Here is a 115298-nt window from a genome sequence, read left to right on the forward strand (position 1 = left end):
GGCAGGGCAGATGCAACACGTGCGCACACGTTTCCCCCGGGCATTTCCTGGCTGCCCACAGACAGTTCAACACCCCCACCCACCCTGCGATCGCTATGGAGGGCGCCCTGGGACCAACCAGCGCAGTAGCCACCCCGCCCCCAACCGAAGGGGGACCTTGGGGGGGGGGGGGTGTCTCGGCTCAGTTCCCCCCCGAGAGCTGCGGCTTGAGCCCAGGCCAGGCGCCCCTCCCCTCGCTCGGCACTTACCGGCTCTGCCTCGTGCCCAGCACTTACCGCCTTAGCGGGCCCCAGAAGTGGTGCACCCACTGTACACCAGGCATGGGGAGCGGGAGATGGAGACACATGCAGTTCTGGCTGTTAGGGCGGTTGGAGCATGGCGTGTGTGGGGCTGTGAGGTGGGAGCCCCCCCAGGCAGGGGGCGAACCCAACAGCCCCACCCCGCCGCTTGCCCGTGGGCTGCACAGTGAGCCCACGTGGGCCGCATGTGGCCCGGGGGCTGCATGTTGTGCAGGCCTGAACTAGGAGAATTGCTGAGCATGGTTTGAGTGGTGTTCAAGGTGCTGGCTTTAATCTCTGAAGACCTGAAGAGTTTGGGGCCTGGTTATATGAGGGACTGCATCTACTCAGGCTGTACTGCCATAGCTGAGATCAACAGCGGCGCTCAAGTTAGAGCTCTCTCAATATGAATGAGAGGAAGATGGTTTCCCATAAGGGTCTTGACACTAGGATTCTCCTTGGTCCAGAGCCTGCATTTATTAACCTTCCAGGAGCACTGCACAGCCCACCTCTTTTCAGACATCGAGGAAGGCTGAAGATTTGCAGCGAAGGAGTTGGTAATGATAGAATGTCTACATGGTGTTTTATGCCATGTCTGGGTAGAGTGTATAGATTTTGTCAGAGGCTATTACTTGGAGATGGTATTGTATTAAAAATATACTATGAAAAGCTTTAATTTTCTCAAGGTTTCTCAGGCTTTGGGTGTTTCCTGAAGCCCTAGCTAGGTCCAGTTGTTTTACGTGTAAAAGGTGATAGAGAACGAGGCTTTTTATAGTAGTAGCAGCAGTGGTTTGTTTTGCAAAGATGATACACTGAATATTGTCAAAAGTGATAGATAGCACTGTGTGGAACCCACCATGTGCTTGTCCTGACAAGCAGACTGATAAGTCAGTACCTTTACTGCCCTGGATTGAGGACTTGTAATGCCTTGGACTTAACTAATGCTGGATTTTGTGTGTAAGGTGGGCTGTGCATGACTGTTTGCTACGCCTGTCACTTTTCTCAAATATAATCGAGTCCTCTTCCTATCTTTTTAATAAAATGCAGTTTGAATTTTGCTATTCTCAGGCTATAACTGTCAGCTTCCCACTGAGTTTTAAATACAGCATGTGACATCCTGACTGAACAAAAGAATACATTGGAAGTGTATTTTGACAGTGTGTTCAGTATATAGTATGCAGTAAGAATTTTTCACCTGTTCAGAATCCACCTTTTAATTTAAATGTAATAGAATCTGGCCTCCGTTTTCTAGATTTACAATATTACTGTCTCCATTTCTGTAAAATAGTGGAAAATCATGTCTGACTGGTAGCCATTGATTGTCATTTAAATTGCAGTCAGCATCTCTTCTTGAAAACCAGGAATAATGCCTTTGTTAGTGCTGTGGAAGATGGACATATTTTTTTTTTTTAAGATTCATGGAACCACTTTTTACTTTGTGAAATGCGCATGGATTTAAATTCAACTATATTCCTGACACAGTGAATTCCAAAGCCTGCATGGGCCACTAGGTGCAGATGGAATATTTTGTGCTTTATTTGCCAAATCTTTTTCTCTAAACCACAAGGTTCTTTCCTCCTCTCAGGACCCCCACGCCCATATGTGTATATAGTTCAATTTCTTTTCTGCTCAAGACCAGCTTTAAATTGAGAAGAGGAAGCAACGACCATATAGCAAACAAGTGAAGACTTAAAGGCTCTTCTGGCTGTTATACAAATGCATATTTACATCTTAGTTTTCTACATCAGTATCCCTAGTCTGTTCTATTTTTGGTAAAGAAAGGAGAGTAGCATTTCAATACCTTTTGGTGAGATTTGCAATAACCTCTTACAAGATGCCAGATGAGAGGTGAAGTGGTCCCCTCTTTGAAAGCTGTTTAACAAGGCACACTTTCCAAATAGTGTAGGGGAACTGGAACAGGAGAATCTACCTTGTCTCTACAGTAAATACTTTGATAGAGTGTTTACCTCCTTCCTTCAAAAACTCATTGGATTTTTCAGGGAACATCTAGTTATGAAAGATCCCGATTCTGCACCCTACCTCTAGTCCTCTTCTATCATTTTTCCACAACTGGCTACTCCTAGTAACTGAGCATTTTGTGTATAAAGTACGGTAGATTCATGGTCTCAAAGGCCTTAATGGACTTCTTGAAGAGTCTGGCTCTTCTCCCTTTTTAGTTTACAGAAAAGTCTTGAAGTAGGGTTTCTTTTGGTTGCGAGGAGTGGTTGCTGTGAATATCATGGATTATGACTGAAAAGCTTTATTACAGAAGCTTTTTGTAGTATTTTTTAAAGATTGATTGAAGTCTGGATTCTTCTGATCTCCAGAAGTTTATTCCAGAGCCAGATCCTCTCAGCTGAGCGTACTGTTTTCTCATTCTCCTCTTCTATCCATCACCACAGTTCCACACTTTCTTCAGGTGGGAAGAAAGATGGTCTTGTTTTAAATAGAAAATAGCTTACATCCACATTAATATATTAAGTTAATCAATTAGCTCAATGTTTAACTACTTCATTCTATGGACCATTGTTAGAGAGTCTTCTCCTTTCTCTGCCATATCCCCTATCTGCCACTGCATTGTTCGCTGAATATTTCATTTTGTGAACTATTGGTGAGCCACAGACTTCAGCTGAGAAGCCTGAAATCCCCACAGAGTGGGGCATTATTGTACTAATCAAAAGGCTTTGAGGAATTTAATAGAAAAACCAGGACTATCAAAAGGTATGAAATGTGAGACGTAATATGGCAGTATCCTGAGTCTTGACGCATGAATGGGAAGTTATAGATAAAGAAAGTACTTATGAGTAATAGAAAAGCTTAATGCCCCAGCTGTCCTTTTAAATAAAATGTTTGTTTTGCTGAGAAATGACAGACCTAAAATGTGATGTTTTTGTTTGTGATGTGCCTCAATAGAATTTATACTGCAGTTGTACACTGTAAAATAAGATTAATGTAAGAACAGCCATACTGGGTCAGACCAAAGGTCCATCTAGCCCAGTATCCTGTCTTCTGACAGTGGCCAATGTCAGGTGCCCCAGAGGGAATGAACAGAACAGGTAATCATCAAGTGATCCATCCCCTGTCACCCATTCCCAGCTTCTGGCAGACAGGGGCTAGAACACCATCCCTGCCCAAGCTGGCTAATAGCTATTGGTGGACCTATCCTCCATGAACTTATCTAGTTTTTTTTTTGTGAATCCTGTTGTAGTCTTGGCCTTCACAACATCCTCTGGCAGGGAGTTCCACAGGTTGACTGTGCATTGTGGGAATAAATACGTCCTGTTTGTTTGTTTTAAACCTGCTGCCTATTAATTTCATTTTGTGACCCTTAGTTCTTATGTGAAGGAGTAAATAACACTTCCTTATTTACTTCCTCCACACAGTCATGATTTTATAGACCTCTATCATATTCCCCCTTAGTTGTCTCTTTTCCAAGCTGAAAAGTCCCAGTCTTATTAATCTCTCCTCATACGGCAGCCGTTCATACCCCTAATAATTTTTGTTGCCTTTTTCTGAAACTTTTCCAATTTCGATAAATCTCTCTAGATGGGGCAACCACATCTGCACGCAGTATTCAAGATGATATTTTCTGTCTTATTATCTACCCGTTAATGATTCCCAACATTCTGTTCGCTTTTTTGAATCCTGCTGCACATTGAGCGTGGATATTTTTCTGAAAACATCCAATGACTCAATTCATTCTCTCCATAAGTCCTGCACAAATATGCTCAGTTTAGAGAGCTTTTCTAAATGCCAGCTTTGCAGATTCACCCTTGGGCATGAAAATCAATCTGGATTCTCCCTGGCTTATGCATCATCCCCAGTACTAAAGATCCTGCAGCTTTACCAATTCTGGTGGTGAGCCAGAGAGGAGGTGATCTTTCTCTCATGGCTTTATTGACTTTGCAGGGCGAAGGAGAATAAAGAGTAGTAAAATTTTAAAACTCATAACAGACAATGGGAACAAATCAAAGTACAGTGCATTTTTATATAGTCACCGAGTCTTTAAATGCCATATAAACTTGCATCTCATCCTCACAATGCTGCAGTGCTTGAGCCAGCATTTACCACTTCCTAGCCTTCACTGTTACTCAAAATCCACTCATTTTTGCCTGTAGCAGTGTATCCCTTTCCTCTGGCGCATGTGCTCTCCTTTCCTCCTCACTAAGCATCCACTGCATGGGACCACTGCTAAACGCATCTCCCATTCTGCTAAGTGCTCTCATTAGTATTACCTGGGCAGAGCAGGGAAGCCGGACAATATTGAATTCCTTGTCTGTGGATAGTGCTTTTTTGCTACAGAACTCCCTAGCACCCTGGCTAGGAGTGTTTTCTGAATGATGCATGTGGGGTAATAGTCTTCACCAAGAAAATAAAGCCTCTTGTGCTTTGATGATGAGAAGACAGGTTTTTAAATCAGTACCAGATTTCTGAAAGTTTGGCAGTTGTCTATATTACACTGGCATCTATGCCCATGTACATGGTGTGCTAAGTTACAGCTTAACTTCTGATGTAAAATGTGAATCTAAGACTTACAGCAAATCTCAAAAGTGGGAATGAATAAGGGATCCAGTTATAAACTGTATGTTAAGTATAGTACTGACAAGGCCATTTGTAAATGTTTTATTTGTGAATTTTTCCTAGTTTAAATATTTAAAGTTAAAGTAAAAGTTGCTTATGTATACAATGCAAGCACAGTATTTAAATGTTAGTGTCTTCTGGAATACGTACAGCATAATCAAATAAGTATATGGATAGTGTATTTCAAATCATAGTCTTTCCAGGTTTGGCTGTATTAGTTACTCTTGTCCATTAGGATGTGTAAAAGGTTGCATTCTGGAGCATTTTAGCACTATTTGTAGAGTGCCGACAGTGTGTTGTGTGCTTTACAGACAGGTTGTCAGACAAGGGGTGAAATCCTGGCTCCTTTGAAATCAATGGCAAAACTCCCATTCACTTCAGTAGGTCCAGGATTTCATCCAAGGCCCCTACCTCTACAAATTTACAATCTAAGGGCCTGATTAAACTCCCATTCCCAACAGGGAATCTATTGACTTCAGCGCCTTGACTGATTGGGCCCTAAGAGCTTGGTTCTGCAACCTTGACTCATATGTAGTGGCACTTACTCATGTCACAAGTCCAAATTACTTCCAATGGGACTACATGCTTGAGCTAGAATTACTGTACTCGATGAGAGTTAAGAATTACAGAGCTGGGCCCTAAATAGTAGTACAATAGTTTCTTAAGGTCATCATAAATGTATATAATAAATGGCTCTCAGTGTAGATGTCTAAATAATGATTGGTGGTTTTAAAAAAATCCGAACTTTTCTAGTGGAAAAATAAGGCTTTCCAAAGAGGTGTATAATAACATTGCTCTTTCAGTTCATCAGTGCAAACCAACCTTATTTTAGCTTCCCAATACAGTTAGGAAATACATATTATTTTCCATTCGGATGGAGAGGTAGCGGGGGAGAGAAACATCCAAAAAGCATGCTCACAAGGTATTGTTTTAATACTACTTCTGTAATACAATCTGTGCTGCTCCCACACAACCACCCAACTTTTCAAATGTATAAAAGAGCTGAAGATACCCCCTTCTTTATATTTCTCTGCAATAACACACCAGTTACATTAGGCAGTCAAACTTCACACTGGAATCATCATGTTCCCAACAGACAGACAAAAGATTTTCCTCCCTCTCAGTGGATGACTAATTTGGGGGGAAATACACAATTATCTCTAGAATTTTATCTTTTAAAAGTTGTATTTGAAATACCATCTGCTTCATTTCAAAGCTAACTCCAGCTGCTCAACAGGATCATAGCTAGAAGAGGGAAATGGGGACTAGATGGGATGCTTTGCCCTTCTTTCCACTCCCCCCGCCCCACCCCGCAGCCCTTGGCTTTAAAAAACGTTCAGTGGGTTTGTTACTCTGCCAATTAAAACCATTGCCTTTGAATTCTTCTCATAAACTGCTAGTAGGAACGGTTTGTTCAGTGTTACTTCCAGTGGCAGCGAGCCTCCATTTTCTTCTAAGAGGTCTTCTGATAGATCTACTCCATTCTTCAGTTTGAAAAGGGCCTTATTTATAACCTGAAAAGCAAATATACAAGTGAATCTGGAGTCACCAGAGCATGAAAGTGAAGTGATAAATGAAAGCCTATGAAGTATTTTCATTTATTTGTAATAACCAGTGACATGGAGATCAGCAGTAAACACATAAAATGCAGTTTATAGATAATTGAAGTGTTTGTTCCAATAAAGCGCACACACCAAAAAAGAAGTTAGACAACTGGCAAACAGCCTGATTCTATGGGTTAAATATAGAAATCCTATTCACTTTGATGGGGTGAGATTTCACCCTAATCAGTCCATCTAGGTAGAAAAATCAGGAGTAAAGTCACAAATGCTGTCTCCAAGACCACCTCCCTAGTCTTCCCCCTCAGGGCTGAAGGTTAGGTCTCTGCCCTCAAATAGGTAATGTCTCTCACTTCCTGACAACCTCATTGCACTGGTTTTCTGCACAGACTTATTTCTTTACCTCTGACTTAAATTCCAGCTGCTGACTCCTTTCTGCTGATTGCCCATTAACAGGGTGAGAGAGAGTTCCTGATAGGGGCAGTTTTTATTAAAGTCAGGCTGGCACTTTTGGAGCAACAAAAACCTACCCCAGCATTCAGAAGCTTTCCTTCCATTGCTCAGTGCCCATCTCTCAGCTTCTGAGACCTACCTGATTTCCAGAGTTATCTACCTGGGTATTAACTTGCAAAGGATAAATCTTGTAAAGGTTTGAAAGAAGATTCATTAGTAACACATTAAATCAGCCATTGATTATATGGAAATTCGTTGATGGATGGACTAGCTGATGATTGTACCGTGCTTTGAATATGAATAGTGCTATAGAAAAGCAGCGTGTGTCTGTAGTAACTGAACACACAAAAACAAGGTAAAATAAATAACCATTCCGATATGATGCACGGTTGTCATCTTAACAGTCTAGTGCAGCTGTTGTATCCTTGGGGGCAACAGTTTTAAGAAGCAATCACTGGAGACACAGAGAGCTGTAAACCTTGGAGCAGCCATTTATTGCCACACACAGAACTAACCAACAACCAGCCAAAACTGGCTGGGCTATCCTCTAATAATCTCTCAGTTGCCATAGCAACACAGGATTCTATTACCACGACAACCAAATACACAAGGGGAATGGGTTCGGGTTGGGGAGGTGTCGCAAGTGCAGGACTGGCATTAGGGGATGGCAAGCAGGGCAATTGACCCCACCACAGAGGGCCCTACAAAGCTAAGTTATATGCTTCAGTCCATGCTCAGGCTTAGGGAGGGGAGGATCCAAAAAAAAAAAAATTAAGTCCAAAGTGAGCTGCCAGCACAAAAAGGTTGAGAAATACTGGTCTAGTGTGTCCATGTTCCAGATGCAGGTTTCAGGTAAGGTTGCAGCTCCTGTGCCCCATGGGCTTTGGAATATTCAGGGAGGGCACTGAATGGCTGAATACCTACAGCCCTCCCTCAGCTACAGAGGTTACAGTTTGAGCTTGCTGAAATATTCATAGCAGAATACCTTTGTCAAAGCATGCTCCTGCTCATAAACAAACAAACAAACGAAGTTCTATTACATTATTTATAATTGACAGGGACCCTGTCTCCCTATATCTTTGTACAGTGCCTTATGCAATAGGACCTCAAACCTGACTTTTTGATTGTGGTGCTATTTTAATGCATGTAGTAGCAATGATGTCTGAACTGTTTATGCAAACAAACTTCAGCCTGGGGGTTGTTCCCAGAGCAGTTACTTTGTTGCTCATGGCCATTCAGTATGGCCCTTCCTCCCCACCACCACACCACTGTCTTTGCTGTTTGTCGTGTTATATTTTTAGCTGATTTATATACATGTGGACAAGATACATGGGTGAAGGTGTTTCTTAATATGGATGGTGTGTACTGTACCTTTCCAACAGTAAGATTGGCATCACTTATTTTAGTAAGATTTGCTTTCTTCCCCAGCAGTGCAGACAAATTCATGTTCGTGAGCAGTTCCTGAAGGTCATACATGCTTTGTATTGTTAACTCTGGCAAAGATAATTTAATATGTCTGTAGAAAATATATTTTAAAAAAAGAAAGGTATAAATGATTATTCAACCAATATCTATTGGGGGGGGGGCATAAAATGACATTGGATTTTAAAACCAGTAGAGGCTAAACAGAGGTGTTATGCATATAGGCATACAAGAATAATCACTTTTCAGTGTCACAGACCAATAGAAGCTGTGTGTGCTGTTTCTGAGGGGTAACTTGCCCACTATTATGGGTGGAGTGATAATGAAATATGGCCCCGATCCAGTAAAGTATTTAGGTAAGTGTTTAACTTTATGCATGAGTAGCCCCATTGATGGGGCCTGTATTACCAATTCTAGCAAGGCTTTTGTTTGTTTTTTGCTTTTTTGGGAAGAAGCAAAATAGCAGGGGTAAAATCTTGGCCCCACTGAAGTCAAACTCCAATTGACTTCAATGGAGCCAGGATTTAACCCCAGAATCCTGGTTATCAACACATAAAAAGAGGGGACAAAATAAGGGTGAAAGGTTGTGACTTGAGAACACACACAGTTGTACGAGCTAGGATAAATACAAGGGCTAGCTTTCCTCATGCTTCTACACAACTGATCATCCCCTGGTGTAACGGTGTTGCACAACCAGGTGCATTGTTGTGTTTCAGAAGGGTTGTTATGCCCTCGGAAGGATCTCGCCACTGTTAGGGAGAGGAAACTGGCTAGCTACGGGCCATTGGCTTGTTCTGTTTTAGTAATCCCTATATTCTTATGTGAGATTGTTTGTACATTTAAATATACCTTGGGGATAGATTTTGCAGCCAAGTAGAAGATGGGTGCAAGGAAAGTTCTGACTCTATCTGGTTCAGGTCATTGCTGTTGATGGGCTGCACCAGTACAAGTAAAGCGTTCTCACTGACAGGAACTTTGATTACGGAAAAATTCTTGCTGTTGTCCCTCTTGTACTGAAATGTTCCAGTTACGGACATCATAGGTACCAGGATCTTTGTGCTTGAATCAGTCCAGAACTCCTGAAGCTCTTTCACTTGGGAGGCTCTCTTCACATTGGCTGAAAACCAGATTGAGAAAGGGAGGAGGTCCAATGTATTTATGTATTATCGCTATTTAATCATTACAAGAGTCACTTTTTCTTTTGAGAATACAAATGTTACATTGTGTAAGAGAATTACATGCCTAATGTTAACTATGTGAGTGTACATGCTGTGCTGCTGAATGCACCCAGGTAGGCAAAGGCTAAGGTACCTATGGCACCATATGTAAAAGAACCATCAGACTGTTATTGGGACTACTATGGTCATTCAACAGTATCCTATTGTTGTATTCAAATGTTTTGTATCTGATGAATATTAAAAAGAAACTCAAAAATTGATATAATATTGTTGGAAAGTAGGACTTGTCTTAACCTGAGAGCTAGTCTTCATCATTAAATAGATATATTTAGGCATGGCTGAATTTGATTGTATTTTTTTAAATAATTTTAGATGAATAATACCAGTTTATTTTAAAGATTTTTTTCTATTTTGATTTATGTAAATTTTCACAATTGCACAAAATTATGATTTTAAGCATTTTTTTTATTTTTATAAATTTAAATTTTCATAGTTGCAGAAAATTATGTGGTGGTTAGACAATTTAATGACAGTAGATGTAGAGATTCAAAAAGTTTCAGCTTTATAACCATTAAAACACAAATTTTCAACATTGTGACAAAATATACAAAGTAAATATCCTTAAATCAAATTCTAATCAGTTCTCAAGCAGCATGTTTTTAATTTGCCTACCTGTAAATTTTTATAATTTATTAAACAGTTTTTTCATCAGTTTGTGAGTGCACGGTGAACTTGACATTTACCAATAATATAGTCCTTCCAAGCCTAGATGTATCAATATTTTTAGTGTCAAATATGTTATGAATAATAAATATGGAAAATGAGGCTGCTGTGAGCACATGTAATGTACACACTAAGTACATTACAGTACAGAAATTCTTGCCTCTGAAACACGCTTGCATGAGAAAAGTATTATGCACAATATTACCTCACCTTAAAGAAGAAATGGACAAGAAGATACATGAAAGAAGTATACATAATAATGAAGGGTAGAGAAGGTATATTGTCCACAGGTATTCACCTCTTCTCATAATATAAGAATAAGGGGACATAAACTGAAATTAAAAGGAAGCAACTTTAAAATGATAAAAGGAAATATTTTTTTCATACATGGTAAAAAAATAGCCTGTGGAACTCATTGCCACATGATATTAGAGGCCAAGACTACAGCAGTATTCAAAACCAAATTGGATATTTATATGAAAAACAATCATATCCAGCATTGTAAAAGTAAATATGTTTTTAAGGAGTTTCGGAACCCTCACACTTCAGGCCATACCATAAACCAACCTCTAACTATTTTGGGTTAGGAGAAAATTTTCCTGGGGTGGGGGGGAAGTGGCAGGTTATCCCACAGCTACCTCCTGTAGGGATTCTTTTTGCTTCTTCCTAGGTAGCTAGTGCTGCTCTCTGTGAGAGCCAGGACACTGGATTAGCTGGACATAGGGTCTGCTCCAGCACAGTTCCTATGATCCTATTAAATAAACATAACTCTCACTTTGAGTCACCTCACTCTGATCAGAGAGCTAATCTCACTGGGATTATTAAACACAAACCCAAAACCTGCAATCTGAACCCTGAACACAGTTGAGGAACTTCACTTGCTGGTGATATGTTATTTTGCTAAATGCTGTTAGTGAAAAGTACTTGGTTTGGCAAACAAATCAGCAACAGTGACATCTCCGAGAGCTTTGCCATTGACTTTGGGTGCAGGGTCAACCTCATTACCATTTGGTGGGCCAGATCCTCAGGAACTGTAAATCTGCACAGTTCCATTGACTACACAGATTTCCCCAGCTAAGTATCTGGCCAACTGTTTTGTAAATCAAGATGGATGTTTGTCTAAAAGATAAGCTTTAGGAATTATTTTGGGGAAGGTCTATGGCCAATGCTCTACAGGAGGTCAGACTAGATGATCACAGTGTTCAATTCTGGCCTTGGAATTTATGAATACTGTGTGTATTTAATTAAAAGTTCTTTCCCACTTACTCCTGCTGAATATAATGATGTGACAAATGGGCTGGCAAAGTCTCAGTAGCTTGGTGATTGCTTTCAATATTTCTGGAGGGTGAATATTTCATTTTCAATATTTTTGGAGGGTGAATACTTCCCAGGATAGAATCCCCCATTGTGTAAGTATGGCCTACGTTCTCTGTTCCTCTCTCTCTACATTTACATTTAGTCATATTAAAGTGCTTTTTTCTTATAATAGGAAACGAAAGAAAGAAGCGAGTGCCTGTGTAATAGGAAAAGATCATCTTAGCTGGACAACTGAAAGAAATGCTTTTTTACTGAGAGTCAACTAGTATCAAGTCACCGCCTTTGTGTAACCTTTACACTGCTTTATCAAAGGAGAGCAGCCTATATCAAGAAGGACAAGAGAAGGGAGGGAGAAAGGCATAGAGGCTAGCAGAAACATGCTCAAACTGCAGGCTGACAAGCTAGGAGAGGACTCTGGAGACACACAGACACACACACACAGACACACACACACAGTTTAGGGTGACCAGATGTCCCAATCTTATAGGGACAGTCCCGATGTTGGGGTCTTTTTCTTATATAGGTTCCTATTACCCCCCAACCCCGTACTGATTTTTCACATTTGCTGTCTGGTCACCCTACAACCGTTGTTCATCTATGCTTCAAGTAATATTTCCCATACTTAGTAACACAATTTTTGCACCCACCTAGTAGAGCAGGTCAGAAAATGGCTTTCAATTCTGTGGAAAACGTTGACCTTTTGTCAAAAAAACAAGCATTTTCCATTGAAAACCAATGTTTTGGGGTTTTCAATTAAGTGTCTGTGGTTTGCAGAAAACGTAGACTTTCTGTGGAAAATGTTCCACTGAAAAACAGTCTGGATGTGGAAAATTTTCACCCAGCCCTACCATCTGACTGTGCTGTTGTAGGATCCAGCTTCTCACGTTGATTTTTAATTATTTATTTTTGCAACTTTGAAAAACATTTTCTAACCACCCCACCCCATCCCAATAAATTGTGTGTTTAATCAAGCGTGGCCTGCAAGGAATTTCAAAAATGGTTCTTGTTGCCTTTTGTTGTGGCTGTACTATGCTTGACAGTCCCTTTATGAACATGGTGGTTGTACCACAATACATTCTGTAGTGTGGAGAGGGGCTCAGTCGTTATTTAAAATCGCTATATATAAGTGTGTTACAACTTGGGGGTCTAGAATAGTGAAACCTTGGTTTCTAATTGGATCACTACCACCTAGACAGTCCTATGGCTATGGGTAATATCTTATGATCACATGTAATATAGCCTAGAAGAATTTGATATATTTTCCTTTCCTGCATTTACTGGGAGAAAATGTGAAGCTTGGAAGTGTAAGCTAACATGGCTGCTCTTCAGTAAACAGAAGAACCAAGCAAGATCTGCTGAACTGTAGGGATGGGCTGCAGCAATGGTTATTTTCTAATTCCCCCATGTCTGAACTGCTTTTCTCCAGCCCCCATGTGGAGTCTGTGGCACGTGTGTGTGTGTGTGCATCCTCCTCCTAAGAGAGCAGACGAAAGAGAGCTAGACTGGTGAAGCAGAGAGCCGTGACACACATACATTCCTAAATCAAACAGTGAGTTTCAAACACAGGGGAAGGCGATCCAAAGAAATAGCTTTGTTATAGAAAATGCTACCCACTCACAGCAAAGTTAAAAGGTAAGATTCATCTCATAATAATACCTGTTATTTCTACAGCACCAACACTGAGCTAAGCACCTTATAGACCAGTCTGAAGATACGCTTACTGCCTCGAAGAGCCAGCGCCTTTCATCTGAGGATCTCAGATTAGTTTACTGAGGCCTGGTTTATCCTAAAAAGTTAGGTCGACCCAGCTACGTTCCTCAGGAGTGTGAAAAATCCACACCCCTAAGCAACATAGTTAAATTTACCTAGGCCCTGCTGTAGAGAGCGCTAGGTCTAATTCTTCTGTCCACCTGGCTACTGCCTCTTAAGGAGGTAGATTACCTATGCTGACATGAGAACCCCTCCCATTGGCGTACTGGTGACCCCTTTCACATAGCAAGCCTCTGTGTGCGACCCCACCTTATACATTAAAACACTTTTTTTATATATTTAACACCATTATAAATGCTGGAGGCAAAGCAGGGTTTGGGGTGGAGGCTGACAGCTCGCAACCCACCATGTAATAACCTTGTGACCTCCTGAGGGGTCCTGACCCCCAGTTTGAGAATCCCTGGTCTACACTGAAGTGCTACAGTGGTGCAGCTGTACCATTGTAGCATTTCATGTGTAGACAAGCCCTAGCACTAAAAAAATTGAAGCTCATCACACCCACGAGAGATAAGGAAGTCTGATCTCCAGCTTACAGGTGGGGAAACTGAGGCACAAAAAGCACCCAAGCTCCATGAGCCGTCTAAGTGTCATTGAATGTCAGTTGGAATTTTGGCACTTTTGAAAGGGGGACTTAAGCTGCTGTCACTGAGGGTTTTTTGAAAATTTTACCCACATGGCTTAAGTGACTCATCCAAGGTCACAAAAGGTGACAGTGGCACATCCAGGAACGGGACCCAGTTCTTCTAACTCCTAGGGCTCTAGCTTAGTCACTAGCCCACAATTCCTCCCTGGTCTCTTTTGGCCATTAATACATTGTGCAACGTATTTGACAATAGAGTTCTCGTCATTACAGTTGGTGGTCGCAGCCACTTGACCCCTTGGTATCACTGACCCAATGTTAAAATGTGCCCTCCACCCTTTAACAAAGACTTAGGATGAGGTTTTCCAAAGCACTCAGCACTGAGCTAACTCTGCTCCCATTGAAAGCCCTGGTCAAACTCCAATCGACTGCAACAGGAGCAGAGTAGCCCAGCCCCGAGCCCATTTTGAAAAGCCTATTAAAGGAGACTAGCACCAAAGTGACTGCAATATAATCATTTTATTAAATATTAATATTCTTTGGTTCCTGACTGTGGTCCCAGTAGTAGTGCATGACTCTCATGAGAGAGGCTGTATGGAAGTGGAGGCGTTCAATTTCAAGGATCCCAGCGTGCCTTAACAGACTGTAGGCATAGCCATTGCTCATCCACCCCTGAAGAGCAGCCACCTCTTGGATGAACTATGGCAGCTCCTGTGTGCCAGTAGCAGCCCCGTATTTTAGAAGGGAATGTGGAGGCTAACTATCCAACTGGAGCTACAGGGGGAGTTCTAGGTAAGCAGAAAGGAACTATCCTGGTTGGAATTGGCCAGAGCATCAGGTTGAGTTCTCCTATTCTTGTGAAACTCCTCTTCTGAAAAATACGCTGGCATTTTTGGGGACCAGGAGCCCTTTCCACCTGTGCTGTGTGCAATGTGCAGGAGTGGAACCATTACTTTAGGACTTTGGCAGTACTCAGGGAGGTTTCTGATGTAGCATCTTTGCCCCGCCTGGGGACCGCAGAGAGCAGAACAGGCAGGCGGTGGGTATGATTGGTCTGTTTCATAGGCCGGGGACCCAAACCTATGGATCTCTACACAACTGGTCAGAGGAAATCTCCCTCCATTCTTCCCTCAGTCCTCATTACGCATGGCAATGACTCTGTGGCTGGCTGACAAATGTTGCCTGACACGGTCTGTCTGTAGATGGGGCACTGATGGCATATGCACCAGGGGAGAAGGATGACCTTGTGGTTAAGGCACGGGAGTGGGACTTGGGAGATCTGGGCTCAGTTTCTGAGACAGACTTCCTGTGTTACTCTGGGCAAGTCACTTACTTTAAATGCAGTTTCACATCTGTAACAGGGGGATTGTAATACCTCCTTTTCCCCACCCTTTGCCTTGTCTATTTAGACCATAAGCTCTTTGGGGGAGAGTGACTGTTTTTTGTCCAGCGCCGAGCACAAAGAGGAACTTGCTCTACCAACAATACAAACAGTACAGCTATTATTATTTATTAAGTGCAATACTAAGGCCACATCTTGCAGCACTCTAGGGTTTCAGCTGAGGTCATCTAGCTGCTGATCAGGCCTGATCCTGCTTAACCTAAGAAAGCAAAGCCCAAGGTGGTAGAGCTGCGAGGTACAAAATGTGCTGGATTGCAGAAACAGATAAATCTGAGGTCATTAGCTGCCCCCCTGAGATTGCCATTGAAATTCATGCTCGTTGTTCTTACCTTTAAACTGAATGTAAGTCACAAACAGCAGGGTGGTAGAAGGGTCTATATTTGTCAGTACATTCTGGGTTCTGCTGACATCTTTGCCCTTCACAAAGCTTTCGATTAATTCTGCTGCCTGACTTGGGTTCGTAAAGTCAACAGCTCGGGCATAGAAATAATCGGCAGAAGGGGCCAGGCTGTGCATGAGTGATTCGGATAAACGCACACTGGGAGCAGAGAAGAGGCAGGAAAGCTTGGTAAAAAGCGGATCTTCGGCTCCGCTTGAGAGGAGCAGGTCATCCATGGTCCTCAGGGTCAAAAGGACTTTGTGTCCATCCACTTTGGAGGTGCAGTCTGGGTCACCGGAGGGGGGAACGAATCCCAAGAAGTTCTGTAAATCAGCTGCCGTCTGTTCAGAGGCCCCTAAGTAGAACGACAACAAAGACCTGTAGAGATTGGTAGGTGACAGGAGAATGTTTTCACCCTTCAGCGTTTCCTTCAGCGCGCCGTAGAAGCGCATACCAAGAACATGCACTAGGTCTTTCAAGTAGCTCAGCCTTTGGTCACGCTTGGTATCCAAGCTTTGTGTTCCCAGCTTGGTTTTGTCTTTCAGGTTCTCTTCGTAGGCAGGGATGGTTTGGGACTCAATGGAAATGGGGACAAACATTTTCTCCTCCTGTGTCAAGTTGTCCAGCTCCTCGCAGCTGCTTTTGTTATAGGAAAACAAATGGAAGGGGTGGACGTAGACCCGGTCACACACTATGGGGCTCAGGCACAGGAAGAAACACAGGAGGCTCACTGCTGGATTCATGTTGAAGAACAATTTCAGCAAAGTCTGTTTAAAAAAAAAGAATGTGGGGGGGAGGGTTAGCTAATTAACATGCCGTTTACTTTGTTCCTCTCACGGGCAGTGTGAGATGTTAATATTGCTTTTCCTCACAGGTCAGGAAATCAGACTGGTGGGAGTTTTCAGAAGGGTTTAGTATTGGCCTAACTCTGACTGAAAACAATGGTAACATATCCATTGAGCTCAATGGGAGCAAATGCTGGGTGCTCTTGAAGATCCCACCCCCAGTGTGTGTCACTGGTATTCGTATAGCCCCCAGGCATGTAGCATCTGAGTGCCTCTCATTTCAATGGGCATATCTTCACAACAGCCCTGTGAGGTAAGGAAGTGCTATTAACCCCGTTTCACAGATGGACAACTGAGGCACAGAGAGATTGTGACTTGCCCAAGCTTATACAGGAAGCCTGTGGCAGAGCAGGGAATTGAAGCCAGGTCTCCGAACTCCCACCCTGCTTCCCCCCACCCCACCAACACTCCTCTGTGTATCTAATCATCATAGTACTTAGCACTTATTTTCAAAATGCAGTAAAAACAGTCAGTAATTCTCACATGTGGGTTGTGTTCTCTCTCTCTCCCTCTCTCCCTCCTTCCACGGAAACTTCAGCATTAGCAGATATTGGGATATTTTTTTCCACATTACTTCCCTGTAACAATTGCTGTTCTAGAAGTCATGAACAACGTTTTGCTATGCTGGATTAGCAATTTCCATCTTGTACTGAGACAATTTTCGACTCTCATTTTACTTCACTAGAAATCCTATTTCACTGTGTGAGTTCACTCTGGATTTCTGAGCGTATCCATGAAGAGAGAGAGAGACACATGCCTACCCAATACTGATGTGTTCTTACACTTTTTGTATATTCTAATGATCTTTACTGATATACCAAATTTTGCCTGTTTCTGAATTTTTGGAGCGTCGTCTTTAAATTTGAAGCCGTGGATTGGAAACCTGCATGTTTCATATTAAAAGGTGTCTTAATTTGTGAATTTGCAAGATAGTAACATCCATCGTACTTCAAAATGTGTTTATTTAGTGCCAGATTCTGACACCTTTCATCACAATGAGCAGTGCCTTACTCCATAAGTGGTTCTGCTGATTTGAGTAGAACCACTTATGGGGTATAATACAACTTAATGTGAGCAAGGGTATCAGAATTGGGTCCCTCTTCTAGCCCTTTCCTGGCTCTGCAGGACTCATGAATGATGCAAGATGAGAAAACAGGCTCAGTTTTCAGCTCTGCTCTTTGGTAGTTGTAGAAGGTCTGACTGGCAGCTGCTGGGAATCTGGCAGTCTGACTGAGCCTGCTGAGAAGTGCCCTAGCAACATTGTCTGCAATGGGCTGTGTTCCTTTTCACCACCTTCCTTCTTGGTGCTCATTGTTTACACTGATTGGTGGTGGTGTGATCTGAATACATTCTCTGGGTGGCAGGCACATTCACGGCATGATTTATGATACCCCGTTGTCCAGATGGAAGGCACTACAGCTGAGGATCTCAAAGTGCTTTACAGTTAGTAATGCTGAGGCATTACCGTATTTTACAAATGGGAAGATTGAGGCACAGAGAAGTTAACTATGAACTAAAATTCACACCATTAGACAGATGCACTATCAGGTCTGCCTGCACACTAACATGTACATTTAAATCCCCAGTTGTGTACACCTCTCTAGCCACATGAGTGCAAGCTGGGGATTTGCTCATGCACAATAGAGTAGCTGGAAATTTGCACGCCTGCCTACTTAGTGAAAATCAGGCCCTAAGGGACTTGTTCAAGGTCACACAAGTCTGGGGAAGAGGACTAGACTAGAACCCAGCTTTATGGACTCCCAGTTCTATGCCTAAACTACAGATCTATTCTTTCTCCCTATTTAGCTAGCATACTACCTCCTTTATTAGTCCAGTCATGGCCTTCAGCACTACAACATTTCCTTCCTTCCTTCAGCAGCAGCTTTTGGCTTAAATCCATTGGTGGTGCTCAAAGCAAACTTCCCATCCCAGAGTTTCGATCAAGACGCAGCTAAATCTCTAAGGCATCAAATTTATGTTGGGATTATTTAGTAAATTATAGCAGACTGCTTGCAACTAAACTGAGCAAGATGCTTTCCTGCGTAAGATGCTTTTCTGCTCCTCTTCTCATAAAAGGCATAGCTACTCCTTCAGCAGTGCTGAATGTATTTCCAGCCAGATTGTCTCCTTAGCATTTCCCAGGTGATCAGTAGGCAAGTGCAACAGAAAGGCCAAGAATTAAAGGGCACTGCAATTCCATCCCTAGTCCTTATCTCTAATAGGACTTTAGCCCATTAGAAACCAAGTTTTAAGAATCCTTTCCCATGGTGAAAACGATTTTGTCCCATCTACACTAGCAGTGAAATTGTCTTCTGCCTTGGGGCATGTGATTACCAGGCTAGCTGTACTGTGTCCCTTCTCGGCGTCTTTCCAGGTGCATCCCCCCCACACACGGCAAGCTTCTCCTGGTCTGGAATTCTGCAATTCATCCATTCTCAGAACAGGGCCTGAGTTATAGGCCCTGGTACTAATCATGTCTAATTCTAGGTCCAGCTGTCCTTGGACCCTGCCAGGGTATCTCATTGGGAGCCTGAGCCAACATGTGCTTACAGTGAGAGAGAAACAACTTCTTCAAAACAAAGCCTGATTTATTTTGCCCCAAAGGTACACAGCTCTTAAAGAAGTAGGTTTAAACCAACATAGAGGCCTGACATATATGCCCTTACCTCAGCTGAACCTCTCTCTTTATCTGTAGCTTAGATGGCTCTGACTCGGGAGAGCAGCCTATGCTGCTTGCAGCCTTTGCTCTGTCAGCCTTTTCACTGGCACATCCTGGCCAGCCAGCCTCTCTCACTCATCCAAAACCCCCTCTGTTTTCTAATACCTTTCAGGATTTTTTGTCTCCTTTGATCCAGGCTTAGCCTTGGGGAAGTTACCCCAATTTACCCTGAATGGAGCCAGCTATTGTTACCTTAAATTCTTTGAAGCTGCATACTTGAGGGTACGGCCACACTGGAATAAAAGCCCCTCAGCACAGCCACAGCTGGTCCCAGTCAGCTGACTCAGGTTCATGGGGTTCAGGGACAGTAAAATTCTTGTGTAGACATTTGGGGTCAAGCTGGAGCTGGGGCTCTGAGACCCTGTGAGGGGGCAGGATCCCAGGGCCCAGGCTCCAGCCTGAGCCTGGATGTCTACACAGCAATTTTACAGCCCTGCAACCAAAACCCAAGGCAGCTGACCCGGGCTAGCCGTGAGTGTTCACTTACTGAGTAGACATACCCTGAGCGGCTGTCTTGTCTGTGGGGCTGTTTCACATTTCCTGGGTTTCTTACCCACCCCCCTTTACAGCCTCCTTTGATTTTAAGTATCAGAGGGGCAGCCGTGTTAGTCTGGGTCTGTAAAAGCAGCAAAGAATCCTGTGGCACCTTATAGACTAACAGACGTTTTGGAGCATGAGCTTTCGTGGGTGAATACCCACTTGCATCCGACGAAGTGGGTATTCACCCACGAAAGCTCATGCTCCAAAACGTCTGTTAGTCTATAAGGTGCCACAGGATTCTTTGCTGCTTCTTTGATTTTAACTCTGCATTCAGGCAGGTAACTGTCCCAAACTGAACAGGGAGATGGTCACACTCAATATTCATAAAAAACAGTACAGACATTCTCCCAGTTTGTCATAGCCGCTTTGCTGGCCACCCTTGTTACCAGCAGGACAGTTTCCTAGTGCAGCCAGATCCTTAGCATTACTTCTTCCAGATAAGCACTGAGGCTGTGCCTGTATCTGAAAGAGGAGATTTCACTCTCTGGGGATGCCAGTCCAGACCCTTTCACCAGTGCTAAAAAGTCATTTAAAAATTAATATTCAAAGCAAAACCATCTATTCAATCAACAGGTTTGCTAGCCATTGTCCTTAGTCTCACCTTGCCCTCTTAGGGTATCTTCCGCAAACCCGGCTCCTCTCAGCACCTGCTGTATCTGAAGCACTCTACCATGACTGCTGGCACATTTATGCCTTTTTGAAAGGGAAGACCCTTTCCAGTGCTGTCTGCAGTGCTGTTCCACAAAGCTACATTGCATCACCAAGTGGAGGGGTGAGTGGAGGCTAGATCAGACCAGATGGGACCAGATGAAACATGAGCGTGGCTGAACACTAGACCTATTGGCGGGTTTACAGATCAATACACAACCTTTAACCAAGCATAGCACAGTCTTCTGTTATACGTTCACTGGCCTGGCCTGTGACTTTCTGTTATGCTTATGGGCCCATAGTAATGCCAGATAAAAAGCCAGCTCATGTTCTTGTAACCTTTCACCCCTTTCCCTTCCCTGCTGACTACAGATACATTGCTACATTTAGGACCAAATTTGTTCCTAGAGTAACACCGCTACGGTGTGACTTTTTAAACCATTTTTAAAGCTAGCCTGTAAAGGCATTCTTCTAATAATTAGATGGGAGCCCTTTGTCAGGTTTTATCTGCACTAGAGTAGGGTCGCCATGGTTCTGGAGATTAATACAGGCCTAGTGCTAGAACCTGGGCTTTCAGAATAAAAGAATCTCTTTCCCATCTTCCATTTTAGGCCATCCAGCAATATAGACTCCAGAGATAGAGGTGGCAGAATTCCACCTCAGGCAGAACTCTGACTGCAACCTGTGCAGCCATTAGGAACTCTAGGAAGCTGTTTGCTTTCCCCTCCCTAAGACACTGGTTGTACACACACAGACAAAGGGCTAGGCCTGTTTCCCAATTAATCCCACCTGGCGACAGCCACGTGAAGGGTACACAGAAAGCACACACCTCTCAAACCTGGTCACAAGTCAGTGCAGAGGATCCCAGTCTGGTTTCCCATGCTTTGGGTCTGATTTCAAGATGATGATTTGCTTCCTATATTATTCCCACCATTGCCTAATCCAGGTTACACATTAGCTTTCCCCTCTTATCTGATTTCTGGTCAAAATGTTCTGGGATTTATTGCTGTGTTTTTCCATTGGTTATTAATCCTCATTGCCTCCTTCAGTGAAGAAGAGCAAACAGTGGCTGAAGAGCTGATTTCATCAGCTTCACAGCCATTATTTCCACTGTGTCCTACTTTCTCATCTCTTTGGCAATATTGAAATTAAATCAGTCCTTGCCAGGTATTCTTACTGCCCTGCCGTGCCAACATGGAATCGTTGCTGTCAGATGGACCAATCTCAGTGTGCAAATGTTATCAAATACTCTTCATAAATGTTAACCCTAACAGAGAGACATTAACCTGACAGCTAGCTGAAAAGTAAATATTAGATACAGAGACTGCAAAGACATTTTAGTCCAGGCACTTGTATCTGCTGATCAGACAGAGGATGTAGGCTACTCCTTTGCTAAGGACAGTCTGCCCTCTGAATAAGTGTCTGGGATGAGGAGGAACGTTCTGGGTAGGACTGAGGGAAATTCAAGCACTTTCCCTTTACGCAGAAATAAATGTAAATAATGTATAGTTAACCCAGATGTAGTGAAACTCTCTTTATAATGAAGCAGAGTGACTGTGTTAAACTTTTTTTCAGTGCATAGCAATATGCTAATAACAAGTTTGAGTGTAATGAACCTCTGCTTTGTTCTGTGAATAAGAAGCTTTGTTATAAGAGCTTCCACTGTACAGGTTTTGGAAATCAATACAGGCCTAAAGATAGACCTTTTGGCTTAAAAAAATAATCTCTTTACCATCTTTCATTTAAGATATCCAGAGAGAGAGGTGGTAGAATTCTACTGGATTTGGGGGCTTGTCATCATTGTCTTTCTTTCTCTTTCTCTCTTCTTCTCTTTTCTTTTCTTTAAAGAATAGGATGCACCTTGAATAGAGCTGTGCAAATGCTGTACTGAATTACTCACAAAAATTAATTTGCTTTAATATTTGTGAGCCTTTTTGTTTCCCAGGAATGCTTGTAACCATTCATGTCTCATTTGCTTTGTTTGCAGAAAGGAAAGTGATGTCTAGGTGCGCATGTGCAGGGAGAATCAGGGGAAAAGGAGAAGCATGTGCAGGGGAAAGGGAGGGACAGAGGAAAGGAAAGCATGTGCAAGGATAGAGGAGGAAAAGTTGACATAGTTACAGTGAAGGCTGTACAGGAGGATCAGGAGAGAGAAAGGATGGTCATGGGGAAAGGAAATGAAAGGGGACAATGTCATTAACTTTTTTTCCAAAAAGGACAAACACTTATTGTGTTAAAGGCAGTTAAAAATACCTAAAAATACCTATTTCCCTTTCCATGGAAGCAGCAGCTGTAGTTGTCACAAGGAGGCCAGGCAGTGGTATAGGAACTGGTCCATGAGATACTTAGGGTAACATTTTCAAAAGCTCCTAAGTGACATAGGAGCCCATGTCCTATTTTCAAAAGTGATTCAGGCACTTAGTTGCCAGAGTCTCATTGGGAGACACCTAAGTGCCTAAATCATTTTAAAAATTAGATGTGGGACCTTACATCACTTAGGTGCTTTTGAAAATTTCCTCCTTTCTCTCTTAAAAAGTCTGCACTATGAATAATGTTGAGAACTCTGCTCCCTGGTTTATGTGTTGTATTGGGGCCTGAATTTAATTTCTGCATACCCTACAAAACCCATGTTCTCTATGCTCACTTTGCTGCACATGAGTGGCCTATTTCAAAGTAAACAGACTGAGGAGGGCAAGTTTTGTTTAAAAAATAATAGATTTATGTACAGAACTAAAAAAACCAGTTTCCCCCTTACCCTCTGAGAACTGTTGCAATGCTGTCCCTGGTTTGAGCCTGATTTATTTATTTTTGTTATCTGTGATGGCAAAAGACTATACAAAGTGACTTTGTTAACTATTATAATGAAACGTAGATAAGAAATAGCTTGGTAAATGGTTTTTTTCCTGTTTTTTTTCCTGTATTTATTTACAATGTTGACTTCTGCCCTCAATCTCTGAAAACGCTATTCCCTGAAGGCAGCTGGTGAGCATGGGGCTGTTCGAAGGGTTTGCCCAATTTTTGCATAAAAAAAACATTGACTCTCAGCATTCAAAGTACAGATGATGAAACAGGGACGTTATGGAATACCTCAGCATTTGCTACAAGTTCTCACGGTGAAGAACAGTGGAAAAAATTGTGACTAATTGGAGACAATAAGTAAGAAGGAAAGTCGAATAGCTCCGAGGTTTAAAGTTGAAGGAGATTTTTCAGTCACTGTCACCTTGTGTTCAATAATATAGAGCCCAATCCTCAGCTGGGTATCATTCGATTCTTACTCAGAATGCCTCCTGAAGCCAAGGAAAGGCTGAGTAAGGGCTTCCAGGAGTTTATCTTGGATAACTGCCCAAAAGGGGGCCAGATCTTCACAAGTCCTGTGACTCACCTATCATGGCTGTCTCCAAAGAAACTGAAGTTCACTGCTTCCTACAAGAGCTAAAAAAGCACTATTTTAAGAGAATTCACTATGTGTGAGAAAACAGAACTGGGTGTGAGAAAACAGGTGGCAGGGAAAGAGAAAATGAGAAAAGCAAAAACATTATTACTACTTGTTTTACTTTGTATTACAGTAGCACCTACAGGCCTGAGTCAGCAAAAGGGCCCCACTGTGCTAGGGGCTGTATAGTAGCATACCAAGGGCTTACCATCTAAATAGACAAGACAGGCAAATGGTGGGAAAAAAGAGAAAAGCAGAAAATTGGGAGCTGAGTCAGAGAGTAAGTGATTTGCCCAGGTCACCCAGAAGTCTGTGGCAGAGCTGGGAATCTCCTGATTCCTAACTTCTTCTGAAAAACAAAAATAGAAACTAAGCAACAGAAAGCAAAAAAGAGGAGAGAGGGAAACGAGAACAAGGAGAGCAAATGTACAGAAAAAAAGATGAGCCAAGTTACCTGTATCAGAGCACACAGAAGGGAAGGATATTGACAAGGGGGTACCTAAGCCCCAGTCCATCACAAGTGAGAAGTCCAGTGAAAAAAGGATACAAGCCCCTGGGATGTAGAGTGCTATCACTTTGAAGGGAAAATGCCTGAGCTGCAGCTGCTCATGCATTGAACAGCTTCACTGCTGACATGCCAGGTATATTAAGCAAAATTCACAGTTGTGGTCCAGCAATGATGCTGCAGCGCAGATTCTGGATGGGGATAGCCACAAACAGGGGCAGCTCTAGCAATTTCGCCGCCCCAAGCATGGCGGCACGCCGCGGGGGGCACTCTGCTGGTTGCCGGTCCCGCGGCTCCGGTGGACCTCCTGCAGACGTGCCTGTGGAGGGTCCGCTGGTCCTGCGGCTCCGGTGGAGCATCCGCAGGCACGCCTGTGGGAGTTCCACCGGAGCCGCCTGCCGCCCTCCCGGCGACTGGCAGAGCACCCCCTGCGGCATGCCACCCCAAGCACACGCTTGGCGTGCTGGGGCCTGGAGCTGGCCCTGGCCACAAAGGGGCTAATGCACAATTCCTGACCAGCAAGGATAAATAGAGTAGGATGTAGAGGAGCAGACAACTGTTTGCCAGCATGGCTCTTCATAGACTTTGCCACTGCAGCTATTTCAGGCAATGAAATAGGCTTCAGGGTTTTCTGGGTTTTTTTTGTGCTACTTAGTTTTAAAAGTACATAAAGGTAGAACACTCGTGATCTGGGACTCTCTGCATCATAACAGCTTTGTCCCTTAGATTAGAACATAAGAACAGCCATACTGAGTCAGACCAATGGTCCATCTAGCCCAATATCTGGTCTTCTGACAGTGGCTAATGCTGGATACTTCAGAGGGAATGAACAGAACAGGGCATTTTATTGACTGATCCATACTCTGTCATCCAGACCCAGCTTCTGGCAGTCAGAGGTTTATGGACACCCAGAGCATGGGGTTGCGTCCCTGACCATCTTGGCTAATAGCCATCGATGGAGCTATCCTCAATGAACTTGTCTAATTCTTTTTTTAAACCAGTTATACTTTTGACCTTCACAACATCCCCTAGCAACAAGTTCCACAGGTTGACTGTGAAGTTCTTATGTTTGTTTTAAACCTGCTGCCTATTAATTTAATTGGGTGACCCCTGGTTTGTGTATTACTTACTTTCTCCAAACCATTCATGATTTTGTAGACCTCTAGCATATCTCCCCTCAGTCATCTCTTTTCCAAGCTGAACAGTCCTAGTCTTTTTCATCTCTCCTCATATGGAAGCTGATCCATACCCGTAAGCATCTTTGTTTTCCTTATCTGTACTTTTTCCAATTTTAATGTCTCTTTTTTGATATGGTGGCATTTTTTGGTCCTCTTACTGTTTATTTATTTATTATTATTGTTGTTGTTATTATTTGGGTAGACATTTAGTTTGAGCCTCTGTTGTGGTGTTTTTTAAGTTTCCATGCAGCTTGCAGGAATTTCACTCTTCCTTTTTATTTCTGTTTAACTAGCCTCCTCATTTTTATGTAATTCCCCTTTTTGAAGCTAAATGCTACTGTGATGAGTTTCTTTGGTAGTTTCCCTCCTACAAGGATGTTATATTTAATTCCATTATGATCGCTCTTACTGACCAGTTCAACTATTTCACTTCTCAGACCACATCTTGTGCACCACTTAGGACCAAATCAAGAATTGCTGCTTCCTTTGTGGGTTCCAGGACTAGCTGCTTCAAGAAGCAGTCATTCATTATGTACAGAAAATGTATCTCTGCATCCCATCCTGAGGTGACATGTGCCCAGTCAGTATTGGGATAGTTGAAATTCCCCATTGTTATTGAGGTTTTTTTTGTTTTATTGCCTCTCTAATTTCCCTGAGCATTTCACAATCACCATCACCACCCGGGTCAGGTGGTTGGAAGTATATTCCTACTGCTATATTCTTATGATTCAAGCATAGAATTTCTATCTATAGAGATGCTATTGTACTGTTTGATTCATTTAAGATTTTTGCTATATTTGACTCTGTGCTTTCTTTCACATATAGTGCCATTCCCCCACCTGCATGACCTATTCTGTCATTCCCATATATTTTGTGCCCTGGTATTACCGTAACTATCTGATGTCCAATTGCTATGCCTGCTGTTCCTGAATAATCCCACTCTTTAATGTCATTAAATGATATACCAAATTCTGGCACTTATTCCCAGTTTATCCACCAATGAGTCATTCAAATTCCTTTAGAAGAAACAGCCAAATAAGCCTCCCAAAAGTTTATTGGGCTCCCCCGATCATCCAGTCATGAGCAAAGTAAACAGCTGCTTTGTAGATTACCATGCTGAGCAATTTGTTCAGAATGTACCTTCGTGCTCTCGAACAGAGTTATCCTTTGCTCAACTTAATTAACTCAGTCCTCCTCAAAATGTCATCCTGGCTACTGGTACGTGGAGTGTGGAAAGCTTCTAAAGGAATATTGCCCTTGAGAAAGATCTGCACTGCATTGATATTCTATCTGTGGTGCTCATCTAATGATTTATTACCTACAAATGAGTTTACATTAACACTAGCTCACTTTGTTCCATCTTACAATTACGTTTGGTTTGATAAGACGTCTGTTTGCAGGTCCAGGGTATAGAGATTTATCTGCATTTGTATACATTTCTCTTTCTTTTTCCACCCCCTGCTCCCCAGGGAAGGTGCGATGTTTTTACCAGTGTTTTTAAAATGATTCCTATATAAGGATAAGTAATATTCCTCTGTGTGTGTGTGTGTTCAGTTTTTCATCCTAAAGTATCTCAAAGTACTTTACAGCTGGTGGTTATGACTACAGTAACACACAGAGGCCTAACTTGAGATTGTGCTAGGTACAGTACATATACATCGTAAGAGCGTCCCTGCCCCAAAGAACTAACAATGTAAATAGACAAGACAGACAAAGGATAGGAGGGGAAACACAGACACACTGTGGAAGTGATTTGCCCAAGGTCACACAGCAAGTTTGTAGCAGTTCTGGGAATAGAATCCAGATCTCCTGATTCCCAGCCCAATGCCTTATCTACTAGACCATGCGGCTTCTCTGTCAGCATTGCTCAGGGGAAGGGAAGGAAATACACTGCCTGAGTGGCAGTGCCTGTAGAGTGTTATACCTTGGGAGAGCCTGGAGGAGAACATTGGACAGTGAGAATTGCTGCACTGGCATTGCCTGGTGCAAGGGAGGCAGTGCAGCCCCACCCCAACGCTTTCCATCTGAGCAAACCAGCAGTATAAGCTCTGTCAATTTATTTAATTATTGCATCACAGACAAGTGTGGGAGAAGAGGCTTGACTATTGCTTTCTGGGATGTAATGTTGTATGCCTTGGGATTTAAATTCCTACAGTTCCTGGAAGCAAATATCCAAATCTCTTTAACTTTCCAAGGTGAAAAATTAAGTTCCATGCAAATTTACTGTGGGGGGGGGGAGGGGAGGGTGTCTTTCAGATGAGATCTTTAAACCCAAATCTGGTCTGCTTTGCAGGGATGTTAAAAAAATCATTGCATTTTTGTTTGTTTGTTTGTTTGTTTTCACCCTAAGACAAAATGTCCCCCTCTCCTCATCACTGGGCAGTATTCTGGGCACTGGCTGGCTGCTACCTTCCATCCCAGAAGTGGCTGCACTTTAGCAGTGCTATTGGTATATAGTTTGTAAAATGCATTAGAGTCAAATGTGCTAGATACATGTACATTGGTTGTACTTAAAAGTTTCCCACATTTTGAAAGAGTCTACCAATTTGAGAGAGGCTCCCCATTCTTAAAGTGGGGGATACTGGGAGAACTGGAAGTATTACTCAAACTGGCAGAAACATTTTAAGAGAGAAGGATTTGGAGAAGTGAGCTATATAGGTGGTTTTCAGATCCATCTTAGTATTAAAACAGGGCTTGGGTTCATGTTCAATAGCCCTAAAATCTTTTGAACAGTTCTTGTGAGATTTCAGTCTCAAATGGCAAAAACCTCATTAGGGCCCTGATCCAGTGCCCAACGAATCAGTGGGAAGGTTCCTTTGGGCTTTGGCCCAGGCCCTTACTCAGCTGCTCCCACAAGATTTTGGTCATCTCTGAACCAGAACTGACTGACTAGGTCTCTTCCAGTTTGAGATCCTCTCCAGAACCTAACTGGGTTTGGATCTACAGATGGGAATCTGAACTTCCCTGAAATGTCAAGCAATTTGATTCAAAGTTCCAGTCTTGGCTTCACTCTCATAGATATGTAGAGCAGGGGTTCTCAAACTGGGGGTTGGGACCCCTCAGGGAGTCGCAAGATTATTATATGGGGGATTGCGAGCTGTCAGCCTCCACTCTAAACCCTGCTTTGCCTCCAGCATTTATAATGGTGTTAAATGTATAAAAAAGTGTTTTTAATTTATGGGGGGGGGTTGCACTCAGAGGCTTGCTGTGTGAAAGGGGTCACCAGTAAAAAAGTTTGAGAACCACTGATGTAGAGAGAGTGAGCTATTGCCATTAATAATGTGTGTGTATATATAGATTTCAAGATGAAGGAATAGAAGGAATACTATGAAGCTGGCCTTAGGTGAGGGCTGTGCATAGACTATTTATGATAGAACATGCAATGTTTATTTTACTGAGACAATAGATCTTAGTGGCCTGGCAGTTTTTTCTGGTTCTTTGTCAGGTCTTTTATTAACATACTGGTAGAGCTCTGTGTCTAGCTGCATTCACTCTGTGATCTTATTCTGTATGATGGTAGCTCTGCCTCAGAAGATTAGGGACCTTCTGTTGGCAGAAGACAACATGTCTGCCAATGACTTGCTAGCTACAATCCTGTCAGCATAGGCTCATGGTGAACGCTACTCTGCATAGGAGTAGAAATGCCAGTGTGTAACTATTTGCTGGTCTAAGGTTTGAAAATTCACACCACAGGAAAGAGTGTTATCAGATCCATCTTAGAACTACACTGCCTATTTTCTTAGCCGATTCTGCCCCCTTGTGAAGCTATACAGCTAGATCTCCGATAATCTGCAATGCATAATGTATGTGTGTTGTGGGTACTGCGCTGTATATAATGATCGTAGGTGTGTGTGGCTATCAAATAGTCACTGGGGACAGTGTTATTCTATTACCTTATTAAGCCTATAATTTTTTAAACGAAAGCAGACAAAGCTTTAGATATTAGCTATATCTACTATTGTTTTACAGGAAGTAAAACTATAACTTGTCAATTTTCTGTATTTCGGAGGTAAATAGCACAACAGTCGTTTTGAAAATCAGAATTTCATGTTCTTCCATTTTTTACTGGATACTTTGTTAACAAATGTTTATTGTGCTGCAGTTTGGGATTCATTTTCATTCTGTTCCAATTTTTTTAATGTAAAGAGTCAAAGACATGAAACAAAATGTTACCTTAGTTCTTTCCTTGGTTCAGTAGTTAGGTTTGTAATAAAATGAGTGACATCAGGATTGTTGTGTAGTGGAAAATTTTATCCAAGGGATAAAGATAAGGAAGAATAAATTTGGCCTAGAGAATTCTTAGTGGGAAAGGTATTAAGAAATTCCCAGAGTCCTCTCTGTTCCCTCTCAGGACTTTGAAGGACCCAATAATGAAAGTCTAAGAAAACTATTGTGGTACTAAAATTCTGCATGAAATGTATTGTACTTAGTAAGACTGATAACTGCTTCTAAGGAGAATAAACTGTGCTCAAACTGACAATCTACAGCTTTTCAAATTAAGGATTTTTGGTGACAATATAAATCACTAAAGTACAGGAGCGGTTTGTATGTAAATATTACATATAAAACTACATTAGACGGATGTTATTTACATTGCAAATTCAAGCACTTGCAAGTTATGGAATGCCTGAGTTACAGTTGCCTGTGCAACCTTAATTCTGTCTCCTTATGCATCCTTCCTGTACATTGACTGAGGCAAGGGTCCCGTCAAAAAAGTATGTTCCCTTGTAAATAAAGACTGTACTATAATGCTTACACACAAGAGGATAGAAGTAATGTTCATGTTTAGTTATTATTTTGTCAGGCTACTAATGTTTTCCTGAGCAACACAAATGAGAAGAAAATGGTGATTTTCAAGCGCTTGTATCTCAGCAAAACCTGAATGAATTTCAGGGACCCCCCTGAATGATTGTCAAAGCCCTGCTGCAAACAATGAAGGTGGAAAAGCATCTCAAACAAGGTGTCAAGACTCTTTTATAATGGGAAGTGTGAAGCAAGGCAACCTAAATATAGAGGATAGTACCAGTTCCCCCTACAATGAAATACTGGTACTTAAAACACAGGCTTTGTCTTCAGTGACAAACAAGGTGTGTTTTTTTACCACAGGATAACTAACGCGTGTTAGCTATCTCAATGTAAAATCCCAGTGGAAACAAAGCACTGTAGTTTTACTGTGAGGTCGGCTAAGCAAGATTAACAGCAGGCAAGGGGCATAGTGTTGACCTCGCCTATCTGCATCACAGGAAAAAGGACACACTTGTCTTCACTAGGGTTTTGCAGCAAGAGTGCTAACATGCATTAGTTATCCCACAGAACAAACACACATTTTTGGCTATGAAGATAGCCACAGAGAGTTGGAGTAAAGATTATTATTACTATTTATTTGTATTACCATAGTGCGTAGGAGCCATAGTCCTGAACCAGGGCCCCATTGTGCTAGGTACTGAGCAGACAAAGACCAATTGTGTACTGTACTGTGTAGATACTGACAAAACATTTTAGATTGAAATGTCTTTTATTTGATGTTTGTATAGTGCCTGCCACAGTGGGTCTCAACGTGGCTACAACCATTTATCACTACCCCAATATAACTGTTTAATAATAATAATGAGCATTAATCGGGCTTCCGTAGTAAACTAGAATTTTGGTACCTATTGTTTTTAATGCATTTTTTATTGGCTTGAGGGATTTTCACCCTTGATCTTCAAAATCTTTTTTCTCACTGTTCTTCAGACGGAATAGTAAATCTGAAACATTCTGAGCACATTTGGCTAGTATAGAGCAAATGATATCTAGACAGACAGGTTGGTCCAGTGGATAGGGCATAGGAGAGCCAACCTAGCCATGGACTCATTGTGTGAGTTTGATCACTTAACCTGTCTGAGCCTCCATGTTCACCCCTCGGTAAACTGGAGAAAATAATGCTTACCCACCTATGCAAAGTACTTTATGATCAACAGAGAAAGTGTACTAAGTGTTCTATTATGACTCTGTGCCAAACAAAACTTTCTCAACAAAAACTCCATGCGGGGAACGATTTCAGCTGGCTTGAACGGTCATTAAACCCCAAAACATGACCCTGATTTGTGAAAGGTTTGCTGCAGCTTGTGATCCTTTCAGTGAACTTGACCCGAGGTATGAGTGAGGTTGGAAAGAGTTTCACACAGAGTTGGGCCCAGATGAGAAACTTTGAGCCAAACGTTGGCAACCACAAGAAACTCTGTGATTTAATGACTGTGATTGGAGCATTTGAACTTAAACCTCAATGTGAAACTCAGATGTAATCTACCAATATAAACTGAGACTAGTGTTTTAATATAGTAAAAAAAAGGTGTCTTGTATCATTTAAAAAAAACTCAGAGAGGGAAAGGAAAGAAACAGATATTGAGCTTCATCAGCATATGGATGATATTTTAAACAATTAAATGTTTAATAGTATTCTTACAGACACAAGGGAAATGATAAAATACTCTGGACAAAACCCAGCGGTGACCCTCAAAATACTGCCTACTCGCAGTGTTAGTGGGATTAGGATAAATTCAAATAACCTGAAACAATCCTTTAGAGAGGGATGAATCATGTCGAGCTGAGCTTATGTGGAAGATAGCCAATGAACAGGAGTCCTACAAAATCAGGCAGGTCAAAGGCTTTGGCTAAACCCAGCAAAATTAAAAATGACGACAGACCAAGAGATTTAACAACAGAAGGGTTATTAAAGACCTTAATCAGGTCTGTTTCATTGGAGTGATCCGCTTTAAACCCAGAATGCTAAGAGTAAGCCAGGTCTGGATAGCAGAGAAATGGTATAAATATGACTAAGAAAAACACACTCAACAAGTTTACTGACCAAGGAAGAGATTTGGTGCTGTGCCTAGGCAGAGCACAGAACTCTCAGGCATAGGCGCCGGGTCATATGGGCCTGTGCGGCCCAAGCCCCATCAATGTTTGAGCCAGGGGCACAAGGAGAATTTTGTTAAGGAGAGGGCCCAAGTTACCTGCCCCACCACCTCAGATTTGAGTGGCATTGCAAGCTGGCACGTGAGGTGTGACACTACTAAAATTTGGCCTATCCTCCCCTCTGTCATGCCATGCCTTCCTGTGGTGCTTCACCCCTCCCAGATCAACAAGTATAGGTGGATCTGGCTCTTACACCCCTACTGAGGGCTTCAACCTTGACCCCCTGGGTTCGACCAAAAATTGTATTTGTAAGCCATTGGGAGCTGGGGGCTAAGATGGCTTTAAGTTCTACCTCCTGATTCCGGGCTGCTCTGGAATTTAACGCAACCCCCTGGTATAATTTAGTTATGGCAGCTTGTCTCCACTTCCCTATGGGCAGCAGGACTGCCCAGAATCTCAGCAGTGCTCCATGCTGCAGCCCTGCCTCTGGCACATCCCTATGGGATGGCATCCACCGTTCCTGTATTTGGGGGGATTCTCCCCTGGTCAGACCCAAAACGTTCAGGGTCATTTATGCTGCTGTGACCCTTTTACCAGCTATACTAAGGCTGAAGGAGAGGGTGAGAATCTCACCCAAAGGAAGGCAAAGAAAAGGAATAAGAATTACAGGTCTGAGGCAGGGTCTTTCTGCATTGGGCTCGCTTATAGCACTCTTGAAAAAAACCAACAAACCTCCAAGCAAATCAGAGCTTGTAGTATTTGCCAGTACGATGCGCAATGACAGAAATGAGCAGTGGAAGGAAACTCACAAGGAGACATGTAGTAAACTTGATTTTATTAAAGGCAACAAATAGCCACTGAAGAGCAATTGCAGTGGGAGTTAGACACCTAAATACCTTTTAAAATCTGGGCTTAGTTGTTCAGATACACTGGAGACACTGATAGTCAGTTACTGCCGTGATGGGTGTGTTATAAGACAATAGCTAGATGGATTAGAGAGAGACAAAACTAGAACACTGAATTCTCGTCAGAGAGCTCTAGGGAAGACGGCATAGAGAAGAGAACCCGGTACGGTACATACATTCCGTTACTATTGTTTAGTGGTTCCCAGACTGTGGTGAGCAAAGCACTTGCTGATGGACTATGGAGAGCTGGCTGGGCACATAGTGCTGATGCTCCTCCTTGTGGCCACGCATTCAACTGCTTTAACAGACAAAAAACACAGTAAATGCTATCCTGATATTACTCTTCATATGGGTGTTGTATGATCCCCAACGGGACTTGAGGTAGGTCTGTGCAATCACCAGCCAGAGGAGGGACAGATTTGTGCCATCGCAGCCATGCCCATGAGATCACCAGGGGGAGGGGAGTAAGATCCGTACGATCACCAGCTAGGGTGACCAGATGTCCCGATTTTATAGGGACAGTCCCCATATTTGGGGCTTTTTTTTAAAATGAGTTCCTATTACCCCTCTACCCCCATCCCGATTTTTCACACTTGCTATCTGGTCACCCTATCACCAGCATCTAGGAGACAATCTCTATTAGCCTGTGGCCCACACTATGAAAAAGCATAAGAACCCTAGCTGTAGGCAACATAAAACTGTTTGCAAGGTATCTTATGAAGAGATGTTTAATGGTGCCTGGAGGAAAAGAAGAACAAGAATTCAGCCCTAGCATGAATTGTGAGCCTTTACATCACTCATGTCGCCGTGCTGTGCCCTTGAAGAGTACGTCTTGACACATCGCTTCTGTTAAGATATTGTAACCGGGTCCTTTCCTGGGCCGCCCCCCTTGCTGAGCTCTGTGCTCCCTCAATAAAGCACTGTGAGGCTTTTCTTGCTGCAGCACCCGTGGCTTTTGTTTACATACAGTTCCCACCACCAGCAATACTATTTACAAAACACACAGGTCTTCCTATCTCCGCTTTTACAGGGAGTCCCCCTTCAGCCTGGAGACTGGCCATTCCCCCCTTTGCACTGGCTGCCAGCCAGCCTTTATAGCTCTTCTACTAGCGGGCCCACAGGTGCAGCCAGTTCCAGAGGCCAGGCACCAGCCTTCTCCCCAGCCCCAATCTATTTCCCCTGATTGGGGCTGGCTGAGCAGGGGCTAATTAGGTGCCTTTGCACCAGCACCCTGCTACAGATATTTACACCCCACAGGAATGAATTACAAAATCAAAGGTTTTTCAGTGGCCTGCAGGAAGTGAGTTTATCTCAGTCAGTGTCCACATCACAGATGGCAGCACCTTAGTGCCTTTCCTGCCCAAGGCCGCCCAGAGGATTCAGGGGGCCTGGGGTCTTCGGCAGTGGGGAAGACCTGGCACTTCGGCGGTGGGTCCCAGAGCAGAAGGACCCCCCGACGCTGAATTGCCACGGAAGACCCGGCACTTTGGCGGAGGGTCCCGGAGCAGAAAAACTCTCGTGGGTGCCCCTGAGGGGTCCGGGGCAAATTGCCCCACTTGCCCTCCCCTCTGGGCGGCCCTGTTCTTGCCAAGCTTAGCAGAGACCAAGGACTGAATTGTCTTCTCACTCCTGGAGTGGTCAGCTCGGATCTTGAGGTTTTAAGTGGGACACCATGGAGGCGCGTGCACTGCTGCTACCAATGTTGTACCTGTTCTGTGGATGAACAGAAAGGATGTTGGTATTCCTGGCTATCCCAAGCACTACATTTACTTCCCTTTAAATGTCACCGTCTGTCCATTCACGTGGTCACATTTAGCTATGAACAGACTGGCATCACTCTGCCTCTCGCAGCATGTGTTCACTCTGAGAGTTTGAAGGAAGGCCACAATGCTAAAAACCAGTGTTCTCTTGTTCAAGAGAGGAATAATAAGACACAAGGCCTTTCGCTTCTAACTCACCAGTTCAAATCCAGCCCATCCATGTCCACAAGCTGTTAGCAAGTTACATGAAATGGGCTGTTACTCTCCTCCTCCTCCTGTCCCCCACCCCGCTCAGAAGTGTCCATCGTGGTCGTCGGATTGGCAGTGGGGTCTCCCCCAAGTATCGCATCCATCTCCCTGTAAAAACGGCAGGTCGTGGGGGCAGCGCCGGACCGGCGGTTTCCCTCGTGGGCTTTGTAATAGGCGCTCCGCAGCTCCTTTACTTTAACTCTGCATTGCAGCACGTCCCGGTCATGGCCCCTTTCCAGCATGGCCTTTGATACCTGGCCAAAGGTATCATAATTCCTACGGCTGGAGCGCAGCTGGGACTGCACAGCTTCCTCCCCTCAAACACTAATGAGGTCCAGCAACTCGCCATTGCTCCATGCTGGGGCTCGTTTGCCACGTGGAGGCATGGTCACCTGTAAAGATTAACTGATTGCACTCCACACCTGGCTGCAGCAAACAGGAAGGGGATTTTTAAAATTCCCGGGGCACTTAAAGGGCGGGTCACCTGAGGCCAGGGCAGTAGAGTGCAAACTGATTAGCAGAGTGGCTGAACAGGAATTCTGGGATATCTCCTAATACCCTGGAGGCCAATAACAGCGCTGGTGTGTGGCCACACCTGACAACCAGCGCTGCATCACCAGCGCTGCACTCGCTACACCCCAAGCAGACCAGGTGTACAGCCAGCGCTGCAGCCAGGGAGTTGCAGTGCTGGATGTGCCTTGCAGGTGTGGACAGTTACTAAGTTGCAGCGCTGGAAAGCCTCCACCAGCGCTGCAACTCTCAAGTGTAGCCAAGCCCTCAGTCCAGATGTGAGTATCACATTAATCATCGCTGTAATCCACATCCTTATTGTTAGTTTCACCAGTCTGTCTGGAAGTGAATGGATTTAATTGCCCACTTAGCCATACAGGGGATGGTTCCTTCAGATCAGGAATCTTCAGCATTGTCAATCTGGCATCCATCATGAGCCTGAAGTTCACAACATCATTTCATAGTTTTCTTGCCCTCCACTAACCTGACGTGCAAGCTTGGGCAATTCATTTCCCCTCTCTGTGCCTCTGTTCCCCCCACCTCCTGTGTCTGTCCTGTCTGGTTAGACTGTAAGCTCTTTAGAATAAGGGTTATCTCTTACAATGTGTTTCTGCATAGCTGAGCACGGTGGGGCCCTGAGCTCAGTTGGGGTAGGTAAATAAGGAAATACGCACTCTGAAAGTGAAGGGTTTGCTTCCCACATTGTTATGGAAAAGAACAGAACAGAAAGGAATTCATTCTGATTCACCTAATTGATTTCCATAAATCGTATTTTAGCAGGAAGATTGACTGAGCTGGCAGAGCACCAATTAAAACGGAAGAAAAGCTAGCAGTGTTTGTATGTCAAGGCAGTGTTTTGTAATACATTAACTATATTTTTTGTCAAGTAGTCTGCATCTTCAACCTTGGCAGGCATGGAAGAAGGTCCATGCCAACTTTGGCTTTGAAATAATGTTTTTCATTTTTATTTCTTCACAGCACTCGCAGTGTGCTAGGCACTTTGCAGATCAGATAGATGGACACACTCTAGTGTGAAGATTCTACAGTCTAATGGACATGCTGTGATAGGTGAAAGCTCCAAACAAAAATTCATGAAATAGAAGGTTGGGTAGACATGGGTCACAACCCACTAAAATTTCCTTTCAGGGCAAAGTGCTCCCTTCCTTACCCCACATTTGCCCCCTCTGTCCAGTGCCCATCTTCCCTCACCATTCAAACCCCACACACATACCTTCCCGCACCACCCAGCCATGCTGTGTCCGCACTCCACCCGACACCCTGGGCAATTCATGCTGTGAGTATTCCACATACGACCCTCATCATCCCTCCCTCATTTTGATATCACGCTCAGTGCTGAAGGTTCTTGGGCCTATGGGCAGTTCCCATCCTTGTCCTGTCCCATGGAGTACATAGCAGGAAGGAGACTCCCTTGTTCCACTTAGTCTGTGAGGAAGCTCTGGAATTCCTTCTGGTTCTGCTGTTATATGAAGGAGGATTGGGCCTTTGGGGGCCTCCTTGCAGAGGTAATATCAGGTGACCTTTGGCGGGGCGGCTCCAGGCACCAGCACGCCAAGCACATGCCTAGGGCGGCAAGCCACAGGGGGCGCTCTGCTGGTCACCACGAGGGTGGCAGGCAGGTTGCCTTCAGCGGCATGCCTGCAGAGGGTCCGCTGGTCCTGCGGCTTCGGCGGACCTCCCGCAGGCGTGTCGCCAAATCTGCAGGACCGGGGACCTCCCGCAGGCAAGCCGCCGAAGGCAGCTTGCCTGCCATGCTAGGGGCAGCAAAATACCTAGATCCACCCCTGACCTTTGGTCAGGGATAGGGAGTGGTGAAAGGAACCTAACTGGTGAGAGCCCATAATTAGGTAACTTTCTATCAGGAGCTGTGAGAGTTTTTCATGCACAGTAGCATTTCTCAAAGTTATTCAGCCAGGAAAGAAAATAGTTCCACACCCTGGCCATATCATTAAAGCATAAAAGGGTTGGATCGAGGGTGTTCACATGCTCGCTGTCTCTTCCTGGGTGCAGCAGGTTCACATCACATAAACAAAGTAGAGTTATCTCTTAACTCTTGTTTGTGGTTCCTGAGGCAGTATACCAGAGGGCCCACGCCAAGCAGCTGGAACTCCTAAAAAGGGCAAACAGTTTGCTTTTCTGTTTGCTCTCAGGGCGTTCCTTTCTATTGTTATTTCAGGTGGACAGAGAGGTCTCCCTGTCATTCAAACAGGTGCAAAAGAGGAGGTGGCTAGGCACATTTTTCACTTCCCTGCAGCACACAGGCTCCTTTCATTCTTTCTTGTAGAGAGCATCTTGTTCCTTTTCTCTTCTGTTTGTTAGGTGGGTGCTGGAGTTTTTCTCTCCTTCCTTCCCTTGACCCTCCACCTCCCATTTATCTCTGTGATCACTGAAGCTTTTGCTACTGCACGTGAGGCAGAACAATGCCTTACCCATACCGGCACTCGAGACCGCGGTCTCCCCCTCTACCTCAGAATGCTCGTGCCACACACTCCTCTGGCCAGACATATGAGGAGCTGAAGCGCCAGTGCCAGCAGAAGGGGACCCTATTTGAGGACTGTGACTTCCCAGCCAATATCTCCTCTCTCTTCTACAGCGAGAAGCCACCCATCCCCTTTGTATGGAAAAGGCCTGGGGTGAGTATGACACAGCTTAGAGGTTGTTCCCACTTTTTCTATGTGTCAGATATATATCTCCATCTCTCCTGCCAAGAATCAGATGACACTGGACTTCTTAATGAACAATCAACCAAAACAAAAAGGAACATAATAGGGGCAGAGCACCATACTTGTGTATGGAGCGTTATAGACAAATAAGAGACATGGGGTGAAATCCTGGCCCTGTCAAAGTCAATGGGAGTTCTGCCTTTGCTCTCAGTGGGGCTAGGATTTCACCCATAGTCTCTGCCCCCAAAGAATTTACAGTATGAATCAGGATCTGCTCATGTGGAATAAGAGAGAGAATCTTGACATGGTCTGTGTGTGGAGAGAGATAGAGGTGGATAGATGGATAGATACATTAGATCTCTTGTAGCTTTACATATATGCAATATACATGTGCATGCTGTATGTCTTACTTATTTTTGGTCTGACCCTCCTCTGGTGATTTTTACAGCAGTGTAACTCCATTGTATTCAATAGAATTATTCCTGGTTTGTGCCTGTGTAATCCAGAGTGAACCGAGTCCATGATTTTTAGTAAATTTGTAAGGGCCATATTGTCCATCCCAAGTAAGGGCTGTGGTAGGTTGTATCCACAGCAGATTGAAAGTTATTGAGTTCACTGGCTCTACACACATTTAAAGTTAAGCACCTGCTTTAATCTTTGCAGGATCTGGCCTAATGTAAGACAAGCTGAATAGGTGTGTTGGAGGGGCATGAGAAAAATGATGGTAACGGTAATCAGATCATACCATGCACGAACAATGTGTGTGCACAATGTGGTGGTTTTGAAACATTTTTTTAAATGACATTTAAAAATTCCATATCAAACCATAACTCCTGTAACCCCTTCCCATCACTTCTACGCTGCCAAAAAAACTGACTTATTAACTTTAGAATTTTGCATTTAGTTAGTTTTGTTCTTTTGTGCCCCCCTTCCGTAGTCTGTATAGTAGCATGCTGCATAGTAGTCCATATAGACTGCCTCCAACAAGCCCGCTGCTTAGCATTATTCCCAGACAAATGCTATGTTAAGATAGAGCTAAGGGTGAGAGTACATATGAGTCATTTAGAGTAAAATACATTCCAGGTATATTATAATGATAAAAAAACCTACCGTTATAAACCAGGAAATCCACATTTAAGGTTACATTTAAAAGAAATTCAAACATGTTAAGACCTGGAAATGCAGTTGGGCCACTCAAGCAACCTTAGCTCTGCCGTCTGTCTGTCACACACTCTTCAGTCACTTAAAACTGGCTGGAATATGGTGTATAGGTTACATTTGAAATATTTGTTAAGGATTAATGCTCATCTTTTCCTGCCATTCTTCACAACAGAAAGTTTCTCCTTCAGCAGGAACTTTAACTCAGCCCAGTAAGGACACGGTGAAGGAGGAAAACAATGGAAAAATAAAAACAAGTTTGTCTTTAAAAATTGATTTAATCCAAGCTGCAGCCACAAACACTAAAATGCCTTGATCCTAATCCTACAGGTGTGGCATGATGTCACGACAGTGCAGAGTCAAGACTTCTGTCTTTCAGCTAGGAAGAAAAATTGAGGGAAATGCCCTTTGATCATAAAAATATCCAAGTGAAGCCTATGCACAAGATTTCAGTGAGTTTTAATTATATGGGACATTTGAAGAGCCTGTGTTACTCTGTTACTGAGATTTTAAGAGCAAAACAAGGGTCTGCCAGCGGGTGCTATATTTCTCAAAAGACTCATTCTTAGTTCATTATAGTTTCTAAACTAATTAACAGATTTACTGGTAAATTCTCAGAAAATTCATTTCGTATCCAAAGTGTATGTGCTGCAATTATGGGAAGGATGCTCTCTAGTTTTCATACATAACAAAGAGGCTGAATCCCTGCTTTACGTGAAAAATTCAACCTTAACTATGGAATTGCTACAGACACTTCTCCCATCAGGTTCTACTCCCCAGGCTGCCAAACCCACATGGGACTGAGGCCACCTGGGTGCTGTCTCTACTGCTGCCCAGGGACAGGGTGGCTCCCTGCAGGTGTTAGGTGTGAGAGGGCATGAAGTCCATTGACTCCATCCAGTTGTGTAACATATACTCTGAACATAAGCTATAAATTTGAATGTGTGGCCATAGTAAAATGATATGGCTGTGTGATTCTTACATACCGTATCTGGTACCAAACGCAAATATTTGTGAATCAATGTCAGCAAAAGCCCTGTTTACCTTTCCCTCTGAAACACACAGTGACTATCAAGTAGTCAATAATGGTTTTTTTTCTACCGGGGTCTATTAGTATCATAATTGTTTCAAGTCGTTATTTGTAGCAATGGAGAGTGGTCTGTCTTCAGCGTCTCTTCCAGATCCAGCCATCACTAGTTTTTGCAAGCTAAATTGGGAAGAATGTCAAGCCAAATAAGTGACTTGACATGGGATGTGCCTTTAGGCTATGATTTCTGCCATGTGAAAGTGTGTGTGTGAGCAGTGTAGCAAGAAAAGCAGCTAACAGGAGGGGGTAAGAAAGTTTAAGGTACAGCAGCCCACACACTACTTTAAATTTCACCTTCTTCTGGCTCCTCAGCATGTAAATCAAGCCTGTTCAGTCTCCCTTCCATATCAGTAAGTGGGAGTAATGGAGGCTAAGCGTCAGGGAGTGTGTTTGTGTATGCAGTGCAGTTGTAGCCGTGTTGATCCCAGGATATTAGAGAGACAAGGGGGTGTGTGGTAATACTATCTTTTATTGGACCAACGTAGAAGTTGGTCCAATAAAAGCTATTACCACACCCATCTTGTCTCGCTCTGTTTGCATAAGGGAGACTGACTAATGCTGCCTCTCACATCATCTGCCAAATTACCCTGGACATTTTTAAAACTTGAAGAAATAATCATCTGTGGAATTTAAATAAAACTCAAATATCATTATTAGAAGTCAGATAATAAACCCTCTGTTTGTAGTTTGTGTAAAGAATATTAAAATAAATGAAATAACTGCATTGCCAGCTCTCAGATTTGCACCCCAAAATAGCTTTATCTCCTTTATTCAGTATAAGAAGGACTTTCTAATTTGTCAAAGGTGTGTGTGTGTGTGTGTGTATACACAGTATAGGCCAGCTGGTGTACATTCACATAACCTCACTGAAGTCAATGGAGCACTGCTGATTTACAAAAGCTGAGGATCTGGCCCTATATGCCAAATCCCAAATGCTATAAGAAAATAAAAGCTATTTAGCAATACTATCCTGATTTCTCTTTCTTATTTGAAAAGAAAACCTTAAAACTATATCTTCTGACAGATACTTTTAAAATTAATTTTGGAGAACATGTGACCCCTTCCTCATGTTTTCCCTCTTGGCATGATCCACCTCTCTTTTCTCTATACCCTCATGTATTATTTAGATTGTTAGTGGCTAGCCCAGTATAAATATCACATATTCTGTAATAATTACAGTGCCTGGGAATGTTTTTTCCCCATCGCTTGCCAATGCAAATGAATTTGTGGTCTAGAAATGGACTTGAACCAAAACTCTCCCGATCTGAACAACCCCCACCAACCTCCAGCTCTGGAGTTGAATGTTGCAGTCAGTTTGGGGCAGAGATGAAATGTAAGGTCATGAAAGTGAGATTGCTTTACACCAGTTCAGACTCCCACACACACACACACACACACACACACACACACACACACACACACACACACACACACACTGGAAGGGACACCAAGTTAATGTAAATCACCCTCTCTTGAGCCAGAAGAAACTGTAAATTAAAGTAGTGTTTGGACTACTGTAAGTATCACCTTCTTTCATCGCTTTGGTATGTAAGTTACATCTACTTAGGGAATGTCAACATGGGGAAAATTGACCTGAATAGCTACTGCAGAACAAGCCATTCCACAATAGCTATTCCAGTCAGATTCTCATGAATGTAGCATATTCTGTAGTGTTATATAATGTCAATTCCCAGATTTTGGAGGCGTGTTGGTGTTGGACTGAAATCATATCACATAGTAAGGCATTGCCATGCACCTGTATCTGCATTCCATTAGTAAGAAAAATGAAGGTGTGTCTTGAAACTGCATGAAAAAACAGGTTCAGGAAAAGTTCAGTACCTCAAGTACCTTAGTGGATGGATTTTTCAGGGTTCTTTGTAAACCTGAAGCCTCAGCTGATAGTAATGTGCTCTAGATTTCTAGTTGCCTTTAATTAATACATTAAATAGTAGCAGCTTTATTGAATGGATCCAGCCTGGCAAGAAGTCTATGGAATTTATAGGACCTGATTCTCCTGTCAATTACTTCAATATGAATCAATAGTGGTTCCACTCAAGTCAATCAAGATACACAAGAGTTAAACTTGCCCATACTGTCCCACCATGTCCTGTTCCAGCAGGTGTTGGTATTCTGTATTCTTCAGGGGTGATCTCTGCTTTCTTGGTTCCAAAAAAAGCAGAATACAGTGTGGAGGTTGGGATCTCTACACGGCAGTATAGACTACAAGACACGATGCGGATTTTAAAGAGGCAAATCTGATGTACATTATGGAGGGCAGGGATCAATGAAGGCAGACTCCCAGCCATGTAATAATTTGATCCAAACAAGGCTTGAATACTGGGTATTTTAAATTATCCACAGCCAAGCTTTATGGACCGGATCCACAAGCCACTGAAGTCAATGAAAGATCTCTGTTGACTTCAGAGGACTATGGATCAGGTTCATGAAGACCAGGAATCCCCCACAAGATTCTCACCACACAACCACAGGCTCTGCACTGAGAGTTTAAATGTTCCCTTAGGTCCAAGCCCAGTCAGCACGAGAAGCTGAGTCAATGCCTCATCTACTGGAATCTCCCCCATCTCCCAGCCACCACTGGTTTCAGAGAAGAACGACCACACACCAGTGAATTTAAACTCTGGCTCTTCCTCTCAGGAATTTAATTTAACCCTTGCTCCCAGGATAAACAGCTTCTATACAACAGACTCTATATCTGTTTTATGGGGAACACTCTTTCTGTCTCTCCTTTTATGGTCCACGTGCATTCCATGTTTGGTTTGTAAATAGATGTTTGTTCCATAATTATTGAATATGCAGTCCGGTTTATAGGCAAATTTGCTGATTTGACTATGGAGAGCTGTGACAGTTCCCTTCCTGCATCATAGAATACTATTGTACCCAACAGTGGAACTCCTCTCTGTGGAGGACAGGGGGCTTTGTGTGAACTCTGCTGATGGGAATCTCTGGAAGTCATTACATCAGTGGATTGCCTGCCTGCCCTGGTCACTGTCCCTTTTTCAGCCAATACCTCCCACTTCAGGGGATGAGTTGGGCTCCTTATGACCTCCCATCTCCCCTTTGTAAATGAAGCTGCTGCTACTTTGAACCACTGCAACTTGCCTCTGACCTAGCCCTTGCACCATCATTCATGCTGGATTAAACTGAGGGATCAGGGCCTTCTTTCAAGGTGACTCCAGGATGCTGTGTAGTACAATACTCTCACAATTATAACTCTGTAATATGGTAGGGCTGTATATAGGCAGAACAAGAGCACCTGCAAAGTCACACTCCCGAAGTTTGGAGAGTGCTATGCAAAAATCACAAGGAGATGTGCTTTTAAAATGTTGTGCTCCTGAAAGGTGTAGGCTTGGTAGCCCTGGAAACTGAAATCGGTTAAAGCAGACGAGGGCCGCCCATGGTTCAGCTTTCATGTCCATTCATTCCTTGGGACCTGATTCTCCTCTGGGTTACACTGACGTAACTGACGGTCAGGGACGTTACCCCCGATTTACACTGTGGTGAGCAAAAGAGAATTGAGGTCTATGTCTCTCATGAGAATGGCCACAAGGGTGCTAATTATGATGCAAAGACAGTTCTATAGGAGCTGCCCTGTGACCACCAACTCATTTTACAGTGGCTACCCAACAATCATCAGACAGTAATACAGTTTGGTTACTATCAATCTAAGAGAGATTTCCACTAGTGGCCTGGATTTGAAAGGCTCCTTATCTCATTACTACCACAAGCCATTTAGTCTGGTGGGAAGGGTATTTTATACAAGTAGGATATGAAATATCATTTGTAAAAATGAGCTGTGATACCCCAATACCATGCAATTATCCAGAGCTAGCTGGTGTTGGTTACCAACGTCCTGGCCTCGGGAAGTTGTGCACAGAAAGAGCATGGTGGGAGCTCTCTGCACCCGATATGTAGGGAGTAAAAGGTTATTGAGGGGGGTACACAGTTTTAGGCGTTTGGGGTCAGATTAAGTTAAACAGCTCTCTTCAAATGTGAGTTTCTTAATCGCTACATACTTATGTTCCCTGTAAGCAGCAATTCTAAAATAATGCATATTGTTAAAATCAAAATCCCCTCACTTTTTCCTCCACTGTAATGTTGTAAGGACTATGAATGGTTTTTTTTTTATCATTTAGTTACAGGTCACACATGCCAGGGCCTGGGGGTATTTAACAAGCAGGTGGGTCAGGTAATGACAAGTTCTGGTTTGACTTGCCTTTGTTTTCTGTAACTGTGACACATAAAACTCACTAATGCTTCTTGCTGGAAGGCATTTGGCTTGAAGGAATGTGGGCAGGTCACTTGCCCTCTGCCACCGCCTTTGAAGCCAGGAAACACTCTAAAGGTGCCATCCTCGTCCCTGCATGAGCATAAATTACGTCGACTTAATGTGTGACTTGCAGCTCTGGATAAAGACTTTACTTGACAATGGCCATTTCTCATTTGCACTTGTGGGGAGATGTTAATGTCTGTCTTCTCCTCTTCTGTAAGGCTGTGCTCTTTTGGCATGCTCGTGTCTATTTCAATAGGAGCAGGATTGAGCCTTTTTGTTACGAAGATGCAGTATTATCCTCCCTAAGGGCTGAATCCTGACAGGCGCTGAATGCTTTCCAAATGAAGGAAGGTGGCTTTAAACCACCTTTGTGCCTCACTGTATTCTTAGCCGGGCACCCTGTGTAAATTAGAGCAGTCTCATGGTTGCTGTAGCTTGTACTCAGCCAGTATCAAGTCTCTTGGGGCTCTTCCTCAGATGAAAATAGCTGCAGAACAAGGATAATCTGAACCCTTCCCCCAGCCATAACTCCAGCACACTCTATCACGGTGCTGCGAGGGGGGTCTGTCACAGAGCCATATCTCTGGCTTTATGCCACTCAGCAAAACCCTTATTCTTGAGGCCAATTCTACCCTCCCTTTGCCACCGGACTACTATAAAGAGACCAGGATGGAACAGAGAATTGGCTCCAATATGCTCAGCGCATTGCAGGTGGGACACTCAACGTCTTATTGGGTTGGGACATGCAGTTTGATCGTTGAGAGGGTGAGTCGCTTTTTTAATCACTTGGCTGCTGCCTCCTGAATTGGGAACTTTGGTCAAAATGCACCTCCAGGGTTACCCTGTTTGCCAGGTCCACTACGAGGTCTTTAACAAGTCAGCATTCAAATGGAATGTTGGCGATTCAAAGGGATGCTGCCGTATGCAGCGGGGATTATCAGCAAAGGGATTAACTCCAGAATTTGGCAATATTTCATAGCAACAGGACTGGGTGTAGCAAACTGGCTCATGTAGATAGGAAAGTGAAGGGCTTGCCACGTTATAGGGTTTTATGTGATGTTAGCTACCCACTTTTTAAAAACATGAGTTGTTCTAAAGCTTGTTCAATAGATACTTCCCACTTCTAAGGTGCCTAGTGCCAAAAATATACACAATATAATACGTATACAACTTCAGCAACTTATCCCCATTCCCCACCCCAACATAACAAAATAATCACACTCTGTAAATAATATAAAAATACCCCACCCTCGCTAAGCATATTAATCCCCAGCCATCTGCCCCATGTACAAAAGCCTGGCAAAACAGATTCACTTTATAGTGTGCCCTGACAGTCTAAACCTGCAGGCTGTTTAACTTACTCATTTTGGGGTATTGCCAAATTTCATTGCCCGGACCTGGACCTGGCCTTGGTTAGCTATGAAGGAATTGGAATCTCTGACACTACAGAATTATGACTGTTAAATACACTAAAATAAATACAAACTAACTCATTTTCCTTCTAGGGAACTGCCATGTTTGAAAGATTGCATTTGCTCCCCTATTATTGTTCTGCTATTGAACTTTCTCCTTTTGCAAAGGCATCAAAAAAGGGGCTTCTTGCTTGGCTGCTTAACTGAAATAGTGTGGCCCCACTTGTGACAGATATTGCAACTGCATGCAGTATCTTTGGGGACAATACCGTAGCCAGTTTATGGATCACGATTGGCCAGGGATGCTATGCAACTCCAGGGGGCAGGGTTATCACAGCTCCTCCAAGAATCAAAAACAGTTGAGGGGCGATTAAGGAACCACATAGGTTGTAAACATCTTCAGAGATATACCACTCCCGGGGAGAGGGCGGGGGTTGCATATACTGGTTCAAACTGGGTTTTCCAGAGACCAAGAAATAAAAAAATGGCTTTTGCTATAATGAGGCTGAGTTTAAACTTCTGTCCAAGAGGGCCACTGGGTTGGAAGAACTTTGGCCTATCAGGGCCCCTAAGACTGATGGTTGATCTCCGGTAAGCTTTTAGCATGTGTCTAGGACCTTTTGTCATTTATTATGTTTTCTCTGGAATCCTTTCAATAACTGTGCTTGCTTAGAAAGTGTGGTGCGGTAACTTGTTACTGCTGGCAATACACTGTTCACAGCCCTTGGAGAGAAAGCAAAGCACAAGCACTGGCCATTTGGCAGACTGGCTGGCTGGGGATGTCACATGGCAAAGCAAGAGGTTGTGCAGTCTTAAAACCTCCGGTCAAAAGGGCATGGGACAAGGGTCCCTGCCCAGAGACAGATGACAGCTAGAGACCCGAGACCTATCTGGTCACTCCTAGTATGTACCACAGAGGAGGGGGCAGGTGCCTTGAAACTGTGCTATCACCTATACAACCAGTTCTGCAACAGGATTTCAGGACAGATTGACTGACTGGATTCACAGGACTTAACCATTTTGTTCAGATGAATTCAACGAGACTTTATTGGCATGACAAGCTATACAAATGTTGCCAAAGCATAAGAAAACAGACAACTTAGGTATGTGTCAGAGGCATGTACAACACCCCCAGGGTAGGGTTACGTATAGTGCTCAGGGTCTGATCCCGTGTCCAGTTGTCTCAGGAAAGGTTTCATCAGGCAACGAACAACAGACTTCTGGTACAACGTGAACCAGAATTCACTGAGCAAGAATCACTCTTGCTGGGGATATTTAATCAGAGGTGGCTGCCTCTTTTCCATTGGGCTGTCCTTTGAGGGGGAGCAGCTTAAAAATCTTCCAGAGATCCACAGAAGCTGCACCACTACTAACTGCTGCTGTTAGGTGCTGAATCAATGCACTCTGAGGCCACTTGGACCCTGCCTCCTCCTGGACCAGCACCAGCCACTTTTTGGACTGTGCTAGTCTCCTCTAGGGCCCCCTGGTGGAAGGGGAATTAGAGATGGCTACTGTGCATCACCATATCATCACTTGGTAGATTTTCCATCTCAGGTACCCTGTGTCTGAGTTTAAGCTAGTGGAAGCTGGCATAGTCCTAGGATGAATGTATCCCATGATGTTCAGCCTGGAATAGAAACAGGACAGTTGGGTGGTATTTAATGGCCACAGTGGGCAGAAATCATGCCGAAGATGCGTTCCCCAATGCTTCAGAATTGTTTTCTTCTCTAAGAACAGAGGAATTGCCGTACTGCCTCAGACAAGGTCCATCTAGTCCAATATCCTGTCTCTGATGGTGGCCAGTACCATATGCTTCAGAGGAAGGTATAAGATCCCTGCACTAGGCACATCTCATCCCAATCTCTAGTAGTTAGATATTGGCTTAAATCCTGAAACATGAGATTTAATATCCCTGCCACAATTTTTTGTTGTTGTTAATTATATTAACTCTAAACATTCTTGAGATCCATATAAATATCCAGTCATTTAATAACTCCTTAGCCTCAAAAACTTCAGGTTTAATGAGTTCCATGGGTGCTGGAACAATTTATATAGTGGGGGTGCTGAGAGCCATTGAACCAAACTGTAAACCCTGGATATGATGGAAACAACTTCAAGCCAGGGGCTGAGGCAGTACCCTTAGTTCCAGCACCTAGAGTGAGTTCCACAGTTTAATTACATGTTATGTGAAAAAAAATCCTTTAATCAGTGTTGAATTTCCCACCTATTCATTTCATTGACTGTCCCCTTGTTCTTGTGTTATGTGATGGGAGACCAGAGCTCCGTCCCAACCTACCTTGTCTAGACCATTGATTATTTTGTATATTTTTATCATGTCCCCACTTATTAATTTCCTTTCTAAGGTAAACATTCCCCATCTTATCCATCCCTCTTCACAAGAGAATAGTTCCAGGCCTAGGATCATTCTCATTGCCCTTCTCTGAACCCCCTTGAATCCTGCAATATCCTTTTAGAAATGGAGTGACCAGCTCAGCCCACAGTCTTCCAGATGAGGCTGTGCCATTGATTTATAGAACTGCATTATAATATTCTCCATATTATTTGCCACCCCACTCCTCATGCGACGTAATACCTTTGCTTCTTTTTTACCACAGCTGCATATTGAGCAGAGAGGTCTTAATTGAGCTGTCCACACACATGCCTGCGTTGCTTTCCTGAGTTGATCCAGTTAATTTAGAATGTTGTGAAGCGTTTTAGTGGTTTACATTATCCCCTCCAGTGTGCATTACTTTGCATGTATAGACATTGAATTTCATTTGCCATTGTGTTGATATGCCTCAGAAGTTGACTTGGCATCACTGAAAGGTGTTTATTCTTATGGTATTGAAACTGCTCCTGGATAGAGATAGAGGGCCAATTTATGCTCTCACTTACACCCCACCATCCCATTAATTTTAGGAGCTCAGCACTTTGCAGGTTTGGACCCATAGCGTAGGTGCTGGAACTAGGGGGCTAGGGGAACTGCCCCTGGCTTGAAGTGGTTTCCATCATATTCAGGGTTTACAGTTTGCTTCAATGGCTCTCAGCACCCCCACCATATAAATTGTTCCAGCACCCTTGATCCATTGTGATTTCTGTGGGATTGTGCGGGTATAATTTGACTACTGACTTGGGTACATCAAGGTGGTGTGCATCTGCAGCCCTCCTGATGACACTCAGTATTCCCTATGTAGTCATGAGAGGCAGGGTGGCTTTCTAGAGAGAAATGGAGATAGACTGCAAAATGTATGAGAGAACATTTTGTCCATGTTATTTCTTTTCTTTTCCTAGGGCCTGATCGAAAGCCCAGTGAAGTCAATGAGAGGCTTTCCATTGGCTTCAATGGGCTTTGGACCAGGTCTTCATTCTGTAACAATCAATTCTGCCAGCTTACATTTATTGTTCAGGATGGCGGGCTAGATGTTTATACTATCATATTTTCTGTGTGTCCTTTCAAAGTTTCTCTTTGTCACTATAGTAGATCCCATTGTTATAGAATATTGAGGTGATTGCTTTCTGGTTGTCCTGAATGAATACTGGCTGGTTCCCTTCACAGATGGGCACTAGCATCTGTCTTCATTCTCGAGGGAGACAAGAGAAGGTATTTGTAGCTACCTGTTTTCCAGTGCAAAGGTGGAAGTGCAAGGAGATCTCTTAGGTGTGCCAGGGAGTCTGTGAGGGTAGAAAAGGAGAAGGAGGCCTATTCATTGCAAGAAAGATGATCCAGGGGGAGGGCACTAGCCTGCCATTTTAAAGGAGTGGGTTCAGGTCAGTGCTCACCACAGACTTCCGGTGTGATCTTGGGCAAACCTTTCTATGCCTCAGTTTCCCATCTGTAAAACAGGGATGAGAGTAGTTCCCTAGCTCACAGGGGTATTGCAAAGATAACTACATCAAAGATTATGCGGCACTACAGTAGGGGGAGCCGTATAAGTACCTAAGATATTTAGATAAAAGGGGTACTTCAAGGACAAAGATCAGTAGGTGCCCATCATTAAGGCTAAGTTTTTGTCCTGGATATTTTTAGTAAAAGTCAGGGACAGGTCATGGGCAATAATAAAAAATGCACCTGTCCCTGACTTTCACTAAAAATACCCATGACAAAATGAGTCGCCTGGGCAGCTGCGAGGGGTGGGAGTGGAAGCTCCAAGGTCCCCCTCTGCTGGCAGCTCCAAGCAGTGGGGGTCTCCCCTGCCTCTGCGGTGGCCAGGAGCTCTGGGGATCCTCCCTGCCACCCACTGTAGCTGGGAGCTCCGGGGGTCCCTCTTGCCACCCACAGCAGATGGGAGCAGCAGGGATCCCCACTGTTGCCGGATTCCCGCAGCCGCCCGCAGTGGCCAGGAGCAGCGGGGGTCCCTCTTGCCGCCTGCAGATTCTGTGACTTCCGTGACCTCTGTGACTAAATCGCAGCCTTACCCATCATACCCCAACATTCCATTCAAGGTGACACACGTGCAATCGAGAACCAGCAGCAAAGCAGTGAATGCTTTTTTTAAAGTGACAAGTTAGATTTCAAGGAGGGAAATCCCTGATAGATTAATTGTTTTACAGACATAATTTTTGATCCAATGCAGAACATCTGTGATATTTTTAATTGAACTTAAAATAAACAAAGAAATGCCAGTCAACATTGCTTTCCTTTCTACAAGTGTCTTATCGGCTCAGCCCCTCTCAACCTTTGGACACTCAAGGATGTGGAGTGTCATACTTGAGCCAGCTCCCACTTAAAACTAACATTACTTGGTAAAGCAAACAAAGGTTGGGATCAGCCTCTTTTTTTTTTTTTAAAGGGAAGATGTTATGGTTGCTCACCACTGCCTATGCTATAAATGCTCTACAAGTAAACACAGGCCTTCGCTCTCTCAGGGTTGCCAATCCAGTACCTTTCATCAGCACTATGTTCATTAGAAAAAATTAGAACAAATGACCATTTCATTGGGACACACTATAATTAGCAACAAAGGCTCAACACAGTGTCTGTACTATTGTGTGGTAGCCAGGCTTGCAGTAATGCATGTAGCATATTGGTGACAGGTTCATCCCCTGAATGTTGTTATATTTCTCCAGGCATATTTTAAATGATTTTTTCTCTCTTACTCTCTCAGGAAATTGTTAAAGATCCACAGTTTATAGTTGGAGGAGCCACAAGAACTGACATTTGTCAAGGGGATCTTGGTGAGTGTTTTCCCTTTACAGTATTATTCCACACTTATCCAAGGTGCTGTGGTACAGGAGATTCTAGAAGGGGCAGGGGGGTTGGTTATTAGCGCATAGTAATTCCTAGCTCTTATGTAGCACATCTCATCAGTGGATCTCAAAGTTCTTTACAAAGGAGTTCAGTATCAATACCCCATTCTACAGGTGGGGAAACTGAGGCACAGAGTAGGGAAGTGATTTGCCCAAGGTCACCTAGCAGCAGAGCTGTGTCTAGAGCCCAGTCCAATGCTCTATCCAGTAGGTAAAACTGCCTCTCCAGTCTCTTGTTCCCTAAATTGGTGGAAGACGTGAAACTCAGAAGTAACATGTGTTCTCATTCTAATCCCATACCCATTTCTGGATGCCTCAATAAAGTATTGGTTGCTGTGGAAGCAAACACTCACTTTCTTCCCTCCAAATTAAAGATCAGAGCTGTGAAAGGCGAGGGAGAAGTTAGTGCTGCCAGTTGCCATCCATCATGAAATTCACAGGAGAGTCCCAGGTCTGTGTCCTGTAAGCGCATAATAGCATCTACAGCAATGTAGAGTCTCAAATACTTTTTGGGCAGTCTTAAAGTCATGATGCAGCTATCCTCATGGCAGGGCACTGCACAGGCACGTACTGATGTTGTGTCCCACCGTGTCAATGCAACACCACAGGTTGATGCCAGTGTTGTGTTTGACATGATGCTGCAATATTATGCACTGATGCAACATGGCTGCGTAGTAATGCCATGACATATCTACTTGGTCCTGCAAGATAAAGTCTGGAAAGTGGTTACCCTCAGAGAAAGAGCAAATAAGAATATAAAAATTCATTTTAAAACGATGAAGGTATTTAGTACAGGCACATGGTGTTATGTGACTAACTCCTAAATTGGTTTTAGCTTCTCACTCATCCCACTCTAAACAACGGGTGCTTTGGATTGAATTGCACTACTCTCAAAAAGTACCACAGCTATAGAATTGTATAGAATTTCAGAGAATTATATTCTTGCTATGCAACACTATAGGATCATCCAAAAAACATAAAGAAAGTTTGCAGTGGTGTTGTAGCTGTGTTGGTCCCAGGATATTAGAGAGACAAGGTGGGTGAATAAATCAAAGATATTACTTCACCCACCTTGTCTCTCAGAAGAAGGTTTATCATTTTCTATTGAATTCTATAGGTTTTAGAGTAATTTCTATGCAATCCTATTACATTTCCATAGAAACCTATTGTTCAATCCCAGCTGAATTCCATAGGACATTTCCATAAGGTGTACATTGCAAGTTGAATGGTTTCCTAATACTCTTCCAAAATGGCTTATAGGGATTTTTCAGACCTTTGTGCCTCCTACGAGACACTCACTACTCCCTTCACTCCATGCAAACAACCCAGGACTTGCAGCAGGCCTGCTGGTTTGGAAAAAGTGCACATGACTCATTTTTGTTCTGTTTCATTCTTGAGCAGTTTCCCTTCCTGTGAGTCACTAACACAAAGCCAAGGTCTTGCCTTTATCTTGAGGAAGAAAAACACACAGAAAAGGGCAAAGCTTGGCCCTGTTGAGGCCAATGGAAACTTTGTCCTTTATTTCAGTGAGATCAGGTCTTGGCTCAGATGCTATACGACTTCCAAGGAAGCTGAGAATTGAGTGGTTCCATGTGGCATCTTTCTTGGTTGGTGCCAGCTAGCCAGCCAGTCTTCTCCTGAAGTTTTAAGTTAAACAGGATATTGATGTGTCCTTGGGTGGTGGGCAACCAGCCATCATACTGCTTGCTTATAATAGGAAGTCATGTGAAATGTCACATGTAGCATCAACAAATTAAGCCCCTTCAGACTTTTTTTTCCCCCAGTGGCAAAAAGTACTTCCCAGACTTTGTGAACTTTCACTATAATGAGCTAAAGTCTACTTTACAGTAATATCAGTGTAAACCCAAATAACAATGGACTTCAGTGGAATTCATCTGGATTTACAATGAAATAGTAAATAAGAGCAAAATTAGCCCACTGCATAGAGGAAAACAGCTGACAGTAGTTGTGTTCATAGTCAGTTATGGCTGGTTTGTGTAGCATCTCACATTGCACAGGAAATAAAATGCAAATAAATGAAATCGATGTGAATTTACTCCACCCAATGAGAACTCTTAATACATAGTTAAATGCAGAACCTGTAATACATGTAGGGCAAGATTGTGATCTTTGTTACAGAGCATAAATCCAGAATAATTCTACTGACTTCAGTTACACTAGCATAACTGAAGTCAGAATCTTACCTGTACAGTTTGAGACAAGGCTGGTACAGATTCTTTTTCCTGTAGATTGTGTATATTTTCACAATATATTATTGGTGATCTGTGTATTGGTGTTTTCAATTTGCAGGTGACTGCTGGCTATTAGCAGCTATAGCTTCTCTGACACTGAATGAAAAAACATTAGCCAGAGTTGTACCTCAAGATCAAAATTTTGGTCCGGGTTATGCTGGAATATTTCACTTTCAGGTAAAACAGCATAAAATGCAAACACTTCTAGGGGCTGGGTAGCTAAATACACTGGTCCATTTAGTGGCAGGGTTGTCCGTTTGCTGTAGAAGTGGATTTCATAGTGTTTGAGGCCAAGATCACATTTAAATCATCTCTCAAGTTTTTTTTTTTTTTTTTTTTTTCCCCCCATAAACTAAAACTCACAGCCCACCCACTGTGTTCTGTGTTTTTTTTTTTGTGCATCTGCATAGCAGCCAGGGGTAGCAAGCAGCAAGCAAAAAAGCCCCCACCCCACCCCATTGGGCGCCCATAAGCTGCATTAGGCTCTTTCTTAGCTGCCAGTGTGTGGGGGGTCAGGGTGGCCCTTCCCCCCCCCAATGGAGCTTGCTTTTTCTGCCCTGGGCCCCAGTGAGTCTGATGCTCTGCCTGGCCTGTGGTGGGCCCCAACCCTGCTAAGCCCCCTAGGGGCCCCCCCCCCCCCCCAGAGTTGAGAACCACTGATCTAGTCTGACCTCCAAATGATGACTGAGGCATTCAAAGCAGTACTTGCTAAACTCACCTTCAGTGAGAGCCTTGAGAAGAAACCTAGAAAAATTTTAACTTCCCACAGTCACATACTGTTTTTCTATTATAAAGGGAAGTACAGTGTTCGAAATCATGGCATCATCTCAGCAAGGTTTAAATACCCAGGGCCAAATTCTGCGCTCAGTTACATGTGTCCAGTCCCACTGCCAGGAAGTCAAAGGGGTCACATCGTTGTAATCAAGAGGAAGACTTGGCCCTACAGTATATGTGGGTTTTTAGGATGGCTTGAGTCACATGATATTTTATATCTAGTTCAGATCAAGAAATATCGAACAATTCCTAACCACTTTTAATAGCCGTGTATCTGACTTAGTTCAGATTCTTGCTCCATCTAAATAGTCCAATATAATGTAATAGAGAGTGATAATTTTATACATTTTTAAAACAAACTTCTAGAATGTAATATATAACTATAGGTGCTCAGATGCCATGGTGGTGGGCATGATGTAAGAACATGGATCGAATAGAATAGATCTCTGCTATAGAATTCTCTAGGTTGATTTAAACATTCTATATAAATGGTATATTCTGTTAAATGTTACAGATTTTTAGAATAATTTATATAGAACCTTACTTAATATCTGTAAAACTCTGTTGGATTCTACTGGAGTTTATCATAAGGACTGAGAGAAATTGTGGGGGGATATACAAAATTCCTGCCTGCTATGAATTCAGTCTGTTACTTACTATTTTGTCCCATAGCACTCAGTGTCCTTCAGTTTGTAATGTATATGTTAACTGAAAGTCTGTGCCAACACACAACTCTCATATGAATTCAGTATAGTTTAAATAATTTACTACAGTTTATGACACTACAGCATGTATGAAGTGGCTAAGAATCAGGAAATTGATGCATTTCCAGGCATGGCAGTTTGTGTCTATGGAGTTTCACAGCAGCTGTGTCTTTGTGTTAGGGTGACCAGATGTTAAGGGGAAAATATCGGGACCGCCACGGGGGGGGGGCATTTATTTTTTTTTTACACTCACCCGTCCGGGAGTTCGGCAGCAATTCAATGGAGAGCCCTTCAGTCGCGGATGGTCTTCGGCGGTATTTCGGCGGCGGGTAATAAACCTTGCCACCAAAGACAGAAGCACCCGCCGCCGAAATACCACCGAAGACTGTCCGCGACTGAAGGACTCTCCACCAAATTGCCGCCAAAGACAGGAAACAAAATACTGGGACAAATGGTGTCCCAACCGTACTCTGGTTGGGACGCGGGACAAACTCCTCAAAATCGGGACATCTGGTCACCCTACTTTGTGTCAGGTTTAGAGAATAGAAGCCCACCAGTTTCTTTATTGACTTGATTGAGAAGAGGCTTAATGGGGGAAATGTGGTGCTTACTTTGGGCCAGATTTCACCTGGCTCACAAAAATGATGTGTTTTTAGTCTTATAACAGCCCCCAGATGTTACTGAGATAGTTTAGGAGCATGGGAACATGGTAGTTAGAGAGGCATGCTAGTCTTATGAAATATTACAAGTTATCAAACAATTCTCTCGCCCTCCATTCAACGCAGTTTTGGCAGCACAATGAGTGGCTGGATATTGTTATTGATGATCGATTACCCACATTTAAAGACCGCTTGGTTTTTCTACACTCGGCTGAACACAATGAATTCTGGAGTGCCTTACTGGAAAAAGCCTATGCCAAGTAAGTACTGCCTACCTTTGGTGCATGCATTGCTCAGTTTGTCACACAATGAAAATGGTCAGCTTTTCTTTGTTCAATGCATTTTCCTCAGCCTTGACCTGGAGATACTATGTCCTAAATTAATCCCCGATGGATTGATCCAACTTCCAGTAATGTCAATGGAGAGACTCCAGTTGGCTTCAGTGAGAATTGGATCAAGTCCTAAAACCTGCTCTTTGTTTTTCTGCTGAGAGCGCTAATAATGATGCCAACTCTTATGGCTAAAAACTGGAATAAGACTATTTACTGGTTTTGCATCCAGCAGGCCACTGAACAACTTACAGTATTGTCACTGCCAGCCTGGGCTGGATTTGAACCAATAATGAATTAGAAATTAGGATGAGGAGGGGGCAAGGGGCTACAAGCTGGGACTGAAATTCTCCTCTTGCTGAATCCAGTTTTTACTCGATTGACTTCAGTGGAGTTACTGCTGGTTTACACCAGTGTAAATCAGAGAGAATCAGGCTCAGTGTAACCTAAAAAAGTTTTTAAAAACATTTCTAACTACTGATGTGTATTTTTCAGGCTGAATGGGAGTTATGAAGCCCTAAAAGGAGGCAGTACACTAGAAGCCATGGAAGATTTCACTGGAGGAGTTGGAGAAATGTACGAAGTCAAAAAGGCTCCAGAAAATTTCTATGAAATCTTGGGAAAAGCTCTTGAAAGAGGTTCAATGGTGGGCTGTTCTATTGATGTAAGTAAAAGACTAGAGAGGGTGTAGTTTTGTGGGGGGTATTTTTTAAGTAAATTTTTTTTAAAATCCAGCTGAAATTAATAGCAAATAATTTGCAATAGTAGCAAATAAGCACTGCAATTATTTATAACCAATGGCTGTAATCTAATGTACATGCAATACCAGTTTAGTCATTATGGCAGCTGCTCAGAAGAAGAGAGTCATTGGATTTCAGCTTCGTATGTGCAATTAATTTATGTATGGAATGTGTGTAATATCAGTGAATTTTATGTCATAGACCCATCCACCTGACCTGGGTCAGAGTTAAATCTGTTCATGGCCCTGTCACAGGGTAGGAGTCAGTGTCTACTGGCTTCAATGATTGCTGTTACAATTTTTGTGCTATTATTATTTTTGTCTCCAATCTGGAGTAAGCTCTGCGTGGGCACAGAGGCCTTTGCAGAGTCAGTGCCTGAGTTTATAAATTAATGTTGTGGTTCATGAAAGATACCAGATTTAGGACAATCCTGGAGGGTTGGCAACCCTATTTACAACACCATAGAAGAGGTACCACATGGGCAGTGGCTGTAAGCTTCCTTACACTACTCTGCCAGTGTGTCTTATATGTGAGCTAGAGGAACCTACCATAGTGGAAAGAGAAGATAATTCACTCACCATTCCCACTAGATGCTTGGTCTTCCCCTGGAACTCTGGGAGCATTCCTACTGATGACAATCTTAGTAGAAAGTCCCATATTGTGAAAAAATAGAATGATTTTTTGTGTGTGGAGAAAGTGTCTTCCCTAAAAGGCTGTGCCAGTGTGCAGTATCGTAGGAAAAGGAAAAGCTATACTGTCATTCACAGTACCTTTTAGTACTGCCACTGACTTCTCAGTGTATCTAGCTGTGACGGGCCCCGATACTGACAGAGTGTCACCATGTACAATGTCCTCTCAAGGAAGGGTACGTCAAAGTGTATTTTCATATTTCAGACCAGCAGCGCGGCTGAGTCAGAAGCGCGAACCCCTTTCGGCCTCATAAAGGGTCATGCTTATTCAGTAACTGGCATTGACGAGGTACGTCCCAATTGTTGCTATGTTGACAGTATGTGATGGAGACTGGGCTGGCAAGGGGTGCAAACTCAAGTGATGGAAACCTAGCGCTGGAGAGTGAATGGTCACAAATCCTGTTCTCCACATCTTCTGGATGCAGTTTGTCTGGAGAATTGGAGTGGCTGCACTGTACAAGGAGGGGACAGGATTTTGGCTGGCCACACAGGTCATGCCCCTTCTCCCCCCATCTAAGGTGTTGTGCCCAGCTTCTTGTGCCTAAAGGAACTTAGGGTGTGATGCCTGGGAGCCCGAGGACTGTATGTATCCTCTGGTTCTTCCCTAGAGCTGAGTAAAAGTTTTCAACTAAAACTTTTTTTTGGCAAAAAAATGTCGATTCTGACACACTAAAATATCTTAGGAATTTGCACTGATTTCACCAAACTGATTTGGTTGGGAAAAAAAATTCTGTAAAAACCAATACGTTTAAGTGTTGACATTTTTGAAACAAAGCGGGTTGATTTTTTTACTCAAAACCACTTTTTATTTTGAAATGTCCTTTCCTTTCATTTTTTAGAAATTAAAAATATTTTCAAATGCACGAAATTGAAACGGCATGGTTCATTTTGGGTCAAAGTGCCTTGTTCAACCTGAAATATTTTTTTCAACTTTTTGGGGTTTGCCAGAAATATTAGACAATTTAATTTTCAGTTCGGCCTGAAACTTTTTTTTTTAATTTACAGCAAACCAAAAACTCCATTATTCACCCAGCATCACTCTTCTCCCCTATGAAGTGAAACTAGAATCCAACCCTGGTGGGAGGTTTCTCCTTCCTCTTCACTATCCCTTCTACCCCATGCACATTTGCTCCTGCCAAGTTCCCCAGTGCCCAGCACAGTTATCCAGCCTATTCACTCTGGAGGCGAATTGTCTCTTAGTTAATGACAGCAGCCAGCCAGGGATTATTTATTACAGTAGCAATAGTCTCATTATATTTTAAGGCCACTCAGGAATTTCTCTGTTTTTGTCTTCTTTTTTCTAGGTGACCTACCAAGGCCGAAAGGTGCAACTCATACGGCCAAGAAATCCATGGGGGCAAGTGGAGTGGAATGGCCGTTGGAGTGACAAGTTAGTTTTATGTATAATAACTATTTGTATTGCATAGAGGTCAGACTGATGAGGAGGGAAGTCAAGTCAGTGTTCTGTATATAGTCTTCTGCAGTTATTTGCAGCTTAAGCTGTTTTGGGGCCTTTTCTAATTAACAGCCTACACATGCAGAACAGGGCTGTCGTCATCATACAATCCTGACTTCAGTAGTGTCAAGACTGCTCAGTTAACATTTAAAGAGGCACTGTCAAGATTGTTTAGTCCCAAAATGTAGGTACTGCTAAAAATAGAAACATAATCCACTATTAATATAAATGTCATTATTTTTAAGACAATTCCAGTGGAAAATGTATAATTTGTATTATTTAAACATTCCCCTGCAGTATTTGCAACACAAACATCCAAACACTGTGCTATTACATGAGAGCTGGAAAGTGCTGAGGTAGTGTATAGGAATTAGACAGTATCTCTTTAAATATTTTGTGAGCCCTCTAATGGCACTCACTGTGTTCTATGTTTCTGAAGCCAGAGCTCCAAGGTATATATGTTGGTTGGCCTTGCATGTTTTGTGTAGCTATTAAAGACCATTATTTGGACCACACTTGCCTGTGTGGTTCCTTCATATTATATTTGCTGTGTAAAGAGCACAAGACCCAACAAATGCCAGCTGGGAAAAAAGTGAAACTCCCTAGTCTCTTTCACTATCCAAGCTGGATGAAATGAAAATAATAGTCATTTTAAAAGCAAACAGCATAAATGGTAAACAGTAGATTCTATTTTGGAAATTCCTACTAGCTATATTTTTCATGTTTGATTACATTTATACATGGCCTGTTTCTGAGTTCACTTAAATTGCTTTACCTCCATTGTCTTCAACTGAGTTTTTCCCAATTTACGCTGGTATAAATGAGAGGAGACTCAGTTCCACAATATATCCTGACTGCCGCTTTAAAAATGGTGAAATAATTAACAGACTTGATAAATTTCCAGAACTGATTCAAATGTCCCTTCTCTTAAAACTATCAACAAATAAATCCCAGATATTTACATTTCTAAGGGTAGTTATGATCCTTTGTAAATTCCAAAAATGGGAGAATAGTTGATCAGGATAATTAGAGATGATTAAACCTCAAAAGATTTAGCAGTTAAGCTTGCAATAGGTATCAGGCCATTTGAGATTTTTATCCAAGGTGCTGTATCTGCCAAAAGGGGCTCTGATCCTGCATGTGGAACTGCTAATGCAGATCACAGTGTCCACACAGAGTCCTATGGAAGCCAATGGGACTCCATATGGGCATGGGAGTCTACACTAACATGTTGACTTGCAGGATCAGGGCTTAGGTTAGTAATCTCATGAGAGACTTCTAGTACTTCCTGCTTAGAATCAGGCTGGGATTACACTGCTGTAAGAGCAGGCTTTCATGAAACATCTAGGCTTTTCTGTTTCCATCCCTGCTAGAACCACGAATTGCATTAGTGAATGGAAACGAAAAAATAGATTTTCAGTTGGGACATCAGCTATTTCATTCTCTCTCTCCACTCATTTGTACAATTAAAGAGCATCACCCTGCTCCCACTGACTTCATCTGGGAGCAGTGGTTGGTCCTAAACTACCAATAAACCTCATGGCAATAATGATACAGATGTACAACAAGGTTTACAGTACAGTGGATGTACAATCTAGAGATATACCACTCGCAGTATTTAAATTTACCTTGGTTTTTGTAGTAGTCCCTATTCTCACTGTGGGAAACATTGCAAACACAGTGGTACTGTTCAATACAGCAGTGTTGTAACCTCAAGATTTTACATGATCCTGCTTCTGTCTAAGTAGATGGAAAGTTTGCCATTGGTTTTAATGGCAGCAGGATCAGGCTCCTTAAAGGCACCTGTTGTGGCTACTGCTCAAATAAAATCAATCTGAAAGCGGTGTAATCTGCCAACATATCCAGCTGCTGTCTTTGAGCCAAGGGAAATGAAGTGCTTGATAGCCTTGTAAAGCCTGACTTTGTTTCCTTGTAGTTCTTCTGAATGGCAGTCAGTCAGCCCATCGGAGCGAAAACGCCTGTGTCAGACAGTGCTAGATGATGGAGAATTCTGGTATGGTACCCCTTTGAATTATAAATATGCTGATGAGAATAAATACAGTAAGCAGGCAGGCCAAGAGGAGGATAGCTCTGAACTGGGAAATTAGTGCTTTAATCCAAAGAGAGGACTGGTACAATGCAACCTGATATAAGTCACTCTCAATTCCCATATTCTTAATAACAGAGTATATCTTTAAGATGTTTAAAATGCCATACTTAGCAACTGGCATTAATATATTGAAAACACTGTGAATTCTAAAGTTCTCAAGATTGAAGTGAATGACACCGTGATTGACTTGTTTCCTGAAGGGGTTAATCAGACACAGCTGATTTGCACAATGTAAGGAATGCTTCAAAAACAAGTCTGGCAAGTTTTGTATTGTCTAAATACTCCACTCCTGTACATCACATTTCATCTTACTAATGCCGTTTGAATTGGGTGATTCTCTCAATGCAGCATTTGCCACGTTACCTCTTGTGTGCCACACCCTGGTGAAAGAATGACTCATGAGGCTACACAAATGCTCTTTGCATATACTATGTGTGCTGTGCATCCTTAAGGACCTGAAAGTAGTGAAATCAGCACAGAGCAGCCTAACAGCTTCCGAAGAGTTTTCAGTTGTTTTTTCTCATATTTTGCTGTCATTTAGAGCAGTGTGGTCTAGTAGATAGAAGACTTGACTGGGACTCAGGGGATCTGTGTATTATTTCCAGCTCTGCCACTGGCCTGCTGAAGCTGACCTTGAGCAAGAAATGTCACTCCTCGGTGCCTCAGTTTCCCCATCTGTAAAAGGATGCTGACCTCTTTGTAAAGCGCTTTGAGATCTACTGGTGAAAAATGCTATATAAGAGCTAGGTATTATTTAGAATTCAAAACAGCCTTGACAAATTGGAGAATTAGTCTGAATTCAACAAGATGAAATTCGGCAGAGATAAGCGCAAAGTTCTCCACTTTGGAAGGAAAAATCAAATGCATGGCTATAAAATGGGGAATAACTGGCTAGTGGGGTAGTACTGCTGAAAAGGATATGGGGGTTATCGTGGATCACAAATTGAATATGAGTCATCAATGTGATGCAGTGGTGAAAAAGGATAATATAATTCTCGGGTTTGTTTATAGGAGTATTGTCTGTAAGGCATGTAAGGTGATTGTCCCACTCTGCTTGGCACTGATGGGGCCTCAGCGGGAGTACTGTGTCCAGTTCTGGGCACCACACTTTAAGATAGACATGGAAAATGTGGAGAGAGTCCAAAGAAAATGATAAAAGATTTAGAAAATCTGGCCTATAAGGAAAGGTTAAAAAAAAGTGGGCCTCTTTTGAAAAACAGTCTTGAAAAGAGAAGACTGGGGGGCAGGGACCTCATAACAATCTTCAGATATGTTAAGGGCTGTTACAGAAAGGACGGTGATCAATTGTTCTCCATGTCCACTGAAGGAAGGATGAGAAGTAATGGGCTTACTCTGCAGCAAGGGAGCAAGGTTAAATATTATGAAAAACTTTCTAACTATACGGGTAGGTAAGCTCTGGAATAGGCTTCCAAGGGAGGTCATGGAATCCTCATCACTGGACACCTGCCAGGGATAGCCTAGGTTTATTTGATCCTGCCTCAGCACAGGGAACTGGACTTGATGACTTCTCAAGTTCCCCTACAATTCTGTGATTCTGCTCAACATCTTAAATGTTCAGATTGTAAGCTCTCTGTGTTATGTGTACAGCACCAAGCACAATGGAGTTGGGGGGGGTCCCTAGATTCTACTGCAGTAGACATAATAATAATAATTAATTAATAATGGTTAAATCTTAATTTCAGGGATCTCAACAGATATTTACTTTGCAAGCCATTACATACCGCACCTGAAAATTAAAGGGAAAAAATGAAACAAACAGCTCACTGACAGTTTAAAAACTGGAGCTATTCTATAGCTTCTGGATATGACTAGCTTTCATGCATCTCTCAGAGCACATGGATTATGTGCTACGTTATAAATAATAATAGGACCTACATGTGGAGGTTTTTTCTGTCATTTTTTACCAATTTATTCTCATGCATTCTATGTGGGCTCATCTCAAATAGAAAAGGGAAATTTGTCAAAAATGATGAGGCAGTTTAAAGCAAGACCAAAGATCAGAGTGGCATAAAGCAAACTACAGAAGGCTGCATGATCTGTGTTAAATATGGATGAAAACACATTTTAAGACATTTCAAATGGGAAATATGTTTTTGATAAAAAATTTTGTCTTTTATCCTTTGGGGTCCTGGTAACTAGGAACTAGCAAGACCTTCAGGGTAACATGTTAAGGGCTAGCTGATCTAAGTAACTTACAATGAGTTACTCTGGATTTACACCAAGAGTAACTAAGGTCAGTATTGATAAGGGAGGATAGAGAGGAGAGGCAAATTCCACATTCATTATTGTGCTTCTACCAGAGGGGAAAGATTAACCCAGGGGCTAGTTAGCAAATCAGCTTCTAATTCTCTCTGTCTCTGCCTCCCTCCCTCTCTTTCAAAGATGTAGGGCCATATTCTGCTCTCAGGCACCCCAGTGTAAATCCAGAGCAACCCCAACGAAGTGCTGATAAGTACTTCACATGTACATCAGTGTAATGAAGAGCAGAATTTGCAGTACTTGGCCCAAAAGACAAAAATTATGCAACACGGCCAGGAAATTTGTGCCAGGTACACAAAAGCAAAAGGGGTTGTTATCCAGCCCTTATTCTCAATGTACCAAGGACAGACGTGAGATGCTGGAGTGCACCTGGCTTGCGGAGCTAGTAATACATTGGAGGGAGACACAATACAAAAAGGGAGACACAGACAGTGAAATCAAACTGTGTCATTTGCTCCCTTATCAAAAATGTGTGGTGAAAAGTTTCTAGGACAACGTAAGTTAAAGTGTAACTCTAGACTCCTTTTACTTATTCAGCAGAATATGGAATCTATTATAGCTGGTGGGCCTGTGATGTTGCTACCCCTGTGTGCTATTGTGAGGATCGCATCCTGTCAACACCCACCCATACACATTGCCTGGAGCACACTGGCTTTTTCCTGCTATTCTTGTTCATTTGTCTCATTCAGCCACTAAGGCCCAGATCTTCAAAGGTTGATTTCAATGGCTGTTAGGAACCTAAATATCTTTGAGGATCTAGGCCTACCTGCCCAACTTGTTACCTGGTTTCCGCTACACTGTTTTCCTGCTCTATTTCCTGTGCTATCCAGCAGCGGCTGCTGTATTGCACACCAGTCTCTGACTTGGTAAATACTTCCCCTACTGGTTCTTACTCCAGTTCAGTTCAGGTCTGAGTGCCGACCCGTTCACAGCAAGCAAAGTGCCAGTGGGCCCCTCCAATGTCTTGCTGCACATTGGGCTGTCTGCATGCTTCTTGGTATGTGGGTTGGAATGGTCACACACAGTGTATCACACTTGGCTGTAGTTCAATTTTGGCAGACCTTTTACCCCCTCCGTACTGTTTTTCCACTAAAAAGGATCACGGGGCCCAGGAGCTGTGAGACTAGAAGACTAGAGCCTCCCTTCTCACACCAGTTTTACACTAGTGTCATTCCGTTGGGGTTGATTCTGCTTTCTTCCTGACGCTGGTGTAAATCAGGTGTAACTCAGATGAAATCAGTGGCATCTCACTATATTAAGACTGGTATAGAAGAGATCAGAATCAGGCCCATTGGGGCCAATGGAGTTACTTGTGATTACACTTGTGTAACGGAGAGGAGAATCAGGTCTATGGGGAGAGATCTTCAACTGGTGTAAATCAGCATAGCTCCAATGATGTCAATGAAGCTACACTAATTTACAGAAACTGATGATCCGGCCCTATATTCTGATACTCTGCATTTTGAATTGGTCTGTGGGAGTAGTTTCTGCCTAGGCTGCTGCTTCTGTTCAGTCACTAGTGTGATGCACTGACTGGTTTCCTTTCCTTTCATTTAGGATGAACTTTGAAGACTTCAAAGCACATTTTGATAAAGTTGAGATCTGCAACCTCACCCCAGATGCTCTTGAGAACAATGCTACCAACAAGTGGGAGGTGACAGTCCATCAAGGGAGCTGGGTCAGGGGTTCCACTGCTGGAGGGTGCAGAAATTTTCTAGGTGAACAGAGATTTCTTTAGAAAAATTTCACACTCCCGTGGAAGCATCCATTATAGACACAGAATTCTTCACCCCTTTGTAACTTCCACAAGCATGTCCTGAATAAGGCCAGAGGAGTCTCAACTAGCTGAAACCCAGCAAAATATCAAAACAGTCACCAGATTCCACTTGAGAGAAATAATTTTCTTTATCTTTCAGTTTTGTACACCTCTTTCTCCTCTCACGTACATTTGTGCAAACTTGGAGTAACTCCACTGAGGTCAGTTAAGTTACACCCATGTCACAGGGCTATAAGTGAGGAGAATCCAGCCCTTTCCATCACATTCTGATCATGCTGGTGTAACTTGAAGTCACTCCCCTGATTGAATGGAGTTATGCCAGATTTACACCAGTATGAATGAGATCAGAAGTTGATCCTTTGTGCTTTTATATTTTCAAGAAAACCCCATTTAATTGTCTTGTAACTTTCATCTCCGATTTAAACCATTGCTGTTTAATGAGATATTAGGTCTAAATTCTGCTATTGTTTATACTAAAATCCAAGTCCCTCAGGATTTGGCTCTTTGTCTGCAGAATTGTATTGAAATCATCAAGATACATAATGGAAAATGGAAAAATAAAACAAGCATAAAACCCCCAAACCTCAAATTACTCTCTATTGTCCTTTTTGGCTCAGTTTAATTTTTTTGGGGGGGAAAAACGTCTGTGTTCTTTGCTTTGGCAGACACCTTTTGGACCAATCCACAGATCAAGCTGCGTTTGACAGAGAAAGATGATGGGCAAGATGAATGCACGTTTATAGCAGCTCTGATGCAAAAGAATCGACGTAAACTCAGGAAACTCGGTGCTGATATGCTGACAATTGGCTATGCTATTTATGAGGTACTTGATATTTTACGATGTAGTAGCCATGTTTGCTCTTTCTCTCTCTCTCTCTCCCCCCTTGTCTCTCTCTGTGTATCAGTCTAGATTTCTGCATCACACCTATTGCTGTGGTATCTAATCACCTGTGTTCTTTAAATAATGATGAGAATGGTAGCTTTCTCTTTAAAATGTCCTAATATTGGTGCAAAAGGGCTTTGCCAAAATGGATTTTCTTCATCCTAGAGCCCCTGCATACAAAGCCTGCCTGACCTTAGAGTCTGAGAGCTAGATTCCCCTGGCATCCAAGCTCCATTCAGCACAGGAGAGTTGGGTGGGAGGAGTGCCAGGGGCTAATGGTGACTTCCTGATCCTGAAGCCAATGAATCATGCATGTATCTGGCCCTCTGATTCTAGATCAGGAAGGGAGGTGGGAATCTGACATGTCTGAACCACGCACATCAGTTACTTTGCATACAATAATGAATAAACCTGAAATCCCTGCTTCAAATTCTATTGCAGAGCCCTAGCAAAGATGGACACTTGAACAAAGACTTTTTCAGATACCACCCTTCCAAGGCAAGGAGCAAAACCTACATTAATTTAAGGGAAGTCTCTGACCGAGTCAAGTTGCCACCTGGGGACTATGTTATTGTTCCTACTACTTTTGAGCCACACCAGGAAGCTGACTTCTGCCTGAGAATCTTCTCTGAGAAAAAAGCCATCACAGAGTAAGTAATCAGTGGGGAGTGGTCAGTCAAACAGATCTCCTGCAACATCCAAAACACTCACACACCTGTCATGTTAATTGGGTTTTTAAAGAACCATGAGAGATTCCTGAGGACATTCTCCTCATCTTGCTCCAGGCAAGAGACCCCAGAGATGAAGAACCATCCCTCCCATCCACTTCCTGCAGTGCCCTTGCCTGCTATGTGAGGATCCCAATGAATTAAATGGAGTTCATTGCCAGAGCAACTCTTGTAATTAACAAAAGTTAACCTGTGTTGCTGTGCACTAGACCTCAGCCAGGGGAATCTAGTAAACGAGGCTTTTCCCCTTTTCTTTTTGTTTGTTGTTATAGGGTGTGTTGTTTTTGTTTGTTGCGGGGGTTGTGTGGGAGGATTGGCAGTTTTTTTTGCAACAAAGTAGGGAAGAAAGAATTAGACGAGTTTTTGAACTCTGGTGAATGCTTCTATTTCAGGAGGTCCTAAATCAGAAACCCCTTTTCCAATACACTTTAAATGTGGTAGAAAAATTCTACCATGACTCCAGACTTAATTTTCCAATTTTTAGCCCACTCTGGCTATTTTTGTGGGTATTAGGAGGTGGGGAAATCAGACTTGTAATGAAAACTCAATTGCAACCTTAACCGTGAAGAGTCAGTAGCTGCTCCGTAGTATATATTGTTCTGCACGTTTGTTTCCTGTCTGAATGAGCATGTTTAATAAAGAATAAGTTTTTTTAACAAGCATTTGCACAACCTATAAAAAGTGAAATTAACCCCTGTACAGATGGCTCACACTAGGCCTAGGAACCACTTAAACTCTCTTTTGAGTTTAAGTGATGCAAAGACCTGACCCTCTGCATGGGGATGAATTTCACTCAAAGTGAATAATTCGTTCAGTAAAAATACTATGTTTGCTTTTACTTCTGGAAAATTTAAACAGAAAGGATCCCCAGCAAAGTCTTTTGTTATTGAGTATGTTTTTGTTTCCCTCAGGGATGTGGATGAAAACGTTGACATTAATCTCCCAGAGGTAAATCTACAGAGCTAAAATAAGGAGTGGATAATTCAGCATAATCCATCCAATATGCTCCATTTGTACTTTTTCATTTCACTTGAATTTTATGAGAATGCCAACCTTGTGTGTGTGAAATCTGCAGTTGGGTTGGGTTTAGTAAAACAACCATAATAATACAATAATAATAATGAATAATTCTTCCAATTGTTTGCTGATAGGCAGCTGAAATCAGAAAGAAATTAAGGGCTGGCTCCTCACCTGGTATAAATCAACATAGCTACTGAAATCAGTGGACCTGAGCTGATGTGCACCAGCTAAGGATCTGGCCATTAGCCGTACTGTGCAGTATTACCCAGTTAGGGGCACACAACCTATTCACACTCAAACATGCACACATATTCTCAGGACATTTTGGGGTCAGAAGCTTGATACTGCATTTTCATAAAAATGATTAGACAATTTTTGCTGCTGAACATTAAGCTGATTTTTACACTTAAAAAAATCTGACAGGCAGCCCTTGAACCACTTTGTAGTCACTATATTTGGGTATTGACTGAGCTAGATCTTGTTCTCCTTATTCCTGCAAATAGTCCCACTGATTGCAGTGGAGATACTTGCGGAAGGAAAGTAAGCCAAGATTCAGCTTTGCATCTCTTTGGTGCTATTTTACTCAGTTTTCCCCTTGCTTCCAGAGACTGGGTAGCAAATTGAGCTTTACATTTCCAGATTCTCAAGGTCACAGTCATTAGTGATATACATCTATCCTAGGTATAAATTAATGGAGATATCTTATCTCTGAGAACTGGAAGGGACCTTGAAAGGTCATTGAGTCCAGCCCCTTGCCTTCACTAGCAGAACCAAGTACTGATTTTTGCCCCAGATCCCTAAGTGGCCCCCTCAAAGATTGAGCTCACAACCCTGGGTTTAGCAGGCCAATGCTCAAACCACTGAGCTATCCCTCACCCCCTGCCATATGGCATCTGAATGGTAGTAGATAAATGATGGGCTAAGTGTCATGTTGGGTGTATATTGGTCAGAAAAATGAGTGTAATTGTCAAATCAATGTAACTTCCACCATGTTGGCATTCGGTGGATATACAGTAACTTCTTTGTTGGGCACCATGCAGGACCTTCCTCACTTAGTTGATTCTCCTTCGGTGCACACCCTTCCAGTACATGGGCATGCAAGTTGCACTCATTTTGCACAGCCACTGAGTGTCAAAATAGGGCAAGTTACACAACTTTGCTGCCTACATCTATTTTATGATCAACTTACACCCAGCCTTATATTTCACACAGCAGTTAATATCACCACTGAATTTGGCCCAGAGACTTCCATAACAGTTGCACCTGTTTATCCGAGGCATCACCTGGCTGAACGTGCATATAAAATGGAAAACTGATAGTTTTGAGACAGTGTAGCATTGGAAGCCACCAATGATCAGCTGTTCAGCTCCAGTGCTCTGCCTGCTCCTTAGCCCGTGCTATTGAGTACTCCTATTGGAAATGGAAGGTGAAAATTTCTAAGACGTTGGGTGCCCGGGGGGTTAAGTTTTTCATACATAATACACCTTTCAGATTTTGTTATATCTGTTTCAAGATGCATAGCACTCCTCAAGGCGCTGAAAGCATGGCTGGCTTGCTTAATTGTTACCCTGCAATTGCAGGGGCCTCAAACATCAGTGCATCTCAGTTTCTCCTGTTCTCTGCCTGTGACACATCATAATTTAGCTTCCTGTGGGCTGTAATACTTGGGTCTCGTTTCAGTGGTTGGGTTTAGTGTGCGGGTGCCGGCTGTGTCACTTCCCTATGATATACAGGAGGCCAGACTAGATGATCTGGTGCTCCCTTAAACTGTGTTACTGTGACTGTTGCTCATAATCTGCGTGCAGGAACCAGTGTTAGCTCTATGATAGTTTTAATGTCTCCCTGTTCTTGTAGCCCCCTAAACCAACCCCACCGCAACAAGAAACCGAAGAAGAAAAACAGTTCCGGGAATTGTTTAAACAGGTTGCCGGAGAGGTGAGTGCGTACTCAGAACACTTTTAGCTTTGTCTTATAGTGATGACTATGATCTAATGTCATGCTTCAGGGCTTTAGCTGGTCCTCTGAGGTGGTCAGTAAGGAAGTTTTTCCCAATACACACTTGTAATCTGTGGGGAGGGGGCCTCACCTTCCTCTGACAGAGATCTGCCACAGGCAGAGCCGTGATTCCAGCTGGGGTGGGCCGGTGCTCTGAGGTGGTGCAATCAGGCTGGTGAGTCTTGTTTGTATGATCACCAGATTTTGGGTCAGGAAGGAATTTTCTCCCAGGTCAGATTAGCAAGGAAACTGGGGGAGAGGGTTGCCTCCTCTGCAGCATGGGCCATGCATCACTTGCGAGGCTCATCTGCATGTATCTCAAACCCAATCAATTCCCTGGCATCACAGGGGCCTTGGGCAGTAGTCTTTCCTGTTCTTTGCTTGTGACACACAATAGTTTTGTCTCCTGAGGACTAAAATGCTTCAGTTTAACTGACATCATTGGGCTCAACACAGGGGTATTTGGATGAAGTTTAACGGCCTGTGAAGTGCAGGAGGTCTGATGATCCCTTCTAGCTTTAAACTTTATGAAACTATAAAAATCATGAATGTTTTACAAAAACTGGGATGGGAACAACCCTATGTAGCTGAAAAATATATTTCTGTTATCACATAAATCCACGTGAAGTGAAAATTCAGGGTTCCATATGTAATATGTTTACTTGCAGTATATATTCAGCCACTAGATGTCTCTATGTCCTTTATAAAGTTCCTAACCATGTGGTCCCTGGTAAACAAAGGAGACAACACTAGAACACAAGCTGTGAGGGAGCCTGTTTGTGTCTGAAGCTGCAGTTATTTTGTTTGAATAAACACCTCCTGTTTGAGAAGAACTGTGATTCCATGTAGCATATCAGTGAGCAGCTCAGTTGTATTTTGTCATCTCCTTCTTTTTTTTTTAGTCCTTCTGTTGTTTGTGCGATTCACTATTTCTTGGATTTCAGCAGCAAGCTGTAAACCCAGTGACAGTAGTGCAGTAGAGTTTTGTAGTTGTCAGATTGATGATATTTGCATTCTGTTAGGCTTTCCATATGTCTGATTCTAGACACCCAAAAGTAACAGCTGATTTAATTTCTCAACTCTAGGACATGGAGATAACTGCAGAGGAACTTGAATATGTTCTGAATGCTGTATTAAAAAAAGGTAAGTGTTAATAACAACTTTATTTGCACTTATATAGCAGCTTTCATCCAAGGACCTCAAAGGGCTTTATAAAAGTGGATATTATCCCCAATTTACAGATGGGAAAACTGAGGCACTGCCTAGTAACTTGCATAATGTCACACAGCAAGTCACTGGCAGAGTCGGGAACAGAACCCAAGTTCCCTGACCTAACCCCAAGCCTACACTGTCTCCCAGCAAAATCCATCTCAGGGCAGTGATGCCTATTCCCGGTTCTGGAGAAAGAAGATTGTCTTATGACTAAGGCAGTGGACTGAGACTCAGGAGATCCTGCCTCTACCATAGAATTTCTGCATAACCTAGGCTAACTCATTTAATCTCTCAGTTTCCCCATCTGTAAAATGATATCACAAACAAATGATAATAGTAACGAATAGTGACAAAACCAAAGAAGAAATTGTGAAAAGTACAAGGTCTATTTGCATCCTCATGAAGAAAATGAGACTCAATGAGTTACTGGGAGCAGAACTGATATTTCCTGGGGTATCTAAATTTCATGTGGCTTTCTGATTCTTAAAATAGTCAGAGAAAAGGAAACTCCAAGCCATTCTCCACAATTCAAACAGCAGCTTGTATTTACATTTGATGGGAGTGTGCAGGAAGCCTGTGTGTGCTCATCTCAGCACGTGCTCCATTCACTGAACAGCATCAATGCCCACTAAATATCTGTTCATGCACAAGGCACACTGGGTCCACAAAATGAGATCGTAAACACAGCTGCTGTTATTTTCTTCCTACCTGTAATTACCCTGTGGCTTCCAGTGTGACAGTGTTCTTCACTTTCCATCCTCAGCTGTTCTGTAGCTCTGCAGGGCGCTGTTACACAGTTGTTTGGTTTCAACCCAGAAGTGCCTTAACTTCAGTAGGACGACCATATTTTCCCAAAGGGAAAACGGGACACCACACTGGGCCAGCCCAAGGCCTGCTCCCAGTCCCCAAGTCCCCTCATCCAGCCCTTCCTTCCTCTTGCCCATGTGGGGCTGGCCCAAGGTGGTGCCAGCCCAAGCCTCCTCTGCCGCCCGCCTGCTTGGGGCTGGCCTGAGGTCCCTCTCTACCACTGCCCGCTTGGGGCCTGCCCAAGGCCCTCCGACCTCCTGCATGTGGGGCCAGCCCAAGACCCCCTGCCACCAACCCGTGCAGGGCTGGCCTGGCCCGATCCCGAGACCTTCCCCCCATTGCCGCTTGCTCCCTCCCCCCCCCCATTCCTCTGCACCCTGTTAGGGGTCACACCCCACTAAGGATTGCACCTGCTTTTTTGGCAAAACTGGGCATTTGTCCAGTTTGCTTTTGCCAACTGGCCATCAGTTGGCAAGAACAAAATGGACAAATGCCCAGTTTTGCCAAAAAGGTCAGGATGACCAGGACAGGACTGAAAAAAGGGAGCGTTCTGGCCAAAACAGGACATATGGTCACCTACACTTCAGTGATGCGTGAAGTGGCCTCTGTATAAGAAGGGATAAATTCTGCTCCAAGTTACACTGATGTGAATCCTGAGGGACTCGCTTGAAGTCAGTGGAGTCACTCCAAATTTACACCACAGTAACCAAGAACAGTATTTGGCCATAGACAGTTAAAAAATATGCAGTGTGGATTACAGAGATCTATTTTGCTTAGTTTGTTAATCATCTTCTAAGGTTTGTTGAGCACTGTGGGATTCTTTGATGAAGCATGCTTAGCAACGTGTCACCCATTTTTCTGGTCTCCAGCTGTTCTGGTGCATCTGCTGCTGAGCACTTTGTTATCATCCTGTGGATCTGGGCTCAGCACTTTCAGGAATAGCCCATCCTTAACCTCCAGCTATGCTCCTTTTGGGTACTATGCAGGCTATGGGGAGGGGTCAAGGGCTCGTTGTGTTGAGGCTGGTGAATGGCTTGCCACACTCTGCAGTTATAGGTGTAGTTCAGCACATTTCCCCTTCCACTTAACCTCAGGACTGAGCCCATATAGCCCAGATCCTCAAAAATACTTAGGCACACAACTGCCACTGAATTAATGGGAGTTATGAATCCATATTTTTGCAGATCTGGGCCTGTGACTATCTGTGGCAGGCCAAACAATAACAATAGGGCATGCCCATGAAGGTTAGAAACAGAAGAAAAAAAATTCCCCCTGCCCAGGGCTTTGGTTTGACTCATCAAACAAGTAGCACAAAGGACCTCCAGTTACTTTAGAAATTGTAGACCCTCCTCAGAAGAGTTTGCCTCCAAAACAAAATGGGTTCAGTTGCCTATAGCATGCCTTGCCCAGACCAGGATTCCAAACTAGTTGCCAGGGAAACGACATTTCCCAGCAATTCCACACCCCTGGATCCCACAGCAAGGCCAGTTGGGAACTACCCCAGTCCGTTCTTAACACCAAAGGAGAGGAGAGGTCTGGCACCCCTGCTTATAGGGCTCCCACCTCAGGGCCTATGTGCTGAGTCAGCAGTGTGGTGTTCTACAAATCCCAGCTCACCTCCCCAAGATAACTTCCTCCCTTCACTGACCACATCCTCTGCTCCATAGATATTTTTAAAAGTCACAGCTGGGATGGGGTAGTGCTGGCTTACAGGTCTCACAAATCTTAAATGGCAGGTGCATCCTGTTACGCTATTATACTACTATGATTCTGATTAGTTGGTTCCCTCCCCCTCATCATGAAAACACTGGAAATCAAAATGTTTAATATTTGTGTTAAAAGGTAAAATGTTACCTAAAGTAAATTCTAAGGGACTGATCCAACACCCAGTGAAGTCAATAATGGTGGGTCCCATTAGACTCCCAGTGACTGCATTGAGCTTTGGATCAGGCAATAATTTTTAGTGGCTAATTCAAAAGTATGTGTAACACCCGTTAAGACAACAATAAATACATAAAATATATGGACGTGTATTTTTTAAACTGTGAGTCTATCAGCTCTACTCTGCATCATCAGATTGATGAGATGATCAATCCGTGCTTGACTGTTAATAACGTCATTTTATTATATTTACATTTTTAAAGGATTTTTACAAAGCTAGTCCTGCAGCTCTTACTGTCTTGCGTAGTCCTATTGAATGAGATTTTAACTGACGTCACTGGAGGTTTCTCATGTGAGTAGAGGCAGCAGAGTTGGCCTCCAAGTGAATTACTCTTTTGGAATTACAGGTAGTGGTCATAGGAGTATCTCTGGAACTATATCTTCCTTTTTTCCATTGTTAATTTTTTAGACTTTAAGTTTATGCTCAATGACTTTATTTCTTATTTAACTTGATTATTGTGCTTTTTTCAGCAAAGGACATCAAATTCGAGAAAGTAAGCCTCATGACATGTAGAAACATCATCTCTCTTATGGATGTATCCTTTCAAATAAATGCTAATGTGAATTCTCTGGGACACTGAATGTATGCAAGGGCCCTGCCTGAGGGATCTTTCTCATCCCCGATACTAGACATGGATGCAATATTGTGATACAGTGGAGGTACACGAAGCACAGCAAACAGATGATGTCAAAATTGTATTCCAGCTTTTATTATAGAAACTTAGAGCAGGACTTTTCAAAACCATTCAGGTTGTACCATAGACTCCAGTGTAGTCCATGGCTGAGCTCTTCTGAAAATCTTACCCATTTTATTTATATATAAGATGTTGCTATTTCAACTACTGGGCAGCAATCTGAAAAACCTGGAAATGACTGTCAGTCAGATCCTTGTGCTCCAAAAAGTGGACATCCAGCCCTTTACAACTGCCTGATCACTACTGAAGCTTCCTAGAATAGCTTCTTCCCTTCAATAGGTACTTTGTTGAGCCTGCTCCTCTGATAGCTGGCCATTTAATATTGCAGCCCAAGCAGCCACAGCCCTAACATGGCAGCTGGCTGCTGCTTGCTGTATCTGTCTCCTATCCAGCTAGTAAGTTCTCCTCTTTTGTTTTTGTTTCTCCAGCCCCTGTTATTTGTGGCACCTCCTCACAAATACTTGCAATAAAAGCCCAAACAAAACAAAACAAAACTGCCTCTGGTTTGAGATACAGCTACCAACTCAAAACTCAGCCCAGGTTGGTCAAAGATGGTTGTTAAGATTTGTGAGGCTCTCAAGCAAATCTGCCCAGTTTTGAATAAAACCTGGGACCATGTATTCTTTTGCTGAATAGTGGGAAGTACCACTCTACAGAAGATGGCAGCTTCTAAAACTACTCTGGCCTAAGTTTTTAAACCTGAGTGTGTGATGTTCAGCACCTAAATCCACGCTTAGGCATCCAAGTAAGTGGTCTGATTTTCAGAGGTGCTTGAGCACCTTTACAATCCTGTTGGAGCTGTGGGTGCTCAGTGCCTCTTCAAATCAGGCCACCCACTCAGGGGCTAGTGTGTGTTGGGTGTAGCTGCCAGACTTCGGGCAGACCCAGATTTGAACACTGTGGCCTGTAGGAATGCTTGCTGCATTGGTAGCCATTAGGAAGGCTCTCTCCTGAAAAATTAAGATAAAATGTTGAGACGATGTGGAAGTAGGCCACATCCTGATGCCCTCACTCATGCAAAATTTCTTAGTAAGGGCCCCATCCTGTGACAGACTTAGCACCTCTGCGGATGTTCTTCTGAGTGTCTCAGATCCCATTAAAATCAGCACTTTGCAGGATCAGGGCCCTAAGGACTGAGGGAGCCCTGACAGGATTTTCCCACATGTGAGAAAGAAGCATGTTCTAACAAATCTCAATACCCCTCTGTAAAAAGTACCTCAGCTTTCTATAGCAACTGTCCCAAACACCAACGCCAGGTTCTGCCACTCACGCTACAAGTAGTTCCATTGGTTTTTGACTGACTCCGGGTAGCAGAATCTGGCCCTAAGATAGCAATACTGATAATGCAGTGGGTGAGCAATTCCCGTAAAATATGGTAGCATGTTTTTATCAGGTAGTTTAATTCTCTGAATCATTCCTATCCAATTGGAATCCAAAGCTGCTCTTGCTTTGGGACAGTGTTCTCCCTACATTACTCACCAGAGATATCACACAACGTTCTAGATTTCCAATAGCAATCATTGCAATTGTTTGCAATGTAAAGGAATGACTGGTAGATTTAGACAGAACATGGGATTTCACTTAACCAGTATTTTTCCTTAATGTGGGTTTTACTAGTCCAGTGGTAATGGGAAACTGGAATTTAATGAGTTCAAGATTTTCTGGGACAAACTAAAGAAGTGGCTGGTATGTGACTGTATTCATTATTTTGAGTCTTCATAATTGGAGTTTTTTAGGAAAATGTCGGACAAACATATTTCAGAGATGGTCTAGATATACTTGATTCTGCCACAGCACAAGATGAACTACTAGATGTCTTCTTATGGTTCCCTTCCAGCCCTATATTTCTATGATTTTCAGAAACAAAAATCTGATGGCATATGTCTTCAAAAGCACAAAATATTGATTAAAAACACAAGCTCTTAAAATATGTGTTTTCTTCTGGGAAGTATAACCAATTTTGAGTATTCCACTGCCCCAAACCAGAATGGTTTACTGGGAATATCAGTGATTTTGAAAAGCTAAGAAGCTATGTTTGAGGTAATGAATTTCAGAAATGTGTTTCAATAGGAGGCCAATCAAAATAACACTTGAGGATTCTATTCCTATTGTTTCACACAAGAAGATAATGCTGACTTGTGATTAGTGGAAAATAGTCACATGATGAATTATTGTGTTTCCATTGTTTATCTCCTTAGCAGTAAGCAATACTGAGGGTCTGGAACAATGTTAGCCAGTTAGGCTCCAATTCTGCAAACACTTACACATTTTATCTAACTTTACTACCATGAGTAGTCCCTTTGAAATCAGTGACATTATTATGGTAGTAAAGTTAAGCATGTGAGTATATGTTTGCAGGATTGCAGATCAAGGAAAAATAATTATTTCCTCATGGGTCATTAATAATCTCTGAATTTATGCTCCATCCAGGATGATCATTGCAATTTTCTGCTTCCTGGATTTTTCATCCAAAGTCTGAATTGTTTTTCTGGATCACTTCACTTCATCAGTCTGTTAATACAAATGTTTGATTTTTTTAAACTGGTACACTTAAGAAATGCATGCTTCCAATGGAGAGATTTCCAGATAGTTCTGATTAAAACATTCAGAGTGAATATAACAATGGATATAAGTAATTCACAGTTGAGTGAAGATCATAGAATATCAGGGTTGGAAGGGACCTCAGGAGGTCATCTAGTCCAACCCCCTGCTCAAAGCAGGACCAGTCCCCAACTAAATACCTAAATGGGCCCCTCAAGGATTGAGCTCACAATGCTGGGTTTAGCAGGCCAATGCTCAAACCACTGAGCTATCACTCCTGGGCTCCCCTCTTATTTTTAGGGGGGGAGTTGAAGAAAAAGCACCCCAGTGCAGCACCGCCACAGGGCTCTCCCTCCATGTGCCCCAGCCCTGAGGGGGTGGAAAGAGGGGACATGTCAGGGGTGTAGCAGCTCAGATATGGAGACCAGCCCTGGCACAGCCTAGAAGCCAGGATGGGGCTGGGAGAATCCACAGGGGCCTCAGTCCCTACCCCTTCAGCCACCCACCACCTTGTAGGAGCAGGCTAAGAGCCAGGGCAGCAGAGAGGGATGGGGTGGGGAGCAGCAAGAATGGGAGGGCAGAGAACGGGCCCCCAAAGGACTCACTGTAGCCCCAGAGAGACCCCCCCCAATCCCACTGTCACTAGACCCCCATCCTCAAGAGAAACCCCAAACTTTACTTTTACTGCACCCCAAGAGACCTCCAACCACACTGTCACTACACACCCACCCCTAAGGCCCCCAACCCCACTGAATCACATTGTACCCCATCCTCTGAGAGACCCCCAACCTCGGTGTCATTGCACCCCCACCCCTGAGATCCCCCCAAGCCCATTGAATCTCACAGAGCCCCTGCTCTCTGAGAGACCCCTATCCCCACTGTCACTGCACCCCCATGCTCTGAGAGACCCCGGTCCCTACTGAATGTCACTGCACACTCTCCCCCTCGAGGCCTCCCCAACCCTACTGACTTTCACTGCACCCCTACCTCCAAGAGATCCCCCAAACCCACTGTCACTGCAACCCCCCAGACACCCCCAAGCCCCACTGATTGTCCCCCACTCCCGAGGCCCCCCAACCCCACTCTTAGTGCCTCAGTCCCTATTCCCAAAGAGACCCCCAACTCCATTGAATCTCACTGCACTCTAGCGCCCTATTCCCAAATAGACCCCACTGAATTTCACAAAGCCCTCAGACCTCCCCCCCTCAAACTCTCAGGATATAGTTTGTTTTAGTAATTTGCATAATACAAATAAGTATACATACCTTACTGAGCTGAAAATTGCATGTGTTGTATATTATATATATGCAAAAATTTTGAGTTGTCCGTGTCAAGTGCATGAAAATTAACTTTGGCTAAGATTGTGATAGACCCCCCCACCCCCTTACTTCTTTCAGACCACTTTAAGCACTGCCTCTCTCTCTCTCTCTCTCTCTCTCTCACACACACACACACACACACACACACACACACAAAAGTTTTGGATGGTTTCACATACTCCTTTTATCTTAGGTAAGGGCTCACCCTTGCAGTTATGTTAATTGAAGAGTGAGTTCACACACCTAATGATCTCAAAGAGCTTTTAACTCATCCCATAACAACTTTCACTCAGCTCATAACAAATATGATAGAGATAGCTTGATCCCAAATATACCCTCAGTTACACAGTCAGATTGGATCCAGACCAAAGTCCCCTCAACTTCCTTAAATGTTTGTGCTAAATCAAGAGTTTTTAAAGATAGGCATCTAGAACATGAAACACCATTGCTTTATGTGCTACATATACGTGAGATTTGTTATCTTACTAAATGCTGAATGTTTTCCCCCATGCAGAGTATCTACGTTCATTTTGATTCTGATCATTCCGGCACCATGTCCTCCTATGAGCTTCGTAGTGCCCTAACAGATGCAGGTAAAAGAAATATTCTGTTTAGGTTGGGAAAACAGAAAAACTATGGGGCAGATCCTCGACTGGAGACTGAACTTTCACTGACACAGGAACAATTTGTAGAGTGAAAACTGTCAACATTTCTTATTTCTGAATTCTACATCTATTTTAGATGAAAACCAGTTTGCAGTCAGCTCAGTTTCTGCTAGAGGCAGGGAATCAGTCCTTAGAGTACTTGCCCACTAACAATTTTTCAACAAATAACTAGATTATTTATTAAAGTCTCAGATTTCTTTTCAGGTCAGTTAGGTCCCTTCTGCTGCTGCTTCTTTATTTGTTTGTTTGTTTGTTTATTTTTAAAGGATTTCAACTCAATAATTACCTGCTGCAGCTGATTGTCCTCAGATATTCTGATGACCGGTTCCAGATTGATTTTGATGACTTCCTAAACTGCTTAATTCGCCTAGAGAATGCAAGCCGTGAGTATCCACTTTTGCTGAAATCATATGTGTAACACACTCACAAAGTTTGGGTTATGTTCCTGGTAAAGGCTGGTCCACTACTAAAGGATAACAGTCCACTGCTGCAACCAGCTAGTGGAGTTACTTCTCTATCTCAAGTACTAGAGGTCTGCTCTATGATCTTGAAGGCCTCAATTTCAAATGCTGTCAGTGATCCATGTAAGGGATTGTTAGACATGCACATGTGTTGACATTACTCACTTTTTAACTATTTGCTTGGGTTTTTGACTGAAAAATATAACTCACTATACAGCTATGAATTCTGGTTCTCGATTCATTTGCATACAGGGATCTTCCTCTGTCCAGACAAATAGCAGTTAAAAGTGATGGGCAAATCAGCCTCTGATTAAAGTAATCCTCTGACCCTGGCTTAAACCTTAGACCAAACCCAACCCCTTTATGAGGATCAAAAACAGTTTAGTTAACTTTTTTAAACAATATTATTAAGTTTTTTGCTTCTTTCTCCTTTCTGGTTCCAGCCTGTGCTAGAAATTGAAGGGTCAAAACACAGAGAGGGAGTAGGTATTCTGCTATATTCTCACCATACATTTTTAGAATCAGGAAATGCAGATAGTCTGGATATTATTCCTGGGGAAACTCTGTGCCACTGTGCATGCACAGAATTTATGCCACCTGCAGGTTTCTTTGCTTCCCCACAGAAAAATGACTTTCTGATGGGACAAGCAAAGGGATGCCACAAGAGCAGTCATGTGACTCTCCCCAATAGTATGTTTTGTGTGCCCAGGGCAGCCGTCAGAGAGGTAAATCAGTGTGGGGCAGGAGGCGGGACTGGGGAAAACCCGTTTGATGGTTCTTACCTTGTGCCGAGTTCAGTGGCTAGACTGGGCTGGGGAGGATGGGACTTCCTCTTCCCCTGCACGGCATCTGGGGCCAGGTCAGACCCACCTCCAGATTTCTCCCCTGGCTGCAGGAAGTTCTGCAAACTCTCCCCCCCCGCCAACCTTTCCGGCATCCATTGCTCCTCAGCTGCAGGGGGAGGGATCCCTGTACAGGGAACTACTTCCCTATCCATCCAACCCTCGTGCATCCAGATCCTCTCATACCCAGACCCTCCCACCACGCCTCATTCCCCTGCACTCAGAACCCCTCCAATGAGCCCCACTCCCCCTGCACCTGGACATCCTGACGAGCCACCCTCACACAGATCCCCGCTCCGCTGAGCCCCAATCAGTTGCACATGGATCCCCACCCCACTGAGCCCCACTCTCCCAGCATCTGGACACACACCCCAGGTTCCCCCACACCCAGACACCCCCCCCAAGTTCCCCCACACCCAGACCCCCCTGCCAAGCTCTATCCCCTCCACACCCAGACCGACCCCCCCCGACCCCCGCTGAGCCCCAGCCACCTTCACCTGGGCCCCACTGCAGAGTCCCATTACCATTGCACCCTCAACCCCACAACAAGCCGTTGTGCATCCAGATCCCCTCCATACCCAGATACCCCACTGAGCTGCCCACACCCAGATTGCCCCACACAGAACCCTCTCAACCCACACCTGGATCCCTCCACACTAAGCCCCTCCATATTTGGATCCTGCCTTGCTGAGCCTGCCTCCCACACTTGGTGCACCTGGCATGGAGGGGCAGGGCCCTGGGCTGTTTCTGGGGAGGGCCCAGTCCTTGCACTATGTCAGGGTTGGGTGCAGCCTCACCACTGAGTCCGTGTCCTGGGGGGAGGGAGGGAGAGCTGCATAGTGATCTTCCACCTCTGTGCCACCAGTGGGCTGTGCACCCCAGTACCATGCTGGAGCCTCCACGTTTATTTGACAAATAAAAATTTACTGAATTTTGCAGAATTTTAAAATATTGTGCACAGAATTTTAATTTTTTTGGTGCAGAATTTTTAATTTTTTGGCGCAGAATGCCCTCAGGAGTAAGACATGTATCCAAACACCTGGGTGTGTCTCACATCCAAGCGGCCAACTTTGGATTAATTTCTGAAGTCCATACTCAGACAAAAGTCCCAGTGAAGTCAATGGTCGTTTTGCCTTCACAGGGACTTCAGTTTTCAACCCATTCTAAGGTTCACTTGTGATCTAAGCCTTTATAGAAAGCCAGATCCTTCCTCTCTATGGAGCAGTCACAAATGGTGCTTCACAGTGGGATAGGTTGCTTATGTGCATGAATGTGAATGGGAACTCTGTGTAACTGTGATGTCCTGATGTTTATTTCAGGGGTATTCCTGGCACTAAGTAAGAAAAACAGAGAATTCATTAACCTGAATATAAATGAGGTATGAGCATAACTTCATATAAAAACTGACAGCCTGGAAATCTGCTCTAGAACTTTGTCACTTTTTAAAAATTGGGAATAATCCCAGCCCTAGTGAATTCAGTGGGGGTTTTGCCATTGACTTCAGTGGAGCCAGGATTTCACCGTTTCTGCATAACTCTGTCTCCTCCAAGCTGATTTCCCACCTTTTCGCCCCATTTCATATTCACTGCTCCCTTTCCCTCCTCTTTCTGGGTTCTCTCCTCCTTACTCTCTCTGGGCCCAGTTCACTGCTGGGGTAAATGGGTGATTGGAGCAAAATGCCTCCTGGTTCTTCCTAAGTCATTGAGGATCCATACCACCCTTTACTGTAGGCTGTGCCTGACAGGCAGCTGCTGCGCTTTGTGCTCTTGTTACTGTGCTGATCCATATCTTCTCATTGTTTCCTCATGCTCCCCCGTCTGTCTGTTGTGCCATCTGTTCTCCCGCATTTCACATTTCAGTTATGAGCTCTTTGGGGCAGGGTCTGTCTGGTTGTTAGATGGTGGTACATTGCCTAGCACAATGGGAATGGACGCTTTTAGGTGCTACCACAGTATAATAATAAAAATAAATCATCTAATTCTTAGAGATCTACAATGCATTCCTTTTTTAACTAAAGACCATAATGTTGAACAAGTTCCATGTTGGGGAGGGGGGGGGTGGCGTTCAACTTCTGTTTCTGCTACTGGGAATTATTACCTTTTCCTTTTTTGGCATCCCAAGATTTCTTTCCTTGTAATAATTGGGCTAAAATGTTACTCTTATTTACACTGTTGTAAATTCAGAGTGACTCCAGCAAAGTCAACTGAGTTATTTCAGATTTACATGTGTAGGTGAGAGAAGAATTTGTCCTGTTGCCTTTCTTCTAGTCATGAAGAAGTGCTTGAATCTCGCCATTAACTTTGCTGACAAAAATTTGTATTAACTACAACTAAACTAGGGCACTAGCTCGTTGACACAAGAATCAAAATTCTCCTGCATTGTAAGGCACTGATTCAAACCAAGATGGTGCTGTTACAAGGACCTTTCCTCTGGCACATGGGGTTTGATGGTGGTAGCAGGGATTATCAGTCATAACTTTTGGTCTTTATTTCTCTGCTAGTTTATCACCCTGACAATGAACATTTGAAGCTGTCCAACCTGGATTTCAGCAGGATCTCATGATTGTGCCACTCAACCTCCAACCAAAGAGCTGTTACCCTTTCCATACAAATGTATACAGGTGCTGTGGTGCAAGGGGAACACTTATTCTTCCCACCCTTTTCCTCCTCCACCCCCATTACATTACTGAATAAGATCTTTATGGGATGAAATTTGTTTTATTTTGTATAAAGGTTAATATTGATTTACAGTGTAAATATGCCCTTGAATGAGGCACGTGCACATTTCAAGCAGCCTAAAACTGACAGTGGTGAGTGACCAAGGCCTTTATGAAATATAATCATGTTCAGCCCCAATATACTTATTCGTTGCACCACGGAAACCCACTCATTAAGAATCCTCATGGTTGCTTGTCTACAGTTTAGCAAAATGCTTTTGAAGGTATAGTAGCCTGCAGAACTTCATTAAAATGGTATTGACTTCCAAGTGGATTTTGCCCAGCTAACGCTGGGCCAGCATTATAGAAGAGCATCCCAGAGTGTTGCATTAGTGGAGTGATAGATTTACTATTAACATTCATCCTGGAACATTTATACCAGGGGGACTGTGATTCTGGCTTGCTCGGAATGATGTTTAATCCAGAGGCTGGCCCTGTCTACAACACTCACTGAGAAGCAAATTATTTCCTTTGACTCTCCTCTGTTCCATCCCCTAATACCAGGCAGACCAAAGTTTATCCCACGAGGCAAATAAGTTTCACACCATTCAACAGTGCAGCCAGTGGCTGTGTTCATCTTCAGTATGAATGTGTGGCACCACAGGTGCCAGCTTGCAATGCTCCAGCTTGACCTGAGCAGCTAGGACCCGTGTTGCACACAGGAAGATAAGTGGCTGCATTCTGCTCCATTATATGAAAACTAGGTCTAGCCAGTGGCAAGTGCCATTCCCTAGCCTTGCAAGTCTCTGCTCCAGCCCGAACCGCAACTTCAAAGTGCTGTCTACACAGCTATTCTTACAGCGCTAGCATGAGCTCTGCTAGCCCAAGTCTGTCAACCTTGGCAGGGAGGCTCATTCCCACACGCTCCAAATTGCTATGTAGACGTACCATGTCAGTCAGTTTCAGATAGCTTTGGTGTCCAGTGTTAATTAGAAAATAATAAAGTCAAAGGCCAAGCAAATCTCCATCTGCCCGTTCAGGTTGGTTCCCTCTAGTCTATCCATAACTTGTATTTGCTTTGTAATAAATCATCTCTGCTGGGTTTGTTTTCCAAATCATTTCTCGTGGCAAAAGAAACATCTGTAGAGCAGCTTCTCCTTTCTGAAGGTCCCAGTTTTGTCACACTGACGTAGCCATGGGTTTATTTTTGGAACTGTGGGGTCCCACAAACCGTTAGGAAAAGGAAATCAAGCTTTAACAAGCATGAGGTTAAAGCAATAACATCACTAGGAGTGGTGATGTTTAAAACAGCCACTTCTCTGACTTTCAATGAATTATCCTGTGCCTGGGTAGAAGATGCCTCTGGGGACGCTTACAGAATTCGGTAAACCAAGATATGCAGCCCACGGAGTGTGTTTATTTTTCAAATGGTAAGACTTTGTGCCTCTCTGGCAGCTCTGGGAGAAAGTCCTCTAACTTTGGAAAAGTTTGGATTAGGATCTAGAATTCAAACTCTCAGTTTCAACATTTTTCAGATCTTTGGTTTTAATTTTGCCCGCTACAGAGATAGGACATTTGGATCTGGAGTTTTAATAGGGACCTTCAGTTCAGGCCCATCTCTAGCCAACATCCATTCACCCCCACAGTTAAAATCAAACCTACAGCTACATGGCTGGCTAGCAAACCTATATGTAGGGTCAGGGCTTTGTTAATATTTATTGCTGCCTTGTGTAACATTGTTACTGCCACAATAGTATCAAATGATGCAGAGTAGAGAGAAGTCACACTGAGTGGTATCTTATCTTCACTATATTTGGCTATTTCTCTACCCAGAGCCAGGGGTATCTTGGGGAAAACGGGCCTGATATGAGAGATTGAGACATGTCAGGGAAGAGCCCAAGGGTGGCTTTAAAAACATCTCTCTCTGCATTTAAAAAGAAAAAAATGGCAAAATAGAGACAGAAAAAGCTTCCTCCACCCAGTTTGAAGCCACGCCTGCTGCTTGAATCACAAGGCAGCAGAAGAGCTAACAACCAAAACCTTGCTAGTCAACCTAACCTTCCACATGGTGCTTAATTTGTGCCAGGGCTGAGCCCCGGCACCTCTAAGTTTGGCAGTTCCTAGCCCTGGCCCCCCTATGCTTGGCGCATCAGTTATGAATGTAAAAGAATTGCTTGAGCCCTGGCACCTCTTTCGTTACAAATTAAGCACTGCTCCCACACCCAGTTGAACAGACTCAGGATTCCAGCTCTCACGTGTTCTTATCTGGCCCCATCACAGTCTGTATTGTATTTAGCCTCACAACACTGCTGTGAGGTAAGTGCCATTGTCCCCATTTTACAGAGGAGCACAGAGAAAGACTAAGGCCCAGATTCTTAAAGATACTTAGGAGACTAGCTGTCTAGCCCGCCATTTAGGTCCTATGGCTATTTTCAAAGCTGCCACTCAGCTGCCACCTAACTTCATAGGTGTCCACATCCCCTAGATGCCTACATTTCTGGCAGGTGGCGTTCGCAATGCCACCTAAGCGCTGACCCCACCTCACAGCTAGCAAGCTGCTCAGAGCCCTAGCTCAAGCCAAAGCAGGATTCTCAAACTAGGTGCCCCCCTACAAACACACCCGTCTTGTCAGCAGGGCCTGATTCCATAGGCGTGCTTAGAGCACACCTGTTACCTGCCAGCCCCTGTATCAGGAGGGCTGGAGGCAGGTCACTGATAGGTGGAGGGGAAGCAAAGCACCCCCACAAAAGACACACGGGAGTACAGGGCAACGTAGGGTGAGTGTGAGAGGTATTGAGCAGGAGACAGGTGGTTTTGGCTTCTAGGGTGTGGGCTGCCCCAGCGACTGAGCTGGCTTAGGTGCCTTGCTCCATGAGAGGGTTCAGCACAGAGGATCCTGAGCAGAGGGAGGTGCCTGTCTCAGGCCCATCAACCAGGCACCCTAGGTCAGCTCCTTAGGTGCCTACGCCCATCTCCTCTCCCCCTCTGCCTCAGCATTTCACTCCTGGCTCGCGTCAGTGGCTGCCAGCTTCTGAAAACCCCTTCCTTAGATGCCTACATCTCCCTGTGTACAGTACGGGGAGCCTGGGTGCCGAACTCGGGGCTGAGACTTCCACTGGCCATCGGGGTGCCTGGGCATAGGCATTTCAAGGCTCAGCAGAGCAGCACCTAACTACCTTGGAGGTTCTGGGCCCAAGGTCACCCAAGAAGCCTGTGACAGAGCAGGGAATTCAATCCAGCTCTGCCAAGCCCCAGACTACTACCCCAAGCATTGGACCATCACCCTCTCTGCATGAGAACGAGGCCCATTCTCAGAAGGGAGAAGTGACCTCACACGTAAAGCTGCTGAGCGCGCACGGCAAATTTTGTAGTTCCCCATAGTTCTTATTGTGATGTCAGCTGGGCTGTGAGTGAGAGAGAGGGAGATTGTGAGTCCAGCTCCTGATTTTGCTGGCTTTCCGGAAAGGCGGGGTAAGCACACAGCTCTCGCTCTGGCAAACTACTTTGCATAGCTCTGAAGATCATTTGAATAGCTCAGTTTCTAATGTGTCAGACACCCAACTTTTTAGCAACCACTGCCTCATTCTGTTGGCCCTGCCTATCTGCGGATGGAACTGCTAATGGAGCTCATCACAGAGATATTTTTTATAATTATTTGATTAACAATATTCACATAGCTGCAGTGGTTAGTCAGATCAATGAGCCTTCCTCCTCCTGCAGAGAGCCCAAAACCCAAACCTGTTTATAAAACCTCAAACTGCTGGATGATAGCTGAGCTGCCTGCTGGAGCCATCATGAAGAATCCCCTAGCTACCACCTGAGCTGGAACAAGAGCTGTACCAGGGGAAAGAATTGTGCCCAGGTCTGGAAGGTGTCCAGTCTGAGGAAAAAACTTACTGAAGCATCTCTGAGGGTGAGATTATCTGTATTCAGTTTGATTAGACATAGATTTACACGTTTTATTTTATTTTGCTTAGTGACTTACTTTGTTCTGTCTGTTACTACTTGGAACCACTTAAATCCTACTTTCTGTATTTAATAAAATCACTTTTTACTTATTAACTCAGAGTATGTATTAATACCTGGGGGAGCAAACAACTGTGCCAGCAGAATTTGCTATCACCTGATTTCTCATGAGCTGAGTTATATTGTCCTAGCAAGGCACTCAAAGAAAATGCCACAGTTCCTAAAGCATTTGCTAATTGGTTTTTAAGCAAAGCACACTTCTAAACTGAAAGGCATAGTATCAACTGGAATGACAATCAATTAGTCAAAAAAAAATTAAAAGTAGATTCATTCTATGCATGCCCTGGAGTCCCTCTCCCAAATTTGAGGCATTACAATTAGATTGTCTTAGCTTTTAAAATGCTTTGTCCTTCCCCAATTGGTGTGTGAAAGAACCACGCAAATACCAGGAGAAACTGGCTAGTGTGACAGACCCAGGCCAGTGGGGTACAGGAGTCTGGTAGAGGGCAAATATACTGGTCACTGGGTGAGTAGTTTTCTGTTCCCTGAGTGACCAGAGCAGGGGCTGCACTAGAGTAATCAGGAACCTGCTAGAACCAATTCAGGCAGACAGGCTGATTAGAACACTTGCAGCCAATCAAGGCAGGCTAATCAGGGCACCTGGGTTTAAAAAGGAGCTCACAAAGTTCAGTTTGTGGTGGGCATGTGAGGAGCTGGAAGTAAGAGGTGCAAGGAGCTGAGGCTATGGCTACACTTGCACTTCAAAGCTTTGAAGCGCTAAATGTAGTCAAAGCGCCAGCGCTGGGAGAGAGCTCTCCCAGCGCTGTCCGTACTCCACCTCCCTGTGGGGAATAACGGACAGTGCTGGGAGCCGCGCTCCCAGCGCTGGGGCTTTGACCACACTGGCGCTTTGCAGTGCCGCAATTTGCAGCGCTGGAGAGGGTGTGTTTTCACACCCTGCTGCAGCGCTGCAAATTTGCAAGTGTAGCCATGGCCTGAGAGTGAGAGGGTGTGCTGCTGGAGGACTAAGGAGTACAAGCCTTATCAGACAGAGGAGGAAGGTCCTGTGGTGAGGATAAAGAAGGAGTTTGGAGGAGGCCATGGGGAAGTAGCCCAGGGAGTTGTAGCTGTCATGCAGCTGTTACAGGAGGCACTATAGACAGCTGCAATCCACAGGGCCCTGGGCTGGAACCCGGAGTAGAGGGCGGGCCCGGGTTCCCCCCCCCAAACCTCCCAACTCCTGATCAGACACAGGAGGAGTTGACCTGGACTGTGGGGTTCCACCAGAGGGGAAGATCTCTGAGGTGAGCAAATCTGCCAATAAGCGCAGGACCCACCAAGGTAGAGAAGGAACTTTGTCACACTAGCTAAAAAGACAGTACAGAGGAAATAGTGAAACTGATTATACTGAAGTATCAGAGGGGTAGCCGTGTTAGTCTGGATCTGTAAAAGCAACAAAGAATCCTGTGGCACCTTATAGACTAACAGACGTTCTGCAGCATGAGCTTTCGTGGGTGAATACCCACTTCTTCAGATGCAAGAAGAAGTGGGTATTCAGATGTCTTGCATCTGAAGAAGTGGGTATTCACCCACGAAAGCTCATGCTGCAGAACGTCTGTTAGTCTATAAGGTGCCACAGGATTCTTTGTTGATTATACTGAAGTGCGCTCTAATGCAAAAAGTAACAAACTGGAAAAATAGAGAAACATAATTTGTTCTAATTCTGCAGTTACCATGAACTGTACATAAAAAATGTCAGACTGAAGTATGACTTTAAAGTTGACAGCGCTTCTTTGAGACCTCCAAGTATTATAAAAAAAGAGGCCAGAAATTATATTGAAATTGAACAGTATAATTGTCGGGAGTTATTTCCAATAATTGAAATGATTAGAGAGGAAGAGAGAATGAGATTACATTGTCTTTAACTATACACTCATAGATTAAAAAGTAGAATCATTCTGTTTGAAAATAAATAATCTCGCTTCTTCTGGAAGCACACCAAAGAGCAAAAGGTGCTTTGCAATGATACCCAGCAACAACGGAATGCAGGACCTATGGAAATGAAATACTGATGCCTACCAATAGTTCTAAATCCATCAGCTAGCAGTGGTGGTGGCTAGCTAGCTGACCTCTGTGGGCTGTCCTGTGTATAAACGTGTTATAACTCCATACCAAGAAAGTAATACCGATTCTCACTGGCTGATCCTTATGTGAGCCTTCCAGTGAAGTCAACTCTGCACAGGTGCAGGGGAGTCTGCCTGCATAGGTCAGATTGTAGGAATGGGGCCTGTTTACCATTTTAAACATTATACACAAAAACAAAAGACCCTTTCCCTCTCCTCGTGTCCCTCCCTGCCCATAAAAAAGGCACAGTCTCCATATTAGCAAAGTATGAGCGAGGGAAATTAGCATTGACTTTTAGCTAGACAACGGCCAGAGCCAGCATCTCAGCTGTTGCTGAATCCCTGTATAACGCTGTGGCCCCCCCCACCCCGTGCTCTCTGCCAATTGGCACAAAGAGGTTCCTGGGTTAGGGTGACGTTGCAACTTGATTATTTATCCTGCATCGCACAGACAGAAGGGTGGCTTCTGAGTCCATTCCAGCTTGAAAACAGATTGTCTGGTGCCACAGTGCAATGGATTTGCCATGTTACTTCATATCCTGGAGCATGTTGTGTCACTGAAATAGAAATGGGGTCAGTGATTAATCGGGCAGCTCTCAGTCACAGCCACCATATGTTGATATGGCGGATGGACGGTTTACAAATATTTATCCTCTGGAAAATAACCTATTGAAAGTTCTAGCAGGACAGAATTCCCAGGCCAGTTAGAACAAAAGTAACTAGGCATGGACTCTTTCAGAATTGAGTGTATTCTTTATGGAGGCTAATATTCCCCTAGCATTCGGCTGTCTGATCCAAAATGTGTGTGACTAGATAGTGCTAAATCTAAATACGGGATATGAAGGGTCAGACAATAGTGGCCTGACAGATTTTTTTGTGTCAAGGGTGTGCCACACATGGGTGGTATGGGTGACACAGTGAAGATATTTGAGGGAGAAGGGGTTAAGCAGTCAATCAAGGCTGGAGGAGCCAATGGGGAAGGATGACAATGCACTCTGGTCACAGTGGATTGGTCAAGGGGAGCTAAATTGTGAGAGGCTTTGAAAATAAGCATGAGACGCTTGCATGTGATCCAGTGGAAAAGGGGAGGCATCACTGGTAGGACTCAAAGATGGGAGGTGATCTGGCAGAATGACAGGCTAGGAAGGTGACCTTAGCAGCAGCATTCTGACTGGGCCTGGGTCAGGGTGCAAGGTTACAGCAGTTTAAGGCTAGAAGGGAGACGGTTGCAGTAGTCCAGATGTGAGCTGATAAGAGCCTGGTTGGGAGTATGGGTGTGAATAGAAAGGAAAGGCTGGACCCCCCAGCTGTTGTGTAGGAAGATACAGCAAGATTTAGCAATGGCCCAAAAGTGTGGGGCTCGAGAGAACGGCTGTACTCAGCCCTGTGAAAGACACACTGGAAGATACAGCTCCTGCCCGGCAGTCCCTCACAATCTAAACAGGTAGACAAAGACTGGAGACAAAACACACCAGGAATCCCGCAGGATGGGGCTAACTTGGCATTTTTCTGTTTGGTTGTTCTGCATTTTAATAAAGGGTTGCTAGAAACATTTTTACTGGTATGGTTGATGTTTGTGGGCTTCCCAGAAGTGGGTTTTAAGGCAGGATTTGATTGGTTTGGTATTTTGTCAGTTGATTTGGTTTTGGTTGAAGCCTATGACCGGCTGCTGCCTCTGCAGGATCTCCGGCTGTGTGACAAGTTAGATGAGGACAAGTACTAAGTAATAAATGACGAAAGCAGCTTTGCAGTGATTCATTGAACTGTGTGGCAAAACCCTTCCTCACAAGAGAGGAAGATTTAAAAATTCCTTTAAAATTAATCCAGGAGGGTGACCAAAACCATACCCACATCTTTCACTGACACTGAAAATCACATTGAGAAAGGGGAGAAATAGAATATGCTCGATACTGTCACAATAGCCAACAACTCTCCTTAGTCAAGAGTCCAACTTCCCAAAGGGCTTAGACATGAAACCGTTAACATCTCTCAGCCAGAATCTAATGTACTGTACTACAGAGATGTAATCATTCCTTCCAGATACAGGACATTTCACGCCCTTTTCTGAGCCAACAAGAGCTGTGGTAAAAAATCCTGAACAAAAACAGGTTCATGACTGTGTGTCTGAACAAAAGAGTTACTGTACAGTTTGCATAAACCCCAGGAGGGGATGGGAGTAGGGGTGGGGAGTGTGTGTATAATGTGTTCAATGCAGAACCAAATTAGTACAGAGCTAAATCTGACATTTAAACCCATAAGAAATTGGCCAATTCAAAGATATAGTTCCCTCAGCAATCTAAATGCCGCAAATATTTCTTTACAGGTCTGGGTTGGCTGTGTGGTGCTATAGCCTAGACAATGCGTTATAGTGTGCTTTATTATGTAGTTATGTTGAATAAGTGAAAATCATAAATAGCTACAATAGCAAAAAGTGTTCAAGTTGGGTGCCTAAAGTACATCCATCCATATCTAAGCACCTAAGTATAAGAGGCCTGATTTTTTTCAAGCCATTGAGCATCCACAGGCCCCACTGAAGCCAAAGGGAGTTGTGGATGGTAAGTACCTATGAAAAAATCAGGCATTTATAGTATGTGCCTAAATATGGACGTTAGGCATAGACATTTAAACACTTGGCCTGTTACCTGGAAAAAGTTACATGAAATGTAAATTGTGTAGGACATTGACAACATATTAAACAAAATCAATGAATGGGTGTTTTTCCAGTCCATCAATGTCTGGATAAACAATAATCTGGTTGAAATTCTATCCCCATTGACGTCATTGTGACTTTTGCCGCTGGCTTCCATGAAGCTAGGATTTCACTCACTATATAGTGCTTTCGTTGCTTTTAAAGCAGTAATGGATTCTTAGTATCCCTTAGATGGTGGGCAGCTGTGTTCTGCACCGGCTGACATCTCCAAAGACTTGGCTTCATTACGATATTCGATTGTGTTTGAACATGATGACTGTGAAGAGTCAAGTCAGCTAATACAATGCTAGCAATCAATGTAGAGTCTGGCTGGGGTTTAACAGCTGACACAGAACTGAATACAATGAGCCTGAGTCTATTCTGACCATTAAGGTGTGGTCAACAGTGTGTCTGCTAACTCCACTCTTTACAGCCATATTTGATCAGGGTAATATCATGGAAGATAGCCAAGCCCCAGGTGGCCCTCACAACCAGGTAGTGCATTTTAATTTTATTTTAAATGAAGCTTCGTAAACATTTTAAAAACTTTATTTACTTTACATACAACAATAGTTTAGTTATATATTATAGACTTATAGAAAGAGACCTTCTAAAACCGTTAAAATGTATTACTGGCACGCAAAACCTTAAATTAGAGTGAATAAATGAAAACTCGGCACACCACTTCTGAAAGGTTGCCGACCCCTGCACTAGAACATCTGAGTCTTCTCAAGCAGCAAACCCAAATGCTTCAGACCTTGGTTGACCTACAGGTCCAAAAATCCCAGATCTCCCACCCTCTCAGAACTCCATGGTAGCAGCTCCCGCCACCTCCCAACATACCATGTGGCATCACCAGCAGCATCCTTTACCCCCACCATGCCATGCTTGGGGACAGCAAGAAAAACCACAGCTTCACATGCCCTGCCGTCTGAGAACCGTGGTTTGTGTATGTGTAAGCACAACGGCCTACGTTTGTGCACTGAAATGGGCAGAAATGTTTGCTGCCTTTCCAATTTTAAAGTTCCGTTCCATTAAGCTACTTTAAAAGTTAGTATGGCATTGCCTGTTGTTTTATGCACATTGTTTTTCTGCACTGGTTTTGCCACTCAATACATTTCAATATCTTTCTTAGTTCCCAACACACATTGCAAGATGCATAGTGGTACTCAACGCACCCACTACTTGTAACTGTACAGCACCGCAGAACTGTTAGGTTCAGGAAAGCACCCAGTCATATTATCAATGTACAGCAAGAACCATGTAATTCACAGCTTCAGTAACACACAGAGTCTAGTATTTATCAAAGGACAGCAAGCACTGCATAATTCATAGCTTCAGTAACACACCATGGTAATATTTATAAATGTACAGCAAGCACCACATAAATCATAAATCCAGTAAAACACACCGTCTAATATTTATGAATGTATGGCAAGAACTGCATAATTCATAGCTTCAGTAAAACACGCAGTCATAAATGTACAGCAAGCCTCACATCATTTCGAGCAGCACTAAAGCTTCAGGCCCAGCAAACCGTCCCGCACAGAAAACAAGTGAGGCTGACCAATCAAGTGCTCTTTCAAAGCCTGCCTCAACTGCATAGCTCCACACTGAGCTCTTGTGATAACCCTTGTGTCGGGCTGTTCAAACTCAGCAGCCAGCCACTTCACCTCCACCCTGATGGCAGCTTTCCTCCCTTTGCCTCACAGATATTACATAGGACACACCACACAGCTATAACCTTTGGGATGTTGTTTTCAATGAGATCCAATCTAGTGAGTAAACATCACCAGTGCCCTTTCAGTCTACCAAAAGCCATTCAAATGTCATTCGGCAGCTATTGAGTCAGTAGTTGAATCTCTCCTAGGTGCTGTCGAGGTGGCCGGTGTACGGCTTCATGACCCGGGGAGCAAGGCGTAGGCTGGGTCCCCCAATTTCACTATTGGCATTTCAACATCACCAATGGTAATCCATTGGTCAGGAAAGAAAGTGCCTGCTTGAAGCTTTCTGAACAGTCCTTTGTCCTTAAAGATATGAGCATCATGCACCTTCCCTGACCAACCCACACTGATATTGATGAAGCGTCTTCAGTGACCCACCAACACTTGCATAACCAGAGAAAAGCAGCCCTCAGTGATTCACTCTGTGGCGAGGTGAGCTGGCGCCAAAATAGGGATGTGTGTGCCATCTATCATCCCATTTCAGTTCAGGAGCCCCACTGCTGCAAATCCATCCACTACATCCTGAACATTGCCAAGAGTCACAGTTCTGAGTAGCAGAAGACAATTAACAGCCCCCCACTGTGGATTCTCCAACTCTAAAATGATTTCCCACTAACTGGTAACAAACTGGCACTACAAGCTTCTAGAATGTGATCGCCGCTCTCTTCTCCGCTGTCCGTGCAGCTCTCATTTTGGAATCCCTGTGCTGGAGGGCTGGGGTAAGTGTGGCACACAGATCTAGGAATGTTCCCTTCTGCATCCAAAAGTTCTGCAGCCTCTGCTGATCATCCCAAGCCTGATTACAATGCGATCCCACCAGTCAGTGCTCATTTCTTGGGCCCAGACCTAGTGTTCCACCAGCTGCAGCTACTCCATGAATGCCAACAACAACTTTGAACTGGTTCTCACTATGTCCCTCAGCAATCTGTCCTAGAAGAAATCCTCATGTCCCCCACTGGAGCAATGCCTCCTGCAGGTCTGCCAATATGGACTTGTGTGTCCTGTATTTGCTTTATTCATGGGAATACTGCAGAGCTCTGTGGGCTCCAAGCTTCTGTCAGAGATGGCAGAGACCAAAAAGTGCAACAGGAGTTTGTAGGATTTTTAAAAAAATATATGGGCTATGGATGGTATTATGGGATGCAGAATGGTGCATGCTGGGAACTTCACTCCTGGCTCCCAGAGATACCTGCATGACTCATTTCTACCCCACAACACATTGCAAAAATTCCCCAAAAGGCATTGCACCAGGCAGTAGTGCATGGCATATTGGGCTACCTACCCATGGTGCTCTGTGTGATGGGTTGGACCACCCATCTGGGATGCCACCTGATGTGCTGGGGTCCCAGTGGTTTTGCCCATTCCACCACCCTGGGCTTCCTCATCCTGGTCTTGCTGTGCCAGGCCCTCAAGCCTTCTCTAGCACACACGCAGGTAAGGCCACACCCAGCTGCAGACACAGACTGAAATCAGCTCTGTGTGGGAAGAATCAGCTCATGGATTTACTCAGCACTCATGTGCACACCTCCTTTGGGGAGTAAATCCAAAATAATATTGTTTTGCACTATATAGAAAAAATCTGCACAGCGCAAGCTCATAAAAATCACCCTCTCCCTCAGTGTGAAGAGAGATATGCACAGCTTCTTGTCCCCCAAATATGAATTGCACAAACTGGGTTATGTTATAATCAAGAAATAAGTTTACTAACTACAAACGGCAGGAATCCTTTGTTCCCAGTGGAAAAATACCAGCAGTGTCCAAGGTGATATTTTGTACCAGGTCAGGTGACCTTATCACCTGACCTTGCAGTGTCAAAGCAACCATGAAATAAGGTTTATTTGCAATGTGCACTGGAAGGAACTCCAGGGAAGATGGGAGATCCACATCTTCAAAGATTCATTGTCTTTTCCTAATGGCCCATTAAGGCTGATTGCTTACTGTCTGGTGGGCATTCCCCCAACTACACACACAGTTGTAATTGTTACATAGTCAATATTCTTAACTTCAGCTACAGAAGTGATACAGGCACACAAATTGGATAAACACATTCAGCAAATCATAGCCTTTCCAAGTCTTGCATCCGACGAAGTGGGTATTCACCCACGAAAGCTCATGCTGCAAAACGTCTGTTAGTCTATAAGGTGCCACAGGATTCTTTGCTGCTTTTACAGATCCAGACTAACACGGCTACCCCTCTGATACTTGAGCCTTTCCAATGATATCTCACATGACCCATCTTGCCTAAAACATATCCCTAGTTAGGCCATATTCATATCATAACAATATTTCTATGAAGAATGTGGAGAGTAACATCACACCCTGCACTTTGCATCGACACAAGCGCTCCTGGTGAGTACGTGCAGCACCGATGGAAGCAGTCCCAAGAGATATACAAAACTTCAGCAGCTGTGCGCCAATGTAACTTGTGTCAACCAAAGTCTGTAGTGTAGACATGACCTGAGACACTGGGGAATAGAACAATACAGTTTGAGTGATGGACACAGAAGCTTTGTAACTGGTGGCTGTACCAGTCTCGCATCCTCTGTGGATTGAGCACAGAGAGGGGCATGTAACACACACAAACTAGTGGGTAATAGCAGCAAAGAATCCTGTGGCACCTTATAGACTAACAGACGTTTTGGAGCATGAGCTTTCATGGGTGAATACCCACTTCGTCGGATGCATGTAGTGGAAATCTCCAGGGGCAGGTATATATAAGCAAGCAAGAGACAGGCTAGAGATAACGAGGGTAATAGCAGGGTTTCATCAGGAAATGTCAATCCCTTGAACCTGAAAAGTTTTGCAAAAATGAATCAGGTTCGACAAACTTCAGTGAACCACAGGCAGGGGTCCAATGGGTTCAGGCTTCCCTGCTGCAGGGGCTCTGGCGCTGCCCTGCTAGGTGGACTGCCCTTGGGTTGGGGCATTCAGTGCTTCCAGGCTGCAAGATGGAAGCCCTGAGAACCCTGGCTCAAGCTGGGGCTCTCCGTGCCTCCAGGCTCCATGCTGGGAATCTGGGAGCCTGGAAGTCCTGGGATGAGTTTCTAGATCCACAGTTCTGTGGCATCCCTGCCATGCAGACTGGCAGGGGCGGCTCCAGGCCCCAGCACGCCAAGCACGTGCTTGGGGCAGCATGCTGCGGGGGGCACTCTGCCGGTCGCCGGGAGGGCGGCAGGTGGCTCTGGTGGACCTCCCGCAGGCGTCCCTGTGGGAGGTCCACCAAAGCCGCGGGACCAGCGGACCCTCCGCAGGCACGCCTGCGGGAGGTCCACCGGAGCCGCCTACCCTGCTTGGGACGGCGAAATGTCTAGAGCCGCCCCTGCAGACTGGCCCAGGCTGGGAACCCCAGGGCTTTCAGACATCTGGTCCAGCTGGTTCCCTGGCCTGCCCAACTCCCATATTTTAACTATTAATAGTGTAATAACAAGGCAAATGAATTACCCTTCACAGCAAAAGAGAGAAAAAGGCACTCAGGTCTGATTTTTGGGGTATTTTTCTTATATAGGCTCCTATCACCCCCCCAACCCTTGTCCCAATTTTTCACATTTGCTGTCTTGTCACCCTAAATCCACCTCCCCAAGAAACAGTAGCTATGCTGATGGAAGAATTCTCCATCCACCTACCACTATCTGTACCGAGACTGAGTGACATAGTTACACTGATCTAACCCCCGGTGTAGTCAGCGCTAGGTAGCTGGAAGAATTCTTCTGTTGACCTAGCTATCACCTCTTGGGGATGTGGATTAACTACAGTGATAGGAGGCCCCATTCTGGCTCTTGCTTGCACCTCTCAACATCTGCTGCCATAGTCCTCAGGCGCATTGTGTAACAGCATGTGGAAGGCAAAGCACTTCAGCGCTGTTCAAAGTAACATTTAAAATTCAGCACTTGGCCTCTTCCTTTTGAAAACCAGCTTTAGCCCAAGCGGTGTCAATTTAGAAGATTTATCAAGATATGCAGTAGCTTTAGAGGCACTTTCAAGGCTCTTGGGGCTAAAATTAGAGCCACCAGCTGTGTTTTGGCTTGGGAGCAAATGCACACGTGGCATTTCGGGCCATTCCTCTGCTCTGCCTAGCTCATGATGCTGTTGAGCAAGCAGGATACTGAAATATACAAAAATTCTGCTCTCTGAGCAGACAGGCAGAGTACATACGGATGATATGGTGGGTGAAATTGACTCCACTGAAGTCAACAGCAAAACTTCCATTGACTTTAGTGGGGCCAGGATTTCACTCATAGTCTCTATACAGACCAGAGATAACAGAGAAACCTAGTAGTACTTGGGATTTGCTATTGGGCAGGAACCTCATGCACAGACTTTCAGCTTAAATGGGGTGACTCAAGTAGGCAGATAGCTTCTTATTGTTTAAGGATGAAATTTGTCGTCCCCCCCGCAGATTTTCAAGCCTCCCAAAATGGGGCTTAAGTGAGATGTCAGCAGTGCATAGTACTTGTGCTGACTTGTTGCACAGGAGTGGATTCACCCTCAATGAACAAAGGGGGTTCAGAGTAAAATGTTAAACAATCAAAAGCCAGTTGTAACTTTTACGGGTCCAAAACTGATTTCCAAAAGATACTAGCATGTGATGATCTTAAGAATTTTAGAAATGCCCCCCCCCATCCCTTTTCTGGAGATCTGGCCACTAGCACAAGAGCAGTAAAAGGTGGATCTGAAAACTGAAGTATCTTGAAGGATGTTAGACGCTGGGTGGATCATAGCTGAGTGAGGAGTTGGCTCACATAACCTGGCTTGAGTAGACAAACTGGGCCTGGTCTCCCATAGCACAGGAATTCACCTCAGGCTATATCTACACTCGCAGAGTTTTTGCACTGTCAGTTTCACCCATGATAGTGAACCAGTAAAAGAAAACGCTGGTTTGTGGACTCACTTTTCCACAGGCATCAGATTGTGTTCACATTTGAGAGCAACTCACTGAGGGCAGCTATCCTGCAGTGCAGCGCTTTCCGTTTTGTCTCCAGTAGCTCAGCACCGCTCGTTTGCTCCGTGAAGCAGCCATTGTCACCTGACCAGATAAGTGAGCACTTGCCAAGACAACAGGAAGGGGAGTTTCAAAGTTCCAGGGGCTTTATAGTGGGAGGGGTGGATGTCTGTTTGCCTGGCATCAGAGCAGCAGAGCTGCTGGCCAGAGTGGGATATCCTCTGGAGGCTACAAGCTGTGTAAACAGGAAGAATGTGTCTTCACTTGCACATCACCGCAAGCGCATCACTGGTAAGAGCTGTTCACCTCTCACGGAGGTGGTTTTCTTTTTGCCGTGAAACTTCTGAGTTTCACGGCAAAAAGTTATTGGTAAGTGTAGACACTCCCATGCAAAAGGGACTTTCTCCACTTTAAATGACAAGTGTAGACATGCCCTCACATTCACTAAAGGTGAACTCTTTTTATTCCCTGCCCTAAAGGGAGAAAGGTGTCACTGTGGAAATCCTGGAAGGAGAATTGAAATGTATCTCCTGCAAGAGCCAAGTGTCTGCCTTTGGGGGAATGTGACCTTTGTCTAGGGTTACCAGATAGCAACTGTGAAAAAAACAGAACAGGGGGTGGGGGGTAAAAGGTGCCTATATAAAAAAAGTCCCCAAAAATGGGACTGTCCCTTTAAAAACAGGACATCTGGTCACTCTACCTTTGTCCTTTTGCCCTTTGTCCGTTTGACAGTATGAGACGTGCATTTCTGCACCCTCTCTATTCTTTGTTTTGTATCTGCACTGCTAAGAGGAAGGATGAACTTGTGGTCAATGCACTGGAGTAGGAGTCAGGAAATTAAAGGCCTGATTCTCCACTGAAATCCATGGTGTTACACTGGCATAAAACACAGTGATGAGCCAGGCCCCAAACATCCAGTTTTAGTGGTGTTGGGGGGGGGGTTCACTCTGCCCTGGCCTTGCAGCATGACCTTGAGCAAATCTCTGTGCATTGGTTTCCCCATCAGCAAAAGGAGAATAACAATAACAATTGTTTGCCTAATCTCCCCGGGATAAAGGCTTAATCCATTATTGTTTGTAAAGCACATTAAGATCCTTTGACAGAATATGCTTTAGGAGTGCAAAGTGTATCATCCTCATGGTGCAGAGCCCTGGGAAACTCCCCTCTGCTGGAGACATGGGGTCAGTGAAGTGTCCCTTCCTTATGCAATATGTTATGTTGAGTAGTGATAAAAGCTGGTCAGGTCCTTCGGTGCTGCCTTTAACTGTTCCATACCAAGCAATCTGCTCCTGATTTTATTGGGCTACAGCACAGATATTCATCCACTGGCAGCTTTGGGGAAGCTCGTCTGCCTATTTGGGGCCAGATGTATCATTTCCTTCCCGGGGTAAGGGAAGAATACTGTGTGTGACAGATGCTAACTGAGGTATAAGCACTCAGGATGAAATGTCCCATAGGAAAAGCTGAAGCTGCCATGCAGTGACTGTACCCAGAGGACCTTTAAGGGCACTGTGTGGCTCAGAGCTCTCTCCTGTGTCTTCGCTGGTGCCTGGAGCCAACCCTGGCTGGAACATGCCACATGCTGAGAGCTTTTCCTGCCTTTAGCATCTCTCCAGGCTCCTGTCAGGGAGGCCTGCCATAAATGGCACTGGCTAGGCCTGCAGGCAGGAGGAATAGGGTGGGGAAGTGGGTATTTTGGTTGTTTATCCCTGCTTTTGTTTCCTATTTTCACCTCAGGTTTATCGTGTGGGGACTTGAGGGGGGACAGGGAAAGGAGAATGATTCTTGCCAGCTCATGGTCACTGAGAGGTGTAAAATGGCCACTGCTCCTACCCCTCCTCCTCCATTTCACCTTCTCTATGGCAGGGAGAGTGAACTGTTTGCAGGCCTCCACTTTCTCTTCTTCCCATTCGCTTTGCAACTGGGCAGGTGAAGGAGAGATCTCCTCTTCATCCACCAAGGGTTACGCTTTCAGGCACTTTCATGTTTCTTCTTGCCAAGTTTTGTTTGGGAAATGGGTGGACCTTGAGTCAGGGTGAATTCTAATGTCTCTTTCCGCAGCTCCTTGCTCACTGTCACTAGGTGCCCTTGAAAGAATGTCCATTACAGGAAGCTCCTTACCAGGCCTGTATCTGACATTTAACAAGTACTTTGTCCTCTAGCTCTATGTTTATAAATGTATTTTGATCTTATATTTATTTTCAAATTGTGCCCACCGGGGCTCACTTTTGCCTAACAGTTATTTTTCTTCTATGCATGACACTGCACACCTTGTGCTGGAGACCTTTGTGTCATGCTGTGATTGCTTCCTTGCTTATTTCACTCAAAACTGATATTTGCAGTTTGGTTACCCTTGCATTCTGCTTGTATGCCTTGCCATGCATTTTAATAAGATCCATGTCAATTCCTTCACTGCTTACACTTCCAGTTGGAAAGTTCAATTTTCACTAGTCCTGCATATATCCACCATTCTTTGCAAAGTCAAGTCTATTTCTCCCAGTAACCTTGCTCTGACTTGGTTATCAGTTATCCCACACCTGATGCGGTGTCTAACTAATGCATCTATTAGCTGTTCATACTCACATGACTTAGCTTTATTATGCAGCTCTATAACATGATGATCAATGGTCACACCTGCAAACTAGTTTCTTGGAAAGAAAATGTGTCTTCCTCAAGTGACATTCTTGCAAGGAACAAAGTATTCTTGAAAGTTCCAAATGTCTTTGTCTAGCAATTTGCAGTCCCCTTCGTCACACTCCCAAAGGAGTATACTGAAGGTCTCCCATGAACCCCTGACACATGCAGGATTTCAACCTTTCCAATTTCTCTTCAGTTGTTTCCAGGACAGTTTGGATGCATTGTAACAACCTGCTCCAGTTCTCTGTGAAGATCCCTTCCAGACTAAGGGATTTAGTTGGTTTCATTTGCTCTCTTTAGTCACAGATTTATATAGTGAAATAAATGTCTGATCTATGGGAGTGCTGGTACAAGAGACTGAACTGTATCTCCCTGACATAGATCAAGGTTTCAAAAGGCTAATACTTTTTGCCACATAAGTGAAGGATTGCAAGAGTGGGGGGGCCAAGACACCCCCCCCATGTCGCACCCTTCCACCAGCCCCACCCTTTTGGAGCGCGCTCTCTCTCGTGCGCTCTCTCTTCCCTTATCTTACTCTCTCTGCTGACCACCCTGAAAGTCCTTGGGTGACAGGTCCTTCCTGCTTCCTAGACCCGGTGGGTCCCCAGCACCAAGAGGAGCCTCAGCGGCAGAGCTGATAGTCAACAGGTGAGGACCCAGATGCCAGTATGTGGCTCAATGCAGAGCGGAATGTGGGTGCCGGCCAACTGGGCCAGGTCACAGCATGCTCCCTCCCAGCCAGCTTTTAAAAAGAGGGGGGACAATGGCCCTTCAGGTGCCAGAACCTTTGTAGAAGTGGGGAGGGCAGGGCCAAAGTTGGGGAGGAATTAATACCTGACCTATGCGCTCGCTGCGAGATATTTTTTTTGTTAAAATGTGGGGGCTGTGCCCCCTCCCCGTTCCAGCACCAGTGACACAAGGAAAGGTCAGTCTCCACTGACTCCAGCTGCTGCTTTTTTACACAGAGTAAAACTACATTTCAAGGGATTAAGTGAGACCTAAAATAATGCATTGAGCTACATGCAGGCCTCCTGCACCAGGATGACTTTTGTCCTATGATAGCAAGACAGCCGTCTGCCACTCTCACTTGGACGCTGAACCTTTTGTAATAACTGGACGCATCGATGGATATTTCACTCCATTTTAACCAGACTGCAAGACAGATTATCTGGGAGAAAGCATCCATGCATCCAATTCAATTCTTCATAGGTTACATCTTAACGGCAAAGCCACATAAATACACACATATGTTAATAAATACTATAGTATTAATTAAAAGTATAAAGGGAAACACCACTGTTGCTAGCCTTGTTTATCAGAATGAGATTGTCTCTGTTATAAAGGGTCAATTAATTCCAAATAATTAAATGTTAAAATGCTAATCAACCTATGAATGCTAAGAAGGTCTGTGAATGGCACACTAAAGCACTGGGAATCAAGATTTGCATTTGATAAAATATGGCACATGCAAAGCAATGCCCCCTCTGGTATAAATATTATATCTCATCGTGAGCTGCATGGTTGAATGAAGTGAATTTTACAGCTTGATAGTACTCAGAGGGTATGTCTACACAGCAAAAGAAAATCTGCAGCTGGCCCAGGCATGAGTTTTTCTTGGCTGTGTAGATGTACCCTCTGAGTACTTAAATGAAAACTTGAATGTATTGCTGCACCATATGCACGGAAGGCCCTCTCTGAACTGATCTGTAAAGCCACTTCTCTCTCGCAGCACCAAGCTTCCACCAACCAGTGTGAATCTCTCCTCAAAACCCAGCTTCCCATGATGCCAGTGAGAAATCAGCAGGGCAGAGGGGGAGACCTGGTCCTTTTAACCTTTTCTAGTCATAACAAAATACTGAATTGATATGTGCATATACATATTGTGTTGTGTTTGACCATGTCCCTCCCTTCCTTCCTGTTCTTATGTTACTCAACCCAAAGTCTCAATCCTTCAAGCAGATAGATGGGCCTTGCGACCACATGGAGCCCCATTGACTTCTGTGGAGTGCTGTGTGGGCATAAGTCTGCTCATGCTGATCTGGTTGTAGGATCAAGTCCTTTGAGTGGGGTAGTGATCATGTTTCTTCATGTGGGTTTGTACAGTGCTTACCATCAAATGGGCCTCAATTCTTATGTGGGCTTCTAGGTGCTAGTGTAACATAAATAGTAAAGAAATAAGGTAACTCTTCTCTAAACTAAGTTGCAGCAGGACGTATACCGCTTGTCTGTCTAATAGATACTTTTATGGACCCTGGTGCCATAGTATCTGACCACATCATAATTGTTAATGTGATTATTTGCACAACACCGCTATGATGAAGGGAAGCACTATTGCCTCCCTTTAACAGATGGGGAGCTAAGGTACAGAGAGACCAAGTGATTTGCCCAAGTTCACATGGGAAGTCAGTGGCAAAACCTAGAACTGAACACCGCTCTCCTGAGTCCCAGGCTAATGCCCTAGCCACTTGATCATCCTGCCTCTCTTTTTTGGGCCAAATTCTGCCTTGCTTAGACCCTTTGTCACCCCCAGCCGTAAATGTTAAGTCAAGACAGAACTTGTGCTTTCTCCAAGGGTACCTGGCTCTTCATGACTAGCATGGAGACAAACACACATGCTCTGACCCCAACCACAGTGACAAGCAAACAATGCTGCAATCTGTTCTGAAAATAGTGAGTGGCAGATGGAGCTGCCCATGTCCCTAAGAGTTTTTCTAAAAGTGGAAGCAGCAGCAGATTGGGCTGTATGATTAAAAGAGAGTTGGCGTTTCCATTCTAAATCCTGATTTCTGGGATTTTTTTTTTTTAAATATTGTAGCAACTCCAAATTGCATCCAGCTGATACTTGGTCTCCCCAGATGTTGTAGGCAAATGTGTTTTTGTTTCCCAATATGATTTTGAAAGGCCAGATGTCTTTTATAGTCACTAAGCAGGGAAGGGTAGGTTTGCTGCCTACGCTATACCTCGATCAATGAGATACTAGCAGGTCTGGGGGAGGCTGAGTACATCACCTCTCTCGACCGTATGAAGAGCTACTGGCATATCCTCTTGGCACCTGATTCTAAGGTGTTAACTGCATTTGCCATGCGCTATGGGCTGTATCACTTCCATTTGGATTCCATGGCACACCTGTGACATTTCAGAGACTCTTGGACTTAATACTTCTGCCCCACAGAGCATATGATGGAGTGGTCTACCCCACCTCCTAGGCAGAGTACTGCCAACATGTCAGAGTAGTAGTCCAGTCCCCTAGGGCAGCGGGTCTCACAGCCACCCCCACCAAGTGCCAGGGTGGTTGCACAGAGATGAAGTACCTAGGCTCTATGCTAGGGAATGGGAGGATCAGACCCTTGATAGATAAGGTAAAAGCCCTGGTAGAATGTCCTATCGCCACCACAAAGCAGCAATCAAATCTTTCCTGACCAGGTGCTATCAGTGTTTCATACCCCACTTTTGCATGATTATGGCCCCACTAACAGACCTGTTGTGAAACCAGGCACCCCAAAAAGTGTGATGGACTTTCATATGTGCAGATGCATTTGGTGCAATAAAACGAATCCTCAGCAGTGCCCTGGCACTCTGCAACCCAGACTTTAATAAAGAGTTCGTCTGACAGATGGCTGCATTGGAACGGGGATTGGGAGCTGTCGTCTTGCAGGAATTCGAGGATGGAGAGCAGCACCATTTGGTACCTGAGTAAGAAGCTGCTGTCCTGAGAACAAGAATGTCAGCGGTTGATTTGGGTGCCTTGGGATAAAGTGGACTGTTGAGGCCCCTAGATACCATTTATGTGGGGCACCTTTTACTCTCCTCCCAGACCATGCCCCTCTAAAATGTCTGCTTATCAGAAGAGAAGCAAATCCAAGGCTGAGCCAGTGGTACTCAGCTCTGCAGCTTTATGCATTTATGATCCACCATCGAGCCAGTGCCAATGTGGATGTTTTTCATGAAATGCAGGGGACTGGGAAGACAAAGTGCATCTCTGATGCCACTCTTTGGGTGGGAGGGAGGGAGGGAGGAGAGCATGTAGAAGGGCGATCTTCCCCTTTAAGTGTCTGCAGAACCAGGGAGCTGCAAGCCCTGGCCGAAGGAGAAGCCTAGCAGGCAGGTGCTGGGAACCAGCTAAGCAGCAGCTAATGATTGCTCTGACTCCCAGCAGGGAGAGAGAAGTGAGGACCCAGGCTGGGGAAGGAGGCCAGCTGGGGCAGACAGTCAGACAAATGTTTCCCCGAGGAGCAATAGCAGATGGCTATAACCAGGCAGGTCAGCTCAGTGGTCCCCATGAGGGCTGTAACTCCTTAGCTAGTGGGTGGGAGACCCCGCAGTATCAGCCTAGGTCAAGTCTATCCCTGTTGTGAGTGTTTGTTTGTTTGGCAGAAGAATAAAGGGGCCTGTGCTGAAGACTAAAAACGGAGTTGGGCCTTGCTGTCCCCAAGCTGGTGGACAGGCCCACCAGACTACACAGGCTAACTTGTATCTAGGCACAGCACCATCAGCCCAGCCTAGGGGTGCATCTTCTAGTGCAGGGGATCTCAGACTTCATTGCACTGCAACCCCCTTCTGACAACAAAAATTACTGCGTGACCCCAGGAAAGGGAACCGAAGCTGGAGCCTGCTCAGGCCTCACTGCCCCAGGTGTGGGGAGGGAGGGAGGGCTTCACCCCCAGTTGAGAGGGTCTGTAACCTGAGCCCCGCAATCCAGGGCTGAAGCCCCCAGGCTGTGGCTTTGGCCCTGGGTGGTGGGGCTCAGACTTTGGCGTCAGCTTTGGGCCCCAGCAAGTCTAATGCCAGCCCTGGGGACCCCATTAAAATGGGGTCACACCCCACTTTGAGGTCCTGACCCACAGTTTGAGAACCGCTGTGCTAGAGGCAAAGAACCACCATAGCAGTTCCTTTGCCATCCCTCCCCGTGGTAACAGCCTTTTGAGGCCAAGGGCAGCAGGTGTAAATCAGAGCAGCACTCAGGTCCCTCTAGCGTATGCCAGGGAGCAGCACAGCATACAACCAGTGCAGGCTCGAGGGAATGGTAAAATGGCTTTAAGTGTCCTCTGCACAAACATGACCTCCAGAGTGCCCTGTACGCTCCTCAGCCGCAGTAATGGAGTGTAGCCAATGTCTTTCATCAGTCGGGATAAACAGAATGTTCTCTAATTCCCCATTCAGTCCCTTATGGGGAGGCTTAAGGAATGTTATTTGGTGTTTACATAACATAATTTACTCAGCTAAGGGCTTTGGAGATTCTGGCTTTAGGATTGCTACACTGCAAATACCAACAAATCTAAAGTGTCTATTAAGCCCCATCTCCTGTGGAGTAAGCTATGGAGTAAGGTTGCCGTTGCTGGAGTTGCTAGACTGATTTAATGGTGTAAACTAAGTGTGTTTCCTAGATAAGCTTGTATACCCTTGCAAAATCTACCCCTCTTGACAGAAGGTAATTCATCTCCCTCCTTGTTTTAAAGGTAACAAAGCTGAAGTTTGAGTTTACAGGGGTGAGGCTTGACTGTGGAATTTGACAGGTGCCTAAACAGTGAGGGCTTTCTCTTGGCTATTTGAGTCACTTGAGTAGATTGCACTAACTTGGCCTGTGTCTCGCTATAAGGGACGCTGGGGAGGTCACATCCAGTTTTAGAGGAGAGAGTTTGTTATCCAGCCAGTCATGCTCAGCAGCACCATCCTGCTTTTGGTGGAACTGGAAAAAAGTGAGGGAAGGGCTATTGGTTCAGCATTAGCTAGAAGTCCCTTAAAGTAGGGGAAACTTAGCTTACTTGGCAGGGCACTGCACTGGCAGTCAAGAGACCTATTCCTAAGTCTCCCACCAACTTCACCTCTCTGCCTCAGTTTCCACCACCCGTGCCCTTTGACTATTTAGATTGTAAACTCTTTGGGACTGGGACACTCCTTTTTTTTTTTTTTTTAAAGTCCTTAGCCCACCGAGGTCCTGATCTCAGTTGTGGTCTCTCGGTGTTACCATAATAGAAATAACAATATACACTGTGCTACATATGCACAACTGCTAACATGCATCCACTGAAGCGGACAGTTCCAAGTTTCTTGAGTGGCTGGTATATGAAGTCCTGCAGTTATGAAACCCTAGATACATTGTGTCCAACAAAAATATTTTTTAAAATGAAGGTTTAGCCATAGTTTTAGCATTCCTACCAGCCAACTAAAAACATCTAAAATTAGCTTGCCTAGACAAATACACTTGTCATGTTTATTACATTCTTGTGGAAATCAAAATCCTGACTAATAACATTCCAAATCAGCTGTTCAGACTGGGTGGGAAGGCACATGTTTTGGTTGATTTGTTTGTTTGTTGGTAACTGTAATACTCTGGCACTGTTTATGTTGGGATTAATTAATAGTTTTCCTATTCAGCACACTGGACACATCTTTTTTCCATTTTAGGAGAGTGCTGGAGGAAGCATTATGAAGGTCATATGATTAAAAAATGAAACACTTTGCCATTGCAGTTAATTATAAATGCTAATGGAACTCCTAATGGAACTTCTAGGAAAACACAACTGAGATCAGAATTGATAGAAAATGAACTAATGATCCAGTGCTATTATTTTCATGAATACTCAATGAACTTCTATAACTGCACTAAACCTTTATGACTCCAGCCATTAATGATTTGGTGAAAGGAAAATGTGAAGCTAGAATGTGAGGTTGCTTTTCAACCAGTTGTTGGCCATGGAATAATTTCTTTTACTAGGACTGTAGCCAAAAGTGGCCTTCTTTTTGTCTCACTTACTCTGGCTGTACAATGATATAAATCCACTCACTTCAGTGGACTTACTCCTGATTTATGCTGATGCAAGTGAACAAAGAATCAGGCCCAAAGATTATACAAAAGCATTATGTGCCTGATCCTATCAGCTTCCTCTGTGCAGAGCTCCTATGAAAGTCAGTAGGAGTTATGTATGGAGAGCGATTGCAGAATCAGGCCCTATGTAAAGTGATATTTGAACAGAATCTGTCCTGTACAAAGCAAGTGTTTGACATCTACAAAAATAATGTATAGTTAAAATAATAACTAATGCAATTTATTTGTAAAGAACAGCCTTTATCACGAGCATTCTTAAGTGTTAGTTTTCAAGCACGCCTGAGAGATTTTATGAAAGCTGTAATCAAACCAAACCTACTGGTGATATATTTAGAGCTGTGCTATAATAATTTATTAATACTGTATGTTGACCTGATTATTGGGATGTTTATTGTATGAATAGGTTGTTTGAGTTAACTAGGGGCCTGTCAGGGAAAAGCAAGTAGGAAAGGAAGAAAGGCTCAAGATAAACATTTTTCTGCAAACACCTGAGGGTTGTTAAGAGACAACGCCAGGACAGGGAAAAGGCCTGTACACACAGGAGATCAAAAGAACTACTGCAAGGTTTAAAAAGAAAAAGAAGAGTCTTTTTGGGGGGCCAGACAGAGACACCAGAGACCCACTGATGGTGTCTGACAAAGCTAGGCCTGCTTAGGTTACCATCATGGGATGTGCACAGACTGTTTTAAAATCCTTTTTATTCCTCTATCTGGTTTGTTCCTACCCAGTGGCGCTGGAATACTTTAAACAGTGGGGCTGAAAGCCAACCCCATTACTCTGTCCGCACTCCCCCCTGACCCGGCACCCTCTCACACTCCCCTGAGCTGTGGCTGGGACCAGGGCGTGTCTCCAGGGACGGGGCTGGCAGCTGGGACCCTGTGTAAAACCTGGGGGCCCCCGCATCTCTAGTTCCCATGTCTATGTTTCTACCACTAAGATAAATAATACTTTGATTTAAGAAGGCCGGCTGATCACTGTACGCCACTGGTCAGATTCCTGAAGGAAAGAAATGATGGCATCCAACTCAGTCAGGCCTTCCAGGTAAGCAGGGTTGATGCGCTGGGGGCCTGGTTTAAGGCCTTGGCTACAGTGGTCATAGGTGCTGATTCTGTGAATGCTCCGGGGCTGGAGCACCCATGGGGAAAAATTGTTGGGTGCTGAACACTCTCCGGCAGCTCCCCCATCAGAACCTCCCCCTCTCCCCAGCACCTCCTGCCAGCTGGCAGGCCCCGTGGGTCAGTGCCTCCCCCTCCCTCCCCATGCCTCCCACCTGCCACAATCAGCTGTTTCACGGTGTTCAGGAGGCTCTGGGGGGGAGGAGCGAGGATGTGGCATGCTCGGGGGAGGGGGTGGGACTGGACGAGAAGGGGTGGGGTTGGAGCCGGGGCAGGAAGAGGCAGGATGGCGTGGGGTCTTGGGGGAAGGGGCGGAGTGTGGGTGGGGCCTGGGGCAGAGATGGGCATCAAGCACCCCTTGGCACTTTGGAAAATTGGTGCCTGTGACAGTGGTGATGGTGTGTAAGGTTCGTGTGGCTACAAGCCATAGTGAAAAGCAGGCTGCACCTATGCTGCAGCGTGTAGCTACACACAGCGCAGAGAAGCTCTGGTAGGTGCGAGGCAACAGGGAAAGACTGCCCTACAAAGTTCATTCAACACGAGTTATGTTGGCATACGCCTGGAGATGTTCATATATTGGTTGGTATTGTGCAGTCCTGGGTGCTTGTGTCAGTGCAGTGCAGACTAACCAGGAGTGCGTGTGGAAATGTAAAATGTGGTGCACCATGGTTGGTAACCCAGTGTGCCCTGCACCACCCTCTGGCTCCATGCCGTGGACACATTCACATTGTTTTGCAGCATAGTAGTGATTCATTCAGGAGTTTCTGAGAGCTAGAGTTCAAGTTTTTGCCGTGCCGTGGTTCCACATCCCATAGTGCTTTCTACATCCCATAGCTTCCATGCCACTTTTTAAAACTCCCACTGTCCTGCGTGGTGTTTGTTCAGTCACCATCATCTCTCTGACAAAAGCACAGACCATGCAGAGCTCAGCACTGTTCTCAGGAGCATTGTTAATACAGGCGCATGATCTTTATGCTGCTTGGACTCCAGGGAGTAAGGATTACTAAGCAAATGTCACCAGTGCTTAGCCTGGGTTAGCCCTAGTGCAGTGGTTCTCAAAGTCGGGCCGCCGCTTGTTCAGGGATAGCCCCTGGCAGGCCGGGGTGGTTTGTTTACCTGCCACGTCCGCAGGTTTAGCCGATCGCAGCTCTCACTGGCCGCAATTCGCTGTCCCAGGCCAATGGGGGCTGCGGGAAGCGGCGTGGGCCGAGAGATGTGCTGGCCGCCCTTCCCACAGCCCCCATTGGCCTGGAGCGGTGAACTGCAGCCAGTGGGAGCTGCGATTGGCCGAACCTGCGGACGTGGTAGGTAAACAAACTGGCCAGCCCACCAGGGGCTTTCCCTGAACAAGCGGCGGACCTGCTTTGAGAACCACTGCCCTAAAGGACATACACAGTTTGTTTATCATAGCTTCTATTACTTCTTGAAACTTAAGAGTGGAACTCATTTGTGTGGGTGTATGTTTACAGAGGTAAATCAGGTAAATACCTAATTCCTTTTCCTAGTTAATTATTTTGATATTTTTATTATAGGATTGGCTACAAGCATTGTCTTTGGTGTGAGATCCAAAGTGCAATTGATCTGGGGTAAATGACTGGTTCTTTCAGACTGGCAGTAACCTGAATATTGGTGTGATCTTTTCATGTAAGGCAGTGGTTTTCAACGGGGGATTCGTGCACCTCTGGGGGTACATAGAGATCTTCCAAGGGGTATTCAACTCATCTAGATCAGTGTTTCTCCACCTGGGAGTTGCGACCCTCAGGGGGCTCGAAGGATGGGTTTAGGGGGGGTCGCAAGCACATGGCCAGCATTAGGGATGGCAAGCATGGCAATTGCCGTGGGCAGGCCTCATGCCACAGGGAGCCCTGCAAAGCTACGTTACATGTTTCAGCTCTGGGTGGTGGGGCTTGGGCTTCAGACAAGGCTCACAAGTGAAAAACAGGCTTCAGTATCACACTGAAAGGTAAGTACAATATTTATATGATAAAAATGAGAAAGGAAGCATTTTTTCAGTAATAGTTGTTGTGACACTTCTTGGTGTTTTTGTCTGATTTTGTAAGCAAGTAGTTTTTAAGTGAGGTGAAATTTGGGGTAGACAAGACAAATCAGATTCCTGAAAGGGGTACAGTAGTCTGGAAAGGTTGAGAACCCCTGGTGTAAGGGACCATCTTAGGTAGGTTTACTGGGTGGCAAGACAGATCAGAGTACCTAAGGGGACTGTCTGTGACTCCATGTTAAGGCTGTTGTAGTGCCAGCAGAGTTTACATGTGGTGATTGGTGAAATGTAAGTATGGAACTCACAACCAATTTGGGGTTTGTGCCCTACCAGTCTGCCCAGAGGTTGGTACTCATGCTCTTGAGTCATTGGGACAGCTTAACAGCTTGGTATAAACTAATAAAGAGACTCTGCATTTCCAGAAATAGAACTTGGTTGTGTGCAAACTAGAAGGAAACAAAACTAAGTGCCAGCAAAACACATACAAGGTTAAAACTTTTGCCAAAACGTAACTTTAAAACTCCTAGTAAAAATGGAAGTAAACAGTGAACATTTACATCCCTATTTGTTAAAGCTACTACACCATAGTAGGTTGTGGCTGCACATACACTGACGTATGGGGTTTACAGGTGGGTGTATGTGTAGCTAGTTTTGTTGTCCAGCGTGGAGTGATGTACAGAGTGGTGCCATGGGGTATGGTGAAAAGTGCAGTGAGCACTGTGTAACCCACACACCTCCTGGGTGTGGTGTTCTGTCCCATCTAGTGGCACCAGACCACTTAGCAAGAGAGAAAATGAGTCTGCTCAACAGCCTTCGCTAAGAGGCTGCTGGCTTTTAGCTCATGTGGTAGACACTCATGCTTTAAGCTCCAGAGGTACCCGGTTCAATCCTGCCCAACAACAACTGGGGGTCTGTTGGTGTTGCAAATGCACATGGAGTTCTCCAAGGATTGCAGAGGCTGCTGGGTCTGGGATCTTCGGTGTAGGTCAATAATGCTCTGCAACACTTGAGTTGGTTGCCTGAGCAAACTCATTATGTCCTGGTGCACATCCCAATGCACTTTGCTGTCCTTTTACCTCTCCTGCAGCAATCGCGCCCTCCATTCTCAGCCCTTTTCCATGCTCGTGGTCAGATGGGGGCCTGTGGTGAAATTGCAACTGCAGGCAACATCTTTGGGGACCATGCTGTATTAAGTTTATGAATGGCTTATGTATCACTGTGGGCTAGGGACTGTAGGCAACTCTAGGAGGGAGAGTTACCGCAGCTCCTCCAGGAACCAAAGAGGGTGGTGGTGGGGGTTTAAGGTGAATGACTCCGTTTGTAAACACCTCTGGGGAGATACCACTGCCTGGGGAGGTTTGCATGTACTGGTTCAAACTGGGTTTTCCAGAGACCAACAGATAAAGGGCTTTTGGTGTAAAAGGCTGAGTTAAATTGACACAGGGCCTTCATTTTGATTCAGCAAATGGATAAGTCCTGCCCCCTCACTGGGTTTCAGAACCTGAGTTCCAGCCCAAGTGGGAACATCTATTCTGCTGTGGCACAAGCCCAAGTCTGTAGACCCAGCTTCTGAGACTCACTGCTGTGGGGGTGGTGATGGTTTTTGTTTTGCAGTGTAAATGAACCCTAAATGGCTAGAGCACAGGACTGGGTTTGGAGTGACGTGGCTTCAGTTTCCAGCTCAGCCACAGACTTCCATTCTGACCTTAGGAAAATCATTTCCCTACCTCATAAGGGTGTTGTGAGGATAGGGTCCATTAATGACTGGTGCTCAGATACTTGAGTCAGTGCATAAAAGTATTTAAAGAGCTCATTTCACATAAGCCATCAACAATCTTTACTCACTGCCAACCTTGGTGAGGTTGAACTGGCTACCGGAAAGGAGAAAAAGCTCGTTGGTCCATAAAGGACAATAATCTGGCCTTTACTAATCAACTATCCAGTCCTCCACACTTAGGCCTGGTCTACACTGGGGGGGGGGGGTCGAACTAAGGTACGCAAGTTCAGCTACGCTATTCGCGTAGCTGAACTCGAACTACCTTAGTTCGAACTACTCACCCGTCCAGACGCTGCGGGATCGAAGTCTGCGGCTCCCCCGTCGATTCCGCCACCACCGTTAGCGGTGGTGGAGTTCCGGAGTCGACGGGAGCGCGTTCGGAGTTCGATATATCGCGTCTAGATGAGATGCAATATATCGAACTCCGAGAAGTCGATCGTTACCTGCCGACCCAGGTGGGTGTTATGGATGTACCCTTAGTATTGTTAATGAGGTTTATGCTAGGGGGTGGACTGTATTTGCTCCAAAGGTTGCAAGAAGGTGACTGTTTAAAGCCAAATGTTCATGCCTCTCTAAAATCCTCATATAAATGCAGATCATCTTGTAAACTGGCATATCAGGTCAGGGTCCAGGGCTGAATAGGTGGTACAAATTAGGCGTCAATGGGTTTCTGAGCTGCAGACACCCAAATGACCTGCTTTATTTTTTTCGAATTTCTTTTCCTCCAGTGCCAAGATTGGGAACCAATGGGGATAGTATCCACATGAAACTTAAATCTCAAACTACCCCCTGGGAGAGATAGTGTCCAATACCAAGAATAAGCTCTGAAAAATCAAATAAGGTTATTTCTAAATACTAGTCTAACTCATTCTTCTTTTAACAGTTACTATGTTTTCTTACAACTTTAAACAATTTATTAACATCTATTAGGCCAGGGGTTGGCAACCTCCGGCACACAGCTCAGTCTTCAGCAGCAATTCAGTGGCCGGTCTTCCCTCTGAGAAGGACTGAGGGACCCGCTGCTGAATTGCCGCTGAAGACCTGGACATGCAACCCCTTTCCATTGGTCACTCCAAGCACCTGCTTCTTGTGCTGGTGCCTGGAGCCAGCCCTGCCTCCAATCCAGCAGAAGAAATGCTGACATCTATGTCAAGATCATGTGGGGTATGGGGGAGAAGCGCTATACCAGGGACACACAGCAGTGCCGTGTGAAAATAAAGGCGCTTCAGCAAGCGTACCAGAAGACAAGGGAGGTGAACAATCATTCTGGGTCTGCCCCACAGACATGCTGCTCTTATGAGGAGCTGCATGCGAGTCTAGGCGGTGACCCAACCACCACCCCAAAATGCTCCGTGGTTACCTCCCAGGAGCCCCGGGTGACCCCCAAGCAACATTGTTGACGAGGAGGAAAATGTGAGGCAGGCAAGCGGAGGAAACTGTTTTTAACCCTGGAGCCCATCCCTTCACAGGACCAGTTGGCAGCAGAGAGCAGGACGCCGGCACCTTTAGTGAGTACACATTTCCAATCAAACTGTAGGGTGCCTGGGGATGACCTGGGAATCCTCTATGGAGATCTCTAGGAAGCTTTCATGAGGTACTGTACAATCCTGGGAAGGGCTGCCTTATTTCATCCAGTCCAGTAGGACACTTTCCTGTGCCACTCCAGTAACTCTGCTAGCATCATTGCCGAACACAGTATTGCATAAGGACCAGCTCTGTACCCAGCATCTTGCCGCCTATGTTACCCTCAGGAGAGTGATATCGCACAGAGTCACCTAGGGGAAATGGGGGAAGTTTTCAGTGCTAGCCTTTAATCTACCAACAATTAAAGAAGTAATTTGCCCCCGTTTGGTGAAATCTGGGTCACGCAACCACACTTTCCCAAGTGTGCCGTGGTTGTGGTTGGAAGGGATCACCATGTATTGCAAGCAGTACTAGGGGGCTGGGGGGAAGTGGGGGTGTGTGGTGGCTTCCTGTTTGTCTCCCTTCCTGCCCAACCCGGTTCTGCTTTTGTAAAAAAACAAACTATTTGGGGGGGGGCCTTTACACTAGTGACTGTCCTCAAGCACCATCCAGGTTGTTAGAGGAAAGGGGGTTTTCTCAAGTTCCAACATCTTATCTGCTCCAGGGGAAATCTGCGCTACTGTGTGCATGCATAATTAATGAGTCATGCATATTTTTAATTTTTTTTGCTCCGGAAAAAAACTTCTGCCAAAATGTTGCTGCAGTTCCACCTTTTGCCCACCAGAGTGTACTGTGGTGAT

The 115298-nt window shown here is 44.2% G+C and overlaps 2 protein-coding genes and 1 long non-coding RNA gene across 12 annotated transcripts; 1 reads left to right on the forward strand and 2 right to left on the reverse strand.

Annotated features, from left to right (window-relative positions):
- Positions 1 to 5771: 5771 nt before the first annotated feature.
- AGT (angiotensinogen) lies at positions 5772 to 21329 on the reverse strand. Of its 2 annotated transcripts, none has more exons than XM_039530216.1 (5): positions 21224 to 21329; positions 15593 to 16409; positions 9143 to 9410; positions 8243 to 8387; positions 5772 to 6373 (listed from the first exon to the last, which is right to left on the reverse strand). In XM_039530216.1, exons 2-5 carry the CDS (start codon positions 16383 to 16385, stop codon positions 6185 to 6187), a joined length of 1395 nt encoding a protein of 464 aa, XP_039386150.1. In that variant the 5' UTR covers positions 16386 to 16409; positions 21224 to 21329; the 3' UTR covers positions 5772 to 6184. The 2 variants fall into 2 exon arrangements, with proteins under 2 accessions (XP_039386150.1, XP_039386151.1); XM_039530217.1 differs by lacking the exon at positions 21224 to 21329 and adding an exon at positions 20348 to 20493.
- Positions 7422 to 83279, forward strand: CAPN9 (calpain 9). 9 transcript variants are annotated; one of them, XR_005596151.1, is made up of 24 exons: positions 7422 to 7723; positions 12938 to 13143; positions 36810 to 36899; positions 38169 to 38482; positions 51566 to 51635; positions 54018 to 54136; positions 56223 to 56356; positions 56921 to 57089; positions 58060 to 58143; positions 59159 to 59244; positions 61247 to 61324; positions 65258 to 65418; positions 66143 to 66300; positions 66802 to 67010; positions 68000 to 68036; positions 69963 to 70043; positions 71189 to 71246; positions 74535 to 74599; positions 76376 to 76444; positions 79133 to 79211; positions 79550 to 79666; positions 80188 to 80226; positions 81906 to 81964; positions 83087 to 83138. XR_005596151.1 is itself a non-coding variant. In XM_039530208.1 (24 exons), the coding sequence occupies exons 5-24, from the start codon at positions 38270 to 38272 to the stop codon at positions 83111 to 83113; spliced, it is 2073 nt and encodes a 690-aa protein (XP_039386142.1). In that variant the 5' UTR covers positions 7422 to 7723; positions 12938 to 13143; positions 15271 to 15354; positions 36810 to 36899; positions 38169 to 38269; the 3' UTR covers positions 83114 to 83279. The 9 variants fall into 9 exon arrangements, 8 of the variants coding, with proteins under 8 accessions (XP_039386142.1, XP_039386147.1, XP_039386148.1 ...); XM_039530208.1 differs by lacking the exon at positions 80188 to 80226 and adding an exon at positions 15271 to 15354 and having other exon boundaries at positions 83087 to 83279; XM_039530213.1 differs by lacking the exon at positions 80188 to 80226 and adding an exon at positions 44912 to 44964 and having other exon boundaries at positions 38321 to 38482; positions 83087 to 83279.
- Positions 47649 to 50838, reverse strand: LOC120400907. Its single transcript, XR_005596152.1, has 3 exons — positions 50738 to 50838; positions 50076 to 50132; positions 47649 to 48087 (listed from the first exon to the last, which is right to left on the reverse strand). It is a non-coding gene; the product is annotated as an uncharacterized LOC120400907 (long non-coding RNA).
- Positions 83280 to 115298: the final 32019 nt, after the last annotated feature.

This window comes from Mauremys reevesii, linkage group 3 (genome assembly GCF_016161935.1).
Source record: "Mauremys reevesii isolate NIE-2019 linkage group 3, ASM1616193v1, whole genome shotgun sequence".
Classification (NCBI taxonomy): domain Eukaryota; kingdom Metazoa; phylum Chordata; order Testudines; family Geoemydidae; genus Mauremys; species Mauremys reevesii.

Excerpts from the sequence above, each read along its gene's own strand:
- CAPN9 (XM_039530208.1), top strand. The coding sequence starts at position 38,270 with ATGCCTTACCCATACCGGCACTCGAGACCGCGGTCTCCCCCTCTACCT. Across the intron at positions 38,483-51,565 it reads TTGTATGGAAAAGGCCTGGG|GAAATTGTTAAAGATCCACA; the intron begins GTGAGTATGACA and ends TTACTCTCTCAG. Across the intron at positions 56,357-56,920 it reads CTGGAAAAAGCCTATGCCAA|GCTGAATGGGAGTTATGAAG; the intron begins GTAAGTACTGCC and ends TGTATTTTTCAG.
- AGT (XM_039530216.1), bottom strand. The coding sequence starts at position 16,385 with ATGAATCCAGCAGTGAGCCTCCTGTGTTTCTTCCTGTGCCTGAGCCCC. Across the intron at positions 9,411-15,592 it reads GACTTACATTCAGTTTAAAG|CCAATGTGAAGAGAGCCTCC; the intron begins GTAAGAACAACG and ends TCTGGTTTTCAG. Across the intron at positions 8,388-9,142 it reads CTGCAAAATCTATCCCCAAG|ACATATTAAATTATCTTTGC; the intron begins GTATATTTAAAT and ends TATTTTCTACAG.